Source organism: Rhinolophus sinicus, linkage group LG11, assembly GCF_036562045.2.
Source record: "Rhinolophus sinicus isolate RSC01 linkage group LG11, ASM3656204v1, whole genome shotgun sequence".
NCBI lineage: Eukaryota > Metazoa > Chordata > Mammalia > Chiroptera > Rhinolophidae > Rhinolophus > Rhinolophus sinicus.
The window spans coordinates 80,129,202-80,259,612 of record NC_133760.1 but is presented as its reverse complement, the minus strand read 5'-3'; the positions used below and the strand labels follow the sequence as shown (position 1 = coordinate 80,259,612).

The 130,411-nt window shown below is 44.3% G+C and overlaps 2 long non-coding RNA genes across 4 annotated transcripts; one reads left to right on the top strand and one right to left on the bottom strand.

Moving 5' to 3' along the window:
* Positions 1-13,619: 13,619 nt before the first annotated feature.
* LOC141567632 (uncharacterized) lies at positions 13,620-19,483 on the bottom strand. The gene is made up of 2 exons (XR_012490474.1): positions 19,346-19,483; positions 13,620-15,796 (listed from the first exon to the last, which is right to left on the bottom strand). It is a non-coding gene; the product is annotated as an uncharacterized LOC141567632 (long non-coding RNA).
* A 225-nt stretch (positions 19,484-19,708) lies between these two features.
* Positions 19,709-77,007, top strand: LOC109436036 (uncharacterized). 3 transcript variants are annotated; one of them, XR_012490472.1, is made up of 7 exons: positions 19,709-19,804; positions 43,677-43,754; positions 53,283-53,531; positions 55,138-55,203; positions 55,395-55,490; positions 71,172-71,351; positions 73,639-77,007. It is a non-coding gene; the product is annotated as an uncharacterized LOC109436036 (long non-coding RNA). The 3 variants fall into 3 exon arrangements; XR_012490471.1 differs by lacking the exon at positions 19,709-19,804 and having other exon boundaries at positions 41,458-43,754; XR_012490473.1 differs by lacking the exons at positions 19,709-19,804; positions 43,677-43,754 and adding an exon at positions 52,679-52,814.
* Positions 77,008-130,411: the final 53,404 nt, after the last annotated feature.

Sequence of the window (130,411 nt, the reverse complement as noted above, 5' to 3'; positions counted from 1 at the left end):
TCCCAGGAGGTGGGCTCGCACCTTAGACCAAGGGGTACGAGTTTGATTATAAGAAAATGGGGTTACACAGTAAGTGGATACATTCCAATCACATTTTAGGGTAATCATAGTCTGAAGATTTTTACTTGATCACCAAGAAATACAACAGTGGTTTCTAGATCTGTTAATCTAACATTAATTTTTTGATCTATTTTGATTTGTTGATTCCAAGATTTACTAGCATTTCTATGTCATTTTTGTACAAATTCTGTAGTTTGAACAGTTTGATGTAGAGCAACACCAGAAACAGCAGCGACAGTGGTTATAGCAATTATACCCATAATAGCAGTAATCAGCAATCCTACAAATCTTTTAGTTTTATGTAATATCTTATGAAGCAATTGAAGAACAATATGAACAGTGGGAGAGCCCTCCCACACTCGAGGGGCTTGGACAGGAATCCATAGACCCCGTCTTTTCCTCAAGATCATTATCTGATCTTGGGAGGAATTATAAATTGAAGAATCTATACAAGCAAACAAACGACACTGATGGCATTCAGCTATTTTTAAGGTTGAATCAATTGTGAACTTTCCCATCAGAAAAACAAAAGGAGTTTTAAGACATACTTGTAAATTAAACATCTGTGTTTTTTCAAACTTAAAGGTATATTGATTACCAATATCTTTAGTATAATTTCCATTCCAAATCTGATTTTGACCTAAACCTAAAGCTACTTTCCATAGGGTCTTTTGTACAGGACCCCAAATAGGAGTAATCATTTTTAACTGAGGTGGTGCTAAAACTTTATCTTTCCAAAAAATAGAAATATGGTGATTTAATGATCTTTGGGAAATTGAGCTCTGACATTTGATCTCTTAGGGATTGAGGTTCAGAGCAATTTACTCTGGAACATACATGAATAGCAATCCCATAAGGTCCCCAATCAACTACAGTACGCTCGATCTAAGCTTCCTCTACATACTTCCCTATGAATGCGGGAGTGTGTGTCAACCCATTTATCTTGAGGACACGGATGAAGAGAAGGAGGAAAAAGATGAGTGCTTAGCTCTTGAGTCTGAAATCCTTGACCTGAAAGCATAAACAATTTTTTATAAGTGGCATTTCCCTCTCCCTTGGGAATCACCCAAGCTTGATCAGAGAGAGGAAGACATGGAGGAATAGGGCCAATACAGATAGGTATATGTTCAAAACCTAAGGCAGTGTGACCAGAGAGTATAAACTCTCGGACTTCTTCATCAGGGAACTCTGGGCCTCTTTGATCCTCAGGTCCTGGAAACCAGGAGCTATTATTAATGTAAATTAAAGGAGGATCATCGTTCCAAGTTACAGGTGTTAACAATGGAGGATTAGGAACATAAGCCCAATAGGTAAAATTATCAGCATAAACACTCATTGGAAGGCAACTCACAATGAAAAGAATAGCCATCTTGGAAACCAATATGTTGGTATCTGTTTGGGGGAATATTTCTTTAATTAAATTATTATTAGCCTCTAGGGATAACTTTTCAAGTTGTCTCCAAGTAGGGAGTGTGGTAGTACTCAGGTCAGGAGCCTTAGTTGAGGATGAAGCAGCAGGCACCGGGGCAGGACGGCTACAGGTGTCGCGCTGTTTCATATCAGGTGATGGAAGTGGAGTCACCACAGGCGGCTGCCGACGGGGCTGGTGTGGCATCTCGGGAGCTGGTGGCTGATAATGGGGTCCCATGAAGCGATGAAGCCAGTGGCACTGATCCTTCTGTGGACTCACACTGGTGATCGGTAGTGATTTTGTCCCGCGAGTGATTATCACTCTGGACTGGGGTGCGAGGTCCACAGTATGGCTTGATGCACCGACTAGGCACTCACAAAGGACGTTCCTTTGGTCCTGGAGAGACACAAGCAGAACCTCGTCCCCATGTTAACAAAGTCCCTAACTGCCATTGATTAGTTTGAATATCCTTCCACCAAATGGGCACATCCTCCAAAGCCTTAGGACTATGGAGATTGTTAAAATGTCTTTCTGCAGCTGTGCGCCCAAGGTGTGGCTCTGTATTACTGCTAGAGCCAGAAGAATTCAAAAAATTTAAAGTAAACATGGCTTTGGCCAGTTATACTTGTGGAGGATTGTCTCCTCCATTTTGTTTTTGAAGTTGTTTTTGAGAGTACAATTAGCACGTTCTACAATAGCTTGTCCTTGGGGATTATAAGGAATCCCTGTGGTATGATTAATTTTCCACTGTTCACAAAATTTTGTGAAGTTGTTACTAGTGTAAGCTGGGCCATTGTCTGTTTTAATGGCTTGAGGGAGGCCCATAATGGAGAAGCAGATAAGTAAATGTCTGCAAGAGTGGCTAGCATTTTCTCCGCTTTGAGCGGTGGCCGAGATGAAACCAGAGGATGTATCAACAGGGACATGAACAAAAGATAAACGTGCAAAGGAAGGGACATGAGTTACATCCATTTGCCAAACAGCATTAGGAACTAGTCCTCGGGGATTAACCCCTTCACGGCCCTCTTGAGAAGCATTAAGAATTTGGCAGTTTGGGCAAGTTTGAACTGTATGTCTGGCCTGTTTATAAGTAATAGGAAAACGAGCCCGAAGGCCAGCAGCATTTGTATGGGTTAAAGAATGAAATTGGGTTGCCTCAGTAACTAGAACATTAGCAATTAAAGAATCAGCAACAGGATTGCCACACGTCAGTGGTCCTGGTAAGGAGGTGTGGGAGCGTATATGAGTAATGAAAAATGGATGTTGTCAGTTTCTAACAACCTGTTGAAGCTGATTAAAAAGAAACTGAAGAGACGGGTTTGAGTTATTAGACAGTAACGCCGTCTCAATATTTTTTACTGTGTGAACTACATAAGCTGAATCAGAGACAATATTTAAAGGTTCAGTATAATCTTGTAAGGCAATTAGCACAGCAACTAACTCTGCTCTCTGTGCAGAGGTACAATTAGTTTGAATGACTTGTTGATTTATTTCACTTACAATTGCGGCCCTGCCGTTACTAGACCCATCAGTAAAAACTGTCACAGCTTTTGAAATTGGAGCTGGACTTAATCTTTTAGGGAGAATCCAACTTGTCTTTAGAAGGAATTGAAACAATTTATTAAAAAAAAAATTTATTTTTTGGATAGTGATGATCAATAATTCCAAAATATCCACAAATAGCTATTTGCCAGATTTCAGAATGGTTATTTAAGTGTGTAATTTGTTGTTTTTTAAATGGGACTACTATCTTGTTAGCTTCGATTCCGTTTAAATGAAGAACTCTGGTGCGAGCTCGTGAAACAAGCTCTGAAATTAACTCTAAATAAGTTGGGAGTGATTTGACAAAATTATTAGGCAGAAACAGCCACTCCACCAAGTCATTTTGTTGGATAATGACCGCTGTAGGCGAATGAGGAGTGAGAAAAATTAAAATTTGTAAAGGTTGAGATGGATCTATGCGCTGAATCTGAGCCTCTTGAATTTTTTGTTCAACTAATTCTAGCTCTTTGTTGGCCTGAGGAGTCAGGGCACGAGGACTGTCTAATTGAGAAGGACCCCATAAGAGACCAAATAAATTACTGAGCTCATAGGTGGGGATTCCCAGAGTGGGACGAAGCCAATTAATATCTCCTAACAATTTTTGTGAATCATTTAATGTCGAGATTTGGTCTCTTCTGATTTGTGCCTTTTGAGGCCTAATCGTTTGTCTGTCAACAATAGCTCCAAGATATTTTACAGGAGTCGTGGTTTGAATCTTATCAGGAGCAATACAGAGACCTGCCAACTCAAGTTGTTTCTGAAGCAACTTAAAACAATCTGCTAAAATCTCTGCAGTAGATGCAGCACAGAGAATGTCATCCATATAATGAATGATGTAACAACCTGGAAATTCTTTTCTGACTGGTGAAACAGCTCTGGCTACAAAAAACTGACATATTGTGGGACTATTAAGCATTCCCTGAGGAAGCACTTTCCATTGATATCTTTTACTAGGCTCTCTATTATTTAGAGAGGGCACTGAGAATGCAAATCTAGGGCAGTCTTGAGGATGTAAAGGGATAGTATAAAAACAATCTTATAAATCTATTACTACTAAAGGCCAATTCTTGGGAATCATGGATGGTTGGGGGAGTCCAGGCTGTAACGGACCCATAGGCTCAATCAAAGTATTAATTGTTCGTAAATCTGTGAGCATTCTCCATTTTCCTTATCTCTTTTTTTATGACAAAAACAGGAGAATTCCAAGGGCTAGTTGAAGGTTCTATATAATCCTGTTTTAATTGAATTTGTACCAATTCAGTCAAAGCCTCTAATTTTTCTTTTGAAAGGGGCCACTGTTCAATCCAGTGAGGCTTATCACTATTCCACTTAAGAGCCAAAGGAGTTTTTAGCTCCATGACAGTGGCCCCTAACAAAAAGGCTTATGATTTTATGAATTAAATTCCGATCCTTCACGTCCAGTCTGCAACGCAGTCTGAATAGGCTGAGTAAGTCCCTGATTAAACTTTCCTAAACCTTGTCCTGGTTGGAAACCCATCTGATTCATTATTTTTTGGCTCTGAGAGCTATATTGTCCTGGGGGTATCCAGATTTCTGCTCCCCATTGAGAAAGCAGATCTTGACCCCACAAACTGATTGGAATATCAGCGATATAAGGCTGTAAAAATCCTTTTTGTCCTTCTGGCCCGAGGCAAGGAAGAATGCAGGTGCTCTGAAGCAGTCCTGCAGCCTCGCCTATCCCTACAACATTAGTGTTAGATGGTTGTACTTGCCAATTAGCCGGCCAATCTTGAGAATTTATTACAGAGATGTCTGCACCAGTGTCCATTAATCCTAAGAATTTTTTGTTATGAATCTTAATTTGACAGACTGGGCGGATGCCAGAAATCTTTTCTGCCAGAAAAGCACCTGCTGATCCGGTACTTCCAAACCCTCCAGTTCTTTTTCAGGTTCCCCTCTTTTTGGGGGGTACATAAGGGATTAAAAGAAGCTGTGCAACTCGTTCTCCCTTTTCAGCAGACCAAGGGACTGAGGAGGACATAACAATTTGAATTTCTCCCTTGAAATCTGGATCTATTATTCCAGTGTGGACTATAACTCCTTTTAATGTTAAGCTTGAGCGACCAAGGAGAAGTCCAACTGTTTTTTGAGGGATTGGTCCAATTATTCCTGTGGGCACACGAAGGGGGGTTTCTCCTGGAAGTAGCAGTATATCTTGAGCTGTACAAACATCAACTGCAGCACTTCCCTCAGTTGCATGGGTTAATTGTTGAACAGATAATTTTGAGGAGGTGGCACCGTCTGGTAATTTTGAGGTGCCGTCTGACTCACAAACGCCCCGGTTGTTGTCTGGGCATGGGGCTGGCCCCGCTTCCCGTTTCCCTGAAGCGGGGTCCCATCTTTATGATATTTAGATTGGCATTCAGAGGCCCAATGCTTTCCTTTTTTACACTGAGGACAAACCCCGGGTTGTTTAGAACCCTGGGGAGAAGGACTTTGCAGCTGGGAGCCGCTTTTTTTCTTACCTCTGCAATTCTTTTTAGTATGTCCTGGCTTGCCACAATTATAGCAAGTGCCAGAAAATTTGTCTTTTCCCTGAATTGCCCCTGTAATGGCATTAGCTAACATAGCAGCTTTATGGTCTTCTGTCCCCACTTCTTGACACAGCCTAAGATATCCCATAGCAGCAGTTTTTCCTTTTTGTGTGCCAATGGCACGCTTACAATCTTTGTTTGCGTTTTCAAAAGCCATAATTTGTAGAATGATATCTGCGGCAGCAGGATTAGTGATTTGTTTATTAATGGCTTCTTGCAAACAGGCAAGGAAATCTGAATAAGGTTCCTGTGGACCTCGTAAAATCTTTTGAAAAGAGGAGGGAGTTTTGCCCTCTATCTCAATCTTTTCCCATGCTGCTAGACAAATTTGTTTTAGTTGTCCAATAGCCAATTCTTCCATATCTTGCTGATCATGGGTCTCAGTCCAAAGTCTTTTTCCTAATAGCTGGTCAGCAGAAATATCTATATTACGAGCCTGATTTTGTCTCTCCTGTGTTTCTGCACTATCAATCCACCAAGTTTTAAATTGGAGGTATTGAGAAGGAGTTAGACAAGTTTTTGCTAAAGCATTCCAATCTGTGGGAATCATCCGATTTCCATCGGCAATACTTTTAACAAGGCCGACGGTATATGGAGAAGTGACTCCAAACTGCAAAACTGATAGTTTTAATTCTTTTAGCAATTTAAAGCAGAAAGGCTCATAAATCGCCTCATGGATCCCTTCAGGATGGTCTGCATTAGGGGCTTCAGCCTGTCTAAAGATCTCTGGAAAATTAAGGGCATCTATGTCTCTTTCGAGTTTAGCTTGATGTATGCCACGCTCTATAGCTGATAATGAAGAGCGCGTACCCTTCTTAGTTGTCTGAGGGATACTTTTACTGAGAAAGGGATTATTGTTTTGTCTAGCAGGTTTGGAAAGCCTCCGCGTTTGTTTTAAACAGGAAGGAGGTGGCCAATGAGATGGAGGAGGGGGACAATCGTCCTCAAAACATTCCTCTGGGTCTGGATATAGAATTTTAGGAATGACAGTGGACGCCGTCTCGGACCCCTCATCATCATCTCGACCCTCTTTTGTTTTTTTAAACTGGTCTATGTCATCTTTTTCTCTCTCCTCTTCTGAGTCTGTTTGGAGCGGTTCCAAAACTGAGTGGATTAACTGGAACGTTTCCCAGATTGAACCGGGGAAAGACACTCCACTAGAATGTACTTCACGGAGACTTCGTCCTACCTCTTCCCATTCATCTATATCAGGTGTCCCAAGGTTTGGAAACCAGGAATGAGTCTCAATTACTTTGAGGAATTCCTCTAATCTTTTTCTGAGGTTCTGTGCTTTCCCTTTTTAAGAAGCTGCTGAAGCAGGCAGATGTAAGGTCTATACTTGCTTTCTGCATTACCCATGTTAGTAATTAAGCAGGAAATGAAAGAGGACTTTCACTCCAATTCCACTCTGATGCTCGGCCGGCCGTGCCTCTCTCGAGACCTTAGAACATGTCTTAGCTAAGGCGTGGTTGTATATCCCCCAACCGTGGTTGGCGAGATGCCAAATCGCTGTTATGTCGTATGACGCCTTACGGAACCGCGGTTACGAGCCCAAGCAAACTCCGTAGTCCTAAAGGACCATGGAGCTATAAGCATTCACTCACACAATCACACTCTTTCACACGAAAGAGTTGTTTCTTTTGAACTTCTTCGTTACCCTGATTAAATTCTCCAAGTCCATAGACTACCTCCTTACCCCAGGTAGCAGCCGCGGCAGATTCTCGGAGTCCCTTCACCGTGTCTGCAGATCCTTATGACTCGTAGTCGTCCTTCCCTTCTCGAGCCCCGCGTTAGGCGCCAGATGTCGCGTCCAGCGCAACACGGGCAGTGAAGGTGTGAGGAGGGGCGGTTTGGGTTAAGTTTTTAAGAAACAGAGACTTAATGCAGTTAAATCTCCCGGAAGGCCAGGGGTCTCTCAATCTCAGAGGACTGGAGCCCAGATTTGAGCCGACTGGAGGTTTTTATTGGTAAGTATACAAGGAAGTAGCATGTTTTTGGCATGGTTTGTGAGATTCACTTATCACGTTATAGAAACAACCCAAACCAATTATGTTGATCTTCAGACAGCCGGAGCAGAATGTCCTTGAGGTGAGGTATGCACCTCTTTTCAGGGACATATATCACATGTTGAAATTGTTTCACAGAGCTGAGCAGAGAGAGTTTAATCTTATCATTCTCAAGACTTTTATCCCAATTAGGTGAAAAGGAAAAGACAGAGCCAGCAATGGCTTTTCCCAGGCAGGGGGAAGGAGAAGCAAGTCTCCTTCCCATATTCTTCTAAGGCAGCTCATTGGGGGTCCCCACTCGGTTCCGCCTTGCTTAGATTGTATCCCCCGAGATATCTTACCCGTCTTTGGCTGCAAACCATCTTTTGGGGACCAGAGACACGAGGTGTAAACACAAGGATGGAACAGAGTCCCAGAAAGGCACAGTCTCACAGACTCTTCTTTCCTTAAGGAAAGACACAGGGGACAGTTGGCTAGGCTGTTGTGTGACTACAGAAGACGTGTTGGAAGATAATTCCAGTTTGGTAAAAGATTTAAAAAGCGTCTTTCCACTTCGTGTCAGCAAGGTGTACAGCTCCAAAAAACATTCACTTGTAATCAGGGCAATTCTTTAGTTATATGGGCAGGAGTAAGAAAAAGGGAGCAGAGGGCCGTCTCCCAAAAGTTCCAGAGCTTCAAGCTGTCACGGTTGCCAAAATGATAGTCTATTTCCAATATCTTGCCTGAGCTAACGCTACACTGTATTCACATCGTAAGTGATGAGGTTGGGTCCTTGCCTGTGTATCAGGGCTTGTTACTGGATTCTGGGGGACGGCTGCCTGTAGACCCAAGGCTCAGAGAATCCTTGTGAAAACAACTCTTTCTTACTTCCGTCTGTAATTCGCCCCCTGTACCCAGAGTTCAGACACAAGACCATGGAAATAGGTGAAGAAAAAGATCCTCTTCATAGTCTCTTTCCACTCCATTTAAATGAACTCCTACAAATAGATGACAGTAAACACATCCGAAATTCCCAGTCTGACCTGAATTCTAGCAGTTGACACTTTATCTTAAATTTGTCTTCCCCTGTAAACCCCTTCAAAGAAACACACACGTGCTCACACAGAAAACCTGCTCAAAGTTCTTAAGTGAAAATATGACATGCTGAAAAAATAGTTATTTGATAGAGTATTGAATGAGTAAGACAGTTTTCTTAAGTTTACCATTCTTGTGGAGAATATGTACATACTTACATCTTCATATATAGACATCTATATAAAACCACCATAAGAAAGCAGAAAGAGAAGTATGCAGGGTGTTTGTTAGCACATAGTTACTGCTGGGAACAGGACCTCTTTATAGCTAAGCGTTTTTGGTCCCATTGTGGTTAGTATCCCTTGCTGCGGTAGGTTGCAAGGTAACTGGGTATCAGGAAAACACTACTCGATAGAGAACCTTATTATCAGTTTTACAGTGTTCGTTGGTGGAGCAGAGTGCCAGACGCAGTGATGACCATCACTTATCCAAAGCAGCTCCTGAGTTTACACTGTAAAGACATCACTTCTAAAATAAGTAGAGGGAGGTGAGGTTACTCTCCCTATGGGTTTGGGTTGGCAGACACAGGAATGGAGCTGTGCACAATCAGCTCAAGTTTTAATGGGGCCAAGGTCTTAGATGGAAACAAGGAAATAGGAAGGATCCAATGTTAGCCCTAACTGGTTATTCCTTGTATCCAAGAGGTAGAGGGATAGGCAGATATCTGGGACTGGTTGTAAGAGACAAAATAAATCTAACTTAGAAGACTGATCCAGCATGTCCAATTGGTTTAGTAATAGGTTACTAATTGAATGTCTCCTCTTGTCTGAGTCAGTGGGATGGGTTGCCCAACTTTGATCTAGAAAAGACTCATGATACACCAGTCGTTTCACTGCTTAGCCTCCCCTTCCTCCTGCCACCCGCCCCTCAAGACTGTGCTGTGGCTTCTTGCTTGCTGAGGGGCAGGTTCAATCCCATCCTCAGGACTGTGCCACCTCACCGTGATCGTCCGTCAGCCTAGTCTCCCAGATTCAAAATCTCCTTTAGTTTTCAACCTACCGTGTTTCCCCGAAAATAAGACCTAGCCAGAACATCAGCTGTAATGTGTCTTTTGGAGCAAAAATTAATATAAGATCTGGTCTTATATAAGACCCGGTATTATATGATAGGATACTATATCCGGTCTTGTATTTGCTCCAAAAGACACATTAGAGCTGATGGTCTTGCTAGGTCTTATTTTCGGGGAAAAACGGTAATTGTCACAAACCACAAAACTTGAAAACTTTCCAACATGTTTCTCTTCTTCCATTAGAAGTTATCCTGAAAAAAAGACAAACATTAAAAGAACTATTTTTGCACTGATAAAACAGCCTAGATTCAGACTTATGTGACTGATAAATTAAACTGAAATTATGCGTGTTTTACTACCTCTATCTTAATTTACACTTAGTTTGTGAAATGAAAACAATCTTACTGTATGGCGTAAGTACTGTAAAAACAACAACTCCCAAATCTTTGTCGTTAAACAGAATTTATTTTTTATTCCCGAGTCTGATGTGGGTTGAGAAGCATCCCTGGGTGGTACCCTCCTATTAAAGATGCAGGGACCTAGGACTCTGTCATCCTTAACATTTGCCCTCATAGTCACTGCAGAAAGCAGAGAGGACTTCGGAATCTCTGAGGCATTTTAAGAAGCTACACCGTGATGTTGTTTTCATCACTTTGTTCTATGTCCCACTGTCGAGAACTGAGTTACAATTCCCCAGCCAAACAGTATGGGAGACGAGTATATGTAGTCAACCTGTATGCCTGGGAAGAGGGGTGGAACTGGTGGACAGCTAGCCTGTCTGGACTGTTTCAGAAAACCTCTGGAACTAATGCTCTCGTTTTACTCGTGGATAAAATGAGTGAAGGATTTGGTTAAGAACTGGCTTCAGATCACACTCACACTCAGTAGAAGAGCTAATCCAGAACCCAGGCCTCCTGAACACAATACTTTTCCTATGTCCCAGAACATCTCCCTATATTGGCTGGGAGGCTTCTGGTTGCAAATAATGGAAAACCTGAACCAAAGTGGATTAAGAAAGAAAAAAATGTGGAGTATATAACAGAGTACATAATAGATTCATGGAACTGAGTTGCCCACAGACTGTTCTGATTTTAGGCTGTTGGGGAGTCCTGACTCATAGATTCATGGTGACATCAGGACACCAACTCCATTTTGATTCTTGTAGCTCTGTCCTCCTCCAGGTGCTGGATTTGTTCTCGTGCTAGGTCCTCTCATGGTACCGTTAATGGTCTTCACATTCCTCTCACATTGTCAGCTCAAGTCCCTAAAGCTCCCACAGAAGAAAAAGGAAGCTTCATGCTTAGGAGTCCTTCGTAAATCTCTGGCCATTTCATTGGCCAAACTGGGATCCATGTCCCTCCCTGAACTAATGACTGGTCAGGTGTAACGGGCTCTGCTGAACTTGACCTGGGGATGAGATCTAGCCTTTCAAACCACATGGCTGCTTTGGACTGGGGATGGTGAGTTTTCCTATAGAAAATGAGGCCCTCTGGGTTGGGAAAAAAGGGGAAATGGATGCTAAGGAAGGAGACAACAAATACCCACTCTTCCCTAAGATGTATTTAAAATGAATGCAACAAAGTTTCAATATTAAGATGCCTAAGTAGATCACAGATGCAGTTACAGTGAGTCAAATCATATTCTATTATAATATTATTTGTTCTTGAATTTGCTGGAGGTGTTTTATATAACCACGAAGCTACGTTTGGAAATAAAGATTTAAAGATACACGGCATTTACAATTGCTATCTTCTTAGTGGACGTCCTAAAAATCTCATGGTTCACGATATAATATTTATTTTTTCCTACGGACTTATGCTCACAGACTTTCTGGACAAAGCATTACCCCAGGACACTGGTAACTCAAAGGACAGAGGAGCTTTTCTTACTGTTTTGTCTATACCTGATCAATCCCCTATACATTTTCCAATAGCCTCTGAAAATATACTTTGTACCTTTGCCAACAAACCCCATCGTTCCTTATTCTCTTTTCCTTAATAATTATTTTCAAACATTTTACTACATCTTAGGCTTCTGTACATATTGAATAGAATGAGCTGTGCAAAACATTTTGTTGTGGTCCAAAAGAGCTATAGCTTTTTATGCCTCAGAAAATGTTTTTAAAACTCACCTCCTACACAACAACAAATGGTTTAAATGATGGCCCATTAAGTACACAGTCAGAACTCAGAGAATTCATGAAAGACCGCTAGATTATTTCCAGAGAATTGGTCTCATTTTAAAGATAATATCCTCGGGAACATTCCATATAAACAACTCATATTTTCTATGGTCTTTTTGTTGTTGTTTCTTTTAAAGATTGAACTAGCAATCACACCACATCAAGGTTTGATGAGTCAGAGCAGTGCTGATGTTACAACAAGGTAATACTTGTGTAGTCTTCAGTAACAGGCCAGGATTGCATGGGCTATATTAGACCTCATAGCAGATAGAAAACAATATGTTCTATTTTAGCAGCTGTGGTAATAAGTAATGATATATGTGCAGTAGTGAAATGAATTGTTAAAGAATATTTTTATTTTTACCTTATTGGTTATTTTTACTTCTGTCAAGTATAGATTGGGTTACTAATTAATGGTAGTAAGAAAGCATCCTTTAAAAATAAATTTAGGCAAAGAAGTGAGGTTATCTGAAGACAAATAAACAATGGCATTATAGTTGTCCTCAGATAATAGTAAAAATCATGAAAGTCGTACAGGTATGACCGATGTTTGGGGAATGTTGACTCTGCCCTTCAGCGTGTGCTAATGGCTTTGCACGTAGGAATGAAATGTTAGCTTCTATATGGAGGTGATCCTAGGTGTCCCCAGAGAGCTCCGAAAGTTAAACAGCAGTAAGTGTAATGTATTCAGTGCAGAGAAAAGCAGCATCACCTTAACGAGATGTATGTGCTCATAGGCAGAGGGGTATTAACATTGGTAAGGAATGGATTTGTACTTTAGAAGAAGGCTAGGAAATAAAGGTATAAAAAAAGAAAATTTGCAAGAGCATGACTTTACCTGAAGAGAGAATCTTGTTAGGCCAATTCAAAAAGCCACTTGACAAGGATATGCTATTGTCACATGGAAGCCAGTTGTCATGACACATTCCAGTAGTGTAACTCCTTACTCTGCTTCCTTGTTTCCCAGGATGACATTTCCAGACTGCTTGGCCATTACACTCCTTATTGTAAATAAGTAAAAGGCTTACATAGCAGTCTCTGGTGAGCTGTGTTAGTTGTGTTCACATTGATGAGATTAAGTTTCTGTGTCTGAAAGGCTGCAGGACGGATCCTGGGCCTGGTGATTGCATCAAGATATGCGCTCACTTTGTGGGGATCTATCTGGGTGAACGGCACACCCGGAAAATCCCAGGTCTCATGGCTCACCTTTTCTCAGATCTTTCAACTCTACTGTTCATGTTATGTGTGACTCAAACCAAGCTCTTAATGTTATTTTTATACCATTTAACATACCAGATACTTTGCAGATATTCCCTTAAGGAAAGAAGACACGGTCACTTATTAGAGAAATGTCACAAGACTTCTGGGCCATATCAAGATTTAAATTGTGACCTGAAAGTACAAACTGAAAAGTGAAATTAGTTGCCTGATCATGTGATTTCTGTGATTACTAACACTTTCCTGTTTCGTTGTAAACAAGGAGTAGGTCTGAAGCAAGGTTACGTTATACATGGATTGGAGTTTTGTACAATGAGTTCAATTGAGGGACAGAAGGCACTGGGAGTTGAAAGTATTTACAAAGGGGCCCTATGTTGATGATAATGGAATCTGCTGAACAAGGTGGAAAGTGAAGACAGGAGGGGACTGATGGATGATAAAGTGGTGGGATGAAAGGATCAGATGCCCTCACGTTGAAGATCTGTGTGGTCGGATAGAATTACCCGTATCAATGAACTGAATGCATAGGAAGCTGTAGTAGGAAAGATTTTTCTATTTGAAATTTTTGAAAAGGTTTGTATGTTTTAAGAGACATAAAGGTCCAGGGTGACCATAAAATGGGTGATGGAAGTGGAAAAAGGAAAATGTCAATGGAGTGTGGAAATCAAGAAACTGAGAAGTTGGGGCTTTTCGATGGCTCACCACTTAGGTATTGAAATCACTAAGGATGAAGGAAACTGGGTGAAACGGAAGCCTCCTTGCCAGGAACAGTGCTAGTGAGTGAAGAGATGTGACTAGGAGGTTGGCAGAGGGGTGTGAGAGGTGTAGGAAATGGTGGTCTATCCAAATGACATCAGCATTAAAAGGACAGTGGTTTTGCAGGAGGGAAGGGTTGAGATAATTTGCAAGTAACCATGCAGAGTAAGGAAGACAACTGCTCAACACCTGATGCTGACATTCGATGTTTGCTCAGGGCCCACGTAGGTTTCCTTAGGGCAAGACAGTGAGGGGAATGTTTGGAGAAAGGGGAATGGCTGGTTACAGGTTGGGGTCACAAGAGACACTGGAAGGGTTTGCTTCTGAAGGGAAGGAAGTAGCATAAACAGAGCTTGTGGGTTAAGAGTTTGTGCGAAAAGAATGACTTAGGCTGGGATTGCAGATGAGTGAGGTATGTAGGGGTGTGAGGTGTGGTGGGATTGGGCCTGAGAGGCTCACCTTGTAATACTGTTGGTGGTGTGTTAGTCCCAGGCATCAGCCTACGGTGTGGCCTCGGGACTAACAGTTATTTTCTCAGCAGCTGAGAGTTCTAGAATTATCTCCCACAATTAGCTCCATTACCTTAGACAAGGTGCTAAACAGCAAAACCTCAATTTCTCCATTTATGCCGTGCCAAATTGTTCTATGATCAATCATCTCTTGAATTTCTTCAGACATTTTAAGTATCTGGAGTACAGAAATGGGGTCATGCCACTGGTAAGTTTTCTGTATTAGAAATAAATAGTCATCTTGCAAATCAGTAATGTATCAGGAGCTAATATTAGGAAGAATGAGAAATATCTGTGAGTTTGTACATCTGCTGCATTTGGCTTCAAAGCATGTTAATGATCTCAACAAAACAGATAAGTGACAGAACTATTCAGCATACTTTAGAGACATTTGGTTATGCCTTCCTGCTAAAGCAAATACACTTTATAATTCATAAATATGAATTGGTAATAGATTTATGATATGTCAAATGTTAATTAGTAATTAAAGTTGAATTGCCAACTTTTATCTCACCCTCCTTCCATTCTTTTGTTTCCCCACCCAATCTGTATTATTAGTTAACCGTATTATTGTTATTGTAAGAGTAGAATAATGTATGAATGAGACACTTGAAAGTATACAGTCATAATTGGTGAAGGCAATGAGTTAGTGAGGAGGTTCATTCAACCAGTAATGAAAATGCTTTTACACAATTTTTTAAATATTTAGTCTAATTTCTTATGGGGCAGTTAGAAGCAAATGTCCCCAGAATGTGCCACCCTGGCATGCAGATTATTTTGAACTGAAATCAGTGAAAGCCCCAAAACAAGAAGAATTTTGTACTTCCCCTTTTCTCAAAGAGATTCAGATAGAAAAAGACCTTCAGGAGGGGAAGCTTGGCATTAGTCAGGAAGGTTCCAAGTGCCTTTACTGGATCACCTCATGTCCCATTGTTTACAAGTTGCCCTGTAAGAATTTTCCTGCCATGTGTGTTCACTCTTCCGCAGCTACCTGTCAATTGCCCATTCTCACTTCTGAAATCTAACAATCCCGCTCCCCCCTTTTCTCCTTTGTCCAAAATGTCGTATGTATATAGCCAATGTTACCTCACTGTCTTTAGAATTTTCATGCTTATGTGAATCTCTGCATATGTATAAAACATTTGATTTTTTATACTGTTAATCTGCTGTATGTTATTTGAATTATCTGACCAACCAGAAGAACTTAGACGGGTGAGGGGAACGTTTCCCCAGCCCCAACACCTACTAACCTACTTGGTTGAATTCATGGTTCAATTCAGTCAATCCTGTAACCGTACTAATAACCTACTATTTAAAAACTGCTTATTTCAATCCAAATTGTGGAACAACTTGGGGTCCAATCAGAAGAGGAATCCTGCTAGCTGAGGAGCTTGTCCTGAAGTCTTCTATTCAGCTGGTTAGGCATCCTGGTAGGTATTTTGTTGAGGGGCTTACACTCTTCAAAGAGAGGTCTCTAAGGGAAAAAGCAACAAAGCTTGAGGTTAGTTAGGAAAGGACATTGCGTAAAATCAAAGGGGGTTAATGTGGACATTATATATTCATTGCATAATCCTTATTTGCAAATACAAATGCTATATATTAGAACTAAAAACCTTATACCTGTGAATTAATTTCACTCAATTAGGCAAAATTGTTAAAAATTGAAGTATTTCAATAGTTGGATATATATTTGCATATGTTTGAAAGTGATTCAGAAGTTTCTTTAATTTGTGTTATTGAATGTAATTTTAGGTTTTGTATTTGAGAAATATGGCATATTAGCTTATTGTTTCCTGGGTATTGTACCTACAGTTTGGGTAATTAGCCAGTAGATGGCAGGGCTGTGATTTGAGTAAAGGTCACAAGACATAATAAATAGGCACCCTGTAGGCATAGGCAACTGAAAGAGCCAACACTCGAATCCTTTAAAATACAGTATAAAAGCACATGCATAGGTATTAGGATTGTTGTAAATGCTATAGATGCAAAAATGAACATGACATTATCTCCATCACCAAAGAAATGACAGTCTTGTAGCCAGAAATATATATACAAATATATACAGATACAAATACATTTGTATTTTTAAGCACTGTAATAGAATGTGAAATAATATTACAGATTTTTTATTTCAAAGTATAATGGGAATGTAGCAACTATTAATTTAGCCTGTGATGATGTTAAGGCAAGGAGTTCTTAGAATGTAAGTCTGAGAACAGCTCCTCTTCTAAAAAACAAGAAACATTCTAAAACAAAACAAGAAACATTCTAAAACAAAACAAAAATTCTACAACAAAAAGATAACTTGAATGGTTACAAAATGGCAATAAAAACTTTAGAATAAGATTTAAAAAACTAAAATTGAATCCTTACGTCTAATAGTGGTTTCCACTAGGGACAAGTTTGCCTTCCACAGCACATGTGGCAATGTCTGCAGACATTGTTGGTTGTGACATTTGGGGAGAAGGTACTACTGGCATCTAGTGGCTGGAGGTCAGGGATGCTGCCAAGCAGCCTAGTAGTCACAGGACAGACCTCCACAGGATAAAAATCACCTGGCCCCAAATGTCAGCAGTACCACAGGTATTGTGAGTAGAGACACATGTATCTAGAGGTTTCAAAATGGGCAGGAGAGCACCATTAAAACTTATACATTGAGGAATTGGTCCTGGGAAGCTGTGTGCTGCTCAGCACGTTCCAGGGACCTGAGCTGCTTTGGCCAGTGGGAACTTGGGTCATGAATGAGCCTGACATTGGCTTTTTCCACTTTCTCAACTCACTTTCCCTTGTCCATGATTTCTGTGTTTTAGGATCATCACTCACATAAACCAGCTTGACCAGGATCTTCTCTCTGACTCTTCTCTTGTGTGGGAACAAACTTAGAGAGGTATTTTGTTTGATAATGAGAAAAATCCTTTCATGTCTCGATTAAAGAACATAGTCCAAAGTTTGGATTTGTGGAAATGATTGAACTTGTGACTATAAGTTCTATTCTTTCTATTTCAGGGAAGTGGCTGATGTGCTTCAGGGTATGAAAGAGTGGGGAGGTTTAGTCCTGTCAGTTGGGAGACCACCTAGAAAGGATTCCTCATTCTGTCTTGGCCATGCCTACAAAGAAGTTGGATGTCTTCAGATTTAGGAACAGTGCATTTAAACGTGCATGCAACTTTCCTTTTTCAAGACAGATTAAGCCGTATTGGAAAGACATGCTGTCCCCTTTGGAAAGGTGATCGTTACAGATGAGTGGACATAGTCCTGTAAGAACAGAAAGATGAACATTGTTTTATGAACTAATGATGTGCTTATATTATTGTCTCAAATTGTGTTTGGGTTGGAGGGGGACTATAAATTACCTAACTAGCTGATCAGGCAATTCCTGACTGACTGGTTTAGGATTCTATTTCTGGGAGAGCTGAAATTGTAAGTTAAGTCTCAGTTTGTTTTGGGGGCTTAACATAAATGACTCTATTTTGGGCCTGTTGTCTTTTTTTAACAGTATATGTGTACATTTACAGTAATAGTTGAATTTATATTTGAAGAAATACAAATGTATTTGAATGTATTTAAAATATCTTTAATTTCTTTCACAATTTATATCTTACCTTATTCGAAATTGATTTATAGCTACTTACAATGAATGATACATAAAATGTGGCCAGGTAGGATATATTACAACTGAAATAAAAGAAGAAAGAGTAACAAGAGTGGGGCCAAAAGTAGACATGTATCCAAATGTGGTATGTGCCTATATGCTGGCTTTCGTCATATCCACTCCACTTGAAATGAGTTAGAAAAATACTTGCAGAGGGCTAAAGTTTTCCCCAAAATATAATTTTGGATCTCTTTTAGCACACAGGTGAACATAAAATGGAATACAACAGTTCTGCTCTGTGTAGCATGTCAACGATTAACTTGAAAACAATATAAAGCAGGTATAACAAGATGTTTGCTTCAGATAAACCACAAAAACAAAACTTTAAAAACCCTCCTTTTAGCACCCATAGAACCTGACTATGAGGAGAGCTGCTTCTGTACACATCCTCTAAGATGCTCCCTTTGTTCAGTGTGCACCAAGATAACTGACAACTGACTGAGACAACTTACTGGATTGGCTTGTTGTTTATAAACTAGTTAAAAGTTCTGGGACATCCTCCAGAAGTAACTGTTTTCACATTTAAGAAGTTGGCCTTGTAACTCTGTTCTGGCACTAATGAGTTTGCAGGGCCTGCTTTGTGTTCAGGCCACTCCCAGTTTTAGATAATAATATAAGCAAACCATTAGTCTACACATAAAACAGTGTTCATCTTTCTGTTCTCTGTGGTCATCCCCAGTGGCATCTGATTGTTAAGAATCAAGTTACAATCATCCAACAGTGTGGCTATACTGAAAGTTTCTAGACAAACAAGAGAAAAGGTGAGGTTTGGAGGTCCCCCACGCAGCGTTTTTAGAATTATCCTCCTACTTAACTGGGGGGGGGGGGGGTTGATGTCTGAAAGCCAGTACATCTTATTTTACTAACGTTATCATGTGCGTATGCATGCACAAAGGCTAAAAACCAAAACAAAACACAACCTTAACTGAGGCTGCCTAGGAGTAGAGACTGGAAGGTAGAGGGGATGTTTTAAAAGGTGCGGGACAAAGGTTAACAAATGGCTCTCGTCCTAATTTGGGGGGCATTTCTGTGTTTATAAAGAACAACTAAGATTCTTACACGAAGAAGGCATTTTAACTTTTAAATCAACCCATCAGTCAGTAGCTGGCCGGTCTGCAGGGACCGCACAGGCACCCGTGGCAAGCAGCGCAGGAGGCAACCAGGGAGCTCCAGCAGGCCGACCTCCGGCCCGCAGTTTCACCGTCGGGCGGAGAAGGGAAGAGGTGTCGGAAGCGGAGCCAGCGAGGAATTTCCGCACCCCGCCCGGCCGTGCGGCCTCCCTCCCCGCAACACCCGGCCCGTGGGGACCGCCCGGGGAAGCGATGGCGCCGCCGACCTTCGGGTCCCGACAGCCCGGGGGATCACACTCACTCTCAGCTCCCGCTGCCGCTCCCACCGCCTGCGCCCGCATCGCCCTGGAACCTGCCTCCCTCCCTGGCTCCTTCCGCCCCAAACACCGGCTCCGGCGCTAGGGCAGTTTGAAAATGGCGCGGAGAAACGATCCCAGCCGGCGCGAATGAAGCGCCAGGTGTTGCCCTGGTGAAAGGAGCCGCGACTGATTCGCGGCGCGCGGCGGGGGCGTGCCGGGCAGCTATACGTCCCGCGTCGATGGCGGCGCTGGACCCCGGTGCCCGGAAACGGAAGGGCCTTGGAGGCGCCAGGCTACGGCGCCCCCATGTGGCAGCAAACCCAACCTTCAGCGGGTGTCGGAGATGGAGTCCTCTGGTTGGCTGGGTGCGTTGAGGTCTGGGTGCGGGGTTACAACGCTGCCCCAGCCCGGTTCATGCAGCGGATTAAGTTTCACCGGAGAGGTGAAGGCCTACTCACCAGGTAAACTGCAGCTTAAATATTATATTGTCTTTGCAACTTTCCCTCACAGCCACCGACTGCAATTGTTGCTCCTTCACCCATGTCCTGATAAGGCTCTGTGTAGGTCCTTAGACAGTAAATCTTAACATTATGTCTTGAAGCAAAAGGACATATAATGAAACCAAGTTTACTATAGGCTAATTGACACAAATAAGAGTTAAGTTCCTACTATATATTTCTGGTCACAAAAACATCACCAAACTTCTAAATAAAGACATCCCCCCCCCTCAAAAAAAATGAATGAGTTACAAAGAATGCTGGGAGTGACCATTTTGCTTTATGCTTTGGAAAAGTTTAGCTCTTCTCTCAGAAATCCATTTTTTTAAATAAATTTCAGGATTGTTCTAGGCTGCTGTTCTAGTTTGAATTCATTTTGCTGTTACGATTTTTAAGAAAAAGTTGGTATATTTAATCAGCTATCAATTATCTGGGCAGCCCCCGGATAACTTTCATAAACTTTTCAAAATTCCTGCTTATCTTGGTTGATCGATCCACAATTTCCTTTTGACACTGTTAAGTCCGGGAATCTTTCACCCCTCAGAAAGACAGAGAACACACGATAATGCAAGTCACACAGCGAGGTTTATTTCCAGCTAGCTGGGGTCCCTGTCTCTGCCCGACGCAGCGGGTTTCAACAAGGACCCCTAGCCTACAAAGCTAAGGGTTTTTATAGCAGTTCTAAGGTGCTTAGTAATCACTAAAGTCTTAGGGAGTACAGTATGAACTTCAATTCTCACATAACTAAGACATTCTGTAATTTCTAAAGTCTTAGGGAGTGCAGATTGTGCAATGCTTCAAAGAGTTTACAATAGATACGCTTCAAAAGCTTCCATATCAGGAGATAAAACATCTGGTCTCTATGCCCACATCCTGGAACTAACAATTAGGCCATTAGGTTGTTTTAAGCTCAAGGCTGTTAGGCTGTTAATCTTACTCTGACTTTAAAGTAACAGTTCTTGAGCCCAGGGCTGCCAGGGCTGTTAACCCTATCTTAACCGTAAAGTGGCAGTCCTTATGCTAACAGTCCCTTACATTCCCCCCTGTTTGTTGTTCATAATGAGGAATCTTGCTCATTTATGGGCCAGGTGAGGTCTCCAGGGGCGGGCACTCTTTTACTTCTCACACTTGTGTCACTATCCCAATGTAAATACATACGCTCCTCAGGGTGATAGAGAACACGGGGCAATACAGCTACCAGGACACAGAATTCATTGGAGGCATTGAAGACCGAGGTAGATAGGCACGGGGTGAGGCCAGTCTTTGAACATATCCACCATCCATTAGTATTGGGGATGAACCATTTGATGTCACTTTTCCAACTAGGGGTGTGGTCTATGGAGGCACATAGACTTAGCTTAGCCCGGGGCACTCTCCCTAAACAGGTTCCATTGCCACTTACTAGTTGCAAGGTTAAGCCAATTTTACGATCCCCCCATGAACACTGAGAGGGGTTCTTACTGTTAGAGGCGGTATAAGTGGCATTAAGCCTAATTGCCTCGTAGAACGGGGGATTAACGTCATAGCACAGCCAACAGGAAGTTGTGAGGTTAGGACTGGTGGCATTAAGGGCCTCATATACATTGCGCATTAGTTTCCGTAATGAGTCTTCAGTAGCCTGTCCCATAATGGTTGTAAAGAGAAACCAGGAAAAGACAAAAGAAAGGACCGAAAACACAATGCCAGAAAATACACAACTTCGCACAGGACTTTTCAACACCCACCGGCCGGTCAACCACACTACATCCACAGGCGCCGTTTCAATCACACCATACTCAGGATCCTTACCCCAGGCCCGTCCGAACGGCGTCCACTGCGGACATCGTTGTGCCACCTTCTTGTCGGGGACGTCTCCCACGACTTCCAGAGTTGGAATTTCCAGGGTCGTAACCCGCTCCTTCCTTCCCGTGAGAATTCTCAAAAAACCAGACCAAACACAGACCAGACCAAGCAGAGACCTGTTTCAGCCTCTGGCCGAGGACCTGTTTCAGCCCTCCCTGATTAAGACCGGGGAGCCCTGTTTCAGACTTCCTCCGGTCAGAGGTGGCCAAAAATGTCACGCAGGTCAAAAAACAAGTCTGGCCACCAAGTATTGACTGGTGCAGTATGGGTAGTGCTATTAAGGGTAGTTTGGGTCTGTCCGTCCGTTAGGGTCCAGGTTAGCTTATGGGGTTGGTGTGGGTTGATCCCCGCGTGGCTTTTCTCCCAGATGTTGAGTAGAAGCAGGACTAGCAGCCACTCCATCGTTGGCGGATACAGGGGGCTTGGATACAGGGAGCCATCCTCCTCCACCTCCGCGGGGACGCCACTTCTCCCCGTGCGAGCCATAGGAGGGACTGGCCCAGATGGGGAGCGTGCATACCAGTATTGGCCCTTTTCAAGCAGTGATCTGTACAACTGGAAGGCCCAAAACCCTTCTTTTTCTGAGGACCTGAAAGGTTTAACTGACCTGTTTGAGTCTGTCATGCACACGCACAGTCCCACTTGGGATGATTGCCAGCAGCTTCTTAAGACTTTATTCACCACCGAAGAGCGCGAGCGGATCCTCACCGAGGCCAGAAAGAATGTCCCCGGCGACAATGGACGGCCAACGACTCTTATGGCAGGTCTCCGAGCGGCGCCCCACCAATCTGGCCAAGGTAAAAGCTATAATGCAAGGCAAAAAAGAGAGCCCATCACTGCCCTAACCATTGCAACTCTGTTCAGTTTAAAAATAGCCGGAGCCGGGACCGGTATAGCTTCCCTAGCTACTCAACAATAAGGAATGACCTCCCTGAGAGCGGCCATAGATGAGGATATAAAAAGACTAGAAACCTCTATTAGTCATTTAGAAAAGTCGCTCACCTCTCTATCCGAAGTAGTACTCCAAAATAAAAAAGGACTTGATTTGTTGTTCCTCCAACAAGGTGGATTGTGTGTTGCGCTGGGGGAAGAATGCTGTTTTTATGCTGACCATACTGGGGTAGTAAAAAAATCTATGGCAAAGTTAGAGAAGGGCTAGCCAAGAAAAAACGTAAAAGCGAAGCTCAAGAAAACTGGTTTGAAACTTGGTTTAATAGATCCCCCTGGTTCACCACTTTAGTATCAACCTTAGTAGGTCCAATTCTTTTACTTGTGCTTATTTTAACCTTTGGCCCTTGCATATTAAACAAACTTATTAATTTCGTAAAAGATCGGGTTAATACTGTCCAGCTCATGGTCCTCAGACAACAATATGAAAGAGTGCCCGCCCCTGGAGACCTCAGCTGGCCCATAAATGAGCAAGATTCCCGGACTTAACAACACCAACTCAAGAAGCTTGGTATTCGCTCTTCCCCCCCCCCTTTTATTCATTCACCCTGCCCCCATCCCCACAACTGTCATTCCAACTCTAGAACTTGACTGTTTTCTCCAGGCTGTGCCATCGTAATACTGGCTGTAGCTAAATCACTTAACATTTTGTCTCAGATTTCTCAGCTGAAAGCAACTGCCTCATAAGGTTGTGGTAATTAAATAAGTTAACTTCACAAATACATACTGTAAAAGAGGAAAATTCTATCTGCTACTTTCCTAGGGTCTGTGGCCCTGTAAATTGGACAGACAAAAGACAGAATAGAGAAAAACAAGTGTATCAGCATGTGCATGGCACATAACATGGAAGCACTGGGAAATGAGTAACTCAAGGGAGTAGAGAGAATTTGGGGGTATATACAACTAACTTAGTAGGGGAAAAGGAGGGCACTTATAGAAAAGCAAACAACTTTGGAAAGATAAGTGGATCCATGGGAGATACAATAGCTTGTGACAGTGTGTGTCTGGGTGTGGTGCCAACTTCTTATCTCCTTGATCCTAGGAGGGAATGACAATTGAATTCTTTTGGGAGGCACTGCTTTTATTTTATTTTTTTATTATTATTTTTAAAGATTTTATTGGGGAAGGGGAACAGGACTTTGTTTGTGGAACAGTGTGTACTTCTGGGACTTTTCCAAGTCAAGTTGTCCTTTCAATCTTAGTTGTGGAGGGCATATGTGGGGACAGAGTCCCGAAGAGAAGTTTCTGGGCTCTCTGCCTCGCTGGCTGGGAGGCTGAGGGGGGTGTGGGGGGAAGGGGGGTGCTGGCTTGGGTGGTGGTTGGCCATTGGCTGTAGCCAGTTGGCCAATTGGCTGCTGATGTAACTGCTGTGACTAGGTTGGTTGGTTGATTGGTTGGTTGGTTGGTTGGTTGGTTGGTTGGTTGGTTGGTTGGCAGGCAGAAAAAGCGGACTGCAGATTGTGGATCGTGTGGATCCTACTTCGTGTGTCTCACCCAGCCGCCAGGGAGAATGTAGTGGTATGACTCCCCTGTCTTTGGCTCCGTGGGTGTTCCTTTTTGGCCTCATCATATCCTGCGTTCTTATGTGGGGAGCGGGAGCTGAGACCCCACGTGGCACCCTGCATGACACATGGTGAAATGAGTAGGGTTTGGTGTTGGCCGAAACTCTCTGTAAGGTAATGGAGCAGTTTCTACATATGAAAGCTCAGTTTCAGAAGGCCCATGAGGAGCTGCGCTGGGAACGGAGTTGCGGTCTGCCTGGGAGACTTGAGCCTCCAGATGGCACACCACCCTCTTGGTCATAGAAGGCATCGCCTTCCTTTTAGTAGTTTGCTGCTGCTGTAGACTCCGAGGGTTGAGGACATCTTGCACTGAGGCCTCCACCCAATCCTGCTGGCATGGCAAGCAGGATTCCGGCCAGGTAGAAATCGTGTCTGACTCTAGGCAGGAGGACATGTGGCCTCCACACAGTGTGTGGTACCCGGTAGCCACTGTTCTCAAAAGTTGGACCCCCGAGAGGAGTGGCGGGGGGAGGACAGGGATGGCTCTCCGGCTAGCGTGGAGAGGGCCCTGCAGGTTCTAGCGGAGTGGTTGCCAGAGGAGGCAAAGGGTACAGCCGGCCACGTGGGATGGATCTTCCTCACCACGTTGTGCCATAACATGGAGGACACACTTAATGAAATAGCTCAGGTGCAGGACCAGCAGCCCCAGCGGGAAGCTCGGGACCGTTGGTTGGAGGAGGTTCTCACTGCGGTGCATCATAACTCGGAGGAAGCACTTGCTGTAATAGCCCAGGTGCAAGACCAGGTGTCCCAGTGGGAGGTGTTGAAAGCTCGGGTCCGCCTGTTAGAGGAGGAGCCCCACAGTGGAGACTCTGAGGCAGAGGCGGACAATGCGAGTGGAGACAATGTAGCTCCCAACCCCCACACCTGGCCCATTGTGAAGCAAAAGGTAAAACGTGAGCAACATTTGGGCCCAGGGATCATTGCTGCCGGTAACCCAGCTGTGACTGAGTTCATAATTTATACCCCTTACACTCCCACTGAGTTGCAGGAGCTGGGGAGGCAGTACAGACAGCGCCCTGGAGAGCCAGTCTCGACTTAGCTACTACGTTTATGGGATGAGGGGGCAGACAGCATTCCCTGCTCCCCAGGCGAAATGGAAAAGCTAGCCACCGTGAGGGTGCATCCGTCCTTGCGATAAAGGTTACAGAATTGCCATAGGTTGGCCCAAGATCAGGGCAACCATTCTCTAATGGAGTGGCTCACTGCTGCGGTACACACAGTATGGGGACAGGCTGGTGAGCTGCCAGACACTGTGAGTCAATGGCAGTCATATACTGAACTTACTCAAATCATCTGTGAAATGGGTATGAGACATGCTATGTTCAACCCTAACATGCGGGGGCCGGATGACGAGCGTTTTACAACCAGCATGAGAGATCTGGTTTTGGATACTGCCCCTGCAAGTGCTTTTGGATCCTTGGTTGCCATTCTTACGCCCTATGTGGGGTGGGCGGATCCATGAAGTTACCATTGCCATGGCCACCCTAGGGGATGTTGACAGCCAGCGGCAAAGGAAGTTAAGACAGGAGGTCTGAGAAGTTAAGGCCTGGAAGCCCAAATCAAAAGTAAGGGGACAAGGTTGCGGGCTTCACAGAGTAACACGCACACAGACGTGGTGTGATCTCATGGCAGCAGGGGTCGATCGGAAGAAAATAGACCGACAACCCAATGCACTCTTATTGGAACTTTGGAAACAGTTGCATCTGTAACAGCAATTCTGGCAAAGCCTAAAGGAGAAGTCCAGGAAAGTATGATCCTTGGACTTCATGCGGCCGCTTGAGGTCGACTCCTTTAAACTTGATTAGGGGTTGGGCCAAGTTACCCGATCAGAGGGGACAAGCGGGGACCAGAGGCCTCACGTGGAACTGTCCATACATTGGTCACCCTCTAATGTGCAGAGGGTTTGGGCCTAGTTGACACTGGCACAGATTGCAGTCTTGTTTATGAGAAACCTGGCTGTGCCCAGAAAGACTGGTGGTACCCTGAGAGCCCTGGCTGTGCCCAGGAAGTCTGGTTGTGCCAAGAAGGACTGGCGGTGCCCTGGGAGCTCTGGCTGTGCCCAGAAAGTAGGTGGACATCCTGGGACATTACTTGAACTGGACTGGGACCTTTTTTTCGTGAGCTGGGTTCCTGACACAGGGCCCCTCACGGAAGATGCTTGTCACGTAGATTATGAGGCGAGACCCTGGAGGTGTGGAGTGTGGGGACAGTGTTCCAGAGAGCAGTTTCCAGGCTCTTGGCCTCATGTGGGATGGGGGAGAGGATGCTGGCTCGGGTGGTGGTTGGCAGTTGGCTGTAGCTGGTTAGCCATTGGCTGCTGATGTAACTGCCCTGGCTGCCTTGGTTGGTTGGCTGGTTGGCAGGCAGAAAAAGCAGACGGCAGATTACAGATCGTGTGCATCCTACTTCGTATGTCTCACCCGTCCGCCAGCGAGAATATAGTGGTATGACTCCCCTATCTGTGGCTCTGTGGGTGTTCCTTTTTGACCTCACCATATACTGCGTTCTTATGTGGGGAGCAGGAGCTGAGACCCCGTGTGACACCCTGCATGACAGCGCAGCTCAGCTCCAGGTCCAGTTATTGCAGGGGGCGCAGCCCACCATCCCTTGGGGGAGTCGAGGAGTCAAACTAGCAACCTTGTGGTTGAGAGCCTGCGCTCCAACCAATTGAGCCATCTGGCCACCCGGGAGCTGAGCGGCAGCTCATTGACTTTATTCTAGTTGCGGAGGGCGCAACTCGCTGGCCCATGTGAGAATCAAACCAGCAGCCCCATTGCCCAGAGCTCATGTTCTAAACAACTGAGCCACCCATCCGCCCTGGGAGGCCCTGCTTTTAGAGGGATAGGGATTTCAGGAACTCAAATGTCTTCTGTTCAAAATAATCCTATGTCAAAGTGGCATATTTTTGGATGACCTATCCTGTTCCTCTTTAATATGTAAGACCATGTAACATTCTTAGAACATTCCTGACTAATAGCTAGCAATCTCTGAGTGCTTGTTGCTGTTATCGCAATGATTGGGTTGACGTAAGAAACATCCAAACCTGTAGAGAATTTTTATGAGTTTAGTTGAGCAAAACTGACAACAAATGTCAGAAAGCAAAATCTCAATGGACTGAGAAAATGCTTCAGAAAATGATGGGTTTGCAACTTATTTTATGCATTAGAATCAAAGGAGGAGACATGAGGGTTACATGAAGTCCACTGGTGGTAGATTAAGGGGGTGGGAGAAAGCAAAGCGGGGAAGTCTCTGGGATTGGATAAAAAGTAGAACAGAGAGACCATACTTCTTTTACATTGGTGGGTACAGGCTAGTGAATAATGAACATTTACAGCACATAGAGATGCTATTCGGCAACAGAATAACAGTGAAGTGCTCTGTGTTCTCATGCTGTGGTGTGGTGGGTTGTGCCCAGAGAGATCCAGAGAGAAGTGGTTACTTTGACATTCTGAGGGTATATTATCTTAGATGCAAAAAGACACTACATAGGCTCACTTAAAAGATTGACCTTTGTCAAGGAAGCTACAGGCCAAGGATGTGACTACCGGCCATGACCTGCTTTTAGGAATTTTTATGTTCAGACCATCCCATGTGGTTAATTTTGGTGTCTGAATTTGTAGGGCCCACCATGCAGGCCTCCCCTAAGCTTGTCAGGTTTAGTGTGTGGCCCCTTTTTCGCCCTCAGTTGCAGTGGTGGGATTCTGTATCAGCGTCCAGAATGGAGGCCTGGGTTGAGATTTGCCTGTGCCAGAGCCTGTGTGTGTCCACAGAGTTAAAGGGCAGGGAAACCCTAATCCCTCTCCTGTCCTTCCTACAAGATTAGGAAGCAATCGAGAACAAACATAAGAAGGCAGGAGTACTGGACGATGCAGAGACAATGTGGTTAGAAATGGATCTCTGAGCCTGCAAGGCGGGCAATTGAGGCACCATTGCTGCCTGAGCCAAGACTCATGCAAGGTCCAGGCCCCTCTCTGAGGGGCAGGTGTTTACTTCACACTGTAAAACGTAAAGCCAAAGTATCCCTGCTGCCACTGGAGAAGCTGGCTTTTTTCTTTGCTGCAGAAGCTTATAATTTTCCTGTTCTCCTTTTGCTAAGGAAATGTGGAGTATGAACCAATTTGATTTCTGAGTTACCTGATATCACTCCCCTGTGTACTAACTGTATGAGCTAAATCACATTACAGTGATGGATGTGGCAGAACTGTCCTATGAGGGTATGACTCATGTTTCCTCTTTTGTTTTAAGATTAAATCTGAATGCCAGCTGTTTATTCGTGCGGGTACAAGGCGAGAAGAAGCAGGACCCAGCAACTCGGGGATTGTGCAGGCCTAACAACAACAGAAGGTGTGGGCACACATGATCAGCTCCCCCAAGGGCTCATGGAATGCGTTACACACACACACACACACACACACACACACACACACACGTTACCCCGTGTCCAGAATTTTCACTCTGCTGGTGTTTTTCTGTCATTGTTCATGCATTTTAAATGCCCTCTGGCATCCTCCAGTCATGAAAAGCTGCTTGCCTGGACAGCCCAAGTTTTCTCTGAGATACTAGTTATTGTTTTATTTGTGTTTGTTTTTTTGTGTTCTTGACCATCAAGTCACATAGATTTTGAGTGGTCTGCCCACACCCTACTTTCCCATGAGCTCAGATAACTTGACTGAGCAACTTTGTTTCAGCAATACATGTATTTTATTGTATATCTCACACTTGTGTAACACAATCATAGCATCCCAAGGGAATGTGGAGAATGGAGCTGCTCTGCTTGGTCTGACCTGTTCAGTCTATAGATAAGGTGGGCCTGCTTGGTTAGCTGTTTATCATATGGAAGCCAGAAGTAACAAAGAACTCGGACCCTTTTTTAATTTCTGAGGGAATAAGTAGAAGGGAAAGTGAGGGATCTAAAAGAAAGGCCGTGTCTGAACTCTGACCCGTGATGTGGTTAGAAACGTGGTCTATAGTCCAGTTCCCTGGGTTAAAATCCCAGCTCTCCTGTTGACTAGCTCTGTGACTCAGGAAAGTAAGTTCCATTTCCCCACCAGAAAGAGAGAAATGGTATTACTGGTACTCGTCTTCTAGACTGGTGTGGTGATACTTTGGAGAGATAGTCCATATGTAGTAGGTTGAAGTATAGGCCCCCAAAAGACACGTCCGTGTTCTAATCCCCAGAATGTAGGAATGTGGCCTCATTTGGAAAAACAAAATGTCTTTGTAGATAGAATGAAGTTAAAGACCTTGAGTTAGGAGATCCTCCTGGATTATCTGGGGGGCCCTACACCTGCGGCCTGTGGCCTACCAGGCTGCCACTTCTCATGGTGCCATGCACTCCACACCCAGCCAGCTGAGCCCATGTGGGCCAGGGAGGTAGGCGAGTCTGCAGGGTAGAAACTGGACTGCAGCTCACTGGTGAAGTGGCTGGAGTCAGGCAGTGGGCAGCTCCCTCCATCTGGAGAGAGCTAAGTGACCTCCCACGTTCGGAAATTTGTGGTGCGTTTGAGATGGCAGGGTGGAGAGGTAGGAAGAAGGCAGAAAGATTATTTAATGTTGGGCAAGAATCCTTTCAACGGGAAAATCTTTCTCTCACTCGGAGGACACAAAGACAACTGGAGATTTAGGGCTAAGAGGGAACCATTATCAGGATTATCAGTTTGGCTTCTATCCAAGTTTGATAAAGCTCCCTTTGAAGGATACATAGCATCCTGTACTGCCGAGGGACAAAGGACAAAGACTGGAAAAGCCCAGCTCAGCCATATCCCTGTACTTTCAGAATTTGAGGGAGTGGAGGGATTTGGGAACAGGGTAATGGAGATAAGGTGAGACATAGATTATGATCACAAAGGGGGACAGACGCAGACTATGTAAATATCACAATGTGTAATGTGTACTGTATATTGTTGGTAGACACACAGATAATACAAATATACAAACATGATAGGAAGAGTCCACATCCACTACAGGGAAGCCGTTATCCCTGGGGAGAAAAGGAGGGTGTCGCGTCCAGCGCAACACGGGCAGTGAGGGTGCGAGAAGGGGCGGTTTGGGTTAAGTTTTTTTAGAAAGAAACAAACAGAGACTTAATGCAGTTAAATCTCTCCAAAGGTCAGGGGTCTCTCAGTCTCAGAGGACTGGAGCCCAGAATATGGCCGACTGGGGTTTTTTATTGTAACAGGTATGCAAAAACAAGAGAAAGCAACATTGTTTCGAACACAGGTCTCTGAAACTCACACATCATAACAGAAAAATATTTATCTCAATCACCCTTTGTCAGTCAACAGCTGAAGCACAAGGTCCCACAATGTCCTAATTAAGGTATGTACCCTCTCAGGGTCAGAAGGGTCAAGTCTCTTATTTTGTAACAGTTCCATTGAGCTAAGTGGAGAGAACTGATCTTTATTGTTTTTGTAACTTCTCTCACAAACAGGTGCCAGGGAAAAGGCAGAGCCGGCAACAGCTTTTCCCAGGCAGGGGGAAGGGGAGGCAAGGCCCCTTCCCATATTTTTCTAAGGCAGCTCATTGGGGCTCCCCACTCAGTTCCACCTGGCTTAGGTTGTATCTCTCGTGAGATATCTTACCTGTCTTTGGCTGCAAACCATCTTTTGGGGACCAGACAGAGAGACATAAGGTGTAAACATAAGGACCCAGAAAGGCACAGTCTTACAGACTCTTCTTTCCTTAAGGAAAGACATGGGGGGACAGTTGGCTAGGCTGTTGTGTGACTACAGGAGGGGACAGAGATGGGCCCTCGGGGAGGTTTTAGTTGACTGTTATCATTTTCCCAACATGCTATTTGAAGTGATTACTGTGAAAGTAACAAAGCCATGACAGGAACCTGACTTGCAGGTTCCTATACTTCTGTGAGGCCCGATGAGAGCTCCGCTGCACCTGGCTCCTCACAAGGGTCACGCCAGAGCTGTATGTTCTCGGGTTAGAGGTTCACCTGGCTCTTCCCTCCTAGCATGCAATTGCCAATGTTTGCCTAAAGCCCTATCACTATATGTTTTCAATACCGTGGATTCAAATTCATGTATTTTCTCTTAAGGAGAGGGTGTGAGGCTTTAATAAGTAACCTTTTCTGCCAATCAATGACCCATATACAGAGAGGGTGTTAACGACCTTGGGAAAAGTTCCAAGTGAACAGGGAGTGGAATGTGTTGGGGAGAATTCAGTGAAGCATGTGAGTGTGTGGTAAGAAGCGGGTTAAGGGGCATGGAAAGCGTTTCCCTAGTTTATGGTAAGGATGCTGTCCCTGTGGGGACAGAGCCCCAGAAAGTAGTTCACAGGCTCTCGGCCTCACGTGGAAAGGTGCTGGCTCGGGTGGTGGATGGCCATCGGCTGTGGCTGATTGGCCGTCGGCTGTGGCTGGTTAGCTGATTGGCCGCTGGTATAACTGCTGCGGCTACGGAGGAGAGCCGAGGACTGCTGAGGAGCCGAGGAGAGCCGAGGAGAGCAGAAGAGGAGAGCGGAAGAGAGTAGAGGAACAGAGTCGAGGTGAGTGGAGGAGAGTCGTCGGTCGGTTGGCGGAGGAGCGGACAGCAGGTCGCGCGTCCAGTGGGCCCAGCCTCCAGTGAGACTATAGTTGTATGACTCCCCTACCTATGGCTCTGTGGGTGTTCCTTTTTGGCCTCACCATATCCTGCGTTTTTGTGTGGGGAGCGGGAGCAGAGACCCCGCAGGCCGCCCCACCTGAAAAATGGCGCAGCGAGCAGGGTACGGTGCCGGCCAAAACCTACTGAAGCATGGTGGAGCGTTTGTGCGTGTGAGAGCCCAGCTTCGGGAGGCCCATGAGGAGCGACACCAGGAACGGGAGGCGCGGTCTGCCTGGGAGACTCAAGCCTCCAGCTGGCACACCACCTTCTTGGCAATAGAAGGCGTTGTCCTCCTTTTGTTGATCTGCTGCGGCCTTAGGATCCGAGGGTGGTGGACATCTTACAAGGAGGCCTCCACCCACTCAGACACTTGGCACGGTGAGCAAGATTCCGACCAGGTAGGAATGGCATCTGACTCTGGGCAGGAGGACGTGTGGCCCCCACACAGTGTGTGGTGTCCAGTGGCCACTGTTCTCAGGAGTTGGACCCCCAAGGAAAGGTGGGAGGACATGGACAGCTCTCCGGCCAGTGTGGAGAGGGCCCTGCAGGCTCTGGCTGAGCGGTTGCCGGAGGAGGAGAAGGCTGCGGCCGGCCGCGTGGGCTGGATGTTCCTCACGGCCTTGAGTCTCAACTCGGAAAATGCGCTTAATGAAGTGACCCAGGTACCTGACCAGGTGTCCCGGTTGGAAGCGCTGGAAGCCCGGGTCCGCCTGTTAGAACAGGGGCCCCAAGGTGGAGACTCTGAGGCAGAGGCGGAGGAAGCCAGTGGAGACAATGTAGCTCCCAACCCCCAAGCCCGGCCAATCTTGAAGCAAAGGGTAAAACGTGAGCAACCTTTGGGCCCTGGGGGCGTTGCTGCCGGCAACCCAGCTGTGACTGAGTTCACTACCTACACCCCATACACTCCCACTGAGTTGCAGGAGCTAGGGAGGCAGTGCAGACAGTGGAGAGCCAGTCTCAGCTTGGCTATTACGTTTATGGAATGAGGGAGCAGACAGAGAATGAGGGAGCAGACAGCATTCTCTGCTCCCCAGGCGAGATGGAAAAGCTAGCCTTCGTGACAGTGCATCCTTCCCTGTGACAAAGGTTACAAAACTGCCATAGGTTGGCCAACAACCAGGGCAACCATTCTCTAATGGCGTGGCTCACTGCTGCGGTATGCACAGTATGGGGACAGGCTGGCGAGCTGCCAGACACTGTGAGTCAATGGCAGTCATATACAGAACTTACGCAAATAATCCGTGAAATGGGTATGAGACATGCTATTTTTAACCTCAACATGCAGGGCCCAGATGACGAACTTTTTACTGCCAGCATGAGAGATCTGGTTTTGGATACTGCACCTGCGAGAGCTTTTGGATCCTTGGTTGCTATTCTTACACCGTATGTAGGGCGACGGATCCATGAAGTTACAACTGCCATGGCCACCCTAGGGGATGTAGAAAGCCGGAGGCGAAGGAAGTTAAGACAGGAGGTCCGCACAGTTGAGACCTGGAAGCCCAAACCAAAGGTAAAGGGGCGAGGTTGCGGGCCTCAGTGACTAACACGCGCACAGATGTGGCGTGATCTCATGGCAGCAGGGGTCGATAGGAAGAAAATAGACTGACAACCCAATGCACTCCTGCTTGAACTTTGGAAACAGTTGCGTCCGGAACAACAATTCCGGAGAAGCATAAAGGAGGAGTCTGGCAAAGCGCGACCCGTGTCCCTCCAGGACTTCATGCAGCCGCTTGAGGCCGACTCCTCTCAGCTTGATTAGGGGTGGGGCCAAGGTACCCGGTCAGAGGGGACGAGCAGGGACCGGAGGCCCCACGTGGAACTGTCCATACATTGGTCCCCTTCGAATGTACAGAGGGTTTTGGCCCTAGTTGACACTGGTGCCGACTGCAGTCTCGTTTATGGGAACCCAGAACTGTTCCCTGGACCAGCAATCTGCATTGATGGCTACAGGGGAAAGACTGTGACTGTGAAAGCCATTTCCTTACCACTGGGTATAGGAAGGCTTCCTCCTCGTACCTACAAGGTTTATGTCTCCCCCGTTCCGGAGTATATTCTAGGGGTGGACGTGCTACATGGCCTCAGCTTACAGACGTCGGTAGGAGAGTTCCGTCTATGGATCCGGGTGGTGAAATCGGTGACACGCGGGCATGCTCACCACCCTCCTCAAGTGTTGCCACAGCCCTGGCACGTGGTTACAGTGCGACAGTACCGCCTGCCAGGAGGACAGGAGGAGATTGATCGTACAATATTGGAATTGGAAAAGGCACATATTGTGAGACCAATGCTTAGTCCCTTTAACTCCCCAGTATGGCCTGTCAAGAAGCCAGATGGGACCTGGCGAATGACTGTGGACTGTAGGGAGTTAAATAAGGTGACGCCACTCTTGCATGCTGCAGTGCCTTCAATTCATGATTTAATGGATCTTCTGACTGTCCGCCTGGGGACATATCACTATGTAGTGGACTTGGCCAATGCTTTTTTCTCCATTGACATTGCACCCGAGTGTCAAGAGCAGTTTGCTTTTACATGGGATGGGCGGCAGTGGACTTTTCAAGTCCTTCCACAAGGATACTTGCACAGCCCCACTATCTGCCACGGGCTCGTGGCCCAGGATTTCGCACAGTGGGATCGCCCATCCTCTGTGGCCTTGTTTCATTACGTTGATGACATTCTATTAACCTCAGATTCTCTTTCTGATTTAGAGCAAGCAGCTCCCTCTCTTCTCCGCCACCTGAAGTCACACGGCTGGTCGGTGAATGAGGAAAAGGTCCAAGGCCCTGGCTTATCCGTCAAATTTTTGGGTGTTGTGTGGTCGGGTAAGACAAAGGTTATACCTGAGGCAGTCATTGATAAGATACAAGCCTTTCCCTGGCCGACCAAGGTCTCCCAACTGCAGACGTATTTGGGGCTGCTAGGATATTGACGGGCGTTTGTACCCCATTTAGCACAAATGGCAAGGCCCTTGTACAATATGATAAAAAAAAGGGGGCCTCATGGGATTGGACTGAGGCTATGGAGCAAGCCTTCGTTGCCACGAAACGGGCAGTGCAGCAGGCACAGGCTCTGCAAGTAGTGGACCCCAGCCGCCCATTTGAACTTGATGTTCACGTAACCCAAGAGGGGTACGGATGGGGCCTCTGGCAACGGCAGGACCGTCTCCGGTTGCCAGTGGGATTTTGGTCCCAATTATGGAAAGGAGTGGAGGTCCGCTACTCTCTAATAAACAGCTGGCTGCTGTGTATGCAGCCCTAGTGGCCACAGAAGCCATCACAGGAACGGCACGTGTGTTGGTTTGAACAACATATCCTGTCCGGGGGGGGTGTGGGGAGCCATGGTTTCTTGCAACCCTGAACCTTGCAGACTGGCTCGGTTTCTGCCCCCATAACATTGTCTCTGCCTTATCTGAAAAGCGCCTAACGGCTGCTGAGGAATGTGGTGAAAACGGCCAGTTCCCAGACACAGAAAACTAAGGGCTTTCTAGACAATTAGTAGATTCTGTCTCCTTGAAATATTTACTTTTGTGAGTTTCAGTGACCTTGTATCTTCTATGTCAAAGTAAGGTTGAAGCTGGAAAGATTTACTTTCACTGAGATAATGCATATCTTCTTCGTTTAACTGCACGTACTCAAATTGTATATATTGGTTAGAAATAATAAACTCAGGGCTTCAGCATGACTGAAGACCGGCCGCATTAGCATTTGTGTGTGTCTTTTATTTCATTCCCACTCCCCCATTCAGGTACTGATCGACTCGTGGCGGCTGGCCCGTCACACTTGGCGCCCGAACAGGGACCTGAATACGGGGGTAACAGTGAGGAACACCACGTGGCAAGGGCCCAGCTCGTAGAGAGCTTATCAGTGGATGCGTGGTGAGTAAGGCACAATACCCCTCGGTCGAATGAATGTGTGAGTGAGTGATAGTTCCACGACTTCTTGTCACGGAGCTTGATTGGGCCCTAATCTGCGGTTCCGGTTCTGTCATACGGCATAACGGCGACTGGACTTCTATCCACCTGTCTGGGGGGGTATACCGGAGCGCCTTAGCCAAGACAGATTTGGCTCCGAGGGCACGGCCAGACGGGCATCAGAGTGTTTTCTTTGTTTGAAAGAAGGGCCGAGTTAGGGTAAAGGATGGGTCACGCTAGCAGCAAGGACCTGTATGTTAGAGGACTTAAGAAATTGCTTGCCGCCCGTGGCAGTCGGGTGAGCAGAGAACAGTTAGATAAGTTTTTAGAATTTGTACAAGAAGTTTGTCCATGGTTTCCAGAAGAAGGCACTGTCAGTCTGGAAACTTGGGAGAAAGTGGGAGAGCAGTTACAAGATTATTATGCTGCCCACGGACCTCAGCAGATCCCTGTAGAAACATTCGGGTTGTGGACCTTGATTAGAGATTGTTTAGATCTCAGGCGTAAGAGCTGTAAGCTAGAGAAAGTAAAACAAGCTGGCAATGAAGAAATTCTTTCATCTGCCGCTTCTCTGGCAGAGAGAGAAAAGGGGGAGGAAGCCAAACCCACAGAAGAACTTTTTAAAGATACAGAGCCTATTTATCAGGAACCTCCGATCGAGGACTGGGAAGATTTAGACTCTCAGGATCAAAAAGACTTAGAGGATAAAACAGCCAAACATAATAGGAACAAATACCCTCCTTTGGTGGCTATGGCTCAAGAAGGCAGACAACCTGCAGGCACTACACTTTCTTTTGCAGATCAGCTAAAAAAGATTCAGGGACAGCTGATTGAACTTAAAGTTGCTGTGGATGGAGGAAATTGTCCTCGGAGTCCCCAGATTCCTTTTAGAAATCAATGGAATCCTCGGGGTAAAGATCCCCCTTGGAAGCAGAGGTGCAAAGATTACAAGCTGCACTCACTTCCCTCTCTGTTCAAATGCAATTAGTCCAGGCTCAACAGACTGGGCCTTTATTAAAATCTCAATCAAAATAGAAGCCTAGGTTACAATTAAGCTCTCCTCCAAGTGTAGTTACAGGGCTGGATCCACAGCCTGAGGCCCCTGTTGTAGCCCCTGTGACAATGAGACAATTACCAGGCGTAAAAGATCAAAGGTCCCCCCTACAAAAGAGTTTACAAGCTGCTAGTACAGGACCAACTTTAAAAGGGACACATTGCTTCCTCCAATTCTCCCTGGAATTCTCCCATTTTTGTTATTAAAAAAAAAAAATCTGGTAGATGGAGATTATGACAAGATTTACAAAAAGTTAATAAAACCATGAAATTAATGGGAGCCTTACAGCCAGGCTTGCCCTGTCCTGCAGCCATACCAAAAAAACACATATAAAATTGTTTTAGACTTAAAAGATTGTTTTTATACTATACCTTTAAATCCTGATGACTGCCCTAGGTTTGCTTTCAGTGTTCCTTCTGTTAATTTACAAAAACCTTTTAAGAGATATCATTGGCTAGTGCTACCTCAAGAAATGGCTAGTAGCCCTACATTATGTCAAAAATTTGTATCAGCTGCTATAAAACCTACCTAAAGGACATTTTCAGATATTTACATCATCCACTACATGGATGACATAATTCTTGCCCACTCTTGTGAACCAAAGTTGCTTGCTGCTTTTGCTCATTTACAAAAAAAAAACTCCTCAATTATGGGCTGGTTATAGCCCCAAAAAAAATTCTGCAAGTGCTTCCTTACTCTTATCTGGGATATTGTTTAATGCCTCAGGCCATTGTGCCTCAAAAAATACAAATCCGGCGAGATTGTTTAAAAACATTAAATGATTTCCAAAAGCTACTGGGAGACATTAATTGGATTAGACCTCAGTTGCGGTTGACAACCGGTAAATTACAACCTTTGTTTAAAATATTACGTGGGGAAGCTGATCCTACTTCTCCCCGCGAGATAACACGGGGAAGAGGCTTTGCTTGTATTTCTCCAGGTCCGGAAGAAAAACCTTTGTGAATTCCTGGTCGGTGTTAAACCATACCATGAACAACAGCCCACAGAAGAAGAGACATCTATAGATACCCATCCACGCCCCTAGGGTGTGGAAAAGCTCTCACTTTCTGCAGCTGCAAAAGGACTTTCCACTTCAGACCCTGTTAAATGGATAAAGACTTTGGGTAGAGGGTTTGCTGGAGATATTGCTATTCTGTTTATTGTTCTGTTTATTTTACATAGTCCTCAGATGTGGACAAATAGCCCTCCGACAGGCTGTAAATGAAATAACTACACGTTCTGTGTTTCTCATACTTCAAAAAAAAAAAAAAGGGGGAGATGTAGTCACACAACAGCCTAGCCGACTGTCCCCCCATGTCTTTCCTTAAGGAAAGAAGAGCCTGTAAGACTGTGCCTTTCTGGGACTCTGTTCCATCCTTGTGTTTACACCTTATGTCTCTCTGTCTGGTCCCCAAAAGATGGTTTGCAGCCAAAGACGGGTAAGATATCTCACAGGAGATACAACCTAAGCCAGGCAAAACCGAGTGGGGACCCCCAATGAGCTGCCTTAAAAGATCCAAAAAGGAGCCTTGCCTCCCCTTCCCCCTGCCTGGAAAAAGCCATTGCTGTCTCTGGCTTTCCTCAAAGGAGATCGGTAGCCAATGACGGGTAATGATCAGTAAGCGTTTTTACAACCTAAGACAGGAGTCGATCGCTTTGATGATTGATATCCAATGACGGGTAAGTAAAAATGTCTGTACTGACCACCTAAGCCAGACACGATCTCAAAAAAATAAATAAATAAAAATAAAAAAGGGGGATATGTAGGGAATTGGAGCATTAAGGGTTAAGAAAATGTAACTTCAAGCAGAGTTTGGGAGGATGGCTGAGGGAAACTCCGATAAGCATAAAGAACAAACAGACACCTGCTGTTCTGGGGATGAGAAATTACCAAAGAGATAAAGACAGTCAGGGCCAAACTTTGAGAAAACATAACTAATCTGTACTTGCTGCCTCAGCTGCTCTATGTAATCTTGTTTCTGTGTGTATAAAAGAAAGCTGGCTTCATGATGAAATTCAAAGTATGAGAGAAGCTGAACCCTTAAAATTTGATGCAGCTCAGGCTGCCTCTGAGTTTGTTGATGTTCTTAGGAGTGTTTTGCCCTCTATGCCTTATATTACCCATTCTGTTATAATATTTCTTACATTGGGCATCTGTGTCTGCTTGGTTCTGTGCCTACTCCCCATCCTCATCAGATGTTTCATCAGCAGGATGTTAGACTTACGAGCTGACATCCATCAGCTTGAGCTCAAGGCGAAGCCTTAAGTCTTTCTCCCCCATGCATTTAGAGGGGCGGGTTAGCCAAAGACGGGTAAGTACTTGGGAGCCACTTCAACACCTAAGACAGGGCTTGTATTAATAAAATATGAGTACCAATGACGGGTAAGTTGAGGCAGGCGTCCTGGGATGCCTAAGTCAGGCACCGTCACCTCGCCATCCTGGCTGGATGGACTTTGCTTTTATAAAATAAAAAAGGGGGAGATGTGGGGAGCCATGGTTTCTTGCAACCCTGAACCTTGCAGACTGGCTCGGTTTCTGCCCCCATAACATTGTCTCTGCCTTATCTGAAAAGCGCCTAACGGCTGCTGAGGAATGTGGTGAAAACGGCCAGTTCCCAGACACAGAAAACTAAGGGCTTTCTAGACAATTAGTAGATTCTGTCTCCTTGAAATATTTACTTTTGTGAGTTTCAGTGACCTTGTATCTTCTATGTCAAAGTAAGGTTGAAGCTGGAAAGATTTACTTTCACTGAGATAATGCATATCTTCTTCGTTTAACTGCACGTACTCAAATTGTATATATTGGTTAGAAATAATAAACTCAGGGCTTCAGCATGACTGAAGACCGGCCACATTAACATTTGTGTGTGTCTTTTATTTCATTCCCACTCCCCCATTCAGGTACTGATCGACTCGTGGCGGCTGGCCCGTCACAGGGGGGAGGTCCGTACATGGACCCAGGGACCCAAAACGGGGGTGGCACAGACCACCACCCTCGCCAAGTGGGGTGCCTACTTGGAGCAACGTAGCACCCTTAGTTCAAGCCCTTTGAGCACAGAGCTACAACAGGTCCTGGGGCCTGTGGAGCTTGTAGCCCAGGCTGAGCCAAGTGCTCTGCCTAGAGGGGAGGACTTGGAGCCCTCGCCCTACAAAGAAGGACAGTCCCCAATACCTGAGGATGCCTGGTTTACTGATGGTTCTAGCCGAGGGGCTGCAGCTGTTTGGACGGCTATTGGTGTACAAAACAGACACCATTTGGTTTGATACTGGGACAGGCCAGAGTAGCCAGTGGGCTGAATTACGGGCTGTGTGGATGGTAATCAGCCACGAGCCTGGGCCCCTAGTTATTTGCACTGACAGCTGGGCGGTGTTCCGGGGCCTAATGTTGTGGCTTCTTACATGGAAATGCCAAAACTGGTTGGTGGGACACCGTCCACTGTGGGGTCAAGCCATGTGGCAGGACCTCTGGGATCTAGGGCAGAGAAGGAGGTGACCTTAATGCATGTCACAGGTCACTTCCCCTTAGTGTCCCCAGGTAATGATGAAGCAGACGCCCTAGCACGGGTACGATAGTTAGAGCGGGCTCCTGCCACTGATGTGGCCCACTGGCTGCATAGGAAATTGCAGCACGCTAGAAGCCAAACCATGTGGCAGGTGAGCAGATGCTGGGGCCTGCCTTTGAAATGGCAGGAGATAGCAGACGCCTGCTATGACTGTGCCGTCTGTGCCCAGGACAGCCCCCAAAGGCGGAGGCTCCCCTGGGAGACACAGCAGATTACGCGAGGGAGGGTGCCCCTCACTTGCTGGCAAGTGGATTACATTGGACCCCTGCCTAAGGCCCACAATGCGATATACGCATTTACAGCACTGGACACTGCTACGGGGTTGATGTTTCTTGGCCCTGTCCGGCTGCGGATCAGCAGCATACAGTGGTCGCCCTTACACGGCTGTGCGCCCTCTATGGGCGCCCCCAAGTCATTGAAAGTGACAGGGGTACCCATTTTACGGGGCAAGAAGTGCAGCACTGGGCTGCCAGGATGGACATACAATGGTTGTTTCACACCCCGTACAATCCACAAGCAGCTGGCATGATTGAACGCTATAATGGCTTTTTGAAGCAAGGTCTCCGGGTGTCAAAACACCCTCCCACGATGCGTGACTGGGCCTCTCGTCTATGGGACGTCCTGAGAGTCCTGAATGAGAGACCACAGAAGGGAGGGCCCGCACCAGTAGAAGGTCTGCTACATCGAACGGCCACTCCCATTCAATTACAAGTTACCACCAGTGAGACTCTGTTAAAGCCAGGCTATGGCAGAAATGGGAACATTTTGCTGCCAGCACCCACATGCTTGAAAGCCGGGGAATGGCAGCAATGGACTTGGCCCTGACAGGTCAAAAGCCCCCACTGTCGGTGGTTGGGTCTGATAGCCCCATGGGGGGCCGGTTTGACTCATGATTTGCAAGTGACACCAGGAGTGGTGGCTGAGTGGCCACTGCAAGTGACTGTAGTATACAGAGGTCCCGATACTGGGATGATTTTGCGAGGAAACTGTGCTCTCACTATGGCCTATTATGGGGTCCCCTGTTCTGTTACATGTTGAAACTATGCAAGGGACCCCAAGCACTACCATAAAGGTCTGGTACCACAAACTGGGAAAGGTGCCAGTGGCAGCGACCCTCCTTTCCCAGGACAAAATGCTAGCGTGTATCCTCCCAGATGGAAGGGATTTGCCATTGTTGGTTCCTAAGACTACCGTTTCTTTTCGTCCGTAGGTGTCAGTAGGCTAATACGGCACAGGGACCCTCGCGGAAGACGCTTGTCGTGTAGCTTGTGAGGCAAGACCCTGTAGGGGTGGAGTGTGGGGACAGAGCCCCAGAAAGTAGTTTACAGACTCTCGGCCTCAAATGGAAAGGTGCTGGCTCGGGTGGTGGATGGCCATCGGCTGTGGCTAATTGGCCATCGGCTGTGGCCGGTTAGCCGATTGGCTGCTGGTATAACTGCTGCGGCTACGGAGGAGAGCCGAGGAGAGCGGAAGAGAGTAGAGGAACAGAGTCGAGGTGAGTGGAGGAGAGTCGTCGGCCGGTTGGCGGAGGAGCGGACAGCAGGTCGCACGTCCAGTGGGCCCAGCCTCCAGTGAGACTATAGTGGTATGACTTCCCTACCTATGGCTCCGTGGGTGTTCCTTTTTGGCCTCACCATATCCTGCGTTTTTGTGTGGGGAGCGGGAGCAGAGACCCTGCAGGCCGCCCCACCTGAAAAATGGCACAGCGAGCAGGGTCTCCCGCATGACAGTCCCCTACTCATACTCATCCAGACCAGTGCATCTCCAAATGTGGTCCCCAACCAACAGCAGCAGCATCAGCTGGGAACTTGTTAGACATGCAAATATTAGGGGCCCCAACCTCGACCCACTGAATCACTCAGGGCAGTGCCATTAGTCTGTGTTTTAACAAGCCCTCTGGGTGTTTCTGAGGGACACTGAAGCTTGCTAATTGTTTCTCTAGACTCACTTCTGTTGCCCAGAATGAAGACAAGTCATTAAAAATGACTACTCGCATTGCCACCCTCATCCAATCCAACCAAAAAGAAAAAATGGGACAACAAAGAGGGTCAATAAAACCCAAGTGAAGGACAGGCTTAAATGAGTCATTGAAGTAAATTATTAGAAAATGGTAACAGTAGAGTAGACCAAATTAAACATGATTTAAAATGATAGAGAAACCTGAAAAACAGAACTAAGATAATGCTAAAATTAAAATTCAATAAAATAAGCTAAAAGTTAAAAATAGAATAAAGGGGAAATAAGTGAAATTTTCCATAAAAATAGAAACATCTGCCCCATTTGGTGCTTTCTTCAAATCAGGCACTGTTCTAAGAAAGGTGCCTCTTCTAACTCATTTAATTCTCCCAATGACGCCGTGAGGCAGGGCCATTACCATCTCCATTTTACAGCAAGGAAGGAAGGCACAGAAAGAATGGGTACTTTGTTCCACAGCTTGGTTGGTAAGGTGAAGAGCAGCACTCCAGCTAGGAAAGCAATGAAAAACATACTTATTAAGAGAGGTCATGTTCAAAATAAAAATAAAGCCCCTGAGGTTAATTAGTTTAAAATGGTAGGTCACGAATTAAGAGAGGAAAAATACATGAGTGGGAAGCAGAGAAGAAACAAAAAGAACAAGGTCCCTAGTGGCATCTGGAGGTGGGTTTGCCTTCCCAGCGCTGAGGCAGACGCCCTACTATTCTTGGAGAAGAAGCGAGGGGTGGAGAGCCTGGCATCACCTCGTATCTTGCCTTCCACTTAGCCCCTCTCAGGACGTCTCAACTCCACACAAGTCGGAAGCAGATCTTCTTACACCAGTACATATCTCTACAGCACAAATACCATGCCTGTTACAGTGACAGGTCTTCATTTGGTTGTTTTCTACAAAAGGTAGAAAACTTTTGGTTTTTCTCTATTAATTAGGAGTTAGTTTTGAATCATTTCAAAGTTTTGTTTTGTTTTTTCTCTGGATCTAGGACATGATGGCTTCCAAGTTTTGGGAGACATACATTTTCCACTAACCATCTAGTAGAGAGAAGAATGTTGAACCCATTGAAATGACTAATACTATTAATTGGATTTAAGGACAATTAAAAGAGCTTTCCTAATTTAAGTTTTGTAAAGTGTTTTTTCTCCTTATTGAAGGGTCTTATTCTGACTCTTCAGAATAAAGGCACTATTCTGATATTCTAAGAACAGGGACAGAATCCCAGGGCAGCTCACGCCCCAGCAGTCCAGCAGTCTCAGAAGTGAAGGGAGAACAAGGCTGTAGCTGATGTATCCACATGTGTCCTGTGTGCAGGCCAAGGCTGAACTGCCTAAAGCTGTGACTGATAAATAACTGGCTTGAAAGCTGGTGGGAAGTTTCATTGTTTTCTCTCCTCCAGGAGAAGCCCAGGAGAGAGGTGAATTCCTTCCTAACCATAGGTGATCAAAGCTGGAGGAAATGCTCAATCAAATTGGAGGTAAGACTGCAATTGGGAGTGGCTATCTCTATGGATTAAGAAACTGATACTTGTACTACTTTTTTTTTTTTAAGATTTTATTGGGGGAAGGGGAACAGGACTTTATTGGGGGAGCAGTGTGTACTTCCAGGACTTTTTTTCCAAGTCAAGTTGTTGTCCTTTCAGTCTTAGTTGTGGAGGGCGCAGCTCAACTCCAGGTCCAGTTGCCGTTGCTAGTTGCAGGGAGCAGAGCCCGCCATCCCTTGCGGGAGTCGAACCGGCAACCTTGTGGTTGAGAGCCCGCGCTCCAACCAACTGAGCCATCCGGGAGGCAGCTCAGCTCAAGGTGCCGTGTTCAATCTTAGTTGCAGGGGCGCTGCCCACCATCCCTTGTGGGAGTCGAGGAATTGAACTGGCAACCTTGTGGTTGAGAGCCCACTGGCCCACGTGGGAATTGAACAGGCAGCCTTTGGAGTTAGGAGCACGGAACTCTAACCGCCTGAGCCACCTGGCCAGCCCACTTGTACTACTTTTGAAAGAAAATGTTTAGAATTAGTGTTCTGTTCTACTAAAAGAGAAACAAAACGAAATGTTGGGACTAATACAACTAAAAGGGAAAGATTAATTGTGCAATATTAATATGATTCAGAGTGGATACATTTTAATTAATACAACATTTTGATTAGGTCATGTCTAACATAGTACAAAAATTTTAACCTACCAACAGTACCGTTAAGATGAATTCTCCCTCTCACTCCAGTTTCTCATTCTCTAGGTTTTCCCACTCAGGAGGCAACTAAATACGTGTTGTTTAGTTCAAAGATTCTGAAATGTTGTAAGTTGTCGATCAGTTATTTTACATTTCATTTTCTTTTCTGAGTGGAGTGCATTGTGGACAGCCTTGAGGGAACCACTGGGCATCTAGCCTACACGCTACTTGGCAAACGCCAGCAAATAACTTTCCTCCTGCGTTCGCTAAGTGCTGAAAACCTCTATTTCCATGTTGTACCTCTCCTCTGAAATAGGATTTTCTGGATCTTGGGATAAGCACGTGGGTAGCATCCAGAATGTGTTTCCCTGTTAAATACAATTTGACAAAGTGACTTTTTAAAAAAAATTTTATTGGGGAAGGGGAACAGGACTTTATTGGGGAACAGTGTGTACTTCCAGAACTTTTTTCCAAGTCAAGTTGTTGTCTTTTCAGTCTCAGTTGTGGAGGGTGCAGCTCAACTCCAGGTTCAGTTGCCATTGCTAGTTGCAGGGGGCGCTGCTCACCATCCCTTGCGGGACTCGAACTGGCAACCTTGTGGTTGAGAGCCCGTGCTCCAGCCAACTGAGCCATCCGGGAGCTCAGCGGCAGCTCAGCTCAAGGTGCTGTGTTCAATTTTAGTTGCAGGGGGCAGAGCCCACCATCCCTTGCGGGACTTGAGGAATTGAACCGGCAACCTTGTGGTTGAGAGCCCACTGACCCATGTGGGAATCGAACTGGCAGCCTTCGGAGTTAGGAGCATGGAGCTCCAACCACCTGAGCAACCAGGCAGGACACTGACTGTGGGGACAGAGCCCCAGAAAGTTTACAGGCTCTCGGCCTCACGTGGAAAGGTGTTGGCTCGGGTGGTGGTTGGCCATCGGCTGTGGCCAGTTGGCCAATTGGCCGCTGATGTAACTGCTGCGGCTATGGAGGAGAGCCGAGGATTGCTGAGGAGAGCTGAGGAGAGCCGAGGAGAGCGGAGGATTGCTGAGGAGAGCGGAAGAGAGCAGAGGAACAGAGCCGAGGAGAGTGGAGGAGAGTCGTCGGTCGGTTGGCGGAAAGGCAGACGGCAGGTCGTGCGTCCGGTGGGCCCAGCCTCCAGTGAGACCATAGTGGTATGACTCCCCTACCTATGGCTCCGTGGGTGTTCCTTTTTGGCCTCACCATATCCTGCATTCTATGTGGGCAGCGGGACCAGAGACCCCGCAGGCCGCCCCGCACGACACTGACAAAGTGACTTTTAATAAAATGTGTTGGGAGATGTCATAAGACCAGCCTTAAGGGAAGAACCAAACATGAGAGAAGGAATACTAACAATGGTGACTATTATTTACCTAGCACCTATGGTGTGCTGAGTCCTTCAATGCATTACTTCAAATTTTGAAGCTTAAATATTCACAACAACTCTGAAAGGTAAGCATCAGCATGCCTGTTTAAAGATTCAGTCACTCACCCAAAGCTCTGAATTAATGACAGCCAGAATTTAAACACAGACATGGCCAGTTCCACAATCTTCCTCTTTTACAGTTTTGTTTCTCACACTGGCCCACATCAACTTTTAAAAGGGGGTGGCAGCAGCTATGTATAGTGCCATGCGGGTACTGGACTTATCAGGGGATCACTGTATAAATTATATAAATGTCTGTCCACTATGCTGCTTACACTTGAAACTAATAATATAAAGTAATATTGAATGTCGACTGTAGCTAAAAAAATTTTTTTAAGGGGAACCATTGTCACCCCAATAAATTTTAATTAAAAAAAAAGCGGGGCGGGGGGGGGATATAGAATTCCTGAGATCAAAAGAAAAACAAAAAAGGACCTGTGTTGGAAAGCATGTGAGAAGAAACCATGGGGTTCAAACAGAGGTTGGGTTATTCAAAAAGTCTTAGGCTTTGTTAAAAAGAGCTATTCCATGATTTATATAGCATCAAAAACTGATATTTCCCTTTTGCTATTGTCATTTTCTGTGGTCACACGAGATCCCCTCTGGGAGAAGGATGGTTTTTCTTTCTTTCTGGATGTTTCCCTTGTTGTGTCTGCAGTTTTCAGTGTGGTCCACCTAGAACTGGATCCTCTGAAACAGATTCCTGGACAATTAGGCTGAAAAGTAACAATATTAGATGCAAGAGCCCCCACTGACCCTAAGCTTGTGGTTACTTATGGGGTACCTATGATAGAATATTTTAACAGTTTTCCAAGAAAAAAAAAACCAGACTATAGTAGTTAGCTATTGTTGCATAGCTACTTACCCAGAAAGCAATGGCTTAAAACAACTACATTCATTATCTTACAGTTATGGTGGGTAAGCAATCTCGTTGCCTCTCTGGTTCAGGGGATCTTACCAGCTTGTGGTTAATGGGTTGGCTGGGGCTGCAGTCATTTCAAGACTTGACTGAGGGGAGATCTCCATCCAAACTCATGTGTGTGACTGGAGACATCAGTTCTTAGCTACATGAGGCTCTCCATAGGGCAGCTCACATGGCAGCTGGCTTCCTCAGAGCCAGCAAGTAAGAGAACACGAAGGGGTGCTCAACCCAGGATTTATAATTTTGTATAACCCAAACTTGGAAATTGTTGTGTTTGCTAGCTCGCAGGTTGTGAAAGTATTTATAAGGCACGAAGGAGTAGAAGTTAGAAAATTTATTTAAGGAGAGAAGTACCAGCAGAGGAGTTGCTGGGGTCAGAGTCTAGAGTAGACAGCTCCCCTGATGAGAAGGTGTGTAGGGGGTTTATATTTTTCTATGCAGGATACTTCTCAGCTTGCAGGGAGTTTGCTGTTACAATTGGCTTCTTCTGGGAACTGTTCTGTTCCCATCTGTGATGGATGTAAGGCGCCTGTTAGCTTGCAAGGGGGGTTGCTACAGTCAGCTTCTTCCGGGAAACTGTCTGTTCCCACAGCTAGCCGAGGGATTCATAGCCAAGTGGTTAATCTTTAAGCTCGTTCCTCTTAGCTTACAAATTCGTTCCTCTTAAACTTTTACCTGTCTCATCATACAGTATTGATAATTTTGAACTAAAATGTTATTTATAAATACATAAGAAAAGCAAAATATGTTATCTATGCATTGCTATTATCCAATGATACATTTTTTTAGAGATGGGTAGAAGATCATGCGACATGGTGACCTGATAACTACACTAACAGATTATACTATCAATGCTAACTATGCTAGCAAACACTGCTAACTATGCTAAGTACGTCAACTAGTAGTAACACTGCTAACTATGCTTACAAACGATGCTAACAATTTTAAGTTGCTGATACCAATATTAACAATGCAAGCTATGCTCACTAACGATACTAGTAAGTAATAGTAGGCAATGCTAATTGTACTAACAATACTAAGTATACTAACTAAAAACTTTAAAGACAAAAATGAGGAAAAGAACAAGAAAAATAAAAAATAGAGAAAAATGAGAAAAGAACAAAGGAAGAAAATGAGAAAAAGAAAAGGAAAAACAAAAACTGAGAAAAGAGAACAAACAGAAATAAGAACATGGAAACTTATAAGGAAAAAAGAAAATGAGAAAAAGTGTAAAGACAAAAGAAAAAATAAACTAAACAGGACCCCCAAAAAAAGGAGAAAACAAGCTCATTGGTCCAAGTCAGACAGGTCACCACACATCAGCTTCCTGGGCTATAAGGACAAAAACCTCAGCCCAGCCAGGACCTTATACAGGATTTTTTGTAATTCCATCACAGTGATGCCTTATGAGGCCGGAGCATAATCACGAAAAATCATGACTGGGCATAAGATACAGTGGTTTTCTCACTTACTAGTTTCAAGACCCCTTTACTTTGGGAAAAAAAAAAGGAGGGGGGACCCCAAATAACTTTTATTTTTGTGGAATATTAAAGGCTGATATTGACTTTAATAGAAATGAAAATTTGTAGGATGCTTCAGGGAACTTTTCATTTACAATTTGAAAATCTGTCATAAATTTTGTCTTTTAAAGACCTTATAGTGCCCTACACTTAAAATATTCAATTCCTTTTTTTGAAACTCTGGTTGATCTCAAAATGATGCAACCCACCATCCCTTGCTGGAGTGGAACTGGCAACCTTGTGGTTGAGAGCCCGTGCTCCAACCAACTGAGCCATCTGGGAGCTCAGTGACAGCTCAGCTCAAGGTGCCATGTTCAATCTTAGTTGCAGGGGGTGGAGCCCACCATCCCTCGCGGGAGTCGAGGATTGAACCAGCAACCTTATCGTTGAGAACCCACTGGCCCATGTAGGAATCAAACCAGCAGCCTTCAGCATGAGGAGCACGGAGCTCCAACCGCCTGAGCCACCAGGATGGTCCCATCATTGCTTTCTACATTAGGAGACTAATGTACTTGTTTAAAAAAAACAAGCAAACAAACAAAAAACTTTAGGGCAGGCCCGGTGGCTCAGGCGGTTGGAGCTCCGTGCTCCTGACTCCGAAGGCTGCCGATTCGATTCCCACATGGGCCAGTGGGCTCTCAATCACAAGGTTGCCAGTTCAACTCCTCGAGTCCCACAAGGGATGGTGGGCTTTGCCCCCTGCAACTAGCAACAGCACCTGGACCTGGAGCTGAACTGTGTCCCCAACAACTAAGACTGAAAGGACAACAACTTGACTTGGAAAAAATAATCCTGGAAGTACACACTGTTCCCCAATAAAGTCCTGTTCCCCCTTCCCCAATAAAATCTTTAAAAAAACAAAACAAAACAAACAAAAAAACTGTATGTTTTTGGATTTGCAATGCATAAAGATGTAATTTTGTGACATCAATAACTGAAAAGGCACGAGGTCAGAGTTGTGAAGGAGCAGAGTTATTTTGAAAAACATGAAATTGAATTTAAGCTTGTATGAAGTCACATAAGAGTGTTAAATGTACTCCCCATGGTAACCACAAGGAAAAGAGCTGTAGAATATACACGAAAGGAATTTAAATATTTCCCTACAGAAAAGTCAACTAAACACAAAAGAAGACTGTCATGTGTGAAATGAGGAACAAAAGACTCATAGACATATAGAAAACAAACAACAGAGTGACAGAGAACTGATAAGTCTCTCCTTGTCAGTAATCACTTTCAATGTAAGTGGGTTAAATAGTCAGATTGGCGGAATGGATCAAACACATGAACCAGCTATACACTCTACCTATATTAGGGACTCACTTTAGATCCAAAGACACAAAAAGGTTGAACTTGAAAGGATGGAAAAGGGTAGTCCATGTATATAGTAACCAAAAACGAGCAGGGCATATTCAAGGGAAAACAATAACTATGGATTAAGAGACATAGATTGGTAGAATGGATTAAAAAACATAATGTAAGTATTTGCTGTCTACAAGAGATTCACTTTAGATCAGAAGACACAATTAGATTGAAAGTTAAAGTATGGAAAAGATATTCTGTACAAATAGCACCCCAAAGAGGGCAGGGGCGGCTATACTAATATCAGACAAAATCAGCTTTAGATCAAATATACCCATTTTCGTGGCCAACTTAGTCACAGTAGCTAAACTGTGGAAGCAACCCGTGGCCATCAATGGATGAATGAATAAGCACCATGTGGTCTATACATACAAGGGAGTATTTTTGAAATTTGAGAAAGGAGGACATTCTGGTACAACATGCATGAAACTTGAGGGCATTGTGGTAAGTGAAATAAGCCAGTCACAAAGGAGCAAATGCTGTATTACTCTTCTTCTATGAGTAGAACACTGAGAATAGTGAAAATGATAGACAGGAGTTCCTAGGGGCTGGGGACTGGGAGGAAATGGTTAGTTATAGTTTCCTGGATATAGTGATTCCGTTTTACAAGATGAGAAGAGTTCTGGAGATGGTGGTTGTGATGGCTGCACAGCATTATGAATGTATTTAACACCACTGCAGTGTACACTTAAAAATTGAAGGTGGCTTTCTTTTTTTGTAATGTCTTTGTCTGATTTGGGGATCAGGGTGATAGTGGTTTGTAAAAAGTGTTTGGGAGCCTTTCCTCCTTCTGGATTTTTTGGAATAGCTTGAGGAGAATAGGTGATAATTATTTTTTGAATGTTTTGTAAAATTCTCCTGTAAAGCCATCTGGTCCAGGGCTTTTGTTTGTTGGGAGCTTGTTGATTACTGATTCAATTTCCCTGGTGGTAATCAGTCTATTCAGGTTTTCCATTTCTTCTTCAGTTAGCCTTGGAAAGTTGTATGCTTCTAGAAAATTGTCCATTTCTTCCAGATTGTCTAATTTGTTGGCATATAGTTGCTCATAGTAATTTCTTAAAATCTTTTGTATTTCTGTGATGTCTGTTGTCACTTCTCCGCTTTCATTTCTGATTTTATTTTTATTTATTTATTTTTTATTTTTTTATTGGGGAAGGGGAACAGAACTTTATTGGGGAACAGGGTGTACTTCCAGGACTTTTTTCCAAGTCAAGTTGTTGTCCTTTCAATCTTAGTTGTGGAGGGTTCTGTTCAGCTTCAAGTTGTTGTTCTTTTAGTCTTAGTTGTGGAGGGCACAGCTCAGCTCCAGGTCCAGTTGCTGTTGCTAGTTGCAGGGGGCACAGCCCACCATCCTTTGCTGGAGTAGAACCGGCAACCTTGTGGTTGAGAGGACACGCTCCAACCAACTGAGCCATCCGGGAGCTCAGCGGCAGCTCAGCTCAAGGTGCCGTGTTCAATTTTAGTTGCAGGGGCGCTGCCCACCATCCCTTGCGGGACTCGAGGAATTGAACTGGCAAACTTGTGGTTGAGAGCCCACTGGCCCATGTGGGAATCGAACCGGCAGCCTTCGGAGTTAGGAGCACGGAGCTCTAACCGCCTGAGCCACCGGGCCGGCCCCATTTCTGATTTTATTAATTTGGGTCCTCTCTCTCTTTGTTTTGATGAGTCTGACTAATGGTTTGTCGATTTTGTTTATCTTCTCGAAAAACCAGCTCTTGGATTCATTGATCTTTTGTATTGTTTTTTTGGTCTCTATTTCATTTATTTCCACTCTTATCTTTATTATCTCCTTCTTTGTACTCCCTTTGGGCTTATTTTGCTGTTCTTTTCCCAGATCCCTTAAGTGTAAGGATAAACTCTTGATTTGTGATTTTTCTTGTTTCTTTAGGTAGGCCTGCATTGCTATGAATTTCCCTCTTAGGACTGCTTTTGCTGCATCCCATAGATTTTGGGTCGTTGTGTTTTCATTTTTGTTTGTCTTGAGATATCTTTTGATTTCTTCCTTGATCACATTGTTGACTCATTCATTACTTAGCAACATGTTATTCAGCCTCCATGTATTTGTGTGTCTTCCAGTCTTTTTCTTGTAATTGATTTCTAATTTCATAGCTTTGTGGTCAGAGAAGACACTTGATATGATTTCAGTTTTCTTAAATTTATTGCGACTTGTTTTGTGGCCTAACGTGGTCTGTCTTGGAAAATGTTCCATGTTTGCTTGAGAAGAATGTGTATTCTGCAGCTTTGGGGTGAAATGCTCTAAAAATACCAATTAAATCCAATACTCAACCTCACTAATCATTGGAGAAATGCAAATAAAAACCACAATAAGATGCCACCTCACCCCAGTCAAAATGTCTATCACCAATAAATCAACAAAAAACAAGTGCTGGCGAGGATATGGAGAAAGGGGGTCCCTCGTGCACTGCTGGTGGGATTGCAGATTGGTGCCATCACAATGGAAATCAGTATGGAGTTATCTCAAAAAACTGGAAATGGAATTACCTTATGACCCAGTGATTCCACTCCTACGTATCTATCTAGAGAAATCCAAAACACTAATTTGAAAAAAATTTATGCACCCCAATGTTTATTGCAGCACTATTCTCAGTAGCCAAGACATGGAAACAACCAAATGTGCATCGGTAGAAGACTGGATCAAGAAACTGTGGTACATTTATACAATGGAGTGTTACTCGGCCAAGAAGAAGAATGAAATCTTATCAATTGGAACGATATGGATGGAACTAGAGGACATTATGCTAAGTGAAATGAGTCAGACGGAGAAAGACAAATACCATATGATCTCATTTATATGCCGAATCTAAAGACTAGAATAAATGAACAAACTAATCAGAAACAGTCTCAGAAATATAGAGGAAAAACTCAGGGTTGCTAGATCGGAAAGGGAGTGGAGATGAGGGAGAAGGTGAGGGGATTAGAAAGCACAATAGGTGACCACAAGATTGCCACGGGGATATGAAAGACAGTTTGAGGGGTATAATCAATAATGTAAAGATTTTGTAGGGTATCTGATGGACATTTGTATTATTAGGGAGACCACTTCAGGGACGGTGTAGATTCCTGATCACTGTGCTGTACACCTGAAGCTGAAGCTGAATAATAATATCAACTATAATTTAACGTATGTATGTATGTCTATGTATATAGTCACAAGAAGTGCAGTACAGCATAAGGAACAGAGACAGTGGAAATGTAATAGCTGTGTGCAATATCAGAGGGGTAGTAGATTCGGGGAGGGTGTTTATCATTTTGTGAGGGGTATAAATGTCTAATTATTACATTGTTTTGTACACCTGAAACTAATAAGAAAAAAAGAAGAAAACAAAATGGTGAAGGTGGGAAAGTTTGTAATGTGTATGCTACTATAGTAAGAAAAACTGGGGTGGAAAGTTTTGTCTCACCCCTCCCTATCCAGCTGTCTTCTGAGTGTGTGTTGTATCCAGACAGGTGAGAAAGTGAGTAGGAGAGGCCAGCAGAGAAATTCCTGGCTAAAGATTCCTGACCTTACTGCGTCCTCCTGAGCCGGAGAGACTTCTCTGTCCTGGTTTACAATCTCATTGATCTCCATCATTTCATTCCTCTTTTCCAGAAAATCACAGTAGACTATGAAAACTATGAAATTGAGAAGACCTAATTATTGGCACTGGGAAATATGAAAGTGGATTATCTATGGAAATAACTCTGAGCAATTCATTCACCATGAACAGAGATGATCTGCGTGGATTAAAGTTTCATGTCAATTGAGCCCATCCTTCAACATCTGCAGAGAAGGACAAAGGGAACTTGGAGAAAAGTCAGCTAAACTGAATCCTGGTGCATAGCAATCATGAGGCAGTGAGTGAGTGCTGTTTTTATTTTTATTTTTTAATATTTTTTTATTGGGGAATATTAGGGAACAGTGTGTTTCTCCAGGGCCCTTAAGCTCCAAGTTATCCTTCAGTCTAGTTGTGGAGGGCATAGCTCAGCTCCAAGTCCAGTCACTGTTTTCAGTCTTAGTTGCAGGGGGCACAGCCCACCATCCCATGCTGGAATTCAACTGGCAACCCTGTTGTTGAGAGCTCACGCTCCAACCAACTGAGCCATCCAGCCACCCAAGAGTGAGTGCTGTTTTAAGGGCATGGATGGACTCCCCATAGAGAGGACTCACAGCCAAATGGGGGTCCTCTGGTCCCCTCCTGGGCATGGCACTTGTGGGTTAGCAAACAGCCAAAAGTCCTCTTCACCAAGGCGGACAGACTCTCACTATCCCAGGCAAGTGAGTTGGGAGCAAAGCGCCTGGCCATGGTTTTGTGGGGCTGGTCATTGTAGGCGCTCGTGGAAAAGCTTTTCAGGAAAGAGGACCAGCATGGGCCATCCTGTGAGGGATGCTGAGGAGACCTTGAACCTGGCCGTGGCCCTGTGTGGGTTCTGGTAGTGGGAAGCTCCTTCAGGGAAATTTGAGATGTGTCTCTGGATGCCTGAGGCTGAGAAACATGACCAGCGGTGGACCAGGGAGGGCCATGCAGCCAGCGGGAGTGACTTTGCCTGCCTATCCCATCCTTCTTGACTTTCTTGGAGCAGTTGTCGGGTCTCACCTGGGCTGGCGGCTTTTAGGTCAATCCAGGAAGATAGATGAGATGGCCAGACATCTCGGGGGGTGATAAAAGAATGAAATGAATTAGTTGAGAGTGTTAGGATTCATTCATTGCAGTATGAAAGTTACTGAGGAAAAAACTGTGGAGGTTTATAGCAGTGATAAAAATTACCACCATCACACTTTATTGCAATCATTACCATTGTTTTTACTTAATTGTTTTTACAAAATAACTGAAGTTTATCCCCAAAAAAGTCTCTGACCTATGGAAGGTGACAAAGGAAGTGTGTCATTGGATAGATACCCCTAGTCATTCGCAGAAAGTGAAAGAATTTGCATGACTCAGAAAAGTAGGAGAGCAAGGAAAGTTTTATTCAAGAAGAAAGATGCCAGCATAGAGGTTGCCAGGGGCAGACGACTGCCCCTAACTTTAGGTTAGTTTTTTCTTATATAGGACAGGGAAGGAAAACTTCCCACAGGAGATGTGACGTATAGACTGAGGTTACTTGATTGACATATGGTGGTTATATAACTAGTTTCTTTCTGTGCATGCTTTTACTCAGAAGGCATACAGAAAAACTCATGGGTGGAGGGGAGGGCAAGGCTCAATGTTCATTTTGTTTTAATTGTATTATAATGAGGCTAGAGTTCAGCTAGCAGGTGGGTTCCAATAGTTTGCTCATATTTAGGAACCAGCTAAATCCAGTTGGGGTTTTATCTCCCCTTTTTAGGGGTGTTTGGACAGCTTAATTGTCCTGTAGGGGATGAGCCTGGATGGTTCCTGGGAAGGGAATGCATGCCTGCGCAGTCCCCCTTCGCACTCACTTTTATGAACTCTTTTTTTTTTTTTTTTTTTTTTTTGCATTATCAGGAAGGGTTTCAGTCCATGGAATGTTCTAAATCTGCCTGGGAGCCGGGGAACCACTCACTCCAGCAGGTGAGCACCTGAACCACAGCCTGCATGCAGCAGTGAGCCCAGAAGTCCAGACCACTGTTTCCACAGTAGTCAGCCCAGTGCTCAGGACTTGGTCAGTCACTGACCAATTCCTCATTTTGAATCCCACTTCCTACTGAGAAGCAAATAGCGGAAAGCCAAATATATTAATGATGTTCTTCACTTATTTCCAGAATGGCTGTAATGTTGGCTATAAATATGAAACCTTCTTCCACACACCGATATTTTCAAGAATGGCATATTCTCATACAGCATGTACATACAATAAGGTACATCATTTCTTTCTGAATTGGACTGATGTTAATTTTTAAGCTAACAAAACTGTTTCCTCTATGAAATTAAGTTTCCACTAGAGAGCTTATTCTCACTGCACATAAGCAGTAGTTAACAAAGAGCCATTATTTTGAAATATTAAGTGCGTCCTATACTAAGATGTTTTTATACATTCAAAACATGAAAGCAATTGGCTTGATTAAAGCACTGGGATCTTAAAAATGCATTGGGACAGTGTCTTCATATGCCCAGGAGACATTAAACCCAGAAGTTCAAAGACAGAGATATTCTTTATGAGGAAGGTCATGGATTTTTTTTTCCCCCACTTAGGAAAAAACATGCTATGTGTGCCAGGAGAGGTGTACTTAGACCCAAGGCTTTCATCCCTTGGAAGATGAATGAAAATGACTTTGTTTCTATCCTTCACCTCCTAGCTGGGAAAGAAATCCACTTTTGTGGGTTAAGTAGAGAATGGTGCAAACAGCTCAAATGCAGATATTAATGTTATATCCAATCTCTTACAAGATTCCATATTCCTGAACCTTTCTCCTCAAGTCTGCATCTATTCTGCTGTTACTCATCTTGATTCATGGTTCCATCTTTCAGTAATTTACCTAGGAGAAACTCCTCAGAGGTATTCCATACTCTCCTTCCCTTCATCCAGAGACTGTCAAATTCTGTCAACTAAACCTCTACAGTGTTTCTTGAGTTGATTCCCTTTTTATTTCTCTCCCTGGCCTGTTGTAATAGCTTTTTTTTTTTTAAAAGATTTTATTGAGGAAGGGAAACAGGACTTTATTGGGGAACAGTGTGTACTTCCAGAACTTTTTTCCAAGTCAAGTTGTTGTCCTTTCAGTCTTAGTTGTGGAGGGCACAGCTCAGCTCCAGGTCCAGTTGCCGTTGCTAGTTGCAGGGAGCACAGCCCACCATCCCTTGTGGGAGTCGAACCGGCAACCTTGTGGTTGAGAGGACGCACTCCAACCAACTGAGCCATCCGGGAGCTCAGCGGCAGCTCAACTCAAGGTGCCGTGTTCAATCTTATTTGCAGGGGGCACTGCCTACCATCTCTTGTGGGACTCGAGGAATCGAACTGGCAACCTTGTGGTTGAGAGCCCACGCTTCAACCAACAACTGAGCCATCCGGGAGGCAGCTCAGCTCAAGGTGCCATGTTCAATCTTAGTTGCAGGGGGCGCTGCCCACCATCCCTTGTAGGACTCGAGGAATTGAACTGGCAGCCTTGTGGTTGAGAGCCTACTGGCCCATGTGGAATCGAACCGGCAGCCTTCAGAGTTAGGAGCATGGAACTGCAACCGCCTGAGCCACCGGGCCGGCCCTGTAATAGCTTTTTGATAGGCTTGTATCAAAGTTACCTTCATCAAACAATATTTTAAAAACTTTTACGTTCATATTTAAAAATCTTTGGTGACTCTTCATTGCCTGCAGGAGAAGGTCAAGATTTTAATTTGAAAATTAAAAGCTGATAACTAGTCAGCCACCTTTAGCTCTTCTAGCTCTATTTTTTCTAATTCTCCATTATGTACCTCGTATCTGATTCAAACATAGCAAATTGTTTTCATTTCTTTTATCCTGAAGGCCTCTGCATGATTGCATGCCTTTACTTGAATATCTTTTCTATAGCATATTACAAACACATGGCCATTATCTGCTTACATCTGTCTCCTTCAACAGATTGTCAGTCAGGACAGAGACTATGTCTTGTACATCACTGTATAGCAAGCAGCTAAAAGAGGGTAAAGATTCAGGATACATTAGTTGAGTAAATATATAATTTAATGAAACATATAGTGTAGAGTGCAGATAAAGTTAACATGGTGCTCCCAAAAGATGCCTCTTTGGTTTTCAGAGGTGAAAGCTTTGGGAGGGGTGAAGCTAGGAGTATCCCCAAACCTGGCCCAGACTTGAGCGAGAAGCAGAGTTCTAACAATTATTCTAAAGCTAAGGAGGAAGGAGCCAAACTGGAAATGTGGTGGGGGCTGCATTTTGTCAGGAACCAGGAACCAAAGATATGGATTGAGTCAAGAATAAAATCAAATATAATTAGAGGATATAGGTTCTGTATTATCTTTCCTACAACCTCCAATAGGTAAGTTTCTTGTAGCAGATTGGACAAAGTTAAGTTTTCTGCTAAGAACTTGAGATGGAGAGAATCTGTGTATGTAGAGTAGAACCCAATATTTTGAAAGGCAACTGCATTGAGAGCAGAGCTGACTTCCACTCCTGAATATTAAATAACTTAACCAACACATGCATGCACTGAAGTGGATCAAAGACATTCCAATTAAAAGAAACAGAATGTACAAAGGTTCAGAGAAGTGAAAGTGTGTCTAATATTTGAGGAATTTCTAATACTCTCATTTAGTGGGAAAATAGGATGTGAGGGAGCAGTAGAGGAGAAGAGGATTAGTGACTTTTGAAAAAGAATCAAAGATCTAAGGTGGCCCTTCTGATCCCTGCTTTCTGATGTTCACATGTCATTCGCTCCCCTTAAAGGTAGGCAGAACCTGTGATTGATTCTAAGCAATAGAATATGGCACCGGTGATGAGATTTCAGTCAGAATGATTACAACACATTCTATAATACTCTATCTTGCTAGCAGACTTGCTACCTCTCTTACACTGGTGGTTTTGAAGAAATAAGTGCCGTGAATTCTATAGCTACAAAGAATTGAATGCTGCAAACAACCACATGAGCAGGGAAGTTAATCCCTCCCTAGTTGAGCCTCCTGCTAAGAATATAGCCCTGGACAACACCTTTAGAACAGCCTTGTGAGATTCTAAGCAGAGGACCCAACCAAGTGATGTCCACACTACTGGCCCACAGAAATTGTAAGTTAATAAATTTGTGTTGTTTTATGCCTCTAAGTTTGTGGTGCTTTGGTATGCAGTAATGGCAAATAAATACAGATTTTAATATCTGTAAGTGACATGGTGCTGTAACAAATACCCAAAAATGTAGGAGTGGCTTTGAAAACAGGCAGAGGGTGGAATCTAGAGAATTTTAAGTATCATGATAGAGAAGGCCTAAATTACTTCAAATATGCTATAGAAATCTGAACTTTAAGGATTCAAAAGGAAGTGAGGCACATGTTGGAAAAATCACAGAAGTTAGTAAAATTGTTTCTGGCAGTTATGTGGAAGGCAGAACTTCCAAGCAAAGTGTTGAAGATATTTATAGAAAAAATATGGGAGCAAGCAAAGTATTGAAGATATTTATAGAAAAAATATGGGAGGAGAGATACTGTGGAAAGGAAATAGAAATAACTATTAAACAAAAAGGAACAAGGACTTAATGATCTTGAAAATTCTCTGCTTCTCCAGGTGACCAAAGATGCTAAAATTAAGACAATGCTATCTAGAGAAAAAAAGCTGAGAATGTGACTGTACAACCTTTTCATAAAACTTGAGAAAGATTAAAAGGACAGAGTAATACAAAGGGTCTTTTCAAGAGATTAAGGTTTTTCCCCCACAGATTCTCTCAGTTAAACCATAGAGACTCTATAAAGCTTAAGTTTGTTTTTCTTCAACCATCTCATTAGGAGCCAAAGACAGAAAAAAAAATATCTTGAAAAGATCTGTGGGTATGTTTTTTGTCCAATGAGATGAACTCCACTGAAATTCATAGGAAACCCACAGATTTTTTTAGAAAATTATTTCAGCAGAAACACTTCCAGCTTGGGTGGAAAGGGTCAGAGTACAAAATGAATGGAGGCTGTTGGACTCCCAACATTATGCTCTCCAGAAGTAGTCTGATAAAACATATGCTACCATTTATGAAAAATGAAAGATAATTCAAGGGGAAGAACCAAGACCTCAGATGACTGGGCTAAGAGCCATGGAAAATTATTTGCAGCCTTTGAAACTCAAAGGAATTGCCAACTTTTGTCTTGCTGTATTGATTTCTGACTACTATGGACTGATAAGTTTTTTTAACTTCCATTTCCCCACTTTGTGAACTAGGATGTCTATAGCTGTTTTCTTATACCTATTTCACCATTGCCTGTTGGATATGTTGGGACAGATAATTTTAGTTTCACAGGTCCACATATGGAGAGAAATTTTTTCTCAGGAGGGGTACTTAGATTATACCCAGAAGCCTAATCTTCACCTGGACCTGATTTATATGATAAGAGTTTGGAATTTGAACTGATACTATAATTCAGTGAGATGCCTGGGAACCTTAGGAAGAGGAAAATGTATTTTGCATGTGGATTATTGATGGCCAGAGGATGGCCTGTGGAAAACAGACTCTAAAGTAGTCCCCATGATCTCCATTTCCTGGTGTAGTTACCTCCTCTTGCAGGCCCTGTGGCTTGGTTATAGCCAACAGAATATAGCAAAGAAAATGGGATGTCACTCTAATGATTACATCATATTACACTAGATTCTGTCTTGCTAGCAGACTTTCTCTCTTTCTCCACTTGCTGTTTTATAAACAAGTAAGCCTCCACGAATCCTATAGCCTCAACAAAGTAAATGTTTCCAACAACCACATGAGTAAGGAAATTGAGCTTTCCTTAGTTGAACCTCCAGATGAGGACTAAGCCCTGGCCAAGGCCTTGATAGTGTAGTAATTTGTTACTCAGCAATAGAAAACTAATACATTAACATATGACGCAAAAACCCCTGATAAACTCCACTTTTATCTCCAGTCTTTACGAAGAGTTAAAATATTAATTTTCAAACAGAAACAATTATATTTTCTCTTTTAAAGCTTTGTCAAAGCCTTCTCAAGTATTTTATTAATTTTCTGTTCAAAGAAGTAAAAACTTATTAAAGCCAGTTTTCCACTCAGATTAATCTTTCTTCTTTAGCCCTTTTATATCTGAAGACATTTGCCTCCGATACAAGCAATGTCCAAAGCCAACTCTCCTGGTCTGGCTTGAGGTGGTAGACTCTTTACTACCATCAACTGCTTTTTTCTTAATTTTTATTAAATTTATTGGGGTGACATTGGTTAGTAAAATTAGATAGGTTATCAGTGTACGTTTCTATAATACATCATCTGTATATTGCATTGTGTACTCACCACCCAGAGTCAGTTCTCCTTCCATCACCATATATTGGACCCCCTTTACCCTCTTCTATCATCCCCCCTTTCCTCTGGTAACCACTAAACTGTTTCTGTATTTATGATTTTTTATTTCTTTGTTTATTGTCTTGTTCATGTGTTCGTTTGTTTTATATGCCACATATGAGTGATTTAATATAGTTCTTGACTTTTTCTGTCTCACTTCGCTTAGTATGATCATCTCAGGATCCATTCACATTGTCAAAAGGGCAGTATTTCATCTTATGGCAGAGTAATATTCCATTGTATATATGTACCACATCTTCTTTATCTTCTTTATTGAAGGACACTTCTGTTGTTTCCATGTGTTGGCCACCATAAATAATGCTGCAATGAATATCAGACTACATATATCTTTACAGATAAATGTTTTCAGATTTCTTGAGTAGATAACCCAGAAGAGGGATTGATGGATCATATGGTGATTCTATTCTTAATTTTTTGAGGAACCTCCATACTGTTTTCTATAGTGGTTGCACCAATCTGCATTCCCACCAACAGTGTATGAGGGTTCCTTTTTTCTCCACAGGCTCTCCAACACTTGTCATTACTTCTCTTGTTGATAATAGCTATTCTAACAGGTGTGAAGTGGTATCTCATTGTGGTTTTGATTTGCATTTCCCTAATAGCTAGTGAAGTTGAGCATCTTTTCATATATCTGTTGGCGGTTTGTATGTCTTCTTGGGAGAAGTTTCTCTTCATGTCCTCTGCCCATTTTTTAATTGGATTGTTTTGTTGTTGTTATTGTTGTTTTTCAGTTGTACCAGTTCTTTATATATTTTGGATATTAGCCCATTATCAGAGGCATTGTTTGCAAATACCTTCTCCCATTTGGTTGGTTTTCTCTTTGTTTTGTTGATGGTTTTTTTTGCTGTGCAGCAGTTTTTTTGTTTGATATATTTATTTTAGCTTTTACTTCCCTTGCCTTTGAAGTCAAATTCATAAAAGCCTCCTTGAACCCAAGGTCCATAAATTTAGTACCTATGTCATTTATTGTTTTAGGTCTTTGATCCATGAGTTAATTTTGGTGTATGGTGACAGATAGCAGTCTAGTCTCATTCTTTTGCATGTGACTTTCCAGCTTTCCCAGCACCATTTATTGAAGAGGCTTTCTTTTTTCCATTGTATGTTTTTGGCTCCTTTGCTGAAAATTATTGGCCCATATATATTTCTGGGTTGTCAGTTTTATTCCATTGGTCTGTGTGTCTGTTTTTCTGCCAATACCATACTGTTTTGATTATTGTTGCCCTGTAGTATAAGCTGATCAGGGAATGTGATACCTCCAGCCTTAATTTTTTTTTTCTTAGGAGTGCTTTGCTATTCGGGGTGTTTTGTGGTTCCATATAAAGCTGATGATTTTTTGTTCTATTTCTTTAAAAAACATCATTGGGATTTTGATAAGGATTGCATTAAATCTGTATATTGCTTTGGGTAATATGGCCATTTTAACTATGTTGATTCTTCTAATCCATGAACATGGACTGTCTTTCCATTTCTTTGTGTCTTCTTCAATTTCCCTTAAAATTGTCTTATAGTTTTCAATGTATAGGTCCTTCACATCCTTTGTTTATTCCTAGATAATTTATTCTTTTTGTTGCAATTGTAAAAGGAATTGTGTTTTTTATTTCTTTTTCTGAGGTTTCATTGTTAGTATATAAGAATGCAATGGATTTTTGTACATTGATTTTATAGCCAGCAACTTTACTGTATTCATTTATTGTTTCTAATAGCTGTTTGGTAGAGTCTTTTTGTTTTTTTGTATGAGTCACTTTGTTTTTATTTTATTAAATGTGAACCAAAGTGTTCTGGCTATAGAAAGATAGGTTAAAGGTATAACAAAGTTACATAATAAAATCTGACAGTAAAATTACAAATTAAATAAATATTAATTATCTAATATTATATATTAAATACCAGTATCTTCAAACATATTACTTCTATAAAAAGAGTACATAAATATTTCACTTTTTATACACACAAGCGCTAAAAAATAGATGAAATATTTAAATATAAGCATGTAAACTTATAAAAATCTAGAAGAAAAATGGGAATTTTTGTTTTTTAATAACACAAACATGGGGAAGGCTTTCTAAGGAACGTCTAGAAGCCATGAAGAAAAAAAATCCTGAAAATTACTACTTTAAGGTTAACCATAAAAAATAAAAAATAAAGGCTACATAGAAATCTATCTTTACAACACATATAACAAAAGAAGAACTTTCTTTAATTTACAAAGAGCTCTTACAGTCATTTAGACCAATTAACCAATTAAATATATAGGCTAAGTAGCTTCACAAAAAATGAAATAGAAATGACTTACAACCTCCTTCCTTTAGTTTCTCTTTCTCCCACTCTCCAGTTCCATTCTTTAACCCATCTGAGTGCAAAGGAATTTCCCTCATCCACCCTCCCATCTTAGTATGTCTCAAGCGTGTCTGTGTGTATTACACCAAGACTTCCAAAAAAGAGAATTCAGAGTTGTTGTTTTTTAAGATTTTTATTAAAATACAGCTAACATACAATATTATATTAGCTTCAGGTGTACATCATAGTTATTCAACAGTACCCACGTGGCACTATACAAAGTTATATTCCCTATGCTAAAGTAGTGATCACCATGATATGTCTGGAAAACATCTGACACTGTGCCTGCCATGCTATCACAATATTATTGACTATATTTCTATGCTGTATATTATATCCCCAAGATTTATTTAGACTTACTTGTTTTATATCTGGAACTTTGGACTTCTTATTCTTTATCTTTCTCCCCACCCTTTTTAATTTTTCAATTAGGGTTAACATTCAATGTTATTTTATATTAGTTTCAGGTGTGCAGCATAGTGGTTAGACATTTATATAATTTGGGAAGTGATGCCCCTGACTAATACCCATCTGGCATTATACATAGTTGTTACCATATTGTTGATTATATTCCCTATAATTTACATCCCCATGACTATTTTGTAACTACCAATTTGTATTTTGTAATCCCTTCACCTTTTTTATCCTGTCCCCAACTGCCCTCCCATCTGCCACCTGGATACATCTAGTACCCATCTGATACCATACATAGCTATTACAATATTATTGACTATATTTTTATGCTGTACCCTACATCCTCATGACTACTGTGTAACAAACAAGTTTTACTTCTTAATCCCTTCCCCTTTTCACCTATCCCCAACCCCTCAATCTGGCAACCATCAAAATGTTCTCTGTATCTATGAGTTTGTTTCTGTTTCTTATTTGTTTATTTTATTCTTCAGTCTCCACTTATAAGTGAAATCATATGACATTTGTCTTTTGGTGTCTAACTTACTACACTCAGCATAATACTTTCTAGGTCCATCCATGTTGTCATAGATGGCAAGATGTTGTTCTCTTTTATGGCTGAGTAATATTCCATTGTACATAGGTACCACGTCTTCTTTACCCATTCATTTATCCAGCGCACCCAAGCTGCCTTTACATCTTAGCCATTGTAAACAATGCTGCAATCAACATATAGATGAGCACATTTCCTCAAAGTAGCACCTTGGGTTTGTTTGGATAAATACCCAGAAGTGGGATTACTAGGTCCTCTTTTGTCTCTTGTTATCATCTTTGTTTTAAAGTCTATTTTGTCTGGTATAAGTATTGATACCCCAGCTTTTTGTTTCTTTGTTTCTTTGCTTCTGTTTTCATGAAATATCTTTTTCCATCTCTTTACTTTCAGTCTGTGTGTGTATATTTCAATCTGAAGTGCATCTCTTATAAGCAGCATATGTAAGGGTTTTGTTTTCTTATCCATTCAGCTTCACTATCTTTTGATTGAAGCATTTACTTAATTTCTATTGAAAGTAATTGTTAATAGGTATGTAGTTATTACCATTTTATTGTTCATATTTTTTAGTTTTTATTTTTACATCTTAAAGAAGTCCCTCTGAGATTCCTTGTAATACTGGTTTATTAATAAAGCAGGGATTATTAGTGATGAACTCCTTTAGCTTTTTCTTATTTGGGAAGCCCTTTGTCTGTCCTTCAATTCTAAATGATAGCTTTGCTGAGTAGAGTAATCTTGGTTCTTACTTTTCATCACATTGATTTTGCCCCAATCTCTTCTGACTTACACAGTTTCTGTTGAGAAATCAGCTGATAGTCTTATGGGAGCTCCCTTATAAATCACTAGTTGTCTTTCTCTTGCTGCTTTTAGGACTCTCTCTTTGTCTTTAACTTTTGGCATTTTAATTATGATGTATCTTGGTGTGGGCCTGTTTGGATTCATCTTGTTTGGGACTCTCTGCTCTTCCTGGGCTTGTATACCTATTTTCTTCACCAGGTTAGGGAAGTTTTCCATCATTATTTCTTCAAATAAGTTTTCAATTCCTTGCTCTCTCTTCTCCTCCTGGTATCCGTATGATGAGAACATTGTTATGCTTGAGGTTGTCCCAGAGGCCCCTTAAACTCTCCTCAATTTTTTGGATTCATTTTCCTTTTTGCTGTTCTGACTGGGTGTTTTTTGTTACCTTATCTTCTAAATCATTGATTTGATCCTCTGCTTCATCTAATCTACTGTTGATTCCCTGTAATGTGTTCTTCATTTCCATTGTTGTATACTTTACTTCTGATTGGTTCTTAATTATGTTTTCTATCTCTATTTTTATGTTTCCTATTACTTTGTTGAGGTTCTCCCTGAGATCATTGAGCATTTTTATAACCAGTGTTTGGAACTCTGTGTCTAGTACATTGCTTGTTTCCATTTTGTTTAGTTCTTTTCTGGAACTTTATTTTGTTCTTTTATTTGGGACATATTTCTTTGTCTCCCTATTTTGGCTGCCTCCCTGTGTTTGTTTCTATGTATTAGTTAGGGCTGCTATGTCTTCTGGTCTTAATAGAGGGGACTTACGTAGTAGGTATCCTGTGGGGCCCAGTGGCACAGTCTTCCTGGTCACTTGAGCCATGCACTCCAGATGTGTCCCTTGTGTGGGTTGTGTGTGCCCTCCTTTCATAGCTGAGCCTTGGTTGCTATTTGCACATCAATGGGCAGGATTGACCCGCAGTCTCATTGGTTGTCAGGACTGGCCATGACTGTGTTACAGGAGTGTCAGTTCTTCTTGCCTATGCAGTGAACAATCAAAGGTCAGCAAGCTGATTAATATGCAAGCAGGGTTTATTAGTGATACATCTTCAGGGAAAAGAACAGGCCTAGCCAAGGTGGGGGAGGGGGGAGAGAGAGACAGAGAGAGAGAGAGACAGAGAGAGAGAAGCCTAGGCCCCTGGTAATAGTGATACATTCTCAGGGAAGAGAATGGGCCTAGCTGAGTTGGGAGAGAGGCAGAGAGAGAGAGAGAAAGGGAGAGAGAAAGGAGGAGAGAGTGAGGGTGAGAGAACACGAGTGCCAGAGGGAGGGCTCTTGTCCAGAGGACTTAGAGTTTGTTGGGTGGGGTAAGGGAATTACATATTGATTTGGCGGGAAAAGTGATGCATGCTCTTCCACGGGAGGGCATGACCTCCTAAGATGGGTGGAGGTCTGTTGACTCAGATCTTTATCTAGCTCCAGACCACCTCTTGTCATCTGTTGTTGTAGAAACGGATACGTGGCTGGAGGCAGCTAATCAAAGCTATTTATGAGCTTTCTCTATAGTTACTATGGACCCCATCCCACCCCTCCCCCTTCTCCCACATTTTCTAACTTCTACCTAACATTTCCCCCCTCAAGCATTAGGAACCCAAATCTTTGGGGACTTTGGAGCAACAACCACTCTGGCTGCTTCCTGCTGTAAAGGGATGTTGAGACTTCTTTGGCTATCTGCTTGCTAACTATTGATCAGAGTAGGCGGAGAGAAGTATCCATCCATTGGTCCGTTATAAATGTCTGGAGATTGGGGTCCCAGGGGTTGATAGTTGTTCATGGCAATAATTTGTAGCTTTATAGGCTCTATTCTAGAAGAGATAAACTTAGTAAGTTGCAAAGGCAAGAAATAAAAACATGAGCCATGAATTTGAATCCCAGAAAAAGGCTGAGGTCTTGATCCTAGATGCAGATTCAAGGATGCTCTGAACATTCTTTTAGACTTGTCCTGATTGTTAACATAGAAGCAACACTGTTCCTTAAGATATAGGCATGTTTCCCCTGCTGAGGCTGTAAGGAGGTCCAATGCCGTTCAATTTTGGAGGGAAACTCCAGCTAATTGATGTAGGACATTTCTGTGAGAGCCGGGATCTTGTCTTGTGAAACCGAAGATGGAAGCACAGACCAAGGAGAGGCGAGGAGTTGTAAAAGAGGATAATTTATTAAAAGCAAAGGGTTACAGTTCCTGAGTGGGAGGGGGTCCTGAATGGGATGCGCAGTGACTGAGGCAAAAGCTCTTATTTTTATATCTTCCCTTGCCTGCTTGGAGAAGGGAGCTGGTGTCTTCTAATGGGATTCGTCTATCAGGTTTGTTTTGTTTGCCCATCCTGAAATGATTAACAAAATAATCCATTCCTATCTATCAGTTCCATTTGTCCAGCCAAAAGAGATTTATGAGATAACTTATTAGCCTCAAGGCACATTCTTATATCTTTGTCCTGGAGTGAAGGAGCCATTCTAGAACCTGGAGTTTCAGGATATGGCTGCCTTTTGTTTATTTCACTAGGGACCTTCCTGTCTACCTAACAACATGCTAACTAAACCTATCTCAATCCCCCATCTGAAGAAGTAACCTAACTACTGTTAGGGAATAGGGGCAATGACCGCTCTGGCTACTTCAGGCTGAGGAGAGGCGTAGAAAGAGACCAACAGCTAAGGCTTGTTCAGAGGTCTGTTAAGGGTCCCCGGTAGATGGATAGGTCTTGCAGGTCCATGTGTGGCTCCATGTTGAGTACCTTTGTAACGTAATGGTTTCTAGGCAAGAAGAAATAAACCAAGTGAGTAGGTTGAAGATGCAAGACCTGAATAAGAGTAGAAGGAGGAGGATTATTAGAGGGGCTGTAAGGGGCCACAGCCTTTGTAGGAGTCTGGCTTTAAGGGATGCCCACCAGCCTGAGACATTTTTGATGGACGTTATTAGTTCATCAGCAGTTTCTAAATGGGTCACTACGGACCCAGTATAATTTATGTAAAAACAGCATTCCTCTTTAAGATAGACACAGGTCCCTCCCACATAGGATGTCACCGTATTTCCCCAAAAATAAGACCTAGCCAGACCATCAGTTCTGTCTTTTGGAGCAAAAATTAATATAAGATCCGGTCTTATATTATATAAGACCCAGTCTTTTATTTTATATTATATTATACTATACTATACTATACTATACTATACTATACTATACTATACTATACTATATTAATTATATTATATAAGACTCGGAGTCTTATATTAATTTTTGCTCTAAAAGACACATTAGAGCTGATGGTCCAGCGAGGTCTTATTTTTGGGAAAACACGGTAACAAATTTAGGGCTTGTCTGTTTTGAAGAGCTACCCCTGTTAGTGAGTCTACTTGTTGGGCAAGTGTCGCATTCCAGCAGTGGTTTCTTTTAATGCCTTTGCTAGTTGGACAGATAGATGCATGGAAGTTCCCCCTAAGGCTGCACCAGATGCTTCCAAAACGCCGATCAGGAGCAGGATTAAAACTGGAGCCACTGCCGCCCTTCGCATCCTAGGATGTGATTGTTTTAAAACGTGGCATATTGCTGGTGCCAAGAGCGTAGTCTGCCATGGGAGCTATGAAAGCAAGGCTACAGAGGCCTGTCCAACCAGGGGATAAAGTAATATAGGCTTTAGTACCGCAGGAGAAAAAAAGACCCTCTTCAGGTATTAAATTAAAATTAAACGCATAGGTGTAAAGGGTCTTTGGTCTGGCTGATCAAGAGGAGTACGTCCCAGTTAATTTTTGCCAGATTATATCCCAATCTGCTTTGGCTCTTTCAGAGAGCGTGGGGAGTAAATTACTGGAAGGGTAGATTTTTAGGGAGAACTGGTGTACGGAGAGTAGCAGTCCTGAGGCTAGATTGAGCTGAGAGGTATTGCAGACTATATGTGACCATCTTGCTGAACAGGATTGGTTTGAGATAGTATAAAAGGGTGCCCTCCCTGAGGTGGGGTAGAGTGTTCTAAGGAAAGTGTGATATCTTGCACAGCCCTTACGTGCTCTTAGGGTGTGGTGTCTTGAGGAATTCCAAAGTTCTTCTCTAGAAGTTGGGATGATCTTAAATGTGAATTTACATTGGGAAGGGGGGAGTTGTCCAAGGAATAATCCGGGCATTTTGTCTGGAGGGTGTTTTCAAAGCAAAGTGGGAAGGTAGCAGAGGTGTTAAGGCCTAGCCTATCTAGCCAGGCAACAGCCCGGGTTTCATTAGAACAGGGAGTCTGTTGTTTTTTACTCTCCATGTCTTCTCTCCAGGAGGCTAGGAATAGCTTCTCAACGTACCCGTTGAGGAAGGGGTGAGTGTAAGAAATTGAGGGAGTAATGGTGTAATTAGCCTGTAACCAGGTAAGTATAGAAGCAGGGATAATGGTCCATAGACACTCTTTCTCACAGATCCAGCAGTCAGTTAGGTTAAAGGCGGTTCCCTCTGTTTGGAGAGTATGTGTGTTGCTTAGGAGAAGAGCTCAGAAGATGAGTCATGTAGCCATCTTGTGTCTAAGATGGAGGGTGTCCAAGGCTTGACTTGGGAGTGGTGGATCCAGAAGTCGAATTCTGGTACTTTAATTGCAGTGGGAGTGGAGAGGATTACCGTGTAGGGGCCTTTCCACACTGGATCTAGCATTGGAGACAGACAAGGAAGAGATTTAATAAGAACTTCATCTCCTGGGTTAAATAGTGGTTTTTTATCTGCTCGGGATTGAGCTTCTGACAATTGTTAGATGGCCTGTTGAAATTGTGCTAGTGAGGTTATATGTTGGTTTAATTCCATAGCCTCATGATCAACTAGGAGGTCATTGGTTAAGAAAGATCTACCATACAACATTTCAAAAGGGCTCAGGCCACACTTAATTGGAGTATTTCGAATGCGAAGGAGAGCTATGGGAAGTAAAGTTACCGAATTTTGATCAGTTTCTTGTGAGAGTTTTCGAAGATGTCTCTGATGATGTCATTGGTCTTTTCTACCTTTCCTGAGGATTGTGGCCTCCAAGCACAATGGAGGTGATAGTTTATTCCCAGGGCTTTGGTTACACCCTCGGTGACTGAAGACTTGAAAGAAGGCCCATTGTCAATTTGAGGAGACCTGGGGAGGCCAAACTTAGTTATAATTTCTATGATTAGGACTTTTAACTACTTCCATTGCCTTTCCTGTCTTACAAGGAAAGGCTTCAACCTAGTGTGTGAAGATGTCTACCCATACTAAGAGATATTTATAGCCTTTGGCCTTGGGCATATGGGTGAAGTCTAATTGCCAATCCTCTCCTGGGCATTTGCCTTGTCTTTGTACCCCTATTGGTGTCTGAGAATGTGTTAGAGGGTGAGAATATGTTGTATAGTCTTTTAAAGATCTTTTCCTATGAATAATATTTGGGCCATTTGTAAAGTTTTGTCCCTCCCTAGGTGGAAGATTTGGTGGAGGGTTTTAAGAATTTTCCATTGATTGGCAGCTGGGAGGTGTAAATGACCATTCCCCCCTTGTAACCAACCCATGGGTTGGGCAGTGTAGCTCCTTGCTTTGGCCCAATCTTATTCTGAGTATACTGGGTCTTAATTTGAGTTATGGATCCGTCCCAAATTAGAGGAGGTAGCATATGGTTGAGACCCATTTTGGCAGCATTTTTAGCTTGGTCTGCTAATCTATTGCCTTCAGAAATTTTATCACTTCCCTTTTGGTGCCCCTTGCAGTGTATGATTGCTATTTCTTGAAGAGAATGTACTGCCTGCAGCAGTCAGTTGATCACCTGGTGAGATTTGATGGGTGACCCATTGGCTGTTAGGAAGCATCTTTCTTTCCAAATGCTGCCATGGGCATGTAATACTAAAAAGGCATTTTTTGAATCAGTATATATTTTGGCTCTTTTTCCTTTACTCAGCTCTAGTGCTCGGGTGAGAGCTATTAGTTAGGCCCGTTGTGCACTGGCCCCAGAAGGAAGGCTTGCATTTTCTAAGATATTATGTAAAGTAACTACAGCATTTCCAGCTTTTCCTATGCCATTTTCTATAAAAGAAATCTTGAGATAATTTTAAATATGGTTAAACTAAATGTAATTAACTAAGTAAATTTAAATCTCAAAAGTAAGCTGGTGATGTTAGAACTGCTAGAGTTCATGTGCCTTCCTCGGTATCAGCTATAGGCCAATAAAAGGAAGCTTAGACTACTGTTTGTCCCTAACTGGCAGGGAATTCTTATGGTTCTAGCCCACTGTTACATCCCTGATTAAGAGACTCAGATCCTAGAGAAGGCCAGGAATTTGTTTAAATATCTTTAACAACCAAGACAGGAAAACAAGGAATAAAGGAACAGTGAGACCAGAGACAAGCCAGACTTTTGGCCACAGTTATAGACAACCCAGGGTTGAAGTCACATCAGGGCACCCCAAAAGCCCCAGAAGAGGAAACACCAGATAAAGAAGCCTGCTTTGGTTGTGGAAACCCAGAACACTGCAATAAGGAGTGTCGTAATTTTCCAAAACAGCTGTGCCCCTTGTGCAAACTAAAGGGCACTGGAAGAAGAATTGCCCCCTATTCTGAAAGGAACAGGGACCAACTCCTTCCCCACAAATTGCTGTGATAAACTAACGGACCTGAAGTTCTCAGCAGCTCCCAAGCTGTTCTCATCACAGGGGTAAAACTGCGCATGACCCTGACATGGCAGGTAAGCCTGTTAATTTCCTAATTGATATGTAAGCCATTTATTCTGTCTCAACTGCTCACTTTGGAACTTTTTCCTCTGAAAACTGCTTGGTTGTAAAGATAAAGACAGCCCCCAGATTTGGGCTTATTTTACTCAGCCTGTTCCTCACCATTGGCTTATACGTTAGAAAAAATGTATAATAAAACGAACAAATCAGGCTTGAAAAAAACAAGACTCTGGTGGAGTTTTGTCAGGAGACCTCAAAGCCCTGGCCCTAACTACAGGGGATGGGCAGTGGCAAGACTGTCCCGCCCCTTTTCTGGATTTCTGAGGGTTGAGAAAGAGTCTTGATAGTTACCGCATTCCTCTGGGAGCTAAAAAACGTTCATCCAGGAGTAGGAAATTATAAGGGCTAATGAGGAAAGACCAGGGTACGATTTTGATTAAGAGTTTTGTTGTATTTATGAAGAAAGTGATAGCAGCCAGACCCTCATCCCTTTGTTCCTCCACCTCCGGGTCTGCTGGTGTTAGCGTGACCCCTGCTAGGCAATAGTGTTCAAAAAGAGCATTGCCTTTGGGGATTAAATTGCAGCTCAGTTTGAAAAGAGACAGGGCAGCTACTCTATAGCAGGATCGATGGGGGTGGTAGAGATATAGTCAGTAAAGGGACAGAAAAGACTTGTGAGTGAGGCAAATTTGAGCTAAAAGCCACAATTAAAAGAAAGGCCTGAAAAGACCGAGAATCTCCCCTGAGAGTTAAACTCTTGCCTCCTCTCAAGAACTAAACCTAAGTCTGGGATGCGCCACAGGGGTGGGAGTGTGATTGCCTCTGGGGACAGTGAAACAAAGGAAAGACTTAGGGTGGAGAAAGTAACAGGAGAGAGCCTAGGCGGGCTGCTGCTCACCTGGAAATCAGAGAAAGAAAACGGGGGCCCTGGAGACAGGATCGGGGGTAAGCCCGGGTGGGAGCGGCTGTGCCCACTGCTCCCCAGGCTGTAAGTCTCCTTGGGACCCTCAGAATTTAGGAGGAAATAAAAAGTTCATGCCCGTGAAGGGCCATGGGTGTGCTCTAATGTGAGCCCGCCCTGCCTGCAGGGATTCAACTATTTCTCCAGAGGAATAGAGCAAGGTATTCATCTGGCAAATACCACAGTGCCCCTTCTTGCAACTCCTGCAAAAGGTGTTCAGATGCAGATAAGTCGCTAGAGGCACCTGGGGCAAAGAGAGTTGCCGCGAGCTTACGACAGGCGGATGATTTACATTTATTTCTCTCTTGGCCAGGTTTAGGGGCTGTCCGAGTGAGTAGTGGGCCCAGGGTAAGGTGTCTGTGAGTCTGGGAGCTGGTAGAAGATGTGTGGAGCGGAAGGCAGAGTAGACATACTTTATACACTGACTTCATCGCCTCATCAGGGGATAACCGGCAGCCCCCCGGTACAGCAGCTGCAGCCAGCCTCTTGAAATGGCCTGATTTTTATACCGTAAAGAGACCAAATTGGCAGACACTCAAGGTGTTTATATAAGCGTATACAAACAGCGACATCTTCAGGATGGGTGCCGCCCGTGCAGCGTTCCTTCTTATGTAACTGGGCTGCCGGGTCAGGGCTGCTGGGGTGGAAGCTGACTGACTCTTTTGTCCCTACAGAGGCAGAAAAGAAAAGGAATTCATGTGATGGGTCAAAAGTGGGGCTCCCAAAGGCCGTTACACCTTTGGCCATCCCCAACTCTCTACATGCCTGGTTTCTCCCCTGGTTGTCCCCACCTTATTTTGTATGTCTCCAGAGGAGACAGATTTATATTACAGTGATGGGAGTTCCCTATGAGGCCCCTGTGCATCTTACGGTTTGACTCCAGACACTTCTGAGAGGCCCCCACCCATGTAGGGATACCCAAGAACTCAGACTGGAGGGAGGAAATGCCTCTTTGGTCTTCAGAACCCTGGTGAAACTGATACAGGCCAAGTGAGTAGCCCCCCTCTCTCCCCAAAAAACTTTGTTTTCTTGCCTGTAGAGATTTTAAGTTTCCTTCTTAAAGTTTTCTTTTTCCCAGTTTTTTAGCTCCTACCCCCTGCTTTAGGTAATTACCCTAAAACTTGTGATTTATACTTGTTGATTGTAATCATTGAAGTCTAATGTTCTTTCCAACCTATTTTGGGCCCAGCTCCTGGACAATTAATGTCACCCAAATAACTGATTAAGTGGCCACAGGCTCCATAGAGTGGACGGATTTTCTATCGCATAGCCACCTCGCACGAATAGCTTCAAGCTCTGCTCTTTAAGAAATTTATTAAAATCTATTTTTCCACATTCAGGAGCCTTGGGGATACAGAGGGTACCCCAGCAAGATTTCCAGTCACAGCCAAAGAAGCCAACACGGTCTTCCAGGTGGATCTCAAGACTACTTCCTCTCATCTGAGATCAGATAAGGAGAGAGTTTCATGAATCCCCCAACAGGTAGGGACAGCTCTGCGCCCCTGCCCAGCAGGAAGCAGATACTGAAAAACAGACCTTCTGTCCCTCAACTTCCCATAGAGATTTTATGGGGATCATGTCTCTCAAGGAGAAAACAAGGCAGTCAATTAGAGACAGGCATCAGGACTCTGCATTCCTGCATAATCCACAGAATGCAACTGCCCCAAAGACCTCCCCTCTCTGCCCAAAACTTCCCTTTTCACTATAATTATCTACCCCTATGAGAAAGAAATGGGTACAAAATATCCAACTAGATTAAACTGGCCACTCACACCTGCACAGTAAAGGCCACAATGACCTTCATTTCACCTGGGCCTCATTATACCATCATTATAATATCATACATATGCCCAGAAGTTTATTAATATTATAACAGACTGAATTCTGGGAAGGAACATGCACAGTCTAAAAAGATGAGGTAGGGGCCGGCCCAGTGGCTCAGGCGGTTGGAGCTCCATGCTCATAACTTCTAAGGCTGCTGGTTCAATTCCCACATGGGCCAGTGGGCTCTCATCCACAAGGTTGCTGGTTCAACTCCTGGAATCCTGCAAGGGATGGTGGGCTCCACCCCCTGCAACTAAGATTGAACACGGCACGTTGAGCTGAGCTGCCTCCCGGATGGCTCAGTTGTTGGTTGGAGCGCGGGCTCTCAACCACAAAGTTGCCAGTTCGATTCCTCGAGTCCCCCAAGGGATGGTGGGCAGTGCCCCCTGCAACTAAAGATTGAACACGGCACCTTGAGCTGAGCTGCCTCCCGGATGGCTCAGTTGGTTGGAGCGCGGGCTCTCAACCACAAGGTTGCCAGTTCGACTCCCGCAAGGGATGGTGGGCTGCACCCCCTGCAACTATCAACTGCAACTGGACCTGGAGCTGAGCTGTGCCCTCCACAACTAAGATTGAAAGGACAACAACTTGACTTGGAAAAAAGTTCTGGTAGTACACACTGTTCCCCAATAAAGTCCTGTTCCCCTTCCCCAATAAAATCTTAAAAAAAAAAAAAAAAAGATGAGGTAATGGCCTCTTGTCAATCACAGGTATCAATCAAGTGGTCCCACACCTGGGAAGGAACAGCCCATTCTAGAGAAAAAAATGGATAAAAACTCCAAGTCCTCACCAGTCAGCACCTCTTGAGCTTTGCCTTTGTTCGGGCCCGCTTCAAACCCTTTGAAGTATACTATCTCTTCTTATCAACTACTCTCTCACCACTTTATTTCTGTGTCTCATTCAATTTTTGCTTGAGATTGCAAGAATCTGGACATCGCGCTGAGAAGGGCCCACTTTCCAGTAACAAAACCTGAGCACTCATTTTAGATTTTATCCTTGTTTTATCCTTGTTTCTGTCTGAACATAGGCCTACCATGTTTGAATATCCCTCCTCCGCAATGTGGTATCTCTCTTTAACCTTGAAGGTGAGAGAAGACAAGAAAACCTTGCCAGTCATACTTCACTGCATTCCAAATGGCTGGAGGCACAAAGGGTTCAATTTGAGTCACGGCACCAAAATGTTGTGGGAGGCTCGTTCTTGCTGACACAGTGAAGAATCAAAAACCAGCAAGCTGAGAAGTATGCAAACAGGGTTTGTTCGTAACACACTCCTAGGGAAGAGAATGGGCCTATCTGAGGTGGGCAAAAGAGGCATAAGCTCCCGGTCCTTTTGTGCTGAGGACTTACATAGTTTGCCAGGTAAGATGAGGGATTTATGAGGACAGAAAAGAGGCTACTTGTTAAACCTGACAAGCTCAGGAGACTGAAAATAACCACATAGAACAGCATGAACATAAAAATTCCTAACTAAGGTGGGCCATAGAGGGGTGTCACATCTTTGGCTTGTAGCTTTCTTGACAAAGGTCAGTCTTTACCTTACGTGAGCCTGTCTGTCATCTTTTTGCATCTAAGATAACATACCCTTGGAATGTAAGAATAATTCCTTTCTCAACCCCACAGGGGGCACAACCCCCTAAGCGAGAGCAGGAAACTACAAAATCCCTCATTGTTTTCTTGTTCCCCAAATACCATCTCTGTGTTGTAAAATGCTATTAACTATCCTGTACCCACCTATGTAAAAGTGATGTAGGTGAAATTAGATCTGCCAGCAGTTTGAGTGTGGGCTGGGATCCTGTCTCGTGAAGCCGAAGAATGGAAACACGGACCAGGGAGAGGCAAAAAGTTTTAAAAAGAGGATAGTTTATTAGAGGCAGGAGAAGAGGTTATAGCTCCCGAGCCGGAGGGGGTCCCGAATGGGGGGTGCCCCATAACTGAGGCAAAAGCTCTTACTTTTATACCTTCCCCTGCCTGCTTGGGGAAGGGGAGCTGTTTAAAGAAGGGAACTTGTTTGAAGAAGGGAACTGGTGCCTTCTAATGAAATTTGTCTACCAGTTTTGTTCTGCTTGCCCATCCTAAAGGAATTAGCAAAGTAACCCACTCTTAGCTATCAGATCTGCTTGTTTGTCAGGCCAAAATGAATTTTATGATTAACTTCAAGGCCACATTGTTACATTATGTCCTGGAGCAAAGGAGTGATTTCAAAACCTGGAGTTTTAGGATATGGCTGTCTTTTCTTTATTCTTTATTCCACCAGGGATTATATTCCACCAGTTAATTATATTTACTAACCTGTCTCAATCCCCCCTCTGAAGAGGAAGCCTTAACTGCTGTTAGCGGATGGGGGGACGAGCGTTCTGGATACTTCAGGCTGAGGAGAGACATAGAGAGAGACCAGCAGCTAGGGCTTGTCCAGAGGTCTATCGAAGGGTCCCCGGTAGATGAGCATATCCAGATGAAGGTTTTGTTGCTTTGGAGGCCGTCGTAGCCAGCTAGTGAGTGGTAGATACACCTTAGGCAGCAGCAAGAGATAATTCATATAATAATGAATAACAGAAATATGAGAAAGGCTTCTTTAAGTCCTGTTAAACTGGGAAGCGAGGAAGTAGGGAAGAAAAAATCTAGGCTGAAAAATCTTGTTTTTAGTTTAATATTGGAAATCTTAACTGTGAATTATCAGAGACTGAAACAGCATAACCCTTTAAACTTTTTATATTCTTGATTGTGTTTGAGAAGTAGATAATCTATGGCAGCTTTGTTTGAGAACTGTTATTCTGACCTGTCCTAACTTTTGTCTCATGGCATGGATAGCCTGTGAGGTGGCGTTTAGGGTTTTTGTCATTGAGTAAGCTATTTGACTATTGAGCCTTTTGTATGTTATTATTTTTTTTATTTTTTATTTTTTTTATTAAATTTATTGAGGTGACAATTGTTAGTAAAATTACATAGATTTCAGGTGTACAATTCTGTATTATGTTATTTTTTTTAATAAAAGAACTCTTATCAGTGAAGAGCGTCCAACCTGGGTTTTCTCGGGGTATTTTTTGTATATTTGTTTTAACAGTATAAGCTTGTATTAAAACTTATTGGCAGTTAATTATTTCTCTGTCTCTGGGAGGAAGGTGGCAAGATTAAGGTGGAGCAGATCCCTATTTGAATTACAGGACCTTTTAAAAGGGCCTGATGCTGCAGGAGGCCGCTATCAGTGAGCCTGTGACTCTTATTAGCATTTAAAAGCCCTTGAATGTGGTGTGGGGCAAAAACGAAAATGGTTAAGTCTTTCCCCATTGTGAGCTTGGTGGCATTGGGAACTAGGATGGCAGCTGTAGCTATGGCCTGGAGGCAAGCTGACCAGCTGTGCGCTATGAAGTCTAGTTTCTTAAATAGTTTTCGAGTCCTTTTTAAGTTTAATTTTGTTTATTTTATACTTTCTTTAAGGTATAGACCAATAATAAGAAACAGGCTGAGCAAAATGAGCCCAAATCTGGGGACTGTCTTTATCTTTACAACCAAAACGGTTTTCATAGGAAAAAGGTCCAGAGTGAGCAGTTGAGACAGAATAAAAAGGCTTCTGTATCAATTAGGAAATTAATAGGCTTACCACCCACAGGGTGGTAAGGGTCACCCACAGTTTTACCCCCTGTGATGAGAACAGCTTGGGAACCACTGGGAACTTCAGGACCAACAGTGATGACAGCCATTTTGGGGGAGGGAGCTGGTCCTTGCTCCCTTCAAAACAAGGGGTACTCTCTCCTGTAGTGCCCTTTAGTCTGTACAGGGGGTGTTACGGATACCAGGACCGGAAAGAACCCAAGCGGCACTCAGAGAGTTAGGAAGGTCAGCTTTATTACTCCGGTGGGCTCAGTGGGATCCTTCCCAAAAGACCGAGCCCCTAGCAAGGTTTTGAGCAGGTTTTTATGTGTTGGGGACTTCCTGGAGTTGGGGAAGGGGTAGGTGTCGTCTGGTGATTGTCTCGGGGTGTGGCTTGGAGGGGGTTATGCGGAAGTGGGCTGGGGCTTAGGCTGGGGACTTCTCTCTCTGCTCGGGCCACCATTTAGGTCAGTTCCATGTGGCAGCGAACCATTTTAGGTCAGTTTCTGCATCATGTCCCCCCCCGTTGATGATCGTAAGTGGTAACATCTTAGAGGTCATAATATTAGCTAACAGGACGATAACCCCACAGGGCAAGGATCTGGGCTGTAGCCCAACGGGTGACGGAGGTCTCTATGAAACATAAGTACAAGAAGGTTGGGTGGCCAGTGAATTTTCCCCAGTAGCCTGAGGGACAGGAAGGGGAGGTCGTGACTCCTTCCCGGGGAAGAGATAGTATGAGAAAAAGCCAAATCATGGTTGCTGCCTAAGACAGGTTAGGGAGAGGAGGCAAGCAGGCCAAAACAGGAAGTAGAACCCTAACAGTCCCTTTTCCAGTGGTGACCAGCTCAGGGGAGGATGCAATGAGACCAGCAAAGGCTAGAAACAATAGGAGTCCAATAACAGCAAAGACGGAGGCCGGACAGATGACGGCGAGGCTCATCCGGGCTGTTTCTTGAGGGTCAGACTGAGTGGACAGGCCTGGTCAGGTTGGGTGTTCCAGGCATCGTCCTCCGGCTGGGCTCTTTTAACTCAAGTATGGTGGATCCATGGAGTGATGCCTGAAACTTTAAGAGTGGTGGTAGTAACAAGGATAACAGTGTGAGGGCCTGTCCACCGGGGTCGTAGGGGCTCGTGCTTCCAATATTTGACCCAGACTTGGTCTCCTGGGGTAAAGGGGTGTACCAGGGCCCCGAGATAAATGGGGGCCCCTTCCAGAATGTAAGCATGTACATCTGTGAGGACCTTGCCTAGCACGGCCATCTGGCTTGGAGGCTGGAGAACCCCAGCTGGCGAATGTCACCAGGGAGGCTGGTCAGCAGGGGTGGGGGCCTCCTGAACATAATTTCAAAGGGAGAGAATCCAGATTTGCCAAGGGTGCAGCGTGCCCGAAGGACAGCTAGTGGTAGGAGGTCTACCCACCCTAGGGAGGTCTCCTGGTGCAGTTTAGCTAATGTCTCCTTGAGGGTACAGTTCATATGTTCAACTTTCCCTGAGCTTTGTGGTCGGTATGCTGTATAGAGTCTCCAGTTGATGCCCATGGCTCTGGTTACTGTCAGGAGGAGTTCTGCTATGAAAGCCGGCCCGTTGTCACCGTGGATAGAAAGTAGAATCTCGTAGTGGGGGATAATCTCCCTGAGGAGGACCTTGGCTACTTCACGGCTCTTCTCAGTCCGAGTGGGGAAGGCTTCGACGCACCTGGAGTAGGTACAGACCAGGACTAGTAAGTACTTAGTACTGCAGCAGTTAGTCATGTCAGTGAAGTCAACTTCAAGGTCCTCAAAAGGCGCAGGACCGCTTCTCTGAATCCCGGGGATGGGGCTAGGGCCGGACTTTGTATTGTTCTTTGCACAAGTGAGTCAGCGTTCTCCAATGGACTTGCAAAGAGCTGACAGCCAGCTGATGTAGAAGTTTTTGGTTAGGAGGCCCTTGAGAGCAGTTTTTCCTAAGTGGGTTAACTTGTGATATTCAGCGGTTACTTAAGGACCTAGCAGGGCTGGGATGAAGAGTCTTCCGTCGGACATTTGCCACCACCCTTGTGGCAATCTGGTGGCCCCTTCTGACTTTGCCCATCTGAGTTCTTTTGTGTACCGTGGGAGGGACATGGTGGTGGTGTCAGTGACCAAGAGTAGTTCTCTAGGGCTTCCTATCGCTGCTGATTTGGCTGTGGTGTCGGTGAGCCTGTTCCCGACTACTGAGGGCTCATTGCCCCTCTGGTGGCCTGGACGATGGATAACTGCAACCTGCTGGGGAAGCCAAATGGCTTGTAGAAGCTTAAGGATTTCTTGTTTATTTTTAATAGTTTTTCCCTCCGCAGTCAGAAGGCCTCTTTCTTTGTATATAGCCCCATGGATGTGGATGGTTGCAAAGGCATACCGAGAGTCGGTGTAGATGTTGATGTTTTGGCCCTCGGATAGAGTAAGGGCTCTTATTAGTGCCCACAGTTCGGCCCGTTGGGCCGACCATCCCAATGGAAGTGCCCCTGCCTCGAGTACCTCATCTGTAGTAGTTACCACATGCCCTGCGTTACGTTTTCTGTCCCTCAGGAAGCTGCTGCCATCAGTATACAGAGTAAGGTCCGGGTTAGGATGTGGGCTGTCCCAGAGGTCAGGCCTGGTGGCATAGACCTCGCTGATAACTTCTGTACAGTCATGTTCTGGATCCCCGTCCTCGGTTGGCAGGAAAGTGGCTGGGTTCAGGGTGCACACAGTTTCTAACGAGATCCGAGGGTTTTCCAGGAGTAGCCCCTGATACTGAGTCAGCCGTGCATTCGACAGCCATCGGGGTCCCTGACTGTTCATTAAGGTGGTGACTGAGTGGGGTACTTAACTACGAGTCTCTGGCCTAAGGTGAGCTTGTCTGCCTCTTTGATGAGAATCACAGTGGCTGCTAGGGCCCGCAGGCATGGTGGCCAACCCACTGCTACCGGGCCTAGTTTCTTTGAGAGGTAGGCGAAGGGATGGAGCCACGGTCCAACTGTTTGGGCCAGCAGTCCTAAGGCTATTTTGTCTTCTTCATGGACGAATAACTGGAATGGCCTCTCAGCATCAGGTAACCCGAGGGCTGGGGCCTCTCCTAGTGAGCTCTTGAGCTGCTAGAAGGCATGTTCTTGATCGTCTGTCTATAGTATGGGGGCTTTTTCTTGACCAGTTAGAGCCTCACATAAGGGCCGGGCTATTGCCGAAAAGCCAGGAATCCAGATCTGGCAGAAGCCGGTGGCCCCAAGGAACTCATGGAGCGCTCTCCGGTTGGGGGGCCGAGGGAGAGAGGTGATGACTTTCTTCCGCTCGGTGCTGAGGGCCCACTGTCCTTTGGAGATGACAAAGCCCAAGTATTGTACTTGTTTTCTGCAGAGCTGGGCTTTCTTCCAGGAGACTCTATACCCCATCTCGACTAAGTGCGACAGGAGTGCCCATGTTGCAGTTTGGCACTTGGTTTCGGTGGCACAGGCCAGGAGCAGATCATCCACATATTGCAATAGAGTGCAGCGGTATTCTTCTCGAGGGAAGGTGGCTAAATCTGAGGCTAGTGCTTCCGCAAAGAGGGTTGGGGAGTTTTTGAAGCCCTGTGGGAGCCGAGTCCATGTCAGCTGGAGCTACCGGCCGGTATCAGGATCAGTCCATTGGAAAGTGAACAGTGATTGGCTCTGGGGTGCCAACCAAATGCAGAAGAATGCATCTTTCAGGTCCAGGCAGTTGAACCATCCAGCCTCCGGGGGCAGCTGACTGAGGAGAGTGTACGGATTTGGGACTACGGAGTGTAGGGAGACTGTGACTTAGTTTACCACTCTTAAATCTTGTATTGGCTGGTATTCTCCATTAGGCTTCCTTACCGGCAGGAGGGGCATATTCCATGGTGACTGGCACTCTATGAGTATCCCTGCTGCTCTGAGATGGGTGAGGTGTTTTTGAATCCCTGCCTGAGCTTCCTTGGAGATGGGGTATTGGTGTAGCCGTTGGGGTTGAGCTCTGGGTCTCAGTTCCACCAAAACTGGGGCCTTATGTCTTGCTAGCCCAGGCGGGTTATCTTCAGCTCAAACCTCCGGGAAATTGGCACTGTAGGCTTCCCGGTTCTGGTCCCATAAAGCCTCCATTCTTCTTCCCTCAGGGTAGTGATAGACAGAATAAGTCCCTCTGACAGGAGCTGCAGTGACATGGTGGCCTGACCTGATGGTTCGAAGGAGATTTGCGCCCCTAACTTGTAGGAGCCTGACTCAGAGAAACTATGCTATCCGGCAGCACATGACCTAATTCCTGGAACCGTCAGTTTGCCCTTAAAAGGTCACGTCTCTGATAAGTAAAGCTCCTTCCTCATTCCGCTCTCTCCTTCCTCATTCACTCCCTTGGTTTACCCTAACCCATATAATCTTGTAGCTGCAATAAAAAATTTGAGGCTTGATCAGAACTTTGTCTTGCCTCCATTTCTTCGCGCCTCCTATTTTCTCTTTTCAGGGTGTCTCCCTTCGGTCCCTGTTGAATGCCCCGCTGGTCGGGGCATTTCTGGTGCCCAACGTGGGGCCCGAGGATCCCAGACCCCTTGAAAAACTGTCTGCCTTAAGTCCGGCCGGACGCGTTGGTGAGTCTCCGCGCGATTTTACCGCGTGAGCCTGACTCGTTTCCTGATCTCCGCGGATACAAGCTGATCCGTGAGCCTGATCTGATAGAGGTAAGCAGACAGACGAAAATAGATGTTTTGGGATGATTTTAGATTTAATATTACCCCTTGGTCGAATGAATGTGTGAATGAGTGATAGTTCCACGACTTCTCGTCACGGAGCTTGCTTGGGCCCTAATCTGCGGTTCCGGTTCTGTCATACGGCATAATGGCGACTGGACTCCGGTCCACCAGTTCGGGGGTTTATACCGAAGCGCCTTAGCCAAGACAGATTTAGTCCCGCGAGGGGCACGGCCAGATGGGCATCTGATTGTTTCGCCGAGGGGCACGGCCAGATGGGCATCTGATTGTTTCGCTTGTTGATTGAAGGGCCGACAAGGGGACCATGGGTCAGACATTAAGTTCTCATGAACTGTTCATTTCTGGGTTAAAGAGTTCCCTCAAAGTGCGTGGAATTAAGGCTAGAAAAAAGGATCTCCGTGAATTTTTCGAGTTTCTGACAGATATTTGTCCCTGGTTCCCCCAAGAAGGAACGATTGATATTAGGATTTGGAAGCGCGTCGGCGATGCGTTCCAAGACTTTTATAAAGCCTTTGGGCCTGAAAAGGTCCCCGTTTCTACTTTTACTTACTGGAATCTTATAAATGACGTCCTCAGGGTTCACTCTCGTGACCCGGATGTTAGAGAAGTTATAAAAAAGGGGGAGAGCCTCTTAAAGGAATCGTCCCGTCCCCCATCTGAAAATGACTCCGTGTCTATAGATATCCCTATTACTGACCCTAAGCCCAAGCCCTGTCTCGAGGAAGGCCCTACCCAAAATTCGGCTAAACCCCCTAGTCATCCCTCATTAAGACTTTATCCCTGCCTTAAAAACCTTCCCCAAGATTCAGACACAACCCTCCCTCCCGAGGACCAGGCTACCCTTGAGGATGCGGCCGCTCATTACCATCAGGAGGACCCCTCTGTATCGTCTCCTCCACCCTTCCGGCCACCTCCTTATATCATCCCTCAACACCCTCCATTCCTCGCTCCCATCGTCCACGGTCCCCCTTCTACTATTCCTCACTCCAATCCCCCTACTCAAACAACCACTTCCCTAACACAACAAATTGCCTCTCTTCGAGAGGCCCTCCAGGAAAAACGCCAACACATTAGTCTTCTCAAAGAACTCCGTGCCCTTGAGGCTGAACTCGCTACACTCTCTGGGCTGCCCTTTTCCCCCCGTCTACCCCTAAAACGAGCTCCCAAACAAAAACCTGTCCTCGCTTTTCCGGTCACTCGCAGACAGGCTGCAGAGGTAGGTCCCGATACTCAGACCCCTGAGGACCCCCAAGAGGAGGATACTGCGGAGGGGTCCGATAATGAAGCTGAGGAACAGGATAACCCCCCCTCAGAGGAAGAGGCGGGGTCCCTAAGAGACGGACAGCGCTACCGCCCTTTAAACATTAAGTATTTAAAAGACTTAAAGGCTGCGGTCCACGCTTATGGCCCTGTAGCTCCCTTCACGGTAGCCTTGCTGGAAAGCCTCACCGACCGTTGGCTAACGGCAAATGATTGGTTCACTTTAGCTCACGCCGCCCTGTCTGGCGGTGATTTTGTTTTATGGCACACAGAGTATGCGGAAAACGCACGAAAAATGGCTGAACGAAATACTCAGAGCCAGTCCTCCCGCTCCTGGACTAGAGATCGCCTTCTCGGCCGACTGCCCTATAACACCAATGAGGCTCAGGCCGCCTTCCCCCCAGGCTTATTAGCTCAAGTCCAAAACGCCGGCCTCAAGGCCTGGCGTAAACTCCCACCCAAAGGGCCCGCCAGCACCTCCTTGGCCAAAATCCATCAAGGGCCTGACGAATCCTATTGCGATTTCATCAGCCGCCTAACTGAGGCTGCCGAGCGCTTAATTGGAAAAGAAGAGTCAGATAGCGCCTTTATTAAACATCTTGCATTTGAAAATGCCAATGCCACATGCCAAGACGCCATCCACCCCCATCGCAATGGCTCCCTCTCAGACTATATTAAACTTTGTTCTGGTGTCGGGGCGTCTCACGCCATCGGTCTAGCCATTGGAGCCGCACTAAAAAGCTTCACACAGGACAATAAAAAATCCTGTTACAATTGTAAACAGCCTGGTCATTTTGTCCGGGAATGCCCTATAGACAAATAGCCCCGTCAGCCACCTTCCACTATCTGTCCTCGCTGTAAACGCGGCAAACATTGGGCTAGAGACTGTCACTCCAAGGTAGATGCTATGGGTAACCCAATTCCCCCAGGTCGGGAAACCCCCAATGGGGCCAGCCCCTGGCCCCAAGTCCCCAGAACAAACCAGGGGCAATACGGTTTGTTCCTCAGTCCCAGTCTCCATTACCTCCCTTTGCAGAGCCACCCCAGGCAGTGCAGGATTGGACCTCTTGTCCCCCACCCCAGCATTATTAACCCCTGATCAAGGCATACAACTCCTCCCTACCAATGCCCATGGGCCTCTACCACCCAATACCTTCGGGCTAGTCCTTGGGCGCGGTAGTTCAGCTCTAGCGGGGATCAATATTATCCCGGGAGTAATTGACCAAGATTACATGGGGATCATTACTCTCCTGGCCGCAGCGCCTAACGGGCCAGTTACTATTCAACAAGGCCAGAGAATAGCTCAACTTATTTTACTTCCCTTAGATTCCTCCACTAAGTCTAACCTCCCTCACCCTAGACTACACTCTGCCTTTGGGGCCTCGGATACCTACTGGATACAACAAATTACCCCTGACAGACCCCTTCTCACCCTAAAATTAGACAATAAACCTTTTGAGGGACTCATTGACACTGGGGCTGACGCTACGGTCATCGCCTCTCATTTCTGGCCTGCCTCGTGGCCTACCACTGTTGCCTCCACCCATCTAAAGGGCATCGGTCAGTCTACTAACCCTAGACAGAGTACAAAACTTCTCACTTGGGCAGACAGTGAAGGTAATACCGGCCACGTCCAACCTTATATCATCCCAGGGCTGCCCGTTAACCTCTGGGGACGCGATATACTTTCCCAGTTAAAGCTTATCATGTGTAGCCCCAATGAAGTAGTCACACAACAAATGCTCAACCAAGGCTTTGTCCCAGGACAGGGGCTTGGAAAGTCGGGACAAGGCATCAAACATCCCATAACTGTTATAACCAACAATAATCGGACAGGTCTGGGACATCCCGACCAAAATTTCTCCTAGCAGCCATTGACTTCCCTGTACCCCATGCAGACAAAATAAGATGGAAATCGGATGAGCCTGTATGGGTAGACCAATGGCCACTTAATTCAGAAAAACTCACAGCCGCCACACAGTTAGTGCAGGAACAACTGGCGGCCAGTCATCTTGAGCCTACCACCTCCCCGTGGAACACTCCTATATTTGTTATTAAAAAAAAGAGTGGAGCCTGGAGACTTCTCCAAGACCTCCGTGAAATTAATAAAACTATGTTTGCCATGGGGGCCCTTCAACCTGGCCTCCCCTCCCCTGTTGCCATACCAGCCAATCACGCCAAAATTATTATTGATCTAAAAGACTGCTTTTTCACCATTCCCCTCACGGCAAAATGGAATGGGCCCGACCCAGTTCTCATCTGGGCGTGAGGATCTGCCTGCATATATGATACCCAGGAAAACAATCCCCGCTGGTTACCCGCTCGTCTGGTCAAACCCATTAACCCCCCTATCACTAATCCACCACCACCAGGGACTTAATCCCTGAGATATTTCCTTTTTTTCCGCAGATGTTACACCCAACCATTCTCGTTGGATATCTACTCCTGGTAACTTCTTGCGTTTTGGCTGGCTATTGTTAATTCCACTGCTCCTGCCTGCCCCGCTCCTAATCATGTTTTCATCTGCGGCAACGGCCTGGCCTTCACGGCCCTCCCCACCAATTGGACTGGCCTCTGTGCACTGGCTTTTCTCTTGCCAGATATAGATATTCTACCCGGAGATCAGTCACTTCCTATACCAGCCCTTGATCTTTTCCCTGGATGACAGAAACGGGCCCTTGCATTTATTCCCCTTATGGCAGGACTAGGTATAACCGCCGCTATGGCCACAGGTGCTGCCGGGGTAGGAGTGTCCGTAGACACTTATTAATGGCTCTCTCTCCAACTTATTGATGATGTTACCACACTATCAGATACTATTAATGACCTTCAAGACCAGGTCGATTCCTTAGCAGAAGTAGTACTCCAAAACAGACGAGGGCTTGATCTTCTAACAGCGGAACAAGGGGGGATCTGTTTAGCTTTACAGGAACGATGCTGCTTCTATGCCAACAAATCCGGCATAGTGCGAGACAAGGTCAAGAGACTCCAAGAAGATCTTCTTCAACGCAAAAAACAACTTCTTGACAACCCCTTTCTAACCAGTTTTCATGGTCTCTTGCCTGTCCTCCTCCCCATCCTTGGTCCCATTCTAGGATTACTCCTACTTGTCTCCCTCGGACCTTGGGCATTTAATAAACTGACAGGATTCATCAAACAACAAATAGATAACATTCTGGCCAAACCTATCCATATTCATTATCAACGCCTGGCCACGATGGACCATCCGGAAGGTAATTACAACCAGTTACAAACAGGCTCCAGCTATATAAACATATAGCAGACACGGTGGCTGAAAACGTGTCGGCCCGATCTAAAGGGCTTGAGCACCAGACGGCTGCAGCAACTGGGTACTGCAAGGGAGGGTCCCGATTGACCCAATTTCAGCTCTTCCTGAACTCATGTCCAGACTACATAGGGGTTGGTGCCTAAGTCAAAACAATTGCCTCACCCCTGGTCCAAAAAAGACACCAGAGGCTACGCCTTGCGCGTTATTCGGACCGTCTGAGACCCCTGAGTTCCCGTCTTGGTTAAGGCTCACTCTCTTAAAAAGATAAAGAGAGAGGACTAACTTGGTAAGGAGGTCACGTCCCAGGAGTGGGATTGGGCAGTCTGGTAAGTAGAGGAACTCGTGCGATACGGTGTGTCCTCCCAATTTACAAGTCTGAGCCTGGCAGAATGGTCGGCTCTTAGCTTGATCCCCGGTGGCTCCCATTATGGTGACTCTGCAGTCCCCGAGTAGTGCCACCGGCATGGTGACTACTGAGTGTTCTGCTCCAGTATCTACCATAAAAGATACTGTTTGGCCCCCTACATCTAAGTTAACCGTGGGCTCGTGGGGGCTGAGTTCGAATGAGCCCAGTCGCCCTCAGTCTGACTCAATTCCCGCTAATCCTATGAAGTCGGGCTCTGGGCTGGTTGGGTTGGGACCATGGAGAGGCCGAGGCTGGAAGCAGAGTGTCTGGAAGCAGCGGGGCCACGCCAGTGGTTGGCCGTGATGCATAGGGAGGTGGTGGCGGCTCTTCGTTGGGGTCTCCCTGGTAAATGGTCTTAGTCATGTCTTTCTGGGCACGGCCTCATGAGTTCCATGCAACAATGACCCTGGACTTTCTCTTACTATTGGAGCAGAACAGTACCCAAGGAGGAAGCGTTCGGGCTATTTCCAACCACAAGTCAATGTAAGGGAACTGGTCTGGATGTCCTGGGATCCCGGTGACAACTATGTAGACTTGGCGAATCATGGGGAGGTCAAGAGTGCCTTCTGGGGGCCATCTCACGTCAAAACTTGGCCACTCCAGCTCACATAAAGTGCGGAGACATCCGGGGGTCATTTTGACCCCGTAGTCACCTCCAAAACCTTTCCTGAAATTCTTTAACATGCAGTCTAGAACCGTGGGCTTCCCTTGACTCCCTCCCATGATGTTTGGTGTTGAGTAGACAAGGGAAGGGTCTCAATCAGGCACCTGCCTGGCTGCGTCCCTCGCGGGAACTTTGGATACGTCTTGGCTCAGGTGTGCCGGTATAAGCCCCGGGCCCAGTCGTACTCTGAGAGTGCGAATCACCATTATGCCATATGATGCTACCACGGAACGCAGGTTGGGGCTCACTCAGGCTCTGTAGCCGACAGGCCGTGGATCCACACAGAATCCCGTTCGGGACCAAGCACACACACATTCAGGGAGGAAAGACGCCCTCCCCTGGAACGGCCCTAACTGGAGTCCAAAGTGGGACTCAGCAGGAGGTGATCAGGCTCCCCTTCTGCCCTTAGGCAGGCCTAACTGGGTCCGGGCCCCGGGGTCTTACCGTGTCCGATGTCTTGGTTGACTATCTGTCCTTTCTCTCTACTGGGGTCCAGCAGGGAGTCATGGGCCAGAGCCGGCGGGAGGTTGCTGGTCCCGGGCCTGCCAAAATCAGCAGGGCACGCCTAGCTCATCTTGGCTCTCCTGCCACCCTACGGCCCTCTGTTGCCCAAACCAGTGGCTCAAGGGGCCAGTGCAGTTGGGTTTCCCAGTCAGGGAACCAAGAATGTTATGGATACCAGGACCGGAAAGAACCCAAGTGGCACTCAGAGAGTTGGGAGCGTCAGCTTTATTACTCCGGTGGGCTCAGCGGGTTCCTTCCTGAAATACTGAGTCCCTAGCAAGGTTTTGAGCAGGTTTTTATGGGTTGGGGACTTTCTTGAGTTGGGGAAGGGGTGGGTGTCCTCTGGTGATTGGCTCAAGGTGTGGCTTGGAGGGGGTTATGTGGAGGGGGTTATGCGGGGCTTAGGCTGGGGACTTCTCTCTCTGCTCGGGCCACCATTTTAGATCGTTCCAAGTGGCAGGGAACCATTTTAGGTCAGTTTCTCCATCAGGGGCATGGCTGTTTGGAGGATTAGGAATCCAGTGATCTGGGCTTGTATATCCAGAGTAGGCTCTTTTATCTGGCGCTTTCTCTGAGGCTTTTGGGGTGTCCTGAAATGGTGTAGGGACACAGCCCCAGAGAGTAGTTTACAGGCTCTCGGCCTCACGTGGAGGGGTGCTGCCTCGGCTGTGGCTGATTGGCTGTGTGCTGTGGCCGGTTGGCCGATTGGCCGCCGATATAACTGCTGCGGCTACGGAGGAGAGCCAAGGACTGACGAGGAGCCGAGCAGAGCCGAGGAAAGCGGAAGAGAGGAGAGGAACGGAGTCGAGAGAGTGGGGAAGAGTCGTCGGTCGGTCGGTTGGCAGAAAGGCGCAGAAAGGCGGACAGCAGGTCACACGTCCGGTGAACCCAGCCTCCAGTGAGACCATAGTGGTATGACTCCCCTACCTATGGCTCCGTGGGTGTTCCTTTTTGGCCTCACCATATCCTGCGTTCTTATGTGGGGAGCGGGACCAGAGACCCCGCAGGCCGCCCCGCCTGAAAAATGGCGCGGCGAGCAGGCCTCCGCGCACGACAAATGGCACAGCGAGCAGGGTATCCCGCACAACAAATGGCGCAGCCAGCAGGGTCCCCCGCACGACAAATGGCGCAGCGAGCAGGGTCTCCCACACGACAAGTGGCTTCAGCCCTAGGTTGTCTATAACTGTGGCCAAAAGTCGGGCCTGTCTCTGGTCTTATATTCTGGTCTCACTGTTCCTTAATTCCTCGTTCTTCTGTCTTGGCTGTTAAAGACATTTAAACAAATTTCTGGCCTTTTATAGGATCTGAGCCTCTTAATCAGGGATGTAACAGTGGGTCAGAACCATTAGAATTCCCTGCCAGTTAGGGAAAAACATTAGGCTAAGTTTCCTTATATTGGTCTATAGCTGATACTGAGGAATGCACATGAACTCTAGCAGTTTTACAATATAAAAGTTTACTTAACTATTAGCAAAACTTAGTTTTCAGATTTAATTTTTGAGTAACCAAGGATCTGATTGAAAAAATATAAAACAGAAAATTATTCTGGTGTCATATATACTGACAACCAAAAGCAAGCAATTAGCACTTCCACTGGCAAATCCAGGAATTTATTTGGCAACCTTTAAAAGCATAGGCTTTAGTAATAAAATATAAGATATATTTATAAACAGATCTTAATTTTTTTAATATTCGTGTGACAAGAAGCTAGAAATAGATGAACTTATGATGTACCTAATAATTAACACCTCAGTATTTTGTTATTTTGAAATACCTACATATTTAATTTAAGCTATTTTGTTGACAAACTCTGTGACAGAGATAACATGACTTTAGTATTCTGGGACCCTTCTAATGAATCTCACTGTGGGTGGTCCCTGTAAGACTTAAGAGCAGCAGAGTAAGGGCACTGGCTTGAGGTTTGGTTTTTTAAAGTGCCACTTTTTTCCTTCAGTTACCTCAGGCTTAGGCATTTTTGTTTATAGGTGGATTAAGAGATGGGTGTTTGTTGAAGGGTCCTTCTCAGGAGAGGAGTATCCCGCAGGGATTTCTTTTGGAGGAGTCTCTTCAGGAGGGGTCTCCCTAGGGAGAGTCTCCTTAAAAGGAGTCCCCCTGGAGGAAGTCCCCTTAGGAGGAGTCCCCTTAAAAAGGGACTCAGTGGGAGAAGGGAGGCAAGAGATCACAGCCAAAAGAGCCAGGTCAACTTTACATTTCTTACAGAGATCTGCGTTGTCCCTCAGGGCAAAAAAAGCCTGAACATATGGAACTTCTGACCATTTGCCCTCTTTTCTGCAAAACAGCTCTAGTTGCATGATAGTGTTATAATTAATACTTCACTCAGAAGGCCAAGTCTCCCCATCTTCCAACCTCTGAACAAAAGAAAATCAGGCGCTGTTTCTTCAAAGTCTGAGGGTCAAATTTGTCCCAATGTTTTAAGATGCCATGCAGGGGGGTGTAGGCATGTGAGGGCTGATTGCTCATCGGAAAGGGAGGAAGAAGAGAAAGGCGTCCCTTCGCAATTTATCTCCCACAATCTGCTCTGGGGCGTCCCCCAGACACGTGGGCCACGGACACTGTGTGACCGGTTCAGAGGTGGGTGGGGAGACGCAGCGCGCCAGGATTATTTGGGCTTACCTGGGTGGCCCGGCCCGTGCCTCCAGGTGGGCGCCTACCCTGGTCCCCCTGAATGTGAGGTGTTGGCCTACAGGCTGATAAAGGCTGTGGCCTATGATGGGATGCTTTAAAGTAGGGGGGTGTATACCACGACTCTGGGCATCACAGAAATTGATTGCACAATTAATATAATAGTGGCCTTCTAAATAAAGGTGTTTAAGGACAGAGTACATACTCAAGCCTTGGAGCTTGGGTATGGAGCCTGTGCAGAAAGGCAAGGGGGGACGTTTTAATTCCCAATGGGTTAGAGAGTGCAAAAAGAAAAAAACAGAAGCCCCAAAAGGCTTCAGATAAAGTTTCCTCTTTAAGGTAAAGTGAGTCTGGAATATATCACCCCTTTCTATGAATTTTGTCAGATGGCTGACAAAAGCAGAGGTATAAGAGGAAAGTGGCGAGATATTCCGGACTCCATGGGTGGAGTCCTTGATGAGTCTGGGCTGCCAGACAATTATTGAAAAACCGATAACAGGTGGAAAGATTACAAAAACAACAGAGATTTGGGGTGGAGACCAGGACACTTATATCTGCACTTTAAACCTTGGAGGAGATCCCAGGAGGATGTGATGAGAGGGAGTGCTAAATGCCAGTATATCTTATCTTGAGTGACAAGAGATGTCCTATAGAGGCAGAGGTTCATGTTCTTAACTTAATATGTCTTGAGGTAGGCAGGGAATGTTGAGAAGGGAAGAGACCCACAGGGAAGAGACCCTAGACCAGTGTCTCAAAGGCTGAGGAGAGACAGTGACAGGATGAAAGAACAGCAAAGACAAAGGAGTCATCTTGCTGGCACCCTTACAGGCAGTCGGGCTGGGAGAGAACCAAAGGAACCTTTGGGAATTCCCCGCAGAGTGGCTACAGCCAGAATTCCCTCAGTGCTCCGCAAAGGCCCACAGTCCTGGCCAGTATTCAGTCTCCTTGTGGAAAGGAGGAATAGGAGAAAATAATAGGGAAGGGGAGGGAGCCTCTGAACGGCACCCTTATGGGCAGTCGGGCTAAGAGAAGACTCATGGAGCCTTTGGGACACACCGCAGAGCCACCACGGTCAGAGTCCCACAAATGCTGCCAAGGGCCATTCACCTCAACCGCATGCCATCTTTGGGCTTCACTCCATCCAAGAGAGAAAGCAAGAGAGAAGGCAGTTAGACTGTGGCCGACATTCCTCCAGCTCAGTGCCAGAGGGGATCAACCAGAGCCCTCCTGCAAGACCTGCCCTTGGCTGACGGAGGCCTACTGATTGCATGATAGAATAAAGGAGACAAAAAAATGATGAAGGCCTATAGGGTGGGCAAGTAGAAAGGCACAGATAATATTTACCTCTCCTTCAACCCCGGACAAGCCCCCAAATGATGTAGGTGATTTTGGATCTGCTGGCAATTTCTGAGTGCGGGTTGGGATCGCGTCTTGTGAAGCCGAAGAATGGAAACACGGACCAGGGAGAGGCAAAAAGTTTTAAAAAGAGGATAATTTATTAGAGGCAGGAGAAGAGGTTGTAGCTCCCGAGTGGGAGTGGGTCCCGAATGGGGGGTGCCCCATGACTGAGGCAAAAGCTCTTACTTTTACACCTTCTCTTGCCTGTTTGGGGAAGGGGAGCTGTTTGAAGAAGGGAACTTGTTTGAAGAATGAATTGGCTCCTTCTAATGAAATTCGTCTACCAGGTTTGTTCTGCTTGCCCATCCTAAAGGAGTTAGCAAAGTAACCCACTCTTATCTATCAGATCTGCTCCGTTTGTCAGGCCAAAATGAATTTTATGATTAATCTCAAGGCCTTGTTACATTATATCCTGGAGCAAAGGAGTGATTTCAAAACCTGGAGTTTTAGGATCTGGCTGTCTTTTCTTTATTCCACCAGGGATCCCCCTGTCTACCTAGCAATCATACTAACTAACCTGTCTCAAAAGAAGTGTGTGACTTTCCATTTTGCTTTTTATCCAATCCCAGAGATTTCCCCACTGTGCTTTCTCCCACCACCTGAATCTACAACCAATGGATTTCATGTAACCTTCCTCCTTTGATTCTAATGTATAAAATAAGTTGCAAAACGGCCGTTTTCTGGAACATTTTTCACAATCCATTGAGACTTTGCTTCCCGGCAATTGTCATAAGTTTGGCTCAAATGAACTCTTATAAGCTTTCTCTTAGGCTGGACAGTTTTTCGTTGACAGAGGTAAGGTGATGGATTTATGAGGATGGAAAAGGGGCCACGGGTTAAACCTGACAAGCTCAGGAGACTGAAAATAACCACATAAGATGGCGTGAGCATAAAAAATTTCATAACTAAGTGGGCCATGGCAGGAAGTCACATCTTTAACCAAAAGCTTCCTTCATAAAGTTAATCTGTGCCTTTAAGTGGGCCTGTCTATTGTCATTTTGCACCTAAGATGACATCCTTGGAATGTCAGTAACTCCTTGTTCCAGACCAGAATTGGAAACTGAAAAATCCCTAATTATTATGTTTGTCTCCTGATTACCATCTCTATGTATGTGCTGTAAAAAGCTAACTATTAACTATCCTGCACCCACTTATGTAAAAGAAGTACCTGTCTCTCCAACTTCTTTTTATCCAATCCCAGAGATTTCTCTGGTTTCCTTTCTCCCACACCCTTAATATATCACCAATGGATTTCATGTAACCCTCCTCCTCTGATTCTATGTGTAAAAAAAGCTGCAAATCGCCATTTCGTGGAGCATTTTCTCAACCGTTGAGATTTTGCTTCCCGGCAATTGTCAGTATGGCTCAAATAAACTCTTGTAAGCTTTCTTAGGCTGGATAATTTTCATTTACATTAACATATTGATTTGGCAGAAAAATGTGGTGCATGCTGTCTCACAGGAGGGCGTTGTGTCTGTTCATTCGTGGGTTGTGCAAGTTTTTACCAGGCAGGTAGAAATACAGAAGGAAGATTTATTAAAGTAAGTGGGGGCTCAGCTGGGCAGAGTCTGCTGGAAACTACTGCCCCAAGTCTTTGTTTCATCTTAAGTTTTATATTTTCTAACCAGGATGTAAATTGCTTCAGCCTGTACTGGAATCTTCTATTGAGTTTGGCTTTGTCCGTTGGGGTGGAGGAAGGTACAGTTAAACTGGTTATCACAACCTTTGCAGGTGTTATGTAGATTTAAGTTTGAGCCTGGAATGGATCCCATACAGATTGAAAAACCTCTCCCAAGTCACTGGACCAGGTTTGCAAGGCCAAAGTAAATAGAAATATTGAAACTTGTATGCATAGTAAATGTATAGTAAAGAATCATTAAGGTTTGGCAGAAGGAAGGCAAAGAAAAGAAAGGGGAAAAAAGTCCCAAGCTAAATTACACTTGTTAAATTGAATTATACCAGAGATCCAAATCTCAAAATAGAAGATTTAGTTATAGGTGTGACCTCCTAAGATGGGTGGAGTTCTGTTAACTCAGATCCTTATCTTGCTGCAGACCACCTCTTGTCATTCACTGTAAAAACAGATACGTGGCTGGAGGCAGTTAATCAAAGTTATTTATGCTGTAAGCACTATGGACACCCTCACCACCTTCCTTCTCCTATATCTTCTAACTTCTACCTAAAAGGTGGAAGAAGAGAGCCCCCACCTCTAAGCTACACTCACCCAGAACATAGCCTCAGTAACTGGTAGCTCGAGTCAGGATAAGAAATGTTGATGTCTTGCTGCTCCTGGGATGATGGCCTTCTAGCTGGTACTTGGGGGCAGAGGAAATCCTGTCCAATTGTCTGCACCAGTCTGGAGAGGAGTTTCTGTCTTGCTGATCTGGAAGGGGGTAGGGAGGAAGAGCAGGTATTATTTCAAATATCATAGATTCTTTTGTACTGAGATTCAGTGAACCTTGAATAAATGTTTCTGTTAGGCCATATTTAGGCCACGAAGAGAAACTGTCTTATCTTAAAAGCCATCTTGTCTTGCTTTGTACCTTGTACATGCCTGCTTATATTTGCCTTAGGCCTGGAGAAGCCGCCTGGAATGTAGAAACCATCTTATCCTGTCTTGCTTTGTACTTTGTTTGTCTCCTAGGGGCTTGTGATCAGTGGGCCTGGGTGGGCCTGGGTGGTCAGATGGAGGTCTAGGGGCCAGGATGTGGAGCCCCTAAACTCTTTGCTGCTAGAGACAATGCAACGAAAACCCCCTGAAGCACTGAAGGGGGAACAGCCTCGGTTATGCCCTCCCATAAAACTCCATACCCCTTTTTGCTCAGAGAGGTTATGGTCTTTTCCAACCTGACCTCCTGCATCTCAAACATACCAAATAAATTCTAATAGACCAATTTTGCTCTCCCAGGACTCATTCCTCAAGCTGTGCCTAACAATTTCTTTATTTGAGTCTGCAGACTCAAAGGGGTCCATTTGCCTGCATGCATCCAAGCCAAAAAAGACAGAAGTAGGAGTTTGCAGTAAAGAAAATAAAGATTTATTTAAGGAGTTGGCCCCAAGCCTGGAGATACAGGTAAGCTAATGCTCTCAAAAACCTTGCTCCCCTGATGGCCTCTGGTAACTAGGTTATACAAGGGAAAAATGACTAATCATGGTTGCTATGAGAGCTGGAGTCATTGGCTCTACTGATTGGTCAGTGCTAAGTGTCATGGTTGCTCATGGGTTGTGAAAGAATTCACAAGACAAAGTAGAAAGAGAAGAGGAGCAGATTATTAAGTACACTCTAAGCAGAGGAGGCAGAGTCTCAGAAAGACAACTGCACTGATGAGAAGGTGAATTGGGGTTTTTAAAACTATGTTTCTGAATGCATCTAGCAGGGAGCTTTCGGAGGCATAATTTTCTCAGAATTCAGGTGTTTGTTATTCAGCAACCACTGACATCGACTCAGGGCACAATGTTCGTGGACTGCAGCTGTTCAGTGGATCACAACTGCTGCTGCTGCAGATGTTAACACTTACCTGATCACTAAGGCAGGGAGCAAGTGATCACGGCTTTAGGTCCTGGTGTCAGTCACAGCATTTTTCGGTCTGGTTCCCAGGGAATACAGTCCATGGGTTTTATGAGTCTGGAGCTGAAACATAACAGGCCAAGATGTTATCTTTGTTTGACTAAAACCTTATTCTAGTTTGAGGTTTGGTTATGTATCTTGGTCATGATTGATAGGCCTGAAGCTTTATTCTTAAATGAATTTGGTGTTTACCAGAACCTGCTGTCCTGAGGTTAATGATTAAAAGGAGTGAACATACAGTATATGTACAGGCAGGAGAATCTGCAGGAAAGAATGCAAGTGAGTTACAGTTCTATCTGGCTAAACAAAACTAGCTTGGATTAAAGCAATATACATACTAAAGAAATGAAGTTCATACACGGTTACAATCCCTCCCTTTCTTTTGGTCATTCCTCAATCCTGAGGGAACAGCAGTAATGACCGCCCTGGCTGCTTCCTGCTGAAGAAGACCAATGTACGAGATGAGAGGAACAAAATTTTTTGTCCCGAAGTTGGAAATGTTCTTTTGTCCTTTGTTTCTGTTAATGAAAAACATCCAGCCTAAGGGAAAACTTATATAAGAGTTTATTTGAACCAAACTGACGACAATTGCCGGGAAGCAAAATCTCAATGGATTGAGAAAATGCTCCATGAAATGGTGGTTTGCAGCTTATTATATACATAGAATCAAAGGAGGAGGGTTACATAAAATCCACTAGTGATAGATTAAGGGGGTGGGAGAAAGCAAAGTGGGGAAATCTCTGGGATTGGAAAGTAAATTGGAGAGACATGTACTTCTTTCACACAGGTGGGTACAGGATAGTTAATAGTTCACAAAGAGACGTTAATCAAAGGACAAGACTAGTAATGAGGGATTCTGTGCTTTCCTGCTCTGGTCCGGAAAAAGTGTTACTGACATTCTAAGGATGTCATTTTAGGTGCAAAAAGACAATAGACAGGCCCACTTAAAGGCACAGATTAACTTTATGAAGGAAGCTTTTGACTAAAGATGTGACTTCCCGCCATGGTCCACTTAGTTATGAAATTTTTTATACTCATGTCGTCTTATGTGGTTATTTTCAGTCTCTTGAGCTTGTCAGGTTTAACCTGTGTCCCCTTTTCCATCTACATTTCTATTAACACGTTGCGTACGGATCACGAGAATCTTCACGAGGGATTTAAACCCCGCCGTACGCAACGTGTTAACATCAGGTTGCTAGTCTTAGCTGCCCTGAGACTATAAAGAGACAACAACCTCCAAACAGTATTACTACTGCACATAAAAGAAAAAGTATTATGGTTGTTCTCCAATGACCAGCAAGCAAAGATGGCCATTGGGTAAAAGTATCCGTGTAAGAAATGTCATTTACCTTGTCTATGGCAGTGTTCATTTTATCTGCTAAATCAGAGATATTAGCATCATTATCTGGGATATAGGCACAGCATTCTTGACTTATTAGTGCATATGTCCCCCCTTGGACGGCTGTTAAGATAGCTAGGGCCATAGGATTTTGGAGAACTACTTGCTGCATTTGTGCCATTTCCTGATTTAAGAGAAACATGTTCTTCCTTGAGTCATTGAGTGCAGTTGCAGTGAATTTATTCAGAACCTGGATTTTTAGCTTGACAGAGATCCTAGAATATTGGGGAGAAAAAAAAAGAGAGACTGGCCAATCCCATCATGCCATACTTCTTGGCCATCTAGATCTCAAAGTTGGCAAGTTATGAGGTCTTAACTTGGGACCTTTAAGGAGGGTCTTATAGATTCTTCTAGGCAAGGATGGAAATCCTAATGTACGAGGTCTGACCATTAATTTCATGAGCACATCCTAGAAAAAGTGCTACATACCTCATTGCTGAATATCAGTATGGTCACCTTCGAAGTAGTCCCCATGGGAGCTATGCACTGATACCAGTGCCTAGTCCATCATTCAAAGCAATTTTGAAACACTGGAATGGCCATCAGAGCTGTGATCATATTACCCTTGATGTCCTGAATGTCATCAAAATGTCTTCCTTTCAATATTTCCTTTGTCTTTGGGTAAAGAAAAAGTCTCTGGGGGCCAGATCCAGGTGAGTAGGGAGGGTATTCCAATACAGTTATTTATTTATTGGCTAAAAGCTCCCTCACAAACAGTGCCGTGTGAGCTGGTGGTGCATTGTCGTGATACAAGAGCCATGAATTGTTAGTGAAAAGTTCAGGTTGTCTAACTTTTTCACAAAGAAGCCTTTTAAGCACTTCCAAATAGTAAGCTTGGTTAACTGTTTGTCTAGTTGGTACAAATTCATAATCAATAAACCCTCTGATATCAGAATAGTTAGAATAGTTAGCAACATCATTTTGATTGTATTTGGACTGATGGAACTTTTTGGTCATTGAGAACTGGCTGACTTCCATTGTGCACTTTGATGCTTAGTTTCAGAATTGTATTGATACACCCAGTTTTCATCATCAGTGATAACACAGCCCAAAACATCATCTTGCCTCTCCAAAAGGTGTTGGAAAACTTCAGCTCTCTTTTGTGTTTGTTCATTGGTGAACTCATTCGGGACCATGTTTGCACACATCTTTCTCATGCCAAGATTTTCAGTTAAGATTTTCTTAACTGTTTCTCTATCAATATTCACTTGGTCTGCTGTGCTTCTCACAGTTAGCTGATGATTTTGATACACAATTTGATGAATTTTTGCAATGTTTTCATCAGTTCTGTTCATTAATGGCTGCCCTGACCTCTCTTCATCAGTGACACATTCTCTTGCCTTAGAAAAACTTTTCATCCATTTGTACACTGCCATTTTCTTCATGGCATTATCCCCATAAACTTGGATTAACGTGTCCCTGATTTCACTTCCACTCTTGCCAAGTTTAACAAGAAATTTAATGTTTGTTCATTGCTCTAATTCAAGCTCAAACATTCGCACAATAGCACACAAAACACGCAACAACAATAATGAACACCACTCAGCAAGACACTGCCACATGTCAACACGAACACAGCTGTGAGACACTGATATACCAAGGTTATGAAACTTTACTGAGCTGTATGTGCTACGAGTGTAAATGAATGGTGGTAAGTTTGTAAACTTAATTGTCAGGCCGCATATAGTGACCCATCTACGTGTAAGGGAAATAAGGCCATAGGTTGGACCCACAGATCTATATGCCCTCTTTTGGTGCTGGGTATGCTCTGAAAGAGATGTATTTTTCTTCCCAGTCCATTCAGTGTCCAGGACCTTATGTATGTAATGACAAGTATTTTGGGAGATCTATCCAACGTGTGTAAAACCAAAGCCAGACTGATTTGTTCATCCTATGTAAAAGGGTCCATCGTATTGAAAAACTTATGTTCTGCGCAGTAATCCTAATCTATCTGATAACTGAAGGAAACAATAGAGGCAGTAGTCCATTTCTAAATTAGGTCAAATATATTTCTTTACTGTCTTACTGTAGTCAAATGGAGATTCCCCAGGATGAGAAGATGGGGAAAGAGGTCTTAACTTAGCTATGGTGACTTGACTGAACCAACATTCCCAATCTGAAAAGTTGAAGGGATGAATGATCCATGGCATTCCTTCTGCACTGGACAGAGGGAGCAGCCTGCAGACCCAGCAATCTGATTGGTTTTCTACTTTGGCATAGGCAGCAACCCAGGATGAGAAAGCATTGCCTGCAACAACAGGTTTTGGAAGAAGAGACAGTTAAACATTAGAAGGTGAGTAATCATTATGAGCTCTAATTAGGTGGGCTCTTTATCTAGATGAAACTTGGTTGGCCCTTCTCATCTGAAGAATAGCATGCAATTCGAGATGGGCTCATAGACATACCCTGGTGGTTGGGGCATAGTTCTCAATGATGTCATAGGAGGAAATTCTGGGGCAGGCTTTATTTGAGAAAGATGGATCCATGGCTTAACTCTTTCTCAGTTGACAGAAGAAGGAGTGGTTAGTAAGATCTGATAGGGCTTTCCCCAACTAGGTTCAAGTTAATCGTCAGGATGTTTATTTCTTTTTAATTCTTAAGAACACCCAATCTCCAGGATGAAATACCCCATGAATATGCGCCTACAAACTTAGAATAGAAGTTAAAGTCAAATCCAAAGATTGTACATACCTTATAGTATCTAATTCTTTAATCTTTAAGTCATGAACATCTTTAATATTTTCTTTAAGGCATTGGAAGGGCCTTCCATATACTATTTCATAAGGACTCAATTGGATCCTGATTCTAGGGGCTACTCTGATCCTAAGCAGAGCAATAGGCAATACCTTGTCCCATTTTAAGTTTGTCTCTTGCAGATCTTGGCAATTGTTTTCTTTAAAGTATGATTTCCCCCCCCATTTTTCCAGTAGATTGGAGTCTCCAGGAGGTGCGGAGTTTTCATTGTATTCCTAGGAGCTGAGGACCTTCTTGAGTCATTTTGGTGACAAAGGCATTCTCATTATATTAAGTACAGAGTAAGTGGCTACAGAGTCGATTAAGACGTCAATCACTTGGTTTCCCATTGCTAGCGTGACCCAGGGCTCCATATGGGTGGTGTTCAAGGAGCCATTAAGTTGCAATGGAGCCCCTGAGTCCCATCATTCTGACCACTGTTTTTAATTTGAAGCATCTGTAATGCATTTTGACTAGATCCCGACTGTTCCAGGTTCTAATTTAGGACCAGACAATATTTCTTCCACTGCCTTCCCTGTTTGCAATGGGCACATTACCTAGGGCCAACTTTGGGGTATCCTTTGAAGTTGGACCCCTTTTGCGGAGGGGGCCTTACCTTGCCTGGTGTCTCCCTTGGTCCTCTTGGCTTCAGAGCAGTGGCCAGCATTTGGGTATGTAGTTTTATTTCTTATGTCTTTTCTTTTTTGGAAGCCTGGTCCTAGTTATTAAAAACCTTGAAAGTAATTTCTGTTAATTGTGATGTTGGCATCACATATGCCTCCTTAATCTTTTGGAGTTTCTTTTGAACATCTGAAGCACTCTGAGTTCAAATGGTTTAGTTTTTCTTTGATAGTTAAGAGGGCCTTGCAAATCCATTTTAAAAATTCAGGTAGATTTTCCTCTACTTGCTGTTTGAGCATTGAACTTTATTTTTTTTTTGAGAGCTTTATTTATTTTTTTATTTTATTATTATTATTATTTTTTAATATTGCTTTATTTTTTTCAGTTACAGTTGACATTCAGTGTCATTTTATATTAGTTTCAGGTGTACAGCATAGTGGTTAGACATTTATGTAATTTAAGAAGTGATCTCCCCGATAAGTCTAGTACACCCCAGGCACTACACATACTTGTTAAAACATTATTGACTATATTCTCTATGCTATACTTTACATCCCCATAATTATTTTGTAACTATCAATTTGTATTTCTTTTTTTTCCCAAATTTATTTATTTGTTTTTTAATTAGTTTCAGGTGCACAAGACAAAGCAAAACTTAGACGTTTATCATTTATATCCCTCACACTGTGTGAACCCCCCTCCCCCCATCCACTATCCCTCTGTACGTTCCCCAAATTAATTTTCAAACCCCCATGACCATCTTGTGGTTACCGACTATTTTTCAAAACCTCTCACCTTCCCCTTATCCCCACCCCCCCGCCCCTCTAGCAACCCTCTGTTTTTCCTCCATGTTTCCAAAACTGTCTCTGATTAGTTCATTCACTTATTCTTTTCTTTAGATTCCGCATATAAGTGAGATCATATGGTATTTGTCTTTCTCTTTCTGACTTATTTCACTTAACATAATGTTCTCTAGGTCCATCCATGTTGTTGCAAATGGTAAGATTTCTTTCTTCTTTATGGCTGCGTAATACTCCATTGTATAAATATACCACAGTTTCTTAATCCAGTCATCTACTGATGGGCATTTCGGTTGTTTTCAGGTCTTGGCTATTGTGTATAGTGCTGCAATAAACATAGGAGTGCATAAAGATTTTTGAATTGGAGTTTTGGATTTCTCCGGATAGATACCTAGGAGTGGGATTGCTGGATCATAAGGTAGTTCCATTTTCAGATTTTTGAGATACCTCCAAACTGTTTTCCATAGTGGCTGCACCAATCTGCATTCCCACCAACAATGCACCAGCGTTCCTTTTTCTCCACATCCACACCAGCACTTGTTGTTTGTTGATTTATTGATGATAGCCATCCTGACTGGGGTGGGGTGGTATCTCATTGTGGTTTTTATTTGCATTTCTCTGATGGTTAGTGAGGTTGAACTTTTCTTCATATGTCTGTTTGCCATCTGTGTGTCCTTTTTAGAAAAATGTCTCTTCATGTCCTCTGCCCATTTTTTAATTGGGTTGTTTGTTTTTTTGGAGTTGAGTTGAGTGAGTTTTTTATAAATTTGTGATATTAACCCCTTATCAGATATATCATTGGCAAATATCTTTTCCCAATCAGTAGGATCCCTTTTTGTTTTATTGATGGTTTCCTTTGCTGTGAAAAAGCTTTTTAGTTTGATGTAATCCCACATGTTTATTTTTCTCTTACTCCCTCATGAGGGATATATCAGTAAAAATCTTACTCCGGGTAATGTCTGTGAAGTTTCTTCCTATATTTTCTTCTAGGAATTTTATGGTTTCAGATCTTACATTTAAATCTTTAAGCCATTTTGAATTTATTTTTGTATGTGGTGTAAGGAGGTGATCCAGCTTCATCTTTTTGCATGTGTCTGTCCAAGTTTCCCAGCACCATTTATTGAATAGACTGTCTTTACCCCAGCGTACATTCTTGCTTCCATTGTCATAGATTAAATGGCCATATAGGCATGGATTTATTTCTGGACTCTCTATTCTGTTCCATTGATCTATGGGTCTGTTTTTATGCCAGTACCATGCTGTTTTGATTACTGTAGCCTTGTAGTATAATTTGAAGTCAGGTATTGTTATACCTCCCACTTTGTTCTTATTTCTCAAGATTGTTGAAGATATCCGGGGTCTTTTGTTATCCCATATAAATTTTAGGATTATATGTTCTATTTCTGTGAAAAATGTCGTTGGTAGTTTGATAGGAATTGCGTTGAATATATATATTGCCTTAGGCAGTATGGACATTTTAACTATATTAATTCTTCCTATCCATGAACATGGTATGTGTTTCCATCTATTTGTATCTTCTTTCATTTCTTTCTTCAGTGTCTTATAATTTTCTGAGTACAGATCTTTTACTTCTTTGGTTAAATTTATTCCCAGGTATTTTATAGTCTTTGGAGCAATTGTAAATGGAATTGCTTTTTAATTTCTCCTTCTGATGTTTTATTATTGGTATATACAAATGCAACTGATTTCTGAATATTAATTTTGTATCCTGCTACTTTACTAAATTCATCTATCAGCTCTAATAGTTTCTTGGTGGAGTCTTTAGGGTTCTCTAAATATAGTATCATATCATCTGCATATAATGACAGTTTTACTTCCTCCTTACCGATTTGGATGCCTTTTATTTCTTTTTCTTGTCTGATTGCTGTGGCTAGAACTTCCAGCACTATGTTGAATAGAAGTGGAGAAAGTGGGCAACCTTGCCTTGTTCCTGATTTTAAGGTGAATGGTTTTAGTTTTTCCCCATTGAGTATGATGTTAGCTGTGGGTCTATCATATATGGCCTTTATTATGTTGAGATATGATCCTTCTATTCCCACTTTCTTAAGGGTTTTTATCATGAATGGCTGCTGAATTTTATCAAATGCTTTTTCTGCGTCAATTGATATGATCATATGATTTTTATTTTTCATTTTGTTAATGTGGTGTATCACATTAATTGATTTGTGGATGTTGAACCACCCTTGCATACCAGGGATGAATCCCACTTGATCATGGTGTATAATCTTTTTAATATATTGCTGAATTCTGTTTGCTAGTATTTTGTTGAGGATTTTTGCATCTATGTTCATTAGCGATATCGGCCTGTAGTTTTCTTTTTTGTGGTGTCTTTGTCTGATTTTGGGATCAGGGTGATAGTGGCTTCGTAAAAGTGTTTGGGAGTCTTCCCTCCTCTGGATTTTTGGAAGAGTTTGAGGAGAATAGGTGACAATTCTTTTTGAATGTTCTGTAAAATTCACCTGTAAAGCCATCTGGTCCAGGGCTTTTGTTTGTTGGGAGATTGTTGATTACTGATTCAATTTCCTTGGTGGTAATCAGTCTATTCAGGTTTTCTGTCTCTTCTTGAGTTAGCCTTGGAAGGTTGTATGCATCTAGGAAATTGTCCATTTCTTCCAGGTTGTCAAATTTGTTGGCATACAGTTGCTCATAGTAATTTCTTAGGATTTTTGTATCTCTGTGTCTGTTGTCACTTCTCCTCTTTCATTACTGATTTTATTAATTTGGGTCCTCTCTCTCTCTTTTTAAATGAGTCTGGCTAAAGGTTTGTCAATTTTGTTTATCTTCTCTAAGAACCAACTCTTGGATTCATTGATCTTTTGTATTGTTTTTCTGGTTTCTATTTCATTTATTTCCGCTCTGATCTTTATTATCTCCTTCCTTGTACTCCTTTGGGCTTATTTTGTTGTTCTTTTCCAGATCCCTTAAGTGTGAAGATAAACTGTTGATTAGTGATGTTTCTTGTTTCTTTAGGTAGGCCTGCAGTGCTATGAACTTCCCTCTTAGGACTGCTTTCGGCATCCCATAGATTTTGGGTCATTGTATTTTCATTTTCGTTTGTCTCGAGATATCTTTTGATTTCTTCCTTGATCTCCTGTTTGACCCATTCATTATTTAGTAACATATTATTCAGCCTCCATGAATTTGTGTGTCTTCCAGTCTTTTTCCTGTAGTTCATTTCTAATTTCATAGCACTGTGGTCAGAGAAGACAATTGGTATGATTTCAATTTTCTTAAATTTATTCAGACTTGCGTTGTGGCCTAACATATGGTCTATCTTGGAGAATGTTCCATGTGCGCTTGAGAAGAACGTGTATTCTGCAGCATTGGGGTGGAATGCTCTGAAAATATCGGTTAAATCCAAGTGGTCCAATGTGTCATTTAAGGCTGTTGTTTCCGTATTGATTTTCTGTCTGGAAGACCTGTCCCTTGTTGTCAGAGGTGTGTTGAAGTCCCCTACTATGATAGTGTTACTGTTGATCTCCATCTTTATGTCAGTCAATATCTGTTTTATATATTTAGGTGCTCCTATGTTGGGTGCATAGATGTTTACTAGGGTTATATCCTCTTGTCGAATTGATCCCTTTATTATTATATAGTGTCCATCTTTGTCTTTTAATATTTTCTTCATTTTAAAGTCTATTTTGTCAGAGATAAGTATTGCAACTCCAGCTTTTTCTCATTTCCATTTGCATGGAATATCTTACTCCAACCCTTCACTTTTAGCCTGTGTGTGTCTTTTGATCTGAGGTGAGTCTCTTGTATACAGCATATACAAGGGTCTTGCTTTCTTATCCATTCAGCCACCCTATGTCTCTTGATTGGAGCATTTAAACCATTTACATTTAAAGTGATTATTGATAAGTACATAGTTATTGCCATTTTTAAATTTGTGGTTAGATTGTTTTCATCTTTCTTCTATTTACAGAAGTCCTTTTAGTATTTCTTGCAATGCTGGCCTGGTGGTAATGAATTCCTTTAGCTTATTCTTTTCTGGGAAGCTCTTTATCTCCCCGTCAATTTTAAATGATAGCCTTGCTGGATAAAGCAACCTAGGTTATAGGCCTTTGTTTTCCATCACTTTGAGTATCTCCTGCCACTCCCTCCTGGCCTTCAATGTTTCTGCAGAAAAGTCATTTGATAGTCTTATGGGAGTTCCCTTGTATGTAACCCTCTGTCTTTCTCTTGCTGCTTTTAGGATTCTCTCTTTGTCTTTAATCTTTGCCATTTTAACTATAATGTGTCTTGGAGTGGACCTGTTTGGGTTTATCCTGGTTGGAACTCTCTGCACTTCCTGGACTTGTATGTTGGTTTCCTTCATCAGGTTAGGGAAATTTTCAGACATTATTACTTCAAATATGTTCTCAATCCCTTGTTTCTTCTCTTCACCTTCTGGTATTCCTATGATGCGCATGTTGTTGCGCTTGATGTTATCCCATAGGTCTCTTAAACCATCTTCATTGTTTTTTATTCTTTTTTCTTTCTGTTGTTCTGTTTGGGTGATCTCTGCTAACTTGTCTTGTAAGTCGCTGATTCGATCCTCTGCTTCATCTAACCTGCTGTTAATTCCTTCAAGTGAGTTCTTTATTTCGGTAACTGTGTTCTTTAGTTCTAACTGGTTGTTCATTATGATTTCTACATCCTTCTTGATGTCCTCTCTAAGTTTCTTAAACATTCTTATCATCAGTATTCTGAACTCTGTCTCTGACAGTTTGGTTACCTCTGCTTCATTTAGTTCCATTTCTGAAGGTTTCTTCTGTTCTTTTATTTGGGATATGTTTCTTTGTTTCCTCATTCTGGCTGACTCTCTGTGTTTGCTTCGATGTATTAGGTAGATGCCTTGGAGTTCTTGGTTCTTGCTGAGTTAATATATAATAAATGTCCTTTATATTTGACTTGCACTACTTCGTTCTTCTCCCCTGCGTGTGCTCTAAAAGTGACTCTTGTGTTGTGTATATTGTCCTGTTAAAGAAGATCCTTAATTGCTTTTCGCTTGTGAGTAGGTGGAGTTAACTCCTAGGCTGACTAGTTGTGAGACTTGGCTTTGCCCACACAGGGTATTCTGCTGCGTGAGGGTTGACCGCTTAGATGTGGTTTGCCCTTTGGCCTCTATGTGCCTGTAAAGAATCCCCTCTGGGTGTGTCACTTGTAGGTCAAACCCGGTAGTACTCTGGCTTGGTCTGGAGTTGGCCGCTGGGTATGTTGAATCTTGTGCCTCTTAAGCTGGGCACTGGTAGGGCAATTACAGAACAAAGCAAATCACCAAGCACAACAACAACAACAAGGAAAAAGTCAAATACATTCACATGTAAAAAAACAATCGACAACCCCCACTTGACACAGGCAAAGATGTCAAAAATATAAAGACAAATCAAAACAGAACAACAAAAAAAAAACAGCACCAGTTGTGGCTTAAGCCCACCAAGTAATCTCCAGGTTGTTCTCTGCTGTAGCACAGAGTCCCCTGCGTATTGTGCAGGTAGAGCCGGTCACCTGGTGCCCAGAGTGATGCTGGGGCTGCAGCTTTAGATGCGTGGGGCTGAGGGGTCTGGACAGTAGGTTTTACCAAGCCAGTGCAGTTTCTGCCCTTGCCGGCACATATGCACACCGAGAATAGCACCACCAGCCCTGTGTCCAGTTCTCCTGAGTCTTAGGGCACCTCTTCCTTGTGTGTGTGTGGTGGGCAGAGGATTCCTCAGCTGCTAAAAGCTGAGAGCTGCATCTGCCACTTACTGCTGATCCCTGGGAGTGCCTCCGCCAATGGGTGGGGGCTGGGGATGGAAAGAGGGGTCTTCTCTTTCCCAGCCCAGCTGTGTCACACCCCACCCGCAGGCCAGAAATGGTGGTATCTGGGGATGGATGAGTCTCCTGTCTCCTAGGCCAGGGCAAACCACACTCTTCTCAGCCTCTTCCCTGGGCCAGAGCCAGCGGCCAGTCTTTCCATAGCCCAAACCCCGAGGCTCCTCTATAATCTGACACTGCTCTTCAGATCAGGAGCCAGTTCAGGTCTCTGGAAGGGTGGGGGTAGGATTGGAAGAGCGGGGGGAGGGGCCCAGGTATAGAGTTAATTGCCTCAAATGCTAGATATCCTGCCTCTGCGGGGGGGGGGGGGGAGGTCTGCTGTGGGACGCAAAGTAGAGTCCGCCACCTGGCTTTTGTGTTCTCTTTTGTCCTGGGAACCCCTGCGTCTCTGCAGCTGGGGATGTGGTTGCCCAGCTCTAGGTTGGCTGGAAAGGGTGGGGGCTGGGGATGGAAGGAGGGGTCTTCTCTTTCCCAGCCCCGCTGTCTTAACACTCTTCCCGCAGGCCAGAAAAGGTGGTGGCTGGGGATGGAAGATTCCCAGCTCCTAGCCTCCTCCCTGGGCCAGAGCTGCCCGCCTGTCTTCCCGGAGCCCGGGCTCCAAGGCGCCTCTGTAATCTGCCGCTGCTCCTTAGTGCAGGGGCTAGATCAAGTCTCTAGAAAGGTGGGGGTAGGGTCAGAAGAGCGGGGGGAGGGGCCCAGGTATGGAGTTTGTCCTTTGTCCGGCCTAAGACTTATTGGAGATAGCTGGAGTTATTGCCACAAATGCTGGATATGCTGCCCCTGCAGCGGAGAGGTCCGCTGTGGGACGCAGGGCAAAACGCCCACCTCCTGGCTTCCGGGCTCTCCTCCGTCCTGGGATATCCTGCGTATCTGTAGCCGTGGGTGTGGGCTGGAATTTCACAGGCACAGGTGCGGAGCAGATTTCCACAACCCAAGGGTGGGGGCCGAATTTCTACCGCCACAGGTGTGGACCGCGATTCCAACCCGCGTCCCCACCGCCGCAGGTGCGGCGTGTCTCCGCTCCACTCCCTTCCTTCTTCCCCTGCTCGCCCAATTTTTCCCCACCTGCAAGAAATCCCTGCACGAGTCTCTTTGCTGTTCTGCGTGATGAGCAGAGAGTCCTTTGATGGGTTATAAGCTTCCCGTTTCTGATAAGATCGGACGGAGAACTCAAAAAGTGCGCCCCGCTGCCGCCATTCCTATGATGTCACCTCGAACTTTATTGAAATTATTTGTTTAGGCATTCCCTTCCTTAATGTAGCAAGGATGTATTCTCTTTAATGTCCAAGCCTTGGTAAATCCCCATCATTTATGTTCCATTTATGTTTCATTGGTGTTTAATTGTGGGGATGGCCAAACCTTGGCTCTAATTGGATTCTGATGGTTCACATTGTGAAGGTGGTTAGTTCCCCCCCCCCCCCCCGGCCCAGCTTTTCCTAAGATAGTTCACCATTCCTCAGCAATGAGCAGGGTATTTGGCCTTTGTTGTACATTATCCAAGCAGGATTATGGAGGTGAAAATAGAGGCAAAGAGACTTTTTATCCTTGAAGCGTCATCTCTATATGCTTCTCCACTTGAGGTTTGAGATAGAAAAGGGAGCATATACATCCATGCCATTCCTGCTGGCTGGTCATTTGCATCCAGTCCTCCTATTGGCATCTGTTTTAATGGGTGTTGCCAGAGCAGTCCCTGACCAATTTGCATACTCCTTCAGGTATGAGAATGCAAGGCCATTCTTGCATCCGTGGTTTTGGGTTCTCCTCCAGCAGGGGGCTGGCCCCTGTGTTGTAGTTTCATTATTCCCATCTTGGGATGGAGTGGCTGCCACCATAGGAACTGCAGTGGCGGGAGCCATTACAGAATTTAATTGCATTACATATGTGTAATCATTCTCTTCTGGGGAGGGTTTTCTGATTGAATAGATTTAGTCAATTTCCCTGCCTTTTGGACCATAATTTTACATATTCTTTGAAGAGGCATGTTATATAGTAACATGAATGCCTGGACATAGGAGATCTCATCCCATTTTTCCTTTTCTTTTACAAAATAATTCCAGCTGTGGAATAGTGGTGTAATTTAGAGATCCATCCTCCGGCCAGTGCTCTCCTGAATCTACAACATATTGAGGCCATTGCCACCTGACATAGAAAAATCATTCTTTTCTTTTTCATAGGTTCATAGCTGAATGTACTCCAATTCTGCAAGATACAGCCTAAAGGGCTACATTGGGATATAGAGATGAAATTATCCATAATAGTAATATTCTTATTAATCAAAGTAATTACTTATCTTTAGCTCAAGTTATTCTAAATACGTCCTAGGATTGGACAATTTCCACAAAGAAGACAAAGAACAAATGGTTATGCAATTCAACAATTGAAGCAAACTAACAAACCAAAACTTCAAAACCAATGAAGAGTTCTCAGGAATTTTTTCCCTCTTTCATTCCCACAGGGTTTTCCCTAGTCTGGGAGAGGTTTGCTTTCCTGGGGTCGTCACCCACGAAATCTTATCAGAAGATATCCTCAATTTCCAAAAACAAGGACAAATTCCAAATCCAAACTTTTTTTTTTTAAAGGAAGGCACAGCTCACAGTGGCCCATGTGGGCATCGAACCAGCAACCTTGGTGTTATTACCACCACGCTCTAACCAGCTGAGCTAACTGGCCACCCCCAAATCCAAACTTTTTATTTCCTTTTTTCTTATGCTGCAAATAAAAACACCGCAGGTCCGTGGTACCTGGTCATGGACTGCCGCTAGGTCTCCAAGACAAACAGGTCTCGGCAGCTGCTAGGAGGGAGGGCTAATAGCAAGCCCTGGGCCAGGGCCATGGAATCCACAGGCAATGGCTTCCACGTGGACCACCAAAATTGTTACCGCAGACTCAAATTGTCTTCTTGCCTGTGGGCATCCAAGCCAAAAGAAGACATGATGTTCCAACTGACTGCCACCAACCTGAAAGACAGCTAACATCATCTCTTTCTTTTCTTTCTTCTTTTTTTTTTTTTTTTTTGATAGAATTTTTTTGTTTTAAATTGGGGAATATTGGGGAACAGAATGTTTCTCCAGGGCCCATCAGCTCCATGTCGTCCTTCAATCTAAGCTGTGGAGGGTGCAGCTCAGCTCCCAGTTCTGTTACCGTTTCCAATCTTAGTTGCAGGGTGTTGTGCCGGGCGTCCGGTGGGGTCTCTGCTCCTGCTCCCCATACAAGAACGCAGGATATGGTGAGGCCAAAAAGGAACACCCAAGGAGCCATAGATGGGGGAGTCATACCACTACGGTCTCACTGGAGGCTGGGTTCACTGGACGTGCGACCTGCTGTCCGTTTTGTCTGCAACCCACCGACGACTCTCTTTCACTCTCCTCCACTCTCCTCGGCTCTCCTTCATAGCCACAGCAGTTATATTAGTGGCTAATGGCTCAATGGCTACAGCTGACGGCCAACCAGCCCCAGCTGATGGCCATCTACTACCCGAGCCAGCACCCCTCCACGTGAGGCCGAGAGCCTGTAAACTACTTTCTGGGGCTCTGCCCCCACACTCCACCCCTACAGGTTCTTGCCTCACAATCTACGCGACAAGCGTCTTCCGCGAGGGTCCCTGTGTCATATTAGCCTACTGACACCTATGGACGAAAAGAAATGGTAGTCTTAGGAACCAACAATGGCAAATCCCTTCCATCTGGGAGGATACATGCCAGCTTCTTGTCCTGGGAAAGGAGGGTTGCTGCCACTGGCACCTTTCCCGGTTTGTGGTACCAAACCTTTATGGCAGTGCTTGGGGTCCCTTGCATAGTTTCAACATGTAACAGAACAGGGGACCCCATAATAGGCCATAGTGAGAGCACATAGTTTCCTCGCAAAATCATCCCGGTATCGGGACCTCTGTATACTACAGTCACTTGAGGTGGCCACTCAGCCACCACCCCTGGCGTCACTTGCAAATCATGAGTCAAACCGCCCCCATGGGGCTATCAGACCCAACCACCGACAGTGGGGCTTTTGACCTGCCAGGGCCAAGTCCATTGCTGCCGTTCCCTTGCTTTCAAGCATGTGGGTGCTGGCAGCAAAATGTTCCCATTTCTGCCGTAGCCTGGCTTTAACAGAGTCTCACTGGTGGTAACTTGTAATTGAATGGGAGCGGCCGTTCGATGTAGCAGAGCTTCTACTGGCGCGGGCCCTCCCTTCCGTGGTCTCTCATTCAGGACTCTCAGGACGTCCCATAGACACGAGGCCCAGTCACGCATCGTGGGAGGGTGTTTTGACACCCGGAGACCTTGCTTCAAAAGACCATTATAACGTTCAATCATGCCAGCTGCTTGTGGATTGTACGGGGTGTGAAACAACCATTGCACGTCCATCCTGGCAGCCCAGCGCTGCACTTCTTGCCCCGTAAAATGGGTACCCCTGTCACTTTCAATGACTTGGGGGTGCCCATAGAGGGCGCACAGCCTTGTAAGGGCGACCACTGTATGCCGCTGATCCGCAGCCGGACACGGCCAAGCAAACATCAACCCCGTAGCAGTGTCCATTGCTGTAAATGCATATATCGCATTGCGGGCCTTAGGCAGGGGTCCAATGTAATCCACTTGCCAGCGAGTGAGGGGCACCCTCCCTCGCGTAATCTGCTGTGTCTCCCAGGGGAGCCTCCGCCTTTGGGGGCTGTCCTGGGCACAGACGGCACAGTCATAGCAGGCATCTGCTATCTCCTGCCATTTCAAAGGCAGGCCCCAGCGTCTGCTCACCTGCCACATGGTTCGGCTTCCAGCGTGCTGCAATTTCCTATGCAGCCAATGGGCCACATCAGTGGCAGGAGCCCGCTCTAACCATCGTACCCGTGCTAGGGCGTCTGCTTCATCATTGCCTGGGGACACTAAGGGGGAGTGACCTGTGACATGCATTAAGGTCACCTCCTTTCTCTGCCCTAGGTCCCAGAGGTCCTGCCACATGGCTTGACCCCACAGTGGACGGTGTCCCACCAACCAGTTTTGGTGTTTCCATGTAGGGAGCCACAACGTTAGGCCCCGGAACACCGCCCAGCTGTCAGTGCAAATAACTAGGGGCCCAGGCTCGTGGCTGATCACCATCCACACAGCCCGTAATTCAGCCCACTGGCTACTCTGGCCCGTCCCAGTATCAAACCAAATGGTGTCTGTTTTGGGCTGCACACCAATAGCCGTCCAGACAGCTGCAGCCCCTCGGCTAGAACCATCGGTAAACCAGGCATCCTCAGGTACTGGGGACTGTCCTTCTTTGTAGGGCGAGGGCTCCAAGTCCTCCCCTCTAGGCAGAGCACTTGGCTCAGCCTGGGCTACAAGCTCCACAGGCCCCAGGACCTGTTGTAGCTCTGTGCTCAAAGGGCTTGAACTAAGGCTGCTACGTTGCTCCAAGTAGGCACCCCACTTGGCGAGGGTGGTGGTCTGTGCCACCCCCGTTTTGGGTCCCTGGGTCCACGTACGGACCCACCCCTGGACAGGATACCTTGTTCTAACCAACACGCGTGCTGTTCCTGTGATGGCTTCTGTGGCCACTAGGGCTGCATACACAGCAGCCAGCTGTTTCTCTATTAGAGAGTAGCGGACCTCCGCTCCTTTCCATAATTGGGACCAAAATCCCACTAGCAACCGGAGACGGTCCTGACGTTGCCAGAGGCCCCATCCGTACCCCTCTTGGGTTACGTGAACATCAAGTTCAAATGGGCGGCCTGGGTCCACTACTTGCAGAGCCTGTGCCTGCTGCACTGCCCATTTTGTGGCAACGAAGGCTTGCTCTATAGCCTCAGTCCAATCCCATGAGGCCCCCTTTTTTTATCATATTGTACAAGGGCCTTGCCATTTGTGCTAAATGGGGTACAAACGCCCGCCAATATCCTAGCAGACCCAAATACGTCTGCAGTTGGGAGACCTTGGTCGGCCGGGGAAAGGCTTGTATTTTGTCAATGATTGCCTCAGGTATAACCTTTGTCTTACCTGACCACACAACACCCAAAAACTTGACGGATAAGCCAGGGCCTTGGACCTTTTCCTCATTCACCGCCCAGCCGCGTGACTTCAGGTGGCGGAGAAGAGAGAGAGCTGCTTGCTCTAAATGAGAAAGAGAATCTGAGGTTAACAGAATGTCATCAACATAATGAAACAAGGCCACAGAGGATGGGTGATCCCACTGTGCCAAATCCTGGGCCACAAGCCCATGGCAGATAGTGGGGCTGTGCAAGTATCCTTGCGGAAGGACTTGAAAAGTCCACTGACGCCCATCCCACGTAAAAGCAAACTGCTCTTGACACTCGGGTGCAATGTCAATGGAGAAAAAAGCATTGGCCAAGTCCACTACATAGTGATATGTCCCTAGGCGGACAGTCAGACGATCCATTAAATCATGAATTGAAGGCACTGCAGCGTGCAAGGATGGCGTCACCTTATTTAACTCCCTATAGTCCACAGTCATTCGCCAGGTCCCATCTGGCTTCTTGACAGGCCATACTGGGGAGTTAAAGGGACTGTGCGTTGGCCTCACAATATGTGCCTTCTCCAATTCCAATATTGTACGACCGATCTCCTCCTGTCCTCCTGGCAGGCGATACTGTCGCACTGTAACCACGCGCCAGGGCTGTGGCAACGCTTGAGGAGGGTGGTGAGCATGCCCGCGTGTCACCGCTTTCACCACCCGGATCCGGAGACGGAACTCTCCTACCGACGTCTGTAAGCTGAGGCAATGTAGCACATCCACCCCTAGAATATACTCTGGAACGGGGGAGACATAAACCTTGTAGGTACGAGGAGGGAGCCTTCCTATACCCAGTGGTAAGGAAATGGCTTTCACAGTCACAGTTTTTCCCCCGTAGCCATCAATGCAGACTGCTGGTCCGGGGAACAGTTCTGGGTTCCCATAAACGAGACTGCAGTCGGCGCCAGTGTCAACTAGGGCCAAAACCCTCTGCACATTCGAAGGGGACCAATGTATGGACAGTTCCACGTGGGGCCTCCGGTCCCTGCTCGTCCCCTCTGACCGGGTACCTTGGCCCCACCCCTAATCAAGCTGAGAGGAGTCGGCCTCAAGCGGCTGCATGAAGTCCTGGAGGGACACGGGTCGCGCTTTGCCAGACTCCTCCTTTATGTTTCTCCGGAATTGTTGTTCCGGACGCAACTGTTTCCAAAGTTCAAGCAGGAGTGCATTGGGTTGCTGGTCTATTTTTTCCTGATCAACCCCTGCTGCCACGAGATCACGCCACATCTGTGCGCGTGTTACTCTCTGAGGCCCGCGACCTCGCCCCTTTACCTTTGGTGTGGGCTTCCAGGTCTCAACTGTGCGGACCTCCTGTCTTAACTTCCTTCGCCTCCGACTTTCAACATCTCCTAGGGTGGCCATGGCAGTTGTAACTTCATGGATCCGTGGCCCTACATACGGTGTAAGAATAGCAACCAAGGATCCAAAAGCACTCGCAGGTGCAGTGTCCAAAACCAGATCTCTCATGCTGGCAGTTAAAAGCTCGTCATCTGGGCCCTGCATGTTGAGGTTAAAAATAGCATGTCTCATACCCATTTCACCGATTATTTGCGTAAGTTCTGTATATGACTGCCATTGACTCACAGTGTCTGGCAGCTCACCAGCCTGTTCCCATACGGTGCGTACCGCAGCCGTGAGCCACGCCATTAGAGAATGGTTGCCTTGGTTGTTGGCCAACCTATGGCAGTTTTGTAACCTTTGTCGCAGGGACAGATGCACTGTCACGAAGGCTAGCTTTTCCATCTCTCCTGGGGAGCAGAGAATGCTGTCTGCTCCCTCATCCCATAAACGTAACAGCCAAGCTGAGACTGGCTCTCCAGGGCGCTGTCTGTACTGCCTCCCCAGCTCCTGCAACTCAGTGGGAGTGTATGGGGTGTAGGTAGTGAACTCAGTCACAGCTGGGTTGCCGGCAGCAACGCCCCCGGGGCCCAAAGGTTGCTCATGTTTTACCTTGTGCTTCATGATGGGCCGGGCTTGGGGGTTGGGAGGTACATTTTCTCCACTTGCTTCCTCCGCCTCAGAGTCTCCACCTTGGGGCCCCTGTTCTAACAGGTGGACCCGGGCTTCCAGCGCGTCCAACCGGGACACCTGGTCAGGCACCTGGGCCCTTGCATTAAGCACACTTTCCGGGTTGAGACTCAAAGCCGTGAGGAACATCCAGCCCACCTGGCCGGCTGTAGCCTTCTCCTCCTCCGGCAACTGCTCAGCCAGAGCCTGTAGGGCCCTCTCCACGCTGGCTGGAGAGCCGTCCATGTCCTCCCACCCCTCCTTGGTGGTCCAACTCTTGAGAACAGTGGCCACCGAACACCATATACTGTGTGGGGGCCATACATCCTCCTGCCCAGAGTCAGACGCCATTCCTACCTGGTCGGAATCTTGCTTACCGTGGCAGGTGTCTGAGTGGGTGGAGGCCTCCTTGTAAGCTATCCACAAGCTTCGGATCCTAAGGCCGCAGCAGATCAACAAAAGGAGGACACCGCCTTCTATGCCCAAGAAGGTGGTGTGCCAGCTGGAGGCTCGAGTCTCCCAGGCAGACCGCGCCTCCCGTTCCCGGTATCACTCCTCATGGGCCTCCCGAAGCTGGGCTCTCACACGAACAAACCGCTCCACCATGCTTTGGTAGGTTTTGGCTGGCACCGCACTCTGCTTACGAAGCTGAGCTTTTATACGTGTAAACGGCTCCAGTACATTCCGGCGAGTTTCAGCCGACACCATACCCTGCTCGCTGCGCCATTTGTCGTGCCGGGCGTCCGGTGGGGTCTCTGCTCCCGCTCCCCATACAAGAATGCAGGATATGGTGAGGCCAAAAAGGAACACCCAAGGAGCCATAGATGGGGGAGTCATACCACTACGGTCTCACTGGAGGCTGGGTTCACTGGACGTGCGACCTGCTGTTCGTTTTGTCTGCAACCCACCGACGACTCTCTTTCACTCTCCTCCACTCTCCTCGGCTCTCCTTCGTAGCCACAGCAGTTATATTAGTGGCTAATGGCTCAATGGCTACAGCTGACGGCCAACCAGCCCCAGCTGATGGCCATCTACTACCCGAGCCAGCACCCCTCCACGTGAGGCCGAGAGCCTGTAAACTACTTTCTGGGGCTCTGCCCCCACACAGGGGGCACAGCCCACCATCCCATGCGGAAATCGAACCAGCAACCTTGTTGAGAGCTTGTGCTCTAACCTACTGAGCCATCCAGCCACCCCTTCAGCAGCTCAGCAGTAGCTCATTGTCTTCAATCTAGTTGTGGAGGGCGCAGCTCACTGGCTCATGTGGGAATTGAACCAGCAACCCTGTCGTTCAGAGCTCACGCTCTAACTAATCAAGCCGTCTGGCCGTGCCTCATCTCTTTCGTTTCCTTTCTCTCCCCTCACATCCTTTTTCCTTTCCTTTCCCCTCTTTCCCCACAGCCCTATTCTTTCTGCCTAGGCAACATTTGTGTTTAAAAAATAATTTTCAATACTTTCACTGGGGAACAAGTTTGTGAAGCTCCTCACACTCTCTTACCGGAACTGGAATTTAGTTTTTTATTTGTAAATCACACACACACACACGTATATGTATATATGTATACATATGTATGTATGTATACACATACCCTTCGATGCATTATGCATATTATAGATACTATACTAAAATATAAATTTTTGCATGATGAAGTAATTTTAAATAAATTATTTTAAAAGATACTTTATATTTATCCATGGTACAAAATATCTTATTGTTCTCAGCAAAAATATTATTATATCATTATAAGTTACTACATTTATGCTGGTATTTTTAGTGAGAATAGAGTGATTGAAATACTTCCTTATTTTTAAAGTCTTGGTTCTGATTCAGTTTTTTTTTTTCTCCTTTTTTTTTTTTTAAAGATTTTATTGGGGAAGGGGAACAGGACTTTATTGGGGAACACTGTGTATTTCCAGGCCTTTTTTTCAAAGTCAAGTTGTTGTCCTTTCAATCTTAGTTGTGGAGGGTGCTGTTCAGCTTCAAGTTGTTCTTTCAGTCTTAGTTGTGGAGGGCACAGCTCAGCTCCAGGTCCAGTTGCCATGGCTAGTTTCAGGGGGCACAGCCCACCATCCCTTGCGGGAGTCGAACCGGCAACCTTGTGGTTGAGAGGATGTGCTCCAACCAACTGAGCCATCTGGGAGCTCAGCGGCAGCTCAGCTCAAGGTGCCATGTTCAATTTTAGTTGCAGGGGGCGCTGCCCACCATCCCTTGCGGGAGTGAGGAATTGAACTGGCAACCTTGTGGTTGAGAGCCCACTGGCCCATATGGGAATCGAACCGGCAGACTTCGGAGTTAGGAGCATGGAGCTCTAACCGCCTGAGCCACTGGGCCGGCCCCATGATTCAGTTTCTTTTGATACTTGGTTTTAATGGTGCCTTAGTTGGAAGAAATGCCAAACAAAGAACTCTATATCTAAATGGAAGAAGTGAGACAGCATAGGGACTTGGGCCTGGCAGAAGGAATGCAGATAACCTGACCACAAGAATACCACCACCCCCTCACTCCCAACACAAAAGTGCAGAGGTAACTGATTATTATCTCCCTTCTAACTGCTTACTCCCTTGCGGATGTAAAACCACTGTTCTGCATGTGCAATTGATCCAGGTCTGACCTGTATACGACCTTCCTGGGGTGGCGATAATGAGCAGTCCACCATCTTGTCCCCACAGCATAGGCCATATACCAGGAAATATAGCCAGTAAAGAAAGCCTGCCTTTTTGAAAAACTCCACTACTTCCAAATAGCCCGTCTTTTCACACAAGCCTACTTTGTCCCCAGCTTATAAAAGCAGCCAAGCAAAGCCAGCCCCCAAGTCAGTTGGAAGGACCTTTCTCTCCTCTATGCTGCCTCCCTTCTGCTTGAGCATAAGCTTAATAAAATTTGTCTGGAAATTTTTCTGGGGTTTCCTCTCAATTTCTATCTCAGAAATCCCAAGAACCCAAACACCAGTAACAGAAGTACATTGTTGGATGTACTTACTAAATCACTTTTCAAACCCGTTCAGTAATGAAGCAAAAACATTTGCTTGACTAGTAAATTTACACTTCCTTTATGCCCATCACTTGTTTTTGCAAACAAAGTTGCATGGTTTTGCATTTTTATGTTTTATTAAAAGGAAGTTCAAAACCCAATAAAACTCTATTTGAATTATTTTTAAAGAAATTGTAAAATTCTGTTTTTAATTTTTAAGTGTTCACATATAAAAATGTGTCAAAGTGGTAAAGTACATTGTTTTGCCCCAAAGATTGCATAGCAATGAAAGTATTTTCAAACATGTATTTTCAAAGTACTGTTTCTGTAGTACAATTTATTTTGAAAGAATTTCCTTAAAAAAATCAGGTACTTTCTTTCTCTTTTCTTTAACCTTTAAAGGACAGATAGATATGTTTATAGATATGAAAACATTTGACAGATGGCATCCTACTTACTGCTACCTGTCATCACAGAAGTGGTCAGCAAATTTGTTTCTGTAAAAGAAAGATGTCAACCATCTTTAAATCTGGTAGCACTTGTAAGTGTCAGACAACCAATGAACTTCTGGTCCAAATTTAAAAATTCATTATCAACTGCTCATCTCTTTTTTTAAAATTAATATCTAAGGAGCATTTAGTAGTAGAAACAATAAAATATGTTAAAAGAAATATAATATTACCTTTTTTGTGAATAGGTATTTTAAAAATTAGTTTCAGGTGTACAAAACATAATGATTAGACATTTACATCCTAATAAGATAACCCCCCAAGTCTACTACTCCTCTGACAACATACATAGCTATTACAATACCATTGACTATATTCCCTATGCTGTACTTAACATCCGTGAATATATATATATATATATATATATATATATATATATATATCCAAAACACATTTTAAGAAAGAAAAAAACTATTAAAACTGTAATATTCAATATATACCAATAACAAAAGATGAGTACAAGTCATGTGTGTACATCTTTTGGCATCCCCAGTGTGTGTGTGTGTGTGTGTGTGTGTGTATACATATACATATACATATACATATACATATACATATACATATACATATATATATATATATACTATTACATATATATTACTATACATATAATAGTATTATAGTTGACATTCAATATTATTTTATATTAGTTTCAGGTGTACAGAACAGTGGTTAGGCATTTATATAATCTATGAAGTGATCCCCCCAATAAGTCCAGTACCCATCTGACATCCTACATAGTCTAACTGCTCATCTTTGTCATGTAAAATATTAGGAATATAAAATATTTTAATGTCTTATTTTTATATAATTAATTAAATTGTTATATGCTTTAGCATTTTATTTACTCCTGACTTTAACACTTTGCCATAATACTTTGCTTGTAATATTAACCTAGACTAATTTTTTAAAAAATTACTCCAGTTAAAAACAATATGGAGTTTGTAAAAAAGTTTTAAAAAGATCTACCATATGGCCCAGCAATCCCATTTCTGGGTATTTATCCAAAAAAATCCAAAACACTCATTTGAAAAGACACATGCACCCCAATGTTCATTGCAGCATTATTTACAATAGCCAAGATATGGAAGCAACATAAGTGTCTGTCAATAGATGAAAGGATATAGAAGAGATGGTACATATATACAATAAAATATCACTCAGTCATAAAAATGAATAAAATCTTGCCATTTGTGACAACATGAATGGACCTAGTATTATGCTAAGTGAAATAAGTCAGAGAAAGACAAATACTATATAATTTCACTTATATGTGGAATCTAAAAAGTAAAACAAACAAACACGCTCATAACTACAGAGAACATTTTGATGGTTGATAGAAGAGGGACTGGGGGACTGTAAAAAGGGGGAAAGGATTAAGATGTACAAATTGCCAGTTATAAAAACAGTATGGAGATGTAAAGTACAGCATAGAGAATATAGTCAATAATACTGTAATAACTATGCATAGTGTCAGATGGGTACTAATCAGGGTGATAATTTCATAAGCTATATAAATGTCTAATCACTATGTCATATACCTGAACTATTATAATATTGTATGACAACTGTTATTTTAAATTTTTAAAAAAATAATCAGAGGTGAAAAAAAATTTGCAGTTGAAGCAGCTCCGACTAACATAGTTCTACAAATCATTTTTTTAAAGTTAAGAAGCCATTTACTATTGAGACTATATCTTCTCTGATGCCACTTTCCTTTATTGACTCACAAAACCATTACTTGCCACCATATTCTAGAACACTTTCACTTTCTTTAAGACAGTTTGCTACCATATTGACCGAACTACATGTGGAAAAAGTAAGGGCTTCAGTGTCTCTCTGAATATTGAACACTAATAAAATTTAATTTATTATTTTTAAGAAAATGTAAAGAGAAGCTGTAATTTTGTGCATCCCTTGGGAATGCACCTGTATTTGGAGGCCTAGGTCTATAAAAATGACCAGAGGTGATTTTTGTAAAAATGAATACTATAAAAACCAATGAGGTGTGACAAGTTATTATCAATGAAAGTAGTTGTTAACTCTTCAAAGGAGTTATACTTTGCCAACTTTATGTAGCACTTGCTATGTGCCAGGCACTATTTTAAGCAATTTTTATATTATCACATTTAATTTTCATAATGATTCTATGGTGTAAGCACAATTATTTTCTTATTTTACTTTGGAACTATGGCTCTGGAGCTAGGAGGCTGCCTGGCTCTTACCCAGTACACTCAGCTATCTCTGTCTATTGAACAAGTGTTAGAAAAGTTTAACCCAAGTTAGGAATGCAAGTCAAATCCCAAAGTTCCCATTCTCACTTCCACCAATTCCATGGTCAGAAGTCCTTTCATTCCTCATTCTAGATATCAAGTCCTCACACAGATTGTTCCATTTTCTCAAAATAAGTCTGTTCTAGGGAATGGTCTGGGAATGCCAAGTGAAATTAGAATATTATTTTATTCTGGTTAAAATAATACATATTCTGGTTAGAATAAACTCTGCTCTTAGGAAAATCAGGGTTGGGGAGATAGAAAGTTATCACAAATAAAAGAAAATGAGAACCTGGAGACATTAGACTTCTGGTCACGATAGTGGAGTAGATAAAAACTGTGTTCACCTCCTCTCACGACCACATCAAAATTACAACTAAATTATAGAACAACCACACTTAAGAACCCCCTCAAGACTAGCTGAACAGAATTCCTGTAACTAAGAATATAAAGAAGCTATGTTGAGACTGGTAGGACAGGTAGAGACAGGGAATGGGCTGGTCCCACATCCACATGTGGCTTTTAAGAATCAGGAGGGACATCTGAGTGGCAAATGTTTCCCCCTAGAAACAAAGGTCCTAGCCCTACACTGTGTTTCCCAACCTGGACTACCGGTGCTGGGAAGAGGAGTCGCAACAACAGCTAGCTGTGAAAATCAGCAGGGACTCAGTCCGGTTGACTTGGATGGCTGCTAGAGACCCAGTCATCCTCTTAAATGGCCAGTGCACAGATTCACTCACTGACAAACTCAATCACTCTAAGCTCTAGCACTGGAGCAGCAGTTCAAAAAGCACCACGGGCATATGGGGAGAAACTGAATTTTCTGGCCTCAGGGCAAGGGCTGGAGGGGCAGCTCTGTTGGGGACTAAAGTGCTGGCAGGCACCATTGCCTTTTGTTGATACCCACACCCACCCAGTCTGCAGGTACAGGTGGGCACTGAGTCTGAGTTTCCATTAACCAGGCAAACACTGCTTTCGCCCCACCCTGGTGATTCTTTGAGATCCTGCCCGGCCTGAATCTCTTTCAGAGGCTAATCCACATAAGTAGCCAGCCTGGACCTGTGATGTGACCTTTCCTAAAATCTCTCAAAAGTTGACAAACCCAAACAAGTAGAAGCTGTCCTCAGCATGCTTCATACATCTTGCTATGGCCCCAAGCCTAGCACTAGAGGTGGCTGGCCTGGTTCACAGCATAATTCCTCCCAGGTTTCCCTAATCCCAGCACAGGCAGTTACCAACCTCTAATCACTTTGTAGCTCCTACTAGGTGATCCCAGGCTGGAAAAGGGCAGCAGCTGATGACCTGGACCTGCACCAGAACCCCTCCCAACAGGCCCAAAACTAATACACCTGGAGAACAGCTTCAAACCACACCAGAGCCCCAAACAATTAGCTCCACAAAGAACACACCCAAAGGGTAGATTCAGAGGGAATCAGAGCCTAGCTACAATGTGGGTCAGCCTCCATACAATAGCTCATCCACTGAAGTCATGGCCAGTGCTCACAGCCAGTCAGCCTGAGGGTCAACCCCGCCCACTGATGTGCCACCAGCAATCAAGGCTCACCTACAACAGCATGGCACACACTACCCACACAAGGGACACTCCTGGAGCACCTGCTCAGGTGAACAGGGACACTGTGCAACTGGGTTCCACGGGACACATGCTACTTGAGACCACTCTACTAAGAGTGGGAGGCATAGTGGATCTGCCTAGTACATAGAAACAAACACAGGAAGGCAGCCCAAAAGAGACAAACATGTCCCAAATGAAAGAAAAAGACAAATTTCCAGAAAAAGAACTAAAGAAAATGGAGGCAAGCAAGCTACCAGATGTAGAGGTCAAAACACTGATTATAAAGCAGTTCAATGAACTTAGGTGAAGAATAGATTATTTCAGTGAGAACTTCAACAAACGGGAAACAAAAAGGGAGACAAACCATAAAAAAGAAACAGTCAGAAATGAAGAATACAATAACTGAAATGAAGACTACATTAGATGGAATCAACAGCAGATTAGATGAAGCAGAGGATTCAATCAGTAATTTGGAAGACAAGGTAGCAGAAAACATCCAACTGGAACAGCAATAAATAAATAAATAAATAAATAAATAAATAAATAATTTTAAATGAGCATACTTTAAGGGACCTCTGGGAGAGCATCAAGCATACCAACATTCACATCAAGAGGTACCAGAAGAAGAGAGAAAGCAAGAGATTGAAAACCTATTGGAAGAAATAACTGAAAGCTGCCCTAACCTGGCGAAGGAAATTGACATACAAGCCCAGGAAGTACAGAGTCCCAAACAAGATTAATCCAAATAGGCCTACACCAGGACACATCATAATTAAAATGCCAAAGGTTAAAAATAAAGAGAGAATCTTAAAAGCAGCAAAACCTACAAGGGAACTCCCATAAGACTGTCAGCTGTTTTCTCAACAGAAACTTTACAAGCCAGAAGGGATTGGCACAAAATATTCAAAGTGATGAAAAGCGAGGATTTATAACCAAGATTACTCTACCCAGCAAGGCTATCATTTAAAATCAAAGAAGAGTTAAAGAGCTTCCCAGAAAAAATTGAAGGAGTTCATCACCACTAGTATTACTAGTATTACAAGAAATGTTAAAGGGACCTCTTTAAGAAGAAGGAAAAAATATATATGTATATATTGCAAAGAAAAAATACTAACAAAGGCAAACACATAATAAAAGCAGTGGATCGACCAACACTAAAGCTAGTACAAAGGTTAAAAGGTAGGAAGATCATGTGTAATTACAATGATAAATTAAGGGATACACACAAACACACAAAAGAAGTAAAATAATGAAGTAATGAATTTCATTTTTTTAGCCTTTTCTAGATTTTTTAAAAAAAGCATTTTTATTGTGGGAAATTTTAAACAAATCCCAAAGTAAAGCTAATCATGTGTAAGACCCCCTGTGTAAACATCAGCAGCTTCAACTCATGTCTAGTCTTATTTTATCTATAACCCACATTTCCTTTGCTGCCAGAGATTTAAAAGGAAAGTCTTACACATCACATATTCATCCATAAATATTTTAGCATGTATCTCAAAAAGATAAGGACTGTTTAAAACATAACTTCAGTACCATAATCACACCTAAACAAATTTAGCAATAATTCCATAGTATTATCAAATACCCAGTAGTGTTCAAATTTCCCTGATTGTATCATAATTTTTTCTAGCTTGTTTGAATCCGATTCAATATAGGATGCACACGGTTGATACGCTTCTTAAGTCTCCTTATAGGATTCCCTTAAATTTGTCTCTTGCTTTATTTTAAATTGCAACTTATTTGTTAAAAAGTAAGTACAGTGGTACCTTGGTTTTCCAACATAATCTGTTCCAGAAGACCATTCGAGTTCTAAAATGTTCGAAAACTGAGGCACGGTTTCCCATAGGAAATAATGCAAAATGGATTAATCCGTTCCAGACCTTTAAAAATCAACCCCTAAAACAGCAATTTAGCATGAATTTTACTATCTAATGAGACCATAGATACATAAAATAATACACTATAAAAGCAATAAACACAATATACTGTACTGTAAAAGCAATAATAAATAAACAATGTAAAAACAGTACTATAGATGACGAAAATGAAAATGTAATTTTTTCTTACCTGCAATGATGATAGTCATGGTTTGGATGGGGGAGTCCCCTTCAATAATCACAATAGGTGACTGTTATTCAGGTGTTCTGTAGCCCTCTTCCATAATCACTGTAGGTAACTCCTCTCCTGTCATTCCTTCCCTTGATTTTTTTACACCACTGACACCTGGTTTAGACTCACTAGACTTTTCCTCACTAAAAATGTTTCAATTGACATTTACTTTTTCCGATGTTTTAAAATTTGTCTAAAGTGAGACATAGCATCATCATTGAAAGTGTTAGTGGCATGACTTACAGCAGCTTTATCAGGGTGATAGTTTTCAACAAAAATTTGCACTTTAACCCATTTTACACACATTTCTTTGATCAGTGCAGTAGAAACACTTTCTCTTCCCTCCTTCTCTGCAGACAGTTCCTCAGTTGCCGCCTGTTGCTGCTCCGTCAGAATGTTCTGAAGTTCTTCTGTGGTGAGTTCAGTCCTGTGGTCCTCCACTAACTCCTTCACATCATCACTGCTCACTTCCAAGCCCATGGACTTTCCCAGAAGCATCCTCTTCAACATCCTCAAATACATCTTCAGGGACAGCATCTGGCCACAATTTCTCCCATGCTGACGTCATTGTTCTGTGAGACCCATCCCTCCATGCTTTGTCTATGAGATGTAAGCAATGTAGGGTATTGAAATGATTCTTCCAGAACTCTCTGAAGGTTAGCTCTGTGTCCGAGGTCACCTCAAAGCACCTTTGGAACAGTGCTTCTGTGTAAAACTTCTTAAAATTAGATATGACCTGCTGGTCCATGGGTTGGATGAGAGGAGTCATGTTGGGGGGCAAAAACCTTACATTGATAAAACTGAACTCTTCCATCAACTTGTCCTCCAAGCCTGAGGGATGAGCTGGAGAATTATCCATAATGGTCAGGCACTTCGTTGGAAGATTTTTGTCTTGGAGGTATTCTTTTACACTTGGCCCGAACACTTCATGAACCCACTCAATAAAAAATTGCCTTGTGCTCGCTTCGGCAGCACATATACTAAAAAAATTGCCTGGTTACCCACATCACATGCAATTTGCTTTTTATGACATTGTTTTTCTTAAATACCCTGGGGTTCTCAGAATGGTAGACTAGCAAAGGTTTCAACTTAAAATCCCCACTTGCATTCCCACAAAACGAAAGGGTTAGCCTGTCTTTCATGGGCTTGTGTCCTGGCGATGATTTCTCCTCCTTTGTTATGTAGGTCCTCTTTGGCATTTTCTTCCAAAAGAGGCCTGTCTCATCACAGTTGAAGACTTGTTGGGGAAGGAAACCCTCTGCCTCTACATAATCTTTAAATTCCAAAACAAACTGGTCGGCATCTTTGTTGGCACTGGCAACTTCCCCATATCTCACCACATTGTGTATGCCATTTCTCCTCTTAAACTTTTCGAACCACCCTCTACTTGCCTTGAAAATATTGCTCTCAGCACTTCTTCCAGGGGTGTTTTTGATGAGGTCAGCATGCAAATGTGAAGCTTTTTCACAAATTATGCTCTCAGAAATGCTGTCACCGGCCAACTGTTTTTCATTTATCCATATGAAAAGCAATTTTTCCACTCCTTCAATTATCTGTGTTCTTTGTCTTGTGCTTTAACACCTCTTGCAACATTGGCTCCTTTAATGGCTTCTTTATTTTTTAAGATGGTACAAATTGCAGATTTGGCAATACCAAACTGCATTGCCAGATCACATACACGGACACCACTTTCATGTTTGGAAATAATTTCCTTCTTCACCTCTATTGTTGGTCTGTTAATGATTCTCTTGGCTTTGCAGCTTTTATCCATTTCTCACAGCAAGGGGTGATTGGCAGAGGGCTCCTGAGATGACATGAACACAGATTGATTGCGCATAGTCACAAAGACAAATTGGTTGCAAGAGGGCTACTTAGATTAGATGAACACAGAATGACGCACTGGGTTCCACACAGTCACAAAAACAAATTGGTTGCAAGAGTGCTCCTGAGATGAGATGAGCATAGATTGATTGCACAGTCACCTGTAGGGAGCTGGAGCATTAAGGGTTAAGAAAATGTAACTTTAAGCAGAGTTTGGGAGGATCACTAAGGAGAACTCCGATAAGCATAAAGAACAGACACCAGCTGTTCTGGGGATGAGGAATTATCAAAAAGGTAAAGACAGTCAGGGTGAAACTTTGAGAAAACATAACTAATCTGTACTTGCTGCCTCAGCCGCTTTATGTAACTTTCTTGTTTCTGTGTGTATAAAAGAATGCTGAAAAATAAAGCAGGGGCTGCAGTCTAATTAGAACTGCTCGCCCTCCCGATCCCATCTTTGTCTCTTGTCTATTTTTTTTTCTCAATCCTCACTCCCCACTTCAGGAACCATTCATCTCGTCGGCAGGCTCCGACAAGTGGCACCCAAACAGAGACCTGAATACTGGGGAATCAGTGAAGGACTCCGCTTGCAAATGAGACGCGTCGAATAAGGTTAGTGAAAGCGGTGAGATACCATTGTCGGGAGTAAAATAAAATGGGACAGGGGAACAGTAAAAGGCTGTTTACCCACATATTAAGGAGCATGCTAAAAACTAGAGGAATTAAAACCAGTGAAGCACAGTTGCTTCGATTCTTAGAGTTTGTAATACAAATATGTCCCTGGTTCCCAGAAGAAGGGACTTTAGACTTAGAAACTTGGGAAAAGGTAAGAGAGAATTTGCAGGGGTATTATGATGCTCATGGACCCTCTAAAGTACCAGTAGATACTTTTTCCTTATGGAATTTAGTTAGGGATGTGATCGATCCTAGACATGAAGGAATCAGACCAACCCAAACTGGATCCCCCTTGGAAACAGAAGTGCAAAGATTACAAGCTGCACTCACTTCCCTCTCTGTTCAAATGCAATTAGTTCAGGCTCGACAGACTGGGCCTTTATTAGAATCTCAATCAAAATGGAAGCCTAGATTACAACTAAGTTCTCCTCCAAGTGTCATTGCAGGGCTGGATCCACAGCCTGAGGCCCCTGTTGTAGCCCCTGTGACAATCAGACAATTACCAGGGTAAAAGATCAAAGGCCCCCCCCTAAAAGATTTTACAAGCTGCTAGTACAGGAGCAACTTGAAAAAGGACATATTGCTCCCTCTAATTCTCCCTGGAATTCTCCCATATTTGTTATTAAGAAAAAATCTGGTAAGTAGAGATTATTACAAGATTTACAAAAAGTGAATAAAACCATGAAATTAATGGGAGCCTTACAGACAGTCTTGCCCTGTCCTGCAGCCACACCAAAACACACATATAAAATTGTTTTGGACTTAAAAGATTGTTTTTATACTATACCTTTAAATCCTGATGACTGCCCTAGATTTGCTTTCAGTGTTCCTTCCGTTAATTTACAAGAACCTTTTAAGAGATATCATTGGCTAGTGCTACCTCAGGGAATGGCTAATGGCCCTACATTGTGTCAAAAATTTGTATCAGCTGCAATAAAACCTACCCGAAGGACATTTCCAGATATTTACATCATCCACTACACGGATGACATACTTCTTGCCCACTCTTGTGAACCAAAGTGGCTTGCTGCTTTTGCTCATTTACAGAAAAAACTCCTCAATTATGGGCTGGTTATAGCTCCAGAAAAAATTCAGCAAGTGCCTCCTTACTCTTATCTGGGATATTGTTTAATGCCTCAGGCCATTGTGCCTCAAAAAATACAAATCCGGCGAGATTGTTTAAAAACATTAAATGATTTCCAAAAGCTACTGGGAGACATTAATTGGATTAGACCTCAGTTGCGGTTGACAACCGGTGAATTACAACCTTTGTTTAAAATATTACGTGGGGAAGCTGATCCTACTTCTCCCCGCGAGATAACACGGGGAAGAGGCTTTGCTTGTATTTCTCCAGGTCCGGAAGAAAAACCTTTGTGAATTCCTGGTCGGTGTTAAACCATACCATGAGCGACAGCCCACAGAAGAGAAGACATCTATAGATACCCATCCACGCCCCTAGGGTGTGGAAAAGCTCTCACTTTCCGCAGCTGCAGAAGGACTTTCCACTTTAGACCCTGTTAAATGGATAAAGACTTTGGGTAGAGGGTTTGCTGGGGATATTGCTATTCTGTTTATTGTTCTGTTTGTTTTACATAGTCCTCAGATGTGGACAAATAGCCCTCCAACGGGCTGTAAATGAAACAACTGCACGTTCTGTGTTTCTCATGCTTCAAAAACAAAAAAGGGGGAGATGTAGTCACACAACAGCCTAGCCGACTGTCCCCCCATGTCTTTCCTTAAGGAAAGAAGAGTCTGTAAGACTGTGCCTTTCTGCGACTCTGTTCCATTCTTGTGTTTACACCTCATGTCCCTCTGTCCGGTCCCCAAAAGATGGTTTGCAGCCAAAGACGGGTAAGATATCTCATGGGAGATACAACCTAAGCCAGGCGGAACCGAGTGGGGACCCCCAATGAGCTGCCTTAGAAGATCCAAAAAGGAGCTTTTCCTCCCCTTCCCCCTGCCTGGCAAAAGCCATTGCTGTCTCTGGCTTTCCTCTCTCACCTGATTGTGAGAGAAGTCATGAGGGCAATGAAGATCAGTTCTCTCCACTTATCTCAACAGAACTGTTACAATATGAGTGACTTGACCCTGAGAAGGTAAGACATCATGGGACTTTATGCTTCGGCTGTTAACAGACAAAGGGTGATTGGAATAAACATTTTTCTGCTATGAGGTATGAGTCTCACAGACCGTGTAAGAAAAAATGTTACTCTTGATCTTATCCAGTTTCATAAAGAGGTCTTGACACTGCAAGAGGCCTCTCCTTTAAATACTGATATAGCTGATACTCTCAACAAACTTGTCTCTAGCTTTCACAATGTATTTCCATCATACTCTTCAATGCTTCAAATTATGCCCCCCTCCCCTTGTAATTCCGCTTGTTGTGATCCTCCTGATACTATGTTTCCTCCCCTGCATCACAAAAGCTGTGATGGGGACAGTCACAGATATTTATGGAGAAATTCACAAAATAAGGCTCCACATGGCTAATAAACCAAAAGCCACTGCCCCTGTCTAACCCCGAAGGAGATCGGTAGCCAATGACGGGTAATGATCAGTGGATGTCTTACAACCTAAGACAGGAGTCCATCGCTTTGATGATCGATATCCAATGATGGGTAAGTGAGAATGTCTGTACTGACTACCTAAGCCAGACACGATCTCAAAAAAATAAAAAAGGGGGATATGTAGGGAGCTGGAGCATTAAGGGTTAAGAAAATGTAACTTCAAGCAGAGGTTGGGAGGATCGCTAAGGGGAACTCCGATAAGCATAAAGAACAAACAGACACCTGCTACCCTGGGAATGGGAAAATATCTAAAGGTCTAAGAACAGTCAGGGTCAAACTTTGAGAAAACATAACTAATCTGTACTTGCTGCCTCAGCCGCTTTATGTAACCTTCTTGTTTCTATCTGTATAAAAGAATGCTGTAAAATAAAGCAGGGGCTGCAGTCTAAT